This window comes from Oryx dammah, unplaced genomic scaffold (assembly GCF_014754425.2).
Source record: "Oryx dammah isolate SB20612 unplaced genomic scaffold, SCBI_Odam_1.1 HiC_scaffold_28, whole genome shotgun sequence".
Classification (NCBI taxonomy): Eukaryota; Metazoa; Chordata; class Mammalia; order Artiodactyla; family Bovidae; genus Oryx; species Oryx dammah.
This window is the reverse complement of record NW_024070212.1, coordinates 64,516,284-64,638,179: the sequence shown is the minus strand read 5'-3', so window position 1 is coordinate 64,638,179 and position 121,896 is coordinate 64,516,284. Positions and strand designations below refer to the sequence as shown.

The 121,896-nt window shown below is 39.7% G+C and overlaps 1 protein-coding gene and 2 non-coding genes across 3 annotated transcripts; 2 read left to right on the top strand and 1 right to left on the bottom strand.

Annotated features, from left to right (window-relative positions):
- The first annotated feature begins 5,985 nt into the window (after positions 1–5,985).
- GIPC2 (GIPC PDZ domain containing family member 2) lies at positions 5,986–105,529 on the top strand. Its single transcript, XM_040232482.1, has 6 exons — positions 5,986–6,307; positions 34,278–34,463; positions 43,886–44,066; positions 69,605–69,711; positions 75,440–75,521; positions 101,581–105,529. Exons 1-6 carry the CDS (start codon positions 6,068–6,070, stop codon positions 101,724–101,726), a joined length of 942 nt encoding a protein of 313 aa, XP_040088416.1. The 5' UTR covers positions 5,986–6,067; the 3' UTR covers positions 101,727–105,529.
- Positions 19,918–19,990, top strand: TRNAG-CCC. Its single transcript has one exon. It is a non-coding gene; the product is annotated as a tRNA-Gly (tRNA).
- On the bottom strand, positions 38,841–38,947 carry LOC120857190. Its single transcript, XR_005719646.1, has one exon. It is a non-coding gene; the product is annotated as a U6 spliceosomal RNA (small nuclear RNA).
- Positions 105,530–121,896: the final 16,367 nt, after the last annotated feature.

Genomic DNA, 121,896 nt, shown 5'->3' with positions numbered 1-121,896 from the left:
CCAAGAAAAAATGCCTCACAGAACACAGTTTCTGAAGAGTAGCACTTAGCAAAGACAGGAGAGGTACCCCAACTCGTGAAGGTGCCAGCTAATGAAGGCTGATCACCATTCGGCTCTACAAGAATTGAGTTATTAGTCACTGCAGCTGCTAACCTTTAACACATCCTGACAGGAGGTCAGGGTGAGGTACTCTGTGCTTTGGCACATACTGGCAGAACAAGCTTTCAGATAGTTAAATATTTTCAGGAGAATTTTCTATGAACCTGGATTCTTGTATCTTTCCACACTTGAACAAGCACCAAAACCATTAATGAAGATATCTGATCCTCATGACTAGCAGCAACGTTCTCCTGAGATGTGTGCCTGCTTGTATGTAGTCCCTTTGCTAAAATAACATATACACTGACCTCCCCCCTTGCCTCTTCTGAGCAGTTCCTCAGAGCCCTCCAAGAGGCTGTCTCCTGGTTTATAGTCCTACATCTCTCAATAAAACTGAAACTCAGAGCTCTCACATTCAGTATTTTAATTTCAGTTGATAGTTTTGGTGACCACTAAGGGAACCAGGGACTTCCCAGGTGGAGCTAGTGGTAAAGAACCTGCCTGCCAATGCAGGAGATGTAAGAGAGGCAGGTTTGAACCCTGGGTGGGTGCAGAGGGGGGAAGATCCCCTGGAGGAAGGCATGGCAACCCACTGCAGTATTCTTGCCTAAAAAATTCCACAGACAGAAGAGCCTGGCGGGCTACAGTCCATAGGGTCACACAGAGTCAGACACGACTGAAGCAACTGAGCACGGACACCAGGGACCTCAAGCAGACTTCTCTCCTATCTGAATTCTGTGTGGAGCTGGAGCCTTGGTACCAGCAGGGCCCCTAGTGTGTGTCTACCTCCTTGGTACGTCCAGACAAACTGGAGTAAGCTCTTCTGGTTCTTAGATCTTCCAATTATTGGTTGATGAACCAAAGTTTTGTTCAGTGGTATAGAATAGGCTCTCCATTTGAAAGATACTGGAATTTTCTCAGAAAGACACTGAGTGGTCTGGTTGACTAGGTGGGAGGCTGGCCTAACATCTTTCCTAAATAAGGGTTGTCAGAAAGCCAGCCTCCAACCAACACTCAAGTCAGGTTATACAAAACTTATAATTACAAGTACCAACTTTATTGAGAATTAAAGGAAATTTTGTCCCCTCAAATGGTCAAAATGGGCTCTTTTATTGCTTACGCAGGTAAGTTAAAAAAAAAGCCAGCTTGATGAAATGCCTTTTCACATCCTGATCCTAAGAGAACAAGTCCTTCTAGGAGAAACTTGCATTTCTCTTTTTGTGTCTTGAGAGGTGTATATTCTACCAGGGCTCTTAAGAACTCATCTCTTATCCTAGACCATCTCCAACTCCTGAGACTGAGAAAAGAGAAGGGAAAGGCCTTTTAAAATTCAGGTGAGTAAACTTAATGTACTCCAATTTTTATTTATAAACTAGTGAATTTTATATTGTAATACTTGATTCATGGCTAAGTTTTAAAATCAAATTGTGAGATCACTGTGTCTACATGGATAAATATATGTCTCTGTGTATGTTAGAGATACGTCATGTCTCTACTTCCAGATGATATAACCAAAATTAACTTGGAAATGAGTTCTATTTAGTTGATTTAACAAAAATTAAGTGCTTACATAAATTCTGAGAAATATAAAAGAAACCAACCCCAATGAATTTCAGGTTCATATGAACTGGGAAATATTCAGTATTGAATTAATATTTGTTATTAAAGTTAGTTTAAGTTTGTTGGTTTAATACAGACATATCTTTAGAGCTATCAACATTAAGTATAATAGTATGATTGTACCTAGGTTTACTAAAAGTCAAATAAGACTTTATTATATCTGGTGCAAAATTTATAAGGAAGAAAAAATCACTTGGTATGATAAAATTATTTATAAGTAAATTAAATGTAAATAAGATAAGAATATTTAGGTAAACTCTTTAGGAGTAATTATGTTTTAGGCATATCTACTTAAAAATAGCTTCTTCAGATTTTGGAAACTTAAAATTTTAAAGTTTTACTAAATTAAGTTAAATGATGAAAGTTTATTGACTAGGTCATTCTCAAATAAGATACTGAAACATTAATTACTGAACATTGGGTTTCTTTTACAGAGAAACTAAAGATATTTAGGACTATTAATAAATATGTTTGGTGCAACACTGGGACATTTTCTATAAGAGTTTTTGAACATTATGAATAATATTTAAAATTTTGCCCATGTATAGAATGATAATATAATAGTTCCTAAGTGCTTATTTCTTAGTTTTCACTAGAAATTGATTTTCAAGAGTTGAGAATTCTAATTAAAATATTTATTAAAGCTACTAGAAATAATAAGGGAAACATTTCAGTATGCAAGAAAAGTAGAAGTTGTATTTTCAGTAAAAGATATAAGGAGTGAAAATGTGTTTTGTTAAGGGAAAAGAAGGGGCTTCCCAGTTGGCTCAGTGGTAAAGAATGCCAATGTAGGAGACATGGGTTTGATCCCTGGGTTGGGAAGATCCCCTGGAGAAGGAATGGCAACCCACTCCAGTATTCTTGCCTGGAAAATCCCATGGACAGAGGAGTCTGGCAGGCTACAGTCCATCAGGTCACAAAGAATCAGACAGGACTTAACGACTACAACAAAAAACAATCCTTATAAGCTGGATTGAAACATTTGTCTTTTCTCTCTACCTGAACCCTCCAGAAATTGGAAACTTTTAGGTTCCCAGCAGCCTTATCAGGTGAATAATGAAGGAGACCTCCTGACAAGCGCAGGAATTTCAAGATATCTTAGAGATTTCAAGAAGAGAGGAGTTCATACCAATTTGTAGATATCACAACTAGAATTGAGTTATTAGCCACTGCAGCTGCTGACCTTTAACACACCCTGAATGGAGGTCAGGATACAGATTAAGAGCAAGACTTTGGGAACACTGGTAGAACAAAGCTTCAGACAGTCAAATATTTTGAGAGGAAATTTTTTAATAAACCTGGGTTCTTGCATCCTCCCACACTTAGAAAAGCACTAAAACCATTAATGAATGTTCCACATGACTAGCAGCAACTTTCTACTGAGATGTGTGCTTGCTTGCATGTACCTACCCCCTTTGCCACAATCACATACACACTGATCCACCCCGCCCTTATCTGAGCAGTTCTTTAGGCTATCTAAGAGGCTGTCTCTTGGGCTATGTTGTTGTTCAGGCACTAACTCATGTCTGACTCTTTGTGACCCCATGGATTGCAGCACACCAGGCTCCTCTGTCTTCCATTATCTCCCAGAGTTTGCTCAAATTCATATCCATTGAGTCAGTGATGCTATCTACCTACCTCATTCTCTGCTGCCCTCTTCTCCTTTTGCCTTTAACTTTTCCTAGCACCGGGGTCTTTTCCAGTGAGTCAACTCTTCGCATCAGGTTACCAAAGTACTGGAGTTTCAGCTTCAGCATAAGCTCTTCCAAGGAGGATTCAGGGTTGATTTCCCTTAGGATTGGCTGGTTTGACCTCCTTGCAGTCCGAGGGTCTTCTCCACTGTTCAAAGGCATCAGATCTTCTGCACTCAGTCTTTTTCATGGTTCAGCTTTCACATTGCACGCACTGGGCTATCGTTGTTGCTCAGTCACTAAGTTGTGTCTGACATTTCGTCACCGCACCAACTGCAGTATGACAGGCTTCCCTGTCCTTCACTATCCTCCGGAGTTTACTCAAACTCTTGTCCATTGAATTGATGATGCCATCCAACCATCTCATACTCTGTCACCTGTTTCTCTGCTTGCCCTCAAACTTCCCTGGATCAGGGTCTTTTACAATGAGTCAGCCACATCAAAGTATCGAAAAGTATTGAAGTGGCCAAAGTATTGAAGTTTCAGTTTCAGCATCAGTCCTTGCAATGAATATTCAGGGCTGATTTCCTTTATGATTAACTGGTTAGATCTCCTTGCTGTCCAGCTGGGCTCTTGAGAATCTTCTCCAGGACCACACTTTGAAAGCATCTATTCTTCGGTGCTCTTTAGTCCTTAGTAAATCTCCAAATAAAATGGAAACTGAGAACTCCCATATTGTACATTTTTATTTCAGTAGACAGAATCCACAACAGAGGCATGATTTAAGAATAAAGGTGGTCAATGCAGTCAGATACTCCAAAAGTTGAAGTAAGATAAAGACCGAAAAGTGTTCATCGTATCTGATGACGAAATGCTGACCATAGTAGGAGCAATTTCAGTGACATGTGGGGGTAAAGTCTGATCACAGAGAGTCAAAGAGCAAAGAGGAATTGAGGAAATGCAGCTCATAATTGAAGGCTGTTTTGCTTGGTTGTGAAAATGTAGAGGTGACTGCAGGGGTGGAGGTGTGGAGGACTTGAAAACAATGTAAAATATTTGGGCTTTTGACCATCAGTGGGTGGCACCAAGTGGGGAGGAGAAAGACAAGAGTCAGCCGGTAGCTTAAGCATAGAGACCCTTGAGCAATGAAGAGATCAGAACAAGGGTCAAGAAAAAAGAAGAGATTTCTTCAGAGTTTGGAGAAAGGAGGTGAGTGGAGTTACAGACAAGGGGTTGGGAATTGAGGAAGTTCAGGAGTCACATTGAATGGCCTCAGTTTCCTCTGTAGAATGAGACAGGGTTGTCTGCAGAGACCAAGGAGGGTAGAGGTGGAGAAATCACTTAGGTAGAATGCTGAACGATTGGGAGAGAAAGGTACCCAGGAAAAAGTAACAAGGATTACTGAGAGTTGTTGAGGGCTCAGCTGAGGGTATGTGACTATAAATCTAATGTGGTACTAATCTCAAAACTTTTCCTTCCAATTCTGCCTTGCAGGATATATGCTGCTGCTGCTAAGTCACATCAGTCATGTCCAACTCTGTGCGACCCCATAGACAGCAGCCCACCAGGCTCCCCCATCCCCGGCATTCTCCAGGCAAGAACACTGGAGTGGGTTGTCATTTCCTTCTCCAATGCATGAAAGTGAAAAGTGAAAGTGAAGTCGCTCAGTCATGTCCGACTCTTAGCGACCTCGTGAACTGCAGCCTACCAGGCTCTTCTGTCCATGGGATTTTCCAGGCAAGAGTACTGGAGTGGGTTGCCATTGCCTTCTCCAATGGTACAGAGAAAAAAGATGGAGATTGTCTTTCACTTAAATTCTTATCCTCTGTGTACAGACATGAAAGCCCATGTGAGCACGTACCACACGTTTATGACTGTCACCAGAAGGGCCATCATGCTTGTATCCTAAGATGTGGTGTTCTGTAGAATCAGCATCCTAAGGGTTTTATAGAAATTGAGCCAGCTCTTTTTATTTTTTAAAGAGGGAAAAGAAGCTAGGAGATGAGATGAGGGGATGAGTTATCAACTGAAGAACATGCACAACCTAAAAGTTTTGAGTTAACTTTCACTTGAGGACCTTACTCTAGCTGAGGAGACAGCCTCTCAGATAGCTCTGAGAAACTGCTGAGAAGAGGTAAGGGAGGAGCCAGGGTATATGAGTGTTTCTGTTGGATAAAAACATGTACTGGAATATCAAAAGATTACTGCTAATCACAAAGAACACATTTCAGGTTAATGACTGTAGAATTTTCCTCTGTAAGGGAAGATGAAAGAGTCTGGGTTCACTGAAATTATTCCTTAAGATATGCATCTTAACTATCTAGGGACACTCTCCAAAGCACAGAATGCTTCCTTGTTTTCGGCATCCTGAATTCCCCTCAGGGCACGGGGTAGGGGTAGGGTCAGCAGCGGAGGCTGATAGCCTGATCTCTGTAGAACTGGAAAGGCAGGCAACATTCCCTATCCTGAGGTCCAACTTTGCTTCTCGCAGATTCCTCCGGAGAGCTGGTGGCCGCTTCGCCTGCAGGTGCAGCTCCTCCCCGTGGAGGAGGGGCCCCTGACCAGACGGGCCCGGCCGAAGGGCCTCTGGTATTGGCTCAGCCCAGGTTGCACCTGCCTCGAGCCGGCGGGCCGCTGGGCACAAAGTCCAGGGGGCCGGCCAAGGAGGCAGCAGCCCGCTGGCAGCGCAGGTGGGCCGCCGCCCTCGGCCAGACAAGATGCCCCTGGGGCTGCGGAGAAAAAAGAAATTCAACACCAAGGAGACCTCCCGACTGGTGGAGGGCGAGCATAAGGATGCGGCTGTCCGCAGTCTGCCCAGCCCTCCGGCGCCCGCTCGCAGGCTGGTTTTCCACACGCAGCTGGCCCACGGAAGCGCCACGGGCAGAGTGGAGAATTTCTCCAGTATCCAGGAGCTCTATGCCAAGATCGCGGGCGTGTTTGAGATCCCTCCGTCCGAGGTAAGCGCCGCGCGCTGGGGCTCAGCATCTCCCACCCCTACTGCGCAGGCTTAAATTGGCTCCGGCTGCGCTTCCCCGATTCCGAGGTCGGAAGAGGGATGGGGATCCCTCGTGAGCGCCCCAGAGGGAGCGAGAGGGTTTTACTGGGAAGGGAAAACAGCAGTCCCAGGACCGGAGACAGTCACTTTCTCCAGGCTCAGTCTGGCTTCTGGGAAAACCCGGGACGACCTTTCTTCCTCATGCAAATGAATAGGCTCTAGTAGCCCCAGATTCAGCAGCTTCAGCGGCTTTCCAGCCTTGAGATCTGGTTGGTAAATTAACACCCTTCACTTTATCTGGACCTTGCCCTCCTGCTTCCTCTGCCGGGCTGAGATGGCCACGCTGAGGATCTCCAGGATTGAGGGGCTAGGTGATGCCAAACTAGGTGATGCCTTCCAGGTGATGCCAAACTGAGCCCCACTTTGTCCCTTACATGTCATGTCCAGCACCAACACTTTGGTGTTTCCAAGAAGATTATTATTCCAAGGGTGGAAAACTAGGAAAGTTATACTGAACTGCATGGGACTAGTTGACAGAAATTTCAGAGGGGTGAGCTTTACATTTGACACCGTATCCTTGAAAGGGGACTGAAATTTGCCTTAATTAGATTGATGGCATGTGTGCCAGGAACTGGAGTTTGTTATAGCTAATTTCAGGAGACATTTATGTGACTTTTTATACTTAAGCTAACTGCAAATGCAGGTGTGAGAAGTTAGTCCAAGAAAGTATTTTGTCCACATTTCAAGAAGCACAAGGTCTTGAGGCCCTGAAGGCTTCCCTCATTGCTTAGGGAGGAGATCCTGGTTCATCCCTAGGTGGCAAAGATCCGCTGGAGAAGGGAATGGTTACTCACTCCAGTATTCTTGCCTGGAGAATTCCATGGACAGAGGAGCCTGACGGGCTACGGTCCATGGGGTCGCAAAGAGTTAGACACGAACTGAGCAACTAACATTTTGTTGCCCTGAATTCTTGGGAGTACATAGAACAGTCTTGGGCTGTCTGTCCTTTAATGTTGTTTATCAGATCGGCTCAAGTGAAATCGAGGTAAAGACAAAATTCCAAGATGAGATGAAAGAGAGATTGAAGCTAACCTTTCAGGGTTCCCAGGCACTGAGGGACAGGCAAATCTCAAGCCCATTCTGTGATGTTTCAGTTCACAAAGTACTCTTGCAGGAGTAATGTTCTTTGATTTTCTCTAGGAGAGGTAGGTCATTTGGGTAGTTAAGTACAGGATTTGGAGACTGATAAACCAGGCTGTGGATCCAGGTTCTACCAGTTACTAGCTGGGTGGCTTTGAACAAATTTAATTTCTCTCAATTTCAGCCATTTGTAAAATAAAGGTAAGAGCCTCTACCTTGAAGGGTTATTGTGAAGACTGGAGCGCATAGATAAACATCAGATTGCGTTGGCATATGGTCAGTGCTTTATATATAGTAACTATTAATAATATCATTAATACTTAACAATTAAATGAGGGGGCTGAGGTAAAATGTGGCCTTTGGCCACGGTCACATAACTAGTAACAAAAAGGCTGGGCCATTATTTAAACTTGGATCTTCTGGTTTCTAAGCTAAGTGAGCCTGTTAGCATTCTTAATTGACAACTTTAAACTTCTCTCCTGTAACTAGGGACTCCAGATTTATTTACTTTGCATTAAGTCTTCATCATCATAATGTGTTATTATTTTGAGCTCAAGATGCATGACTTTACTCAATCCACTTAATACCTGAGAAGTATTATTAGCTCGGCTTCGTAGATAGAAAACTAATGCTTTGAGGTTTAGAAAATTTTCAAAATTTGTGTTTCACAAACACAAATTACATGTGTTTGTGAGGTTGTTTTTTTGGCTGCCCTTCAAGGCATGTAGGATCTTAGTTTCCTGACCAGGGATTGAACCCATACCTCCTGCAGCAGAAGCGTGAAATCAACTACTGGACCTCCAGGGAAGTCTCTAAAATCAGGGTTTTTCCTGGCTCCAAATTCCATGAGGTTATATTGCTATATTGCTTCTCACGTTTTCCAGAGTGTCTCAGTAATAGCTTGACCACCATGTTCAGCATTTTCGGTTTCCAATGCGCTGACTTGCATTAGAATTTCAAGACAAACAGTGGGTATTTTGATGTGTTTTATCAAAGTTCATAAATTTTTGTAACCCTAGGCATATATCTTAGTATGTTGTTGTTGTTTTGTCATTAAGTTGTGTCTGACTCTTTGTGACCCCATGGGCTGTAGCTTGCTAGGCTCCTCTGTCCATGGGATTTCCCAGGCAAGAATACTGGAGTGGGTTGCCATTTCCTTCTCCAGAGGACCTTCCCGACCCAGGGATCGAATCTGGATCTCCTGCCTTGCATCTGAGCTACCAGGGAAGCCCCATATGTTAGTATGTTTATGTATATAAACAACGTTAATGCAGGTTTTCCATTTAGATTAAAAAAGAGTTAAGTATATTCAGGATAAACTATATGCATCATCATAGTGTATGTCAAAGTATTTCGATAGTTACTTTTTAAAATAATTAATTTTTGGCTGTGCTGGGTCTTCATTGCTGCACGACTTGATCTAGTTGTGGTGCATGGGCTTCTCATTGTGGTGGCTTCTCTTGTTGCAGGGCATAGGGTCAAGCTATGGGCTTCAGTAGTTGCAGTGCATGGGCTCAATAATTGTAGCACATAAGTTTAGTTGCCCTGTGGCATGTGGGATCTTTCTGGAACGGGGATGGAATTCATGTCTCCTGCATTGGCAGGTGAATTCTTAACCACTGGACCATCAGGAAAATCCTCAATAGTTACTTTTGAAACAAGTAATTTATTAAAATAAAATGCACACCAGTGAGATCCATTTGTCATCCCATCCTCCCAGCAAGAGGAATAGTGTTACAAACTTGAGATGTCAGTGGGGAGGAAAACCTCCCAAACAAAGAATTTCTCCCTTTTATATGATTATCTCAGAAGTCCTGCCTTTTCTGTAAAGAGGTGGCTCTAAGGATACAAATGGCACTGTCTGAAGAGCTGTACTTTCTCTGCTAAGGAAGAAAGGGAAGGCTTTGGCCTGACCTGATGGCAGGTGTAGCAGATCCAGGTGAATTTACTGGGAGTCTATAATGTGCTCCTGGCTGTGCCAGGCATGTAAGTCTACATGGTGGTCATCCCATCCTTGCCATCGCACTGAGGCAAGATTATTTTCATTTTGCCATTGAGCTAAGTGAGGCTCTGAGAAGCCAAGCAGCTTGCCTAGAGTCACGGGACTGACATGGGGGTGGAGTTGGGATTCGAAATGTTTCCTGGTTCCAAGTTCACTACATAGCAGCCATGGGATTCTCAGTAACTTCATTTGAATTCCAAATACAAACCAGCAAAACTTCTTTTTTAAACAAATGATCTTTTCAAGTAAAGCCTCAGACTCAACCACAAAAATACTGCCTCAGAAAGAGGCTGTTGTGAATCTGATGATTATGGATTTCACCTATTTCCTGGTTCCTGAAGGAGGAAGCTAACGAAAGCTATGGGTTGCTTGCAGGGTGCAGTCTGTAATCATTACCTTGAAACAGATGGCCAATTATGCAAAAAAAATCTTACAGCTGATATCATTTTTCTAAACAGCTAAATGAGCAATTCAGTAAAGAGAAAAAAGAAAATCTCATCTAAAAGAACAGTTAACTCATAAATACTGGGACACTCTTACAAAAAGTTTAACACCATCTTTTAAAATATTCAGGATTCATTTGAGTTGGTCACTACACTCTTGAGCTGTGGTCATAGAACATGTTGAAGAGCACTTTGGTTATCTGAACCACTGTAATTGTTTGAGAAGCAGTTTGTGTCTTGATGTGTTTTCTTAATTCTCTATTATGTGGAAACATTGTAGGAAAAGAGTGAATTTGAAAGCTATTAAGAAATACATTTTGCCAAATACTTTACATATCCAGAAACTGAAACCTCTAAAGATTTCTGAAATGATTAACTTTGATTTAGTTATATTAGTTTGTATGTGATGTATAATACTAAGTAATTTGTTGATTGAATGGGTCAAGCAAATACAGCCCCTTGTCTCTCAGTACTTAAACCAGTCAAATACAACAATGTACTTGGGAAGCAAAAAAGGGAAAAATTGTGATTTTTAATTTCAAGCTGTATATTCAACATGCAATCATGCTATTTGTCTTAAAAAATGAAAAACTTTTTCTTGTCACCTGCTCCCATCCCTCACACTATTACCCCATTTCTCCTTAATAACAAAACTCAAAAGTTGCTATCTCCAGTGAGATAACATTTCATATCTCATTTGTCTGTTCAAGACTGATAGCTCTTCATCTTACTTAGAGCAAAAGTCAACATCCAATGATGGTTACAGGCCCTGGGGCCACTCTGTCATCATTGTTGTTTATGCTCCAGCCAGTATGGCCTCCTGGCTAGTCCTTGAACTCTAGAGCCTTAGGGCTTTTGCATCTTTCCCAGAATCTATCCCTCCTTAGCAGAATGCTCTTCTGTTTTTGTTTTTTCGGCCAGATACCACCCAGTTTGAGGGATCCTAGTTCCTTGACCAAGGATCAAACCTGCACCCTCAGCAGTGAAAGCTCAGAGTCCTAACCAGTGGACCACCAGAGAATTCCCAGAATGCTCTTCCTTAAGTCGGCTCTAACATAGCCTTCTCACTGAGACTGGTACTGATCGTTTCATTTAAAATTACAGCGCCCCTAAAAAAAAAGGGACCAAAACTCGTAAATTATAGTCTCTCCTGTTCCCTTCAGCACTTAATTTCCTCCGTTGATACTAACATCCTATGTATATTTAACTTGTCTTTTTCCTTTCCCATATACTAGAGTATAAGCTCCACAAAGAATTTTGCCTATTTTGTTTTCTGATACAGCCCACAAGGGCCTAGAATTGTACCTGAAACATAGTTGGAGTTCAAAATATGTTGAATAAAAGATTCTTCATGAAAATATGGTATTTAAAATCCTGAATCTTTAGCATAAAGCTTTAGTGCTGATTACAATACTGGTATCTTATGTATGTGTTAATTTTTTTTTTTTTTAATACTATAGTGTGAGGAAAGAAACTAGCCTTTGAGGGGGTTAGGCATGAGGAGCATCACTCGTATCTTGACTAGGGAGTAGTAAGAGGGTGAAATATGAAGACTGAGTTAAGTCGCTCAGTCGTGTCCGACTCTTGTGACCCCGTGGACTGTAGCCCACCAGGCTCCTCCATCCATGGGATTCTGGAGGCAAGAATACTGAAGTGGGTTGCCATTTCCTTCTCCAGAGGATATTGCTGACCCAGGGATCGAACCCAGGTCTCCCGCATTAGAGGCAGATGCTTTAACCTCTGAGCCACCAGGAAAGCCTAAGGGTGAAATATGAAGACTGAGAAGCTAAGTAAAAATGACTTGGATCCAATGTTTACATGTCCACAAATTCCAGAAATTGCAAAGCTGGAATCTCTGTTTGTAAGTAGAATGCTTCCTAAGTAAGTTATAGTGTATGGGGTGCTGTCTTGTGAAACCTTCCAGAAACTAAAACTGCTTGCTTTTCTCAACTTGCTGACGCCAGCCCTGAGCCCCTATGGAAGTCAGTATTCTGTCATCGTGGCACCTTCTGGAGACTGTGAACAGTGATGCACACTTGCTCATTTCCCAGCAATGCAGATAACTGGCAAGTCGAACAGTGTCTTTCTGGTTCCCATATGAGAAATCTAGGAAGACAGAACAAAATGGGGCTCATTGACTTGTATGCTGCTCTCCTAGGAAAAACAGTAAAAACACAGGTAAATGAAGGAATTGGGAGTTTGGTGTGCACTTTATCATTGAGATCTGAGGATTATGAAGCAAGCCCAACAACACTGAGCAGAAAGAGTGTGAGAAAGAGAAAGTCAGCTCCTGACACCTGGGAGCTGACCTGACACTCACAGGCAGGTCATGATGGTTTCATGTTGGACATGATAATTTCACAGAACATCAGGATCAGAAGGGACCATTCTGTGACTGTGATGGGTCAGACAGAAATAAGACTACTCTGTAATCATGTCTGAACAGAGACAAAAATGCAGACATTGTCCATACCACAAAAATAGTCAGACATCCCCTTGCCTTGACTAGTATAATTGAAGCTGCTTTTACCAACCACAGCTTTACTTTTGACAGCTTTTCGCACATTGTAGTATGTTTACTAGGATATTGAGTCATGGATTTGGCCCTGCTTCCTGACAGCAAGTCCAAGCTGCCCTAACATCACCCGACACAAGCCCAAATCTTTTCTAATACCCTCCTACTCAGACTCTCCCCACAGTTCTCCATGGTGTGCTGTCTCCTTTGTTGCAAGGGACAGTAAACTAGAAATGAGAATTCCTGGTGGCTTTTGACTGGAAGGCATTGACAGTGGCCTATTACAACGCAGATTCTAAAGGGGCACCCTGAATATGATTTCCCTGATTCCACCCATCCTTTATTTTTTTTTCTTTTAAAAGTTTTTTGGTCATGCCACACAGTGTGTAGGATCTTAGTCCCTGACCAGGGATCAAACCCTTGCCCCTGCACTGGAAGTGGGGGTCTTAACCATTGGACTGCCAGGAAATGTCCCACATCCATCCTCTATTTTCATATTGATGCTCTGATCATACCAGTCTCAAAAAACTACAGGTCTCCCAGTTACGGTCTTATTCCTTTCAGGCTGCTATAAAAAAGTAACACCAACTGGGTAGCTTATAAAAAACAAAAGCTTATTACTCACGCTTCTGGAGGATGGGAATCAGGTGCCAGCGTAGTCACCTCTGCAGGCTGTTTCCTAGTTCATCCCCAGCACCTTATTTCTGTGTCTTCATTTGGTGAAAAGGGCTAAGGATCTCTCTGGAGCCTCTGTGATCAGGCACTAATCCCATTTATGAGAGCTCCACCCTCACAATTTGAGCAACACCCCAAAACCCCACCTATTGATACTAGGATTTCAATGTTTGAATTTTAGGGGAGGGAAGATAAACATTCAGACCAGGGCACATACAAATAACCCCGCCAGCCAAATTTTTTCTAGTCTGGCCTGCCTGTCTGGAGTCCTGCCTTGTGTGTGCTTAAGTCTCATGTCCTAACAACCTTTTTAGTCTAGAATGTTTAACTGTTTAAGTCTTCTGTGCCTTTTCTCTTGATGTTATCACTTTTTTGTTCTGATAGCTCTTACTCACCTCTCGAGTCTCAGCTGTCACCTCCTTGAAGAAGCCTTCTTTGTGAATCTGTCAACCTAGCCATGTTTAATACCCACAACTGCATCTTTTAACATAGCATTAGCACATTGAATTTAGTTACTTCCCTATCTCTTACTGAGGGCTGGGAGGATTTTTTTTTCTTAAAATCTCATTTTCAGCGTTGCTAGATGGCTTAGATGCTCCATTAAAGTTTAATAAATAAAAGTAGATGATGGAAGACATATGTATAAGTCGAACAGATTCATTTTGCTGTACACCTGAAACTAACACAACATTGTAAATCAACTACACCCCAATAAAAATTTAAAAAAATAGATGATGAATTCAGTAGGAGATGAAGCTGAAGATGTAGACAGTAGTGAGCTTATAAACATCCTTAAAGCTGTATAGGTTTTATTCTGTAGGCAATAAGAATAACTCAAGTGTTTTTCAGGAGAGGAATGATCCCTGGCTGGTGTTTTATCAAGTTGAAACACAACTGACTATTCATTTGCTGTGTTTTCTTCATAAAGTTTGGTTTAAGTCAAATAGGATGGTATTTTCTGGAACTGCACAGTACTATCTGAGAAGTTCTAAATATACTACAATCATTATGTGTGCTCACTATGCCTATTGAGCATCAGCCTTGGTTTTATATGAAGAATGCAAGCAAAAACAAAGAAATGACCCCCTCCCTCCACCGCCAAGAGCTGTAACTCATTTTGAGAAGTGGGATGTTACTCTCACCAGACTGCCCTATAGACCTCATTGCTATGAGGAGGATAAGAAATGGGTTTAAGATTGTTGTTCTGTGTTCTGGAGATCCTCTGAAGTAGGTGTGTAAACCACTGTAGAATCAAGTCTGAACCCCTCCCCAAGCCTCTGATACCTCATAGACAGATGGTGGCCCCTTTGCCATCCCCTCCCTGCTCCCAGCCCTCTAGACATCCTGAATGCACGTGGGAGTCTCTTGCAGGTGGTAAGAGATGGACACACTCAGGTTACCTTGGACAATGTGTATGTATCTGTTAGGACATACAAGGAGGAGAGGAAGCCCAGAATCACCTCTGTAGCTGCACAGTCCAGTTCCGTAGACTGCTGGAATATCACTCATGCTTGTCTGGGTGAAAGCAGTAACTTTAGACTCTGGGAAGCCAAGAGCAAGTCCTTTACCTTCCCTCTCAGCCACTCTCGCCCTCCTTGTTACTCTTTTATTTTTAGATTTTATTTATTTATTTGTCTGCTTGTTATCTGTTTTGGCTGTGCGGGGTCTTTGTTGCTTCGCACAGGCTTTCTCTAGTTGTGGCGCGTGTGGGCTACGCTTCGTTGTGGTGTGAGGACTTCTCCTCGCAGTGGCTTCTCTTGTGACTGAGCACAGGCTCTCGGGGGCTCAGTAGTTGTAGCACTCCGGCTTCACAGTTGAGGTGCGGGGGCTCAGTAGTTGTGGTGCACAAGCTTAGTTGCCCTGCGGCATGTGGAATCTTCCTGGACCAGGGATCAAACACGTCTCCCACGTTGGCAGGCAGATTCTTGTCCACTGAGCCAGCAGGAAGTCCCTCTTACTCTGTTCTTGACTCTCCTCTCGTCCTTGGATTTTGCTCCTTTAAGGCCCTTATTGCCTCCTCTTTGTGTCTTTGAGTTTTGGCCTCTGTATTTGTGTTCCACTCTGTCTCAAACCTGAACTGCTTGAGAATGAGTTTCTGTTGGTGAGTCAGGGTACAGGACAGGTGGGGCAAAGGTGGCCTGTGGATCAGTGCTTGTCTCTGGTCCAATGTAGGTCCTGTGGTACAAAGGCAGATGAACAGCAGAGAAGGAGTCCTGTTGGAGAGGACACTGGGGAGAATACGTAGCCTGAGACTTCTTGATTTAGGGGCGTTGCGGATATCTTCCACAGCTTGTACAGAACATGAGACTATTCTTAGTTTTCTGATTTTTATCTATTGTTCTTCCCTTTACCTGGAAAGATTTCCGTGATTCTTTCCCCATTTTCTCTGTTAAAAGATAAACTGAGCCTTATTAAAATTGAGTATATTTGAACAAAAATTGATTTGGGCAGCAGCAAAAACCAGAAGGGGTTAGGGAGTGCTCTGCCAACAGGAGACAGAGGCAAGGTTTTTATAGAGGAGTGTGTGCATGCATGCTCAGTTGTGTGTGACTCTTTGCAACCCCATGGACTGTAGCCTACCAGGCTCCCCTGTCCATGGAATTTTCCAGGCTAGAATACTGGAGTGGGTTGCCATTTCCCACTTCAGGGGATCTTTCTGACCCAGGAATCAAACCTGCATCTCTTGCATCTTCTGCATTGGCAGGCGGATTCTTTACCACTGTGCCACCTGGCAAGCCCAATTTAGTTATATGTGTATATATATCTTTTCTTTTTCAGATTATTTTCCCATATAGGTTATCACAAAGTATTGAATAGAATTCCCTATGCTATACATAGGTTCTTATTGATTGTTTTATAGATAGTAGTGTGTGTATGTTAAACCCAAACTCCTAATTTATCCCTCTCTCTTCCCCTATCTTCCCTCTTTGGTAACCAAGATGAAGTGTTTTAAAGTCAATAAAAATCTTGGGAAATAGAATGCCATGTATATGATTCAGTAAGGTACAGTAATATGAATTCAAATAAAGTTTTAGGAGCTAAGACATTTTCTGCTTTTGTGATATCAAATGTGTTTCTTAGATTTTTGGGATTGTGGTATCACACAAGTTCTTTTGTAGTTACCTCAAAACTTTTTAGATATAAACATGACAGCTATAATCAATATATAAGATATATTCCTAATCCAGCCTGTCTCATCTCTTTACCTCTTCTTCAGTGTTATTAATTACAAGCTACCTTCCCTTCCATTTGTTGGCTCTTAGTTAATGATCCAGAGAAGGCAATGGCACCCCACTCCAGTACTCTTGCCTGGAGAATCCCATGGACGGAGGAGCCTGGAAGGCTGCAGTCCATGGGGTCGCTAAGAGTCGAACAAGACTGAGCGACTTCACTTTCACTTTTCACTTTCATGCATTGGAGAAGGAAATGGCAACCCACTCCAGTGTTCTTGCCTGGAGAATCCCAGAGATGGGGGAGCCTGGTGGGCTGCTATCTACAGGGTCACACAGAGTCGGCCACAACTGAAGCAACTTAGCGGCAGCAGCAGCAGTTAATGAGCATATCTGTGTTTGATCAAAGGCCACCAAAGGAAAATGGTTTCTGTGCTTTTGTTTTATTCATTCACTAAATCTCCAAGTAGAAATAACTCTCTGAAGCAGAAGTGCACAGTGGAGCTACATAGTAAATGTTATTTAAAACCAATTTTTAACTTAATTGAAAAAATAATATATGTACTTAGTGGAAAGGGTATCCACATTCCTGGGGGGAGGAGGGTAAGTGGGAACCATAGTTCCCTAGTCCTCTTTCTCCAGAAGCATCTGGCTTGGCCATTTTTTTGACCATCTTTATAGAAAAATAAAATTTGTGAATTTATAAGTATGTGTGTGAAAGTAAATGCATATCTTTGTGGATGTAAACCTTTCTACTTTTAACCAAATTAGGAGCATACAATATATCTGTTCTGTACAGTTGGTAGTAGCAGAAGCAAAAAAGTGGACCTAACACTGAAGCCTGGGGATGACAGGAGTCCCTGCAGTCTCTTCAGGGTCACAGAGGGCCATCAGAGTGTCATTCATGTCAGGAGAGCTGTCATTGTGTCTTTAATGGCAATGAGCCAGTTTTTAGTAATTTCTAAGAAGCCTGTCTTCTGAAAATGTTTCCTGTGCTTTTGCTTCCCTGTGTCTCCCTATCACCAGACATAATCAGAGGTATTCATTAAAAAAAAATTGAAGTATAGTTGATGCACAGCATTATGTTTCAGGTATACAACACAGTGATTCACAATTTTTAAGGTATATTCCATTTTTAGTTATTATAAAATATTGGCTATATTCCTTGTGTTTTACAATGTATCCTTATAGATTATTTTTTATATATAGTAGTTTGTACCTCTTAGTCCCCTATCCCTATCTTTCTCTCCCTCCTTCCCTCTCTCTACAGGTAACTACTAGTTTGTTCTCTATATCTGTGAGCCTGTTTTTTTTTTTTTTCTTTACTAACTAGTTTATTGTACTTTTTTAAGAGTCCACATATAGGTGATATCATATAGCATTTCTTTTTTTCTGTCTGACTTGTTTCATGTAGTGTAATACCCTCCACGTCTATCCATGTTGCTGAAGTGGAAAATTTTATTCTTTATGGCTGAGTAGTATTCCACTGTATGTATATACCACATCACCTTTATCTATTCACATTTAGGTTGTTTCCATTTTTTGGCAATTGTAATTAATGCTTCTGTGAATTTGGGTGTACATCTAAAGGTGTTCCTTGAAACTATTTATTCAATAAAGCAACTAATAAGTACTTTTGGGCTAGATACTTGCCAAGGTAAAGAAAAGAGGAAGCCAACTGAGAATGGATGACTGTCACTGTTTCTCTGTATTGTGATCCAAAAACTGCTTTATTTTCTCACTGTCTTAGAAACTCTAGCTTTTCTGTTTGGGGTGTACTGAGTACTCTGAAGTTTTGGTGATTAAAATGTGGAGTAGGAAGTTGAAGCTTGCTGCTGCTGCTGCTAAGTCGCTTCAGTTGTCTCCGACTCTCTGCAACCCCATAGACGGTAGCCTACCAGGCTCCCCCATCTCTGGGATTCTCCAGGCAAGAAAACTGGAGTGGGTTGCCATTCCCTTCTCCAATGCATGAAAGTGAAAAGTGAAAGTGAAGTCGCTCAGTCGTGTCCGACTCTTAGCGACCTCATGGACTGCAGCCCACCAGGCTCCTCCGTCCATGGGATTTTCTAGGCAAGAGTACTGGAGTGGGGTGCCATTGGACACGGCTAATACCAGGGAGGTCCTATGGCTTCTACAGATAAGTGAAAGGGTAAAAAGGATCTTAGATCTTGTCAGTGATAGAATATTTGCCTTTTAGGGGTGTATTTTGCTCCAGTTAGTAGTGGCTAAGAGGCTCAAGAACACTAGCACTCCAGAAAGTGCATCTGCTATTGTATAAAAATCTCCATGGAGATAATCAAAGCACACATAGAGGAAAAGTTCCAACCTTAAAAAAAAAAAAAAGGTTAAAATCTAGGATCTATATTTCAGTCTGTAAAAGTCACAGGTTCTTAAATTACAGTGTTAACTTTAAGTGGTCTTAGAGGGATACACAGTATCAAGATTGAAGAAATGATAATTCTGCATCCATTCTTGGAACAATTTGCATAGCCATATATTGTGTTAAGTAGTAGTGTTTGTGTGATTGGCATTAACAACCTGTTCTTCATGATCTAGGGCCAGAATGTAACTTGATCTAGGGCCAGAATGTAACTTGAACCTTCTCACATCTGATACTAACAATGTGTTCTGGGTATAGTTAAGTATTAGGTACTGGTCATGATTTGTTACTCCCTTTCTCCTTTTGTATTCTTTATACTTCCTGCTTCCTATCTTAATTTTCCTGCCTTTTTGTAAAGGTAAGTGGGGGAGGGAAGCACAACTTGAGCATGAAGGGAGTTATTGTTGAACACCTATCATTACTACTTAACCTGTGCTATTTTGTCTGAAAAAGCAGTTCTTAACAGCACCCCCAGAAATGACTGTGATTGATAGATGAGGCAATTGTAGCTCAGAACAAAAATAAACTGCTCAAATCATGTGGTCTAAAGAGATATCTTTTATCGTATGTTTGTCAAACTCCCAGCTCATGCTCTTTCCTTTATACAAGTGGTTCTTAACCTTACTGGACCCAAAGTTCCCCTGTAATAACAAATATTTTGTGGCATCACTTTTACTTATCCTGAAATAAATATTTAAACAATAACATCTACCTATGTATATAAAACTTTAAAAATTAATATATTCCTTAACAGTAATACTAGAAACAAATATGGATTTCAATGCAAATACTTGGGGAAACTGTATTAGAAGACATAATGAAGCAGTCAGTTGCTTGTATCTATACTTAATAGCTAATATAAATTTAAAAAGAATAGAACAATAGGAATAAGACATGAATATTTTGATTCTATGTTATCTTTTGCTCTCTAAATATTTGTAGATATTCATAGAACTATATAATGTAACAATAATAGGAGCAGCCAATACATTTTATGTTAAATTCAAATAATATGGACAACACTGCTGTCCGTGACTTGACTTTCTGAGATGATGAACAACTCTTGATAAGGTTCTACGCAAATAAGAAAGGCTTTCCTTGGTTTACGTGGTGATTGCAGTCCAGGAAAACTCATAACAAAGCCTACTTTATCTGTAACACAGAGGATCTAGGTTTTAATCATTATGTATATATTCTCTTTCTGACATGAATCTCTAGTAGGACATTTGAAAATCATGCATGGGACTTCCCTGGTGGTCCAGTAGCTAAGACTCTGTACTCCCAATGCAGGGGGCCCAGGTTCAATCCCTGGTCAGAGAACTAGATCCTGCATGCAACTAAGATTCAGCACAGCCAAAAAGAAAAAAAAAAAAGAGAGAGAGAGAGAAAATCATGCAGAATGCCAAACAGCTCTTCACTGAGCCGAACCTCTCTGAGGTTAGAGTTCATGCAGTATCCTTACCTCATCCTCTACCTCTCCCAGTGCCAGTGGTATCACATAATCATTGTAACAACCAAAAAAGCTCCCACAACATTTCAAACAGTTTTCCAGTATCAATTCACAACCACCCACTGGCAACATTGCTTTATGCCAGTTTGCTTGAGGTTAAGCACTTGCTCTGTGTGGTGAAGCTAGGCAGTAAAGGAGGGGGCGGTGGGCAAAATGGGAAAGCAACAGGAAGGGAAAAACAGTAGAAAGTCCTCCTGTTTTACATTTTTAGTTTTAGGATCAGTCTTATAGGATTGTAATTATACGGAGTAAAACATGGGTGGTTAATTTGTGAGATTCCAAGCTTTTTCAATAGCTCAGAGCTACATATCTGCTGTGGCTATTTCACAGGCTTGTAGGATCCTGTGCTAGTCAGGGTGGGTGGCATGACAGCAATGCTTTAGGTCAATCTAATGGGGAGGTGCTTTCTGGGTAGGATGGTGTGGCCTGAGTTTGGTGCCTAAAGATGCCACTGAGGAGCTTCAATTTTCTCACCTGGAAAACTGAGTAATGGAATCGAACCTGGAAAATATACAAATAATGCCTGCCTTATAGGAGTGTTGTTAGAACTGAATGAAATAGCATATTAGGTATCTAGAACAATGATTCGATCAATGTTAGTTCTCATTCCTTCTTTTCCTCAAAAAAGATGCTTTTTAGGCAATTTTTGACTAATCTTTTGTAATTTTCTCCTTTTAATTTTTCTATTCTAAACCTGTACAATTTCATTCTCCTACTTTTTGCCTAATCCCAGAAAGTGTGGAAAGCAAATTTAAAAGTTTGTCTCTATACATGATCCTCAAACTAAGCTATCTCAGTGTGGAATTCTATGTTACGGTAACTAACGTGGACTCTGAGAAGGGCTTCTTCAATAAAGTTTAGTGTAAACCTAATAAACTATTTCAGTCAACGAAAATCTCAGTTAAACTTGAAATATTAAATATATTAATTTATTCAGAATTATTTTGCATTGCATTATCAATGCTTATTTCTCTTGAGCCAAAAATAACTCTGTAGGAATACGCATATTTCTTTTTGTCATATCTCTAGACGTACCTGTGACAGAATTTTCCTCAGCGTGGAATTCTAAATTATTCTACTCTGTTTTCCCACAGAACACTTAAGAGCTCATTTTCAACTCTCCCCACACTTGTTAAGACTCATAGAATCTTAATTGTGCTTCAGTCATGGACACTGACTTCCAAGAAGCTTCTGGGTAAGATTACTTTGGTGCTAAAGGATAGAGGAAGAACTCTACCATTACCTTACTTCAACATGCAAATCATATGTTTTTCCTTTTGTCTCATGTTGTCTGGTCTTATCCTCCTGAAAAGGAAGTGTGCTTATTTGATCAGCTTAATAGAAGAAGTATTATAAATAGGTGGCCAGGGAACTTATATTTCCTACCCAGACACTTCACAGAGTGAAAAGGAAGATATTAATAATTACTCGGGGACAACAGGGGTAAACTAGGACTCAGAGTCCCTCTAATTATAGAAAAGGAAAAAAAAAAGGTGACGTGAGAAAGTTTATTGTACATTTGCTAATTAAGCACCCACAAGTCAAGCCAGTTTCCTGGGCAGTAAGGAAGGTTTTGAATGGTAGGCATTTGGGGACGGAGTGGGGAGAGGAGGTTGTAGGGATAAAAATAGAAGCAGGTAGTGAAGGTACAGCGTCAGCACTAAGCTTGAAGCCAGGAGACTCTGGTACTGCCTGTCCTGGCTCTGGCCTGGTGACACATTCTTGGGAGTTGAGGGCGGAACCCTGCAGCAGCCTGCCAGCTTCTTCGGGAAGCTTCCTGGCCCTGCGGGGTCCTCCTCCCCTCCTCTCTAACTCCTCCCTCTGCCCCAGTCCCGGGAGTCCCATGGGCAGGAAGGGCAGGAATGTTGGCCAGCTGAGGGTGGGAAGAAGCTGCTTCGTGAGGGGGCGGGGTGGGAGCGGGTCATAAACAACTCTGGAGCAAAGGTGAGAGGCTCTAGCTGGGGTTGTGACTAAGTGTCTCCGAGGCTATGACAGGATTCTATTCCTGGCAGCTCCTCTCCATGTCTTCCCAGTCTCTCTTCTTGGCGCTCTCTACCCCTGGGGTGGGAGGTGGCTCAAAATTGAGCAACCCAAGCCTAGAAGAATCTTCACACACTCTCCCTTGCATCTCACCGGCCCTACCCATGGGTGAGGTGTTCTGCGCATCTCAAGCCTTCTAATGCCTAAGGGTCTAGGGTGGTCAGGAAGTTGCCTCCACTCCCCCCCGCCCCCAGCCCTTAGACACCTCTCATCGAGGCAGCCCCATAGTACATTTTCCTTTGTCTCCTCTTGCCCTGTCACTCTGCAGTATATTTTTCTAATGTCTTTCAGGTGTCCTAGTTTAGAATAAAAATCAATTGCAATCTTTCTCTCTCTCAAGATGTTTACAGTTTCTTGCATGGCCCATATTCTTCATAAAGCGCTCATCTCTTTCTGTCAGGATCACATCCCCTCATCACTCTGTTTTGACCCCTGGTGGCTCCCCATGCTTGCTTTCCAGTTTTCCATGATTTATTTGGATGGGTTTTTGTTTTGTTTTTGTTTGGCCATGCTGCAGGGCTTGTGGTCTTTTATTTTAGTCCCCTGACCAGCAATTGAATCCGGGCCCTCAGCAGTGAACATACAGAGTCCTAACCACTGGACTGCCAGGGAATTAATTCCCTTGGGTGATTTTGAAATATCACATACCTTATAGATATTTCATTGTAAGCGTTACAAGTCTGCTTCCTGGTTAATATGAATATGGTCATACATGAGCATTTTGCCAAACAAATTTCAAAATTTTGTTTAAGGACCCATTGGGGATCAAATAGCTATTAAAAAAAAAATAGTTCATGTTTGTATATTTAGTAAACTGGAAAGTTAGTCATAGGTCTCTTTACTAATAATTATAATTTAATGTCTCACAAACTGCTACATTCTTGGATGTAAAACATCTCATTATAGTTTCTCCTTCCCTTTTGAGGTTCTCTTGCATCTTAAGTGTCAAACAAGAGGAAGCTTTTAAGAGGATAAATGGTTTAGAAACCTGGAAAATTTGAGACAGCACCTGACATGGGGAATACTGGTGATTTATGATGTCTTTCAAATTGGCATGTAACCTTGCAGCATTATTATACTAGGCTAAAGCTCAGATATCTCCTCTGACCTGAAGCATATTGTGGAAGAGGATGGATATATATAGCTATCCATGTTTGATTTATCTTACTCATTGTGTTAGTGTCTATGTAATATCCACAAAGGCAAGACTAAAACCTATCGCTGTTCTTTTAACCTTTTCATATGTTTCAAGAATTGGTTTGAGATTTTTACTTTCTTTGATAACATAGTTGCTTTGATTAGATTTCATTAACAAAGGAAAATGTTCTTTTGGTTACTCTGGGAAGTCATTTCATAGATTAAAACATGTGACTTGATTTTCCTTTTTTGGGGGGTAGGGAATAAAATTATTTTTGTCACATTATTTTGTCCATTAAAAAAAAATGGGGAAAAACAGTGATTGTACCAGGGAAAGAACGGTACAAAGGATGAATCACCTTTTATTTAAGACGCCACTGCTGACCCAGGACAGCTAATTTAGAAGTGAATCATTTATAGAAAGTTCTACATAGTTCGAGGCAGGGCTTTGTACAATATCCTTATGAAGGTCTAAAATAGAGCATACAGTATCAGGTTTCTAAATATCTGTCTTGTTGCCAATTTTATATCTTTGAGAAACTGAAACTTTTTTCTAGATGACTGTAGCCATTGTCAAGGTGAAGGCAAAGTTATTGTATTTATAAAATGATATATATTAAAAAAACAAATCTTTAGAAATTTATTACATGTGTTATACTGGGAAAATAACAGATCTTAAATATCTATTTAATTCTATTCATTTCCTTGGGTTATGGTCAGTTTTAAAATTAACTGGAAGAAATAATTTAAAATGACATGTTAAGTCAAACAACGTATTAATATTAAAAAAAATTATTTGTTGTGTTGGGTCTTAGTTGTAGCATGTAGAATCTTTGGTTGCGGCCTGCAGAATCTCAGTTCCCTGACCAGGAACTGAACCTGGGCCCCCTGCACTGGAAGAGTGGAGTCAGCCACTGGACCACCAGGGAATTCCCTGTATTAGTATTTTGACGTTAATCAAATATATTAGGTGGTTAATATCAATATTTTGATTGATATTTTATTTTTTAATACATTTGATTTTTAAAGTCCGATTACAAAAGCTCCTTTTTGTAAGCTACCTTAACTCACTTAAAAAAAATTAAAAAAATATTTATTTATTTGGCTGCACCAGGTTTTAGTTGCAGCATGTAGGATCTAGTTCCCTGACCAGGGATCTAACCCCAAGCCCCCTGCATTGGGAGCATGGAGTTTTAGCCACTGGACCATCAGGGAAGTTCCTTAACTCTTTTAAAGAAGTGGGTGGTTTATTAAATAAACAGTGTATTTGGCTCCATGTAGAGCAAAAACTTTTTAGTCTCTGCCTTCTAGGAGTTTTAGGTTTAAAGTTGAATTTATATTTACATCACAGCTATGGTATCATGGCTTAGAAAAAGCACAAAAGTCTGAATTCCAGTTTTGACTCTGTCATTCACTAGCTATGTGACCTTAGACAAATCATATAAGGGGTGTTGAGCTTTTCTTTTTCCTTCTGCATAGGGTGTAGTGATGCCTGCACTCATGACCTGATGCCCTGAGCTAATGGATTAGCTGAGCTAATGCTTTAGGAAGTGATTGGTAACTTGGATCTCTCTGTGCAGATATTAGGTATGAGAGAGGCAATATTGTAGGGGAAAGAGCTTAGGGTTGGATAACCAGGGCTGAAGTTACATGTGCACCAAATACTACTTAATCACAAACTGTTTTTATCTCTCTAAATATTTATGTTCTCATCTGTAAAAAATGGGTGTAGTAATGCCTCTCACATAGAATTGTCATAGGATTAAATGAGGTAGTATGTGGAAATGCCTGGTACATATAAGTGATCAATTAGTGTTTCTGAGATCTTAATTTTTATTTACTTTGTTCTTCTAGACCTTTATCTTCCCAGTTCTTTCACTTTTACAGTGGTCTGCTAGAGCTGGGAGCAAGTCTCCAAACTGTGTAGAGCTCGGAGGGATGGGCAGGTGTCCCAGTCATGAATGTCACTGAAGAATTGTTTGAGTTCTAGAAATTCCCTGATACAACACATCTACCAAGTATTTTGGGAACTCATGTAGAATAAGACACTCAATTTTTGGAAAGAGTTTTGAGTAATATAGTTCTGCCACTCTGGCTTGGCTATATAGTTTCTTTTGTTCAAGCACTCAGGATAAGTGGGTTATCTTTTTTACTCGATAGTTATTCTTAGTTTCAGGTTGTTTTTAAGTGAAAGTGAAGTCACTCAGTTGTGTCCGACTCTTTGCGACCCCATGGACTGCAGCCTACCAAGCTCCTCTGTCCATCGGATTTTCCAGGCAGGTTGTTTTTAATTCCTGCTATTTTACAGGCAATTGACTAGATGGAAATACAGTCTTTTTTTCTCTTTTTGAGGAAAAGTCTGTGAGGTTTAGATAATAGCCTAAATAGTTCTATCCAAGAATAGCCCAGATAGAACCTTAGTCATTAACAAAGAAAACATAATCCGAGTGGTTTTCTTGTGTACAAAGATGGTGGTATTAACTCCGGATGAAACTATGGTTAATTAGTAGGTTTAGTGTTATTATGTACTTTCTCATCTTTATTTTCTGTAATGACATTGGCTGATATTTCTATAATGCTTATTTTAGAAAAATATAAAGAGTTAGCAAGGTTCTTGGTAGATTGAGATGTAGGAAAGTAGTTGTATTAAAGTATTTGGTAACACTGTTATTTTAGATAATCACAGGAGGTAACTGTTTTAGTTTGCTTATGCTTAAAATCACATTCCCAAATACTGTAATGCGAGCCATATAAGCCCATAATTTCTTCCAGAGATTTTGGAACATGTGGAATCTTGGGCCAACTCAGTTCCTGTTTAAGGAAGGCATTAAACAAAAAGTTGGAAATGGACTTCCTGGAGTTTTGAAAATGAATCTGATGTGTTTTTGAAGAGATTTGTGATCTGTCTGTGGGCCAGAATATCTTTTGAAACACTAATGGCAAATGATTTATTTAAATGTATTCACAAGGCATACTTATGGAATATATAATGGCACCACCAGAGAAAAAGTAATATTGTTTTATATTAATGGCTCTATACAGTAGTTCAGACTCTTATCATCCTAGCCATATTGAGTTTCTAGGGTGAATAATCATAACCATGTGATAAGAACTGAAAAATAGCAATTGAAATATAAAAGCATGGTAAAAAAAATGGTCATAAGTTACACTCAACAAAAAAAGTTGAAGGATACTGTAATTTATGGGAGAAAATGAAATCCATCCTGGTTATGACATTAAAAAGGAGCAAATCTAATTTTCAGGAAAAATAATGCAATTTAAGAAGCTGTCAAGTGTAGGTGTAAATATTATTCAAGGAGCACCTGTATTCCAGGGATAATACTAATAATAACCTTTAGAGATTTTTAGTTTAAAAAGCACTTTTATGTATACTCTCTTACTGAGTTTTAGTAATAGCTGTGTGATGTAGACCAAGCTTTACTAATGCCAGGATGCCTTGAAGACCAAGAAGGTCAAATGACTGAACTCGTAGAGTACAGAATTGGGACTAGAGGTGGGTCTTTTACCCCTTAACCCACTGTTTCCTTCTTTTGTTTACTTCTATTTTTTTCTTTCTTTTTCATAACCATTCCAAGTATAACATAGCTCCTTTCTAGATAGCTGTTTTGCTGATATTGGAGGAAGGGGAAGGCTTTACTTTGTGCCTGAAACTTTTGAGAGGATATGAAATTATAGGATAAGAATGCATAACACTTCAATGCCTAGCATTTCGTTGCATAACACTTCAATTCATAGCAATTACATAACACTTCTATACATTAAAGGAAACACAATTCACCATAGACCTCAGAGTTGCCTCTTTTTTTTTTTTTGGATAAAATGAGATAAGTAGAAAGAACTTTTAAACTGTGAATTATAAGGAGTTCCTGATAGTCTAGTGGTTAGGATTCTGTGCTTTCAGTGCCTAGGCCCAGGTTCAGTCCCTGGTTGGGAAACTGAGATCCTACAAGTGGTGTGGTGAGGCCAAAAACAAAACAAAAAAGCCCCCTGTGAGTTATGAAGACACAAAGGATAATAATTCTATCAGTTAGAAATCTGTTAGCCTGGAATTGGTTGGTGAAATTATTGGCTTCTGGGATAGGACTGTGTATCAGATAGGATTTTTTCAGCTACAAGTAGCACAGAGCTAGTTGAATTGCCTAAGACAACTTGTTTTTCTTACAAGAGGTACTGTGGTTGCCAGAGCTGATTATCAGAGCAACTCACCAATGTCAAGGACCTAGGCTCACTCCAAATCTTTGCCTTTCTTGGTGTTGATCTCTTCCTCAGTTAGTAGTAAGGTGGTGGTGGAAGTTCCTAGATCACATACAGGTAAGGGTACCTACAGGGGCAGAGAGGATGGTTGTGTTACTGTGTTTGCTTTTTAGGAAGAAAAGATACTTCTCTGAAGCTTCCTGTACTTCTCCCATGTCCTGTTGGCCAGGATTGGGCCACATGCTTACTCCTATGTCACCGCTTTACTAGTTTGAGCCTTATGTCTGTAACGGAGGAGGTGAATTTTCCTCCAAAACACATAGAAGGTATAAAAGTGAAGTCACTCAGTCATGTCCAACTCTTTGCAACCCATGGACTACAACCCACCAGGCTCCTCTGTCCATGGGATTTTCCAGGCAAGGATACTGGAATGCTTTGCCATTTCCTTCTCCAGGGGATCGTCTTGACCCAGGGGTCAAGCCCGGGTCACCTGCACCGCAGGCAGATTCTTTCCTGACTGAGATACCAGGGAAGCACTTCATACCTGCTATCTGAATATTACCTTAGGAGGGGAAGGGGGTAACAGCTTCCAGTGTCCATTACTGAGTGCCTTCAGGTGAGATGGGTACCCTTCTGCATGTGTCAGATTTGTCCCCAGGGTCAGTCTTCTAATGTTGAAGTGACAGCTGCAGTTAGTCACATCAGAGCGGGAGAGATACCTTTCTAGGAGCTTCTGTGGAAAAGAAGATTCCTTCCCCAGAAATCTTAACAAGTCCTTTCTTGTATCTTTTTAAAGTAATTTTATTTGTTTGGCTGCCCTGAGTCTTAGTTTCGACGTATGGGATCTTCTATCTTCAGTTGCAGCATGTGAGATCTAGTTCTGTGACCAGGCATCAAACCCGGGCAGCCTGCCTTGGCAGTATAGAGTCTTAGCTACTGGACCACCAGGAAAGTCCCTCTTCTTTGTACCTAACTGGCCTAAGTTGGATTATGAATTACTCATTAACTGATTTAAACCTAATCATGATTCATTTCTGATGGAACTGAGGATGGGGTCACTCGTCCCCAAGTTACCATATGGCTTAAAATGGGGACTGAAACTTGAGGGGGCAGGGGAACGGGTACTGTAGATATTGATGTCCAGCACAATAACAATTTAAGCTCTCCATCTGGTCTCAAAGGGCTGTGGCTTTCTCCTTGCCTTAAGCTGTCTCTGCTATAAATCAGTGACAGGCATGCAGTAAGACAAATATGACAATAAGATGAATTCGTACCTGCCAGAAGCTTACAAAGCAGCACATGGTAAGTTCCACAAGAAATGTATAAAATTTGATAGGTGTATAGAAGATGAAGTAATAGCATTAGCTTAGGGTGTTGTTAGAAAATGTTGTTTAGCTAGACTTTATTGGATGGGGAAGATTTTGATAAATATAGACTAGATTTAGAAGTCAAGTTTCAGCCATGGCATTTTTGGCCAAGGGAACGACATGTATAGATATATGGAGATGGGAAAAATACAAAGTATAAAATTATTAAAGACAAAAAAAATTGTTAAAGACATGGGATTCTAGAACAAAGCTGCTCAATGGTAGCTGCTAGCCAAGCATAGATATTGAGTACTTTAAATGTGGCTAGTCCAAATTAGGGATTTCCCTGGTGGCTCAGGGGGCTTCACTGGTGGCTCAGATGGTAAAGAATCTGACTGTGATGCAAGAGACCCAGGTTTGATCCTTGGGTCAGGAAGATCCCCTGGAGAAGGAAATTGCAACCCATTCCAGTATTCTTGCCTGGAGAATTCTATGGACAGAGGAGCCTGCTGAGCCCTAGTCTGTGGGGTCATAAAGAGTCAGACACAAAAGGGTAAACATACATCAGATCTTAAAAACATTAAAAATGTAAACTCTCAATTTCATTTTAAAAATAAATGATTAGATGTTGAAATGATATTTTGGATATATGGGGTTATATGAGGAAATTAGATTAGTTTCACCTATGTCTTTTGTTGATGTGATTTTTTTAGAAAATTTAAAATTATGGTGTTTGTGTTACATTTCTATTGGGTAATACTGCTTTAGAAAGTGAAATAGTCACAAGTACTCCATCAAGCTTATGAAAATTGGCAATGGTGTTGATAAAACACCAAATATAGATACCCCAGAAGATGTTAAGGATTTCATTTTACAATAAAAATCATCAGAAAGGTGTTTCTAATGGTTGGATAATTTTCCTTATAAAATAAACCTTACTCTGAGTTTACTTTCCTTTCATTTAATTTGTTCACCAGAGAGTATAAAAAATGATGTTAAGTACCATGTTGTCCTGACTTTTATCTACTATATCTCTGGAAGTGAGTATTTCTTAGAGGAGCATTGATTCTATAACTGCTTCAGTGTTTCTTTTCTTATATATTTTTTCTCCTTTCTTTTGATATCAAACATTATAGTGCTAATTGGATAAAGTCATAATTTTCTCGTCCACAAAATGAGGTTAATAAAACTTAGTACACAGGTTGGTTTTATTAAATGAAGTAAATGAATGTGTAGAAAATACCATTAGGATATCAACTGAGCAGGGCACTGTGTTAAGCTTCATAGGAGAGAGAAAGATGACTAAGGTCTCATCTCTGAGTCAGGGTGACGAATACATGTTACACCAATTGGACTTGAAGGGAAGGTGACTCAGACACTCAAATGAGGTGCTAGATTTAAATGATGTGAGAGAAGTAGAAAGAGTGATTCCAGCCAGGCAGTCACATCCCTGCAGAGTCTCAATAGACAAGAGCCTGGGGATAGGGTGGGTGCATGGGTGGCAGGCTGTTTAGATTTTGGATTGAAGGAAATGTCTGAATAGAGATAGGAAAGTTCACAATATGTATGAGATTCCTTTTTTTTTTTTTTTTTTTAAATCTCTAAGACTCTTAATATATTGTAACTTGATTATGTTGCCCCACTGTATGTCAGTGGATCATTGCCTAGCCTGGGAGTTTCTTGTGTACGAGGGCTGGTCCTAGTCATCTTTGTACATCTAGTATGTACCACAGAACTTGGCAAAAAGCACCTGTCCAATAGAGGATTGTGAGTAGATGAATGAGCATGAACTTTCCAGCATTTAGAGAGTCATATATCACTTTTAAACTTTTCAGTTCAAAATACAGTATCTACGAGGAGTCTTTGAATCTCTAGACCTTTATGACATATTAGATGTATTCACTGATAGTTGTGCATGGAGAGATGTGAATGACAGGGTTTTTTCTTTCCTTGAGGGACTAATCTAAAGCCACAGAATTTCAGTTACCTGCTGCTACAGAGGGCTCTTCCTCCACCTCCCAGGGACCATGACATTTCTGCTGATTTTCAACACAACCTTCTGTGGAACTCCATTCCATGGCTTTACTCCTTCCAGGAAAGAAGTCCGGATGCCTTGGCTGCCAACTGCTGGCTGCCCAGAGTGGAACATAATTCTGTCTTGGAGGAAGCATAATGGGGAAGGGTTATACCTAACAGGAAATCTAGTATTTGCTTTGCAGTGAAGTACATGAAAAGATCGAAAGAAAGGATGCAGCTTAGCAACTAGATGTTCACTTTGTGTGGGATTTCCTTTGGGGGGCTTCTTCCCCTACCCTATTTTATCATCATTATGTTTTAATGTTTTATTTCCTATCTGCTCAGTAAGTTGCTTTATTAGTGGTGGTTGGATCTGCTATGAACACCATTTAACGATTCACTGGAAAAAGAACAAGGAGAAAACTTTTCTACTCACTTTCCATCATTTTGAGAAAGGAAGTGAGAAAAGCTGTTTTCTATGCATACTACTTCTTCCTTCCATCCATTAATAATCATTTTTGTTAGTGGACTAATGAATACTACTGACTTCACAATTGGAGTAAGAAATAGGGGCCATTATTATCCTAAATGACTTCTTGTCACTCCCCATCTTGAATAATAAAAATTTAACACCAGCAAATATTTGCAAAGAGTAACTACAAAGCCAAATGTATTATGTCCTCACTGGGACACAAAGGGTTATGTTAAAGGCTCAGCAGTAATTAGCACAGCTCACCAAAGACCTGGGTGAGAAAAGGAAAGGGCAAGGGCAGCAATTCTTGCTTGCAGGCACTGATCCTTTGTACCCTGCGGCCTCTTCCTTGTCCTCATCACTAGCTCCTTCATGTACCTCTGGGATTTGATCAGGTCTTTGATGAACATGCTGGAACTCTAACTGTAGAGTAGGGAGAGCTGTTCCAATTCAGACATATTTTAATAGGGCTTAAAAAGCCATTTAACAGGCAGTAACTGCACAGTTTTTGAGCTCCCAGAGGTTTATGGGTGTTTATGGTTTAAAGCTCAAGCAGGGAAATCAGAAATGGTGTGAAACTCGGAGAGGTAGAGAGAGGGTTGGAAGTTGAGAGCTGAGGCAAGGCTCAGGAATGGTAATATCTATGGCAAGTATTACTTGATAACAAAAGGTACAATTTTTCACTTAATCATTTTGGTATAAAAAAGCTGCATTAAAATGTCTTTGGTACTCAAAAGATACTCAGTAAATATTTATTGAACTTAATCTTTAAACCAATGGCATGCTTTTTAAATTTTTAAAAAATATGTATTTATTTATTTGGCTGCACCAAGTCTTAGTTGCATCACACAGATCTTTGACCTTTGTTACATGTGAGGGATCTTTGTGGTGTTCAAACTCTAAGCTGTAGCATATGGTAGTTCCCTGACCAGAAATTAAACCTGTGACCCCTGCATTGGGATCACAGTCTTAGACACTGGACCACTAGGCAAGTCCCCAGTGGCATATTCTTAACCCTCCTTCTCTTCCATTTTGTAGTTGGGCCCTAAAAATTACTGAAATTATGGTTGGCAAGCTTGAGTAGCATTGTAGATTTTAGCAAAATAAATTGTATTTTTGAAGGAAAATGAAGTCAAACAAAGACTTGGTAAATATAAGAAGTCCCTTTACAACCTCCACACAACATCTACCATCCTGTGTATCTAAGTTGCATTAGCCTCTCCAGCCCTCAGTTCCTCCATTTTTAGAGCCAAGGGATTGGACTAGTCTTCAAGGTCCATTTTAGACATGTTTTAAACAATTTAAAAAAAATGACTTCATTCACCATTTACTTTTCTCAAGCAGAAAAATACAAGACCAATAAAATTTTCCTTATTTAAAAAAAACATGAGTTTTCCAAAATAGTGTTGCCTCTATTTTCACTGTGTTATGCATATCATGACCTTTGGGAACATGGCCTTTGATGTCAGCATTGTAAATAACAGGTAACAAAGCAATGTAAACCTCTTTGAAGTTGGTGAGAACTGATCTTGAATCCTGGCTCTGACAAGTACTATCTTTGTGACCTTAGGCAAATAACTTACTCTCACCAAGGCTCAATTTCCTTATTGGTAATATGAAGATGATAATGTATTTAGAAAGCTGTTGTGAGTATTAAATATAATAATGGATATAAATTGCTCAACACAGAGCCTGGCCCACAGGAAACATGCAATTCATATTACCTAATGTTAATGATGTCCATGTGTAGAGTCTTCTCTTGTGTTGTTGGAAGAGGGTGTTTGCTATGACCAGTGCATTTTCTTGGCAAAACTCTATTAGCCTTTGCCCTGCTTCATTCCGCGTCCCAAGGCCAACTTTGCCTGTTACTCCAGGTGTTTCTTGACTTCCTACTTTTGCATTCCAGTCCCCTATAATGAAAAGGACATCTTTTTTGGGTGTTAGTTCTAAAAGGTCTTGTAGGTCTTCATATAACCATTCAACTTCAGCTTCTTCAGTGTTACTGGTTGGGGCATAGACTTGGATTACCGTGATATTGAATGGTTTGCCTTGGAAATGAACAGAGATCATTCTGTCATTTTTGAGATTGCATCCAAGTACTGCATTTCGAACTCTTCTGTTGACCATGATGGCTACTCCATTTCTTCTGAGGGATTCCTGCCTGCAGTAGTAGCTATAATGGTCATCTGAGTTAAATTCACCCATTCCAGTCCATTTTAGTTTGCTGATTCCTAGAATGTCGATGTTCACTCTTGCCATCTCCTGTTTGACCACTTCCAATTTGCCTTGATTCATGGACCTGACATTCCAGGTTCCTAGCAATATTGCTCTTTACAGCATCGGACCTTGCTTCTATCACCAGTCACATCCACAGCTGGGTATTGCTTTTGCTTTGGCTCCATCCCTTCATTCTTTCTGGAGTTATTTCTCCACTGATCTCCAGTAGCATATTGGGCACCTACTGACCTGGGGAGTTCCTCTTTCAGTATCCTATCATTTTGCCTTTTCATACTGTTCATGGGGTTCTCAAGGCAAGAATACTGAAGTGCTTTGCCATTCCCTTCTCCAGTGGACCGCATTCTGTCAGACCTCTCCACCATGCCCGCCTGTCTTGGGTGGGCCCACAGGGCATGGCTTGGTTTCATTGAGTTAGACAAGGCTGTGGTCCTAGTGTGATTAGGTTGACTAGTTTTCTGTGATTATGGTTTCAGTGTGTCTGCCCTCTTGCAACACCTACCTCTTCTAACACCTACCGACTGAACTGAACTGAATGTTAATGATATAACTGCTGGCATTGTAAATTGAAGACTATTTCACTGACATTGTAAATTGAAGTATTAATTGAGTAAACTAATGATCAGAATGTTTTCCTGATGGAAACTGACTTAAAATATTTCTTTCTCTTTGCAGATCTTATATTGCACTTTAAACACACCTAAAGTTGACATGGAAAAACTCTTGGGAGCACAAATAGGTCTTGAAGATTTCATATTTGCCCACATAAAAGGGATCAAAAAAGAAGTGAATGTGTATAAATCTGAGGATTCACTTGGTCTCACTATTACAGATAATGGTACTGGCTATGCTTTTATAAAGGTAAGTATTTAAACAAAACAAAACAAAAACAACTGTGTGACTTATCTGAGGGTAACACTTAAGAAAATTTACCAGGTCAAAGAAAGTTTGAGATGATCTTTAGAGTGAGAACTAATTCACTAAGAATGGATGGAGTGATAATGTTTCCTTTAAAAACTGTTTCAAAGATACCATTCTTTTGTTTACCCTTTCCTTGAATTTTTTCCCCTTCAGTTTAAACTTCCTCTAGGATTTTGCAGTTACTGAAGAGGAAAGCCTGGCCCTGGTGCCTACTCATCCATATGGGCTCTTGTACATCTGTAAGCTCATCATCTGGTGACTTCCATGTTGATTTCCATTGACTTAGTGTTATTTCCAAGTGCATATTTATTTGGCCACCTATTTAAAACAAGGCTCTTTAAAAATTTCTAAACTATGTGCAGTTGATTCTTGAACAACACATTTGAACTGTTGGGTTCATCTATATGAAGATTTTGTTCAGTAGGAAATGTTATACTATAACAGTCTAAGGTTGGTTAAATCTGTGGATGTGGAACTATGAATATGGGGAACTGCTGACATGGTGGGATTTTGTACAGGACTTTCCATTGAACAAAGGGTCAGCACCCCTAGCCCCTGCATTGTTCAAGGGTCAGCTGTAATTACTTTATCTAAATACAAACAGCAATATAAAACTGCAAAGGCAAGAAAAGGAAGTTTGAAATGGTATGAAAAACTTTTAAGAACTGAGCAGTTGTAAAAAGATTCATCTCTTAAATAACAATTCTATTATTATAATAAGTAGTTTTTTTTTTTTGCTGGGGTGGGGGTGTGGCACAGGGCTTGTGAGATCTTAATTCCCCCAAATTGTGAGTCCCTGTAGTGAAACTTCTGAGTCCTAACCACTGGACTGCCAGGGGATTCCCTGTAATGAGTAATTGTAACACTGACTGTTATTGAATGCGTCTCAGGCATGTTGCATACATTTTCTCATTTAATGCTTACAACAATTCTATTCAATACCATGTTTCCTTTTTAATTACTTAAAAAATATTTGGCTGCTCTGGTTATTAGTCACAGCATGTGGGATCTAGTTCCTTGAGGAGATCAAACCTGGGGCCCCTGCTTTGGGAGCATGGAGTCAGCCCCTGGACCACCAGGAAAGTCTCTTTATTACTTTTTTGTTGAGGTGTAACAGATATAAACCTTTAATGAATGTTCACAGATCTGTGTAAACACCACCTAGAGCAAGGGAAATTTCATTTCTACCACCTAGAAGGCTCCCTTGTTCTTCTCCGTCAATACCCTTCCCCAACAAAGGTAGCCATTAGTTTAACCTCTATCACCATAGTTTTGCTTATTCTTGAACTTCATATAAGTGAAATCACATATTACTTACTCTACTGTTTCTGGTTTTTGCTCAACATGTCTGTGAGGTTCATCAACTTATTATTTTATATTATCAACTTATTTTATAGACATAGAAACAGGTTTGGGATGGTTAAGCAGCTTGCCCAAAGTTATGCAGCTAGACAAATTCAGGATTTGAATCCAAGCTATCTGATTCCAGAGTTGGCAATCCTAACCACTGATTAAAGAATTACTGATGAAGTTTCTTCATACTTTTATTTTGTCCAAACCTTGATTTGCTGTTGCGTCGTCATCGTTCAAAAAAAATAGCCTTAGGGAAATTATCCTCTTAACTGTAAATAGTGCTTTATTTAACTTCCCACTTGATAGAACAGCTATTTTTAGCTCTGCAAAAGATATGACTCTGCTGAAGGTTGAGTGGGTGACCAAATGGAAAATCCGTGAGTTGGGAAAGTCATGTGGGATTAGCTGGGGGAAGCTCAGGACATGAGGCACATGGACCAATGCCTTTCTAATGTCAGCAGGGAAAGGCTTGGAAGTTTTGCAAACACGCATGGATTTTTTAGATCTTGGCCTCTGATGTCCAGGGCTGTGTTTCTATTTTTTTATGCCTCTTCAAACATGTGCCTGCCTCAGAGTACTAGTCACTAGCCCTGTGGAGACAGAGAACATGGTGTCAAAGAGAAAGTGGAGTCTAAGCCAAACCTCTGGCTTATAGCTCAACTTAGAAGAGAAATGAATATCATGTAAAAGGTTGATGTGGTTTTTTAAAAGTTAAGGGGGGATGATTTCAAACTTCTTGAAAGTTGTAATAATACAAAGAACTCACATGATACCCTTTACTCAAAAAAAATTTTGCCATTTGCCATATTTGCTTCATTCTCTCATGTATATATATACACGAACACACTCATATCTATATGTAAATTTTCCTGAGCCATAGGAATAAGCAGAAAGCACATATATCTCTTTATTCCTTAATAACTTAAAAATGTAGTTTCTAAGAACAAAGATATTCTCTTCAATATACCTACAGTATAGCTATAAAATTCAGAAAATCGAATAGTGATACAATACTCTCAAACTAATCTAATGTTCATATTGCAGTTTTATCAGTTGTCCTAATAATGTATTTTTCCTGGTATAATTCCAATCCAGGATCATGTATTTTATTTAGTTATCATGTCTTTTTAGTGGTCTTTAATCTAGAACAATTCCTCAGCCTTTTATAGGATGTCCCTCAACTTGGACTTTTCTGATGTCTCTTCATGATGTGAAAGAGGTTATTATGCATTTTTGGCATGAAAATTAAATAAGTGATGTTGTGTCCTCAGTGTATTACATCAGAAGGTGCATTTTATTGGCTTGTCTCAATATTCATGATGTTAATTTTTGTCCCTTGTGTACTCAGTGTCTGCCAGTCTTATTTACTGCAAAGTGATGTTTTCCTTTGTAATAATTTGTGGGGAGATACCTTGAGATTATGTATATATCTTGTTCTCTTAGTTGCACCCCACAGATTTAGCATCTATTGATGAGTCTTGCCTGACTCATTTGCAGAATGGTGATTTTTATAATTCCATCATTTCCTATATTTCTTAAAAACATTCTAATAAAGCATGCCACTTATTTATTATCTATTAGCAATATGGTACATGCTTAATTGCTCAGTCATGTCTGACCTTTGTGACCCACGGAGCTCCTCTGTCCATGGGATTTTTCAAGCAAGAATATTGAAGTGGGTTGTTAATTTAAAAAAATCACCTATTAGCAATGGAGACATGATTTTTTAAAATTAATTTTTATTGCTGTACAGTTGATTTACAATGTTCTAGTTTCTGCTATACAGCAAAATGAATCAGTTATACATACACATTTATCCACTCTTTCTTACATTCTTTTCCCATGTAGGTCATTACAGAGTATTGAGTAGAGTTCCCTGTAGATACAGTAGGTCCTTAGTAGTTACGTATTTTTTGTATAGAACACATTTTTTGTATGTATTGTGTGTATAGGACACATGATTTCTCATTCAGTGGGTTCATTACCATCGTTTATTTTGATGCTCAAATTTCCTGAGGTTTGATCTGTAGGAGTCCCACCCAGCCAGCTCCTATATCCTTTTGACCTGCCTCCCATAATTTTATTGAGCAGTTTCTTCTTTTCTGGTACAACAAGATGTTCTAAACTCGTCTTTTATCTTCTTTTCTCCAGACTAGAAATCAGCCGTGTCTGTTTGTTTTCAGTGAGAACTGGTATTTCAAAATCAAGATCTGAATGCTGGTTGCATACATTCATTGCTACCAGTGTGACACTGTTTCTAGATGCTTTCAGGTGCCATATAAGAGGTTCAAAAACATGTATTTTAGAAATTATGAATTCATAATTACGCCTCCAGTTCTAATCTTGCCTCACTGTGTTCTTCCTTGGCTTCCCAACTGAAATATTTACTTTCAAAATTATTGAAATATTTACTCATTTCCCTAGTTCTGTAACATATACAAACTAGTTTCAGAATTGCTATGTATTTGTACTCTGAAAAATAAACCTATTAAGAGTTCAGGATTTGTAGGGACTTCCCTGGTGGTCCAGTGGTTAAGACTGCACGAATTCAATCCTTGGTTGGAGAACTAAGATCCCACACGCCGTGTGGTGTGGCCAAAAGATTAAAAAGATTTTAAGGTTTGTATGTCCTTTTTGTCTTTAAATACATGTATACGATCAAAGTATTCTCTTCAGGAGTTATATGGAATAGGTTCTCACTTGCTCTTCCTCCCTTCACCCCATAATTTTTATTCATTTGAAATACTATTGAATCCATTTGCTTCTCTTCGAGTTGAGTTTTTCCTCTCACATTGATTTAATTTTCTGAATACATAAAATGATTTCAAAAGTCAAAACTATAATAAAAGTTGTATTCATAGATGTCATTCCTTCCCTGACTCCCATTACTCATTTCCCCCACTCCTTAAAGTAATTTCATTAATTTCTGGCTCACTCTTCCAGTGTGATTTGCCAAGATAAGCAGAAAAAGTGGAATGTTCCAAGAGTTTGTATGTCATCCTTGTTCAGGGGCTATTCTAATCTTCTCTGTATGGTTCCAATTTTAGTGTGTGTGCTGCTGAAATCAGTACTTATATGCTTTTAGCAGTGGTTGGAAGTCAGAGTAGTTGACGTAAGAGGATGTAATGGGATTCAGACAAGGGTAAGGAGGCAGGAGTCCCTGATTAAGAAGGCAGTGCAGTGTGGCCCACAGGACCATGGGCTTTAGAATCAAGCCTGTTTTCACTCTTGTTTCCACCATTTATTTACATGCTGGGTGACACCTTAGACAAATCATTGTATGCCTTCTTTCAGATAGGAATATTAGCACTTACTTTATACGATTATTTGGGTATAAACTAATGACACATCTGCAATGTTTGAGAGTACCTATAATTGATAGCTAATATCTTAATAACAGCAAATCATCACATAATTAGGAGATGAGTCTGATGGCAGAGAGATGTATTTAATAGTACTGCATGGTGCTCACACTAGAGGGGTTGGATGAGAGGGGTGGGAGGGAGGTCTAAGAGGGAGGGGCATAGGTATACTGATGGCTGATTCATGTTGTATGGCAGAAATCGACACAACATTGTAAAACAATTGTCCTCCAGTTAAAAACAAATTGAAAAAAAATAGTACTGCATGGTTCTCATAGATGAACCTCTTCAGGTGGAGAGACAGCAGACTTACATATTTGTAACTTTTGTACCCAAGTGTTAACATTTCACAGGAAAAAGTGTATAAATAACTTAATCAGAAAAATCAGAGTATATTTACAACTAACTTTGCAAATTCCTAAAATAGTTTAATACTAGAGTTGGGGTACATTTTCTATAAAGGGTCAGATAGTGAATATTTTAGGCTTCTTTAAAATTTAGGGTCATACAGTCTTTGTTGCAACTGCTCAACTTGACATTGTAGCACAAAAAGTTATATACAATACTTAAACAATAAACATAGATGTCTTCCAGTAAAACCTCATTTATGGATACTATAATTCAAATTTTATATAATTTTCACATGTCATAGATATTATTTTATTTTTTCCTGACCACTAAAAAAGGTAAACCGTTTGTAACTCATCGGTTGTATAAAAGCAAGTTGTAGACCACACTCAACCTGTGAACCATTGTTTGCTGATTCCTAGTTTAAGTGAAGAAAATACTTTTAGATTCAAAATAAAGATAAGGGCTTTACCATGCAATTAAGACATGAAAATCTAATTGGCTTTGAATTAAAGTAACTTATAAATAACCAAAGAATGGTCATTTTCAGAATGTCTTCATATAGAAATCTTCATGGTTTGAGGTACTTTTACTTTATTAGAACTAAACCACATTTTAGCAAGATCCTCTGAGAAATACAGTATTCACTTATTTCTAACATTTTGATTGTTTAACCATCCAGAACTAATAATTAGTAAGGTTGGACATGTACAAGGTCCAGAGGTGTGTAGGGGGGTTCTGGGATGGGAGCTAGGATCTCTGAGAAGAGGTATGTACAGTGAGAGTATAAGTGGTGAGAAGTGGTGATCTAAGAAAAGTGGTAGCATTGAGATCTGGAGGCCTTAAAGTAGGAGGGTGGGAGTTGTTAAAAAAAGAATCAGAGTTCAAAGATGATAGGTCATTTTTTTCTAGCTTTATTCCATGTAAATTTAAGGTGTACAGTGTGCTGATTTGATACACTTACGTGTTGTAAAATGACTATCAAGGTGATAGGATACGTCATCTGGATAACTACAAACTTAAACTCTAATCTTGAGGTCAGAAGACTTTGGATTCTTCATCTGACTTTTCTTTCTTAACCAGCCATGTGGTCTTGAGATCTGTGTTGATTGGGAGTGTTTTGAGGAAAGAGCATGATGTCTTATAATTATACTACCTCTGTTTGAAACCCAGTTTGCTTGCTTATCAGCTATGCTGCTTTGATTAAGCCGTTTCATTGTTGTGCTTTGAGTTCCTCATTCACTAATGGACTATTAAACATTCCCTCCCAGGCTTATTAGGACTAAATGAAATAACTATGTACAATTTTTATTTGAATGTTTATTATTATGAACAAGGTTTGAGGACAGTATTTGGAGGGTCAGTAGCAGAGACTCAAAGTTGCTGACCATGAGGGCAAGATCAGCTCAAACAACCTTGAATGAATGCTTGAGACTTTGAGGATGGTAGAGTGCCATCCTAGAGTTCTGATATATGATGAGAAGATAGAGTTTGGTAATTATATGGGATGAATTGATAGAAGTTAATATAATAATGATTGAAATATTTGGGAACTTCTAAGTTTAATAATATTATAAATCTTATCTTCTGCAAAATATTTAAAATTGTCTTTACATTTTGTAGCATCAAACTCTAAAGCCTGGTGACAGAAAGTTCCAAGTGTTATAGAGAATGATATTAAGTGACTCAGTAAATATAAATATAGAATTAATACCTCTTTTTTCTTCAAAGTCCTTTATGCCTGAGTAGCACTTTTAGCAATATTTTTAACCCCTATCAAGTTATGGTATGCTTATTAAAGTATAATAGATTACAGAAGCTTGTCTCAGTCGCTACCTCATTCTTTATGCTATACTTAGGAAGTTGGGGTTCAGGTATCCCATATAGTATATCATCAGTGTCTCCCACTTTGCTTCTACATATGATTCACCTTATGATACCCTTCTCCAAGTTTCTTATGTTGGTTTTCCTCTGTCTTCATCCCAGATTCTTATCTGCTATTCTGATGATTACCTATGCTTTGATTTTTCTCTTGCTCACCTGGATTCTCACCTTGCTGCCTGCTGACTTCTGGTAATTGTCTTTCCACTCTCTGGACACTGATCTGGCTACCTGTGGCTACTCATAGGCTTTGGTTACCCTATATTCTGTTACTCCCCCCTTTAATTTACTGGTTTGATTCATAGCTGTCTTTAAAGTCTTTCAGTTTTATATAATGCTTCTTTTATAAATAAAACAACAACAATAAGTCTTAAAAATGAAAAATATGTGGAGCTGAAATTTGTATAATGTAGGTCATCAAAGGAAAAATGGGTTCAGAATGTATCAAGAAATAAATTAGAATAAAAATTAAGAATGAGTTATAGATTTTCACATTCTCCAATGACTTAGAACTGGTTAGATGACAAAATATTAATTTTTTTCTTTGTTTCTTAAGCTCTAGTCTTTTGTTTAATTTCGCTTATGTTTCTATGACAGTTTAGAAACTCCAATTGTACTGAGTGGTACCATGTGTTGTGGTTACCCTTGTTTGTTTCTGTAGCTTGTAAGTTGAATATGGATTTACTAAAAAAAAATATTGTCAGATTATGAAATTTCTAGGTTTTTTGCTTTATAATTACTTGTAATGATAATTTCCACTTGAATTGGCATTATTGTATCATTTGCATAATGCATTTTAACAGTTATTAAAATGAACATAGCCATGTTCTTAAAATTGGGTGATAAAAAAGAAACCTACTGTAAGACTTGGTATATTGTAATAAAGTTTAAAAATTAAAAATGACTAGCCTTCCTAGGTTAGTCTTCTACAACTTGTTTTTTCTTGTGACAATATTATGGAGATGCTAGGGTACATGGGATCAGTTTTTCTCTTAACTCTTGGACACAAGGATCAATCCCCTACTGACTCAGAAGATGTTATTCCATCTGATAAAAATGCAGAATACACACTGATCTATTACACAATAACAGCAGCCCCTAATAATTCTATCGGGTCATTCTCAAAAAGGATTTGTGATGCTCAAGGCAGATTGTGGCCTGCATTTTGCCATGTTCTTCAGTGCTGTTGAAGAATTTGTATATCTTCTGCTGGGTTGTTACCTGTGCAGAGTTTTCTGGAAGTTCTTGTCCCTAAAATTCTTTCAGAAATTCTTAGTATTATCTTAGGGAGTTTTACATCTCATTTTGAAAGTCTGCACTATTGATGTATTGTTTTCATACCTGTGATAGGCAGGAATGGCAACCTGCTTCAGTATTCTTGCTTGGAGAATCCCATGGACAGAGGAGCCTGGTGGGCTCCAGTCCACAGGGTCATAAAGAATCAACAGGACTGAAGTGACTTAGCACACACACACATACCTATGATAGAGTTAGGAAATACAAATTTGACATTTCTACTTGGGTCCTAAGTTCTCCTCACCTGAACTATATAAAAAAGTGATATGTAGATGAAAATCCTTCTCATTGGCTCCCCAGTGGTGACTACACCTATCTACTACATATCGATTTTCTTGGTTAAGGTTGTACTAATTCTTGTCTTGCCTTTGTAACTAAAGTTTAAAGAATGTAGTCAATAGAAAAAGCTCAAGCTTTATTCTGATGTAATGTGCCTTAGTGATTGAGCAACAACAGTAACAATGGTTCTCATGTTGAAAAGATTCAACAACAATTTTTGGTAGGTATTGTGCTAGGCATGGGGCATGCAATGGTGAATAAGAGCATCTCTATCCCCAAGAATATTACAGCTCAGTAGTGGCGTTTGTTGTTGTTTAGTTGCTAAGCCGTGTCCAACCCTTTTGCCAGCCTGTGGACTGTAACCCTTCAAGCTCCTCTGTCCATGGGAAAGTGGAGACTGACAAGAAAATGGAAAGTTGCACTGTGGTCTGTTGAACTTGGCAAGTTGCTTGATCTTCCTGATCTAAGACATGAGACTCTCATAAAGGTTGTCAAATGAGATCGTGAATGTAAAGTGCTTAGCTTCGAGCTCAGCACATGTAGCAGAAAGTACTACAGAGGCATGAGATTAGGCACCTTGTCTAATCTTGGAGGAATGGGCTGGTAGTTGTCAGGAAAAGCTGCTAGAGGAGCTGGTGACCTGATGGAGCTGAATTCTGAATGATAAAAAAGAATGTTTGGGAGCAGGATGCCTGTCATTGTTGTTTGGTCTTCTCTGTCTTTAACTGAACATTAAACTGCATGGATGGGTTTTTGCCAATATATTATACATAATGTCTTAAGAGCTGGAAAAGTAGTGTTACATGTTGCTATTTTTTATTATTACCCTTAATTTTCTTTCAGAGAATTAAAGATGGCAGCATAATTGACTCAGTTAAAACAATCTGTGTGGGGGATCACATTGAAGCTATCAATGGAGAAAATATCGTTGGGTGGCGTCACTTTGATGTTGCTAAGAAGTTAAAGGAACTGAAAAAAGAGGAACTCTTTACGTTGACATTAATAGAACCTAAGAAGGCCTTCGGTAAGTCATTTTGGCTTATCTTTCTCAGGGAAATGAGTACTGTGATATGGTGTCATGTGCTTTTGAATATCAGTTAAGAACATAGGAAATGATAGACAACTGTACTTATAAGGAAAACAAACATAAAAGGAGAAAAAAATTGCTTAGAAGAACATTCTCTTAAAAGGGCATTTGGAGTTATGAAGTCTAATGTCTAGTGACTATGAATTTGTTCCAAGCTCGAAGAACAGCACACTGCGTTGATTCATCTTGCTGAGCAGGGAGATGTTTGACTGAGCTCTCTCAACAGTAGTAACTGTCATTCAAGGACCTCAGTAGCAGAGACTGTAGTTACACATAGAATTGGTATTTAAAGTAGCTATCTAGTCTATTTTAAAGACTTCCTTCAATACTTTTCCCCCACTGGCATTTTGAACTTGGCAGCGTGGGATGGTAGGGAACTGCTTCTGCTTTGGTGTGGCTTCTGTACTTGCTTGGCTGTAGCCAACTGTTGTGCCAACTGTTGTTCAAACCCCCAGGGCCATCTCATCTACAGGAAAATGTGCCAGCCTCCCTCTCTCACTACCCTGAATCACAGCACTATTTTAATGAGCCAAATGATGGCCTAGTGTTCATCAGTGTTAAAATATATTCAGTAGAATTATCCTAGGCCTGCCCTTACTCATCCATGACTCCACCCACCTTATGTTCTTTCGTCTATCACACAAAATAAAGATTCCTTATAGTTTGTTTCCAGTGTCTGCTTTCTCAGGGCAGTTAATGACAGTGATGAGAGAATGTGGCAGGTCTGGGCAATTATATTTCCCCACCCTTAACAAGTAAGGGGCAGATCCTAGCCATATGAAATTTAAAAATTCCTCTGGCTTCCAAGTGATTCTGTGCCATGTAATAGAAATGTGGTATAGGTGGCCTTTCTTGTGGGAGACAGAGTTCCAAGAAGATGTCAGAAAAGGATGTCTTATGCCCTTGCTGCTCCTGGAGAGGCCGTTCTAGGAACTACTGCTGCAGATACCATGATTCTACATGGTATATTAGAGCATCTGAGCTCACTTACCACAGAGGAAGGTGGGCCAGTGCTCAGATTTCCATCTAGCAGCTCCCTTTTTTCGTTTTTTTCACTTAAGAAAACTTTCTATTTTGTATTGAAATATAGCCAATTAACAATGTTGTGATAGTTTCAGGTGGACAGCAACAGGACTCAGCCATACATATACATGTATCTATTCTCCCCTAAACTCCTCTCGAATCTGGGCTGCCACATAACATTGAGCAGAGTTCTCTGTGCTATACAGTAGGTCCTTGTTGGCTATCCAGTTTAAATATAGCACTGTGTACATGTCGATCCCAAACTCCCTAACTATTTCTCCCCCCAATCCTTTCCCCTGACAATAACTTTGTTCTATAAGTCTGTTTTTGTTTTGTAAACAACTTCATTTGTATAATTTCTTTTTAGATTCCACATATAAGGGATGTCATATGATATTTCCCTTTCTCTGACTTACTTCACCAAGTGTGACAATTTCTAGGTCCATCCATGTTGCTGCAAATGACATTATTTCATTCTTTTTTAATGGTTGGGTAATATTTCATTGTATATATGTACCACATCTTTATTCATTCCTCTGTTGATGGACATTTACGTTGCTTCCATGTCTTGGCTATTGTAAACAACGTTAGCAGCTCCTTTTGAAATGGCTTTGTTTAGTAACCAGCTTCCCAGACATCATAGCATATAGAATAATAGGACATAGGCAGTTTGAGATAAATAGTATTTGATTTAGGTTCTTTGTAAATCTAAGTTTTTCTCTTAGTACAATTCAAGTAATATAGCTTCTTTCTACATTTATCTCTACCACATAATCTATTTTCCAGAGTTAATCTCTTCCTATTTTTCCTTGTCTGCATATAAATTTTGTAGTCCCTGTGTCTTTTTGTAGAGAGTTGCTGATACATCTTAAGTTGGATGTTAGGTTGATAATAGTCTTGGATGTTACAGAGGTCATTGTATTTAGCTATTCCTGCTCCATGATTCAGAGAAGGCAATGGCACCCCACTCTAGTACTCTTGCCTGGAAAATCCCGTGGATGGAGGAGCCTGGTACGCTGCAGTCCATGGGGTCGCTAAGAGTCAGATATGACTCAGCGACTTCACTTTCACTTTTCACTTTCATGCATTGGAGAAGGAAATGGCAACCCACTCCAGGGTTCTGGCCTGGAGAATCCCAGGGATGGGGGAGCCTGGTGGGCTGCCATCTATGGGGTCGCACAGAGTTGGATACAACTGAAGTGACTTAGCAGCAGCAGCTCCATGATTAGAGTTTTCCTTCAATATTTGAGACACATGTGTAGATAGTTGGTGTACTTCACTGCCTTACATGCCTGCAATGGCTGAACCTGGTCTTTGCTTCATGTGAATTCCATGGACAAATTTGAAAAGGACAATGAATAGGTTTTTCCTAATGAGGTTACGTTATTTTGGCAGCTCACATTCTGGTGATAAAGGTTAAGGTACCTAGAGATTGATTTGAGAGCAGTAACAAGTTTTTGTTTTCCAAGGTTTCAAAGGTAGCTTTACTCAATTTAACCTGAATTATATCTGCTGGTCTATATGCATTTTCCGGTCAAGAAGCCACAGTTAGAACTGGACATGGAACAACAGACTGGTTCCAAATAGGAAAAGGAGTACGACAAGGCTGTATATTGTCACCCTGCTTATTTAACTTATATGCAGAGTACATCATGAGAAACGCTGGACTGGAAGAAACACAAGCTGGAATCAAGATTGCCGGGAGAAATATCAATCACCTCAGATATGCAGATGACACCACCCTTATGGCAGAAAGTGAAGAAGAGCTAAAAAGCCTCTTGATGAAAGTGAAAGAGGAGAGTGAAAAAGTTGTCTTAAAGCTCAACATTCAAAAAACGAAGATCATGGCATCCGGTCCCATCACTTCATGGGAAATAGATGGGGAAACAGTGGAAACAGTGACAGACTTTATTTCTGGGGGCTCCAAAATCACTGCAGATGGTGACTGCAGCCATGAAATTAAAAGACGCTTACTCCTTGGAAGAAAAGTTAGGACTAACCTAGATAGTATATTCAAAAGCAGAGACATTACTTTGCTGACTAAGCCTTGACTAGTCAAGGCTATGGTTTTTCCTGTGGTCATGTATGGATGTGAGAGTTGGACTGTGAAGAAAGCTGAGTGCCAAAGAATTGATGCTTTTGAACTGTGTTGTTGGAGAAGACTCTTGAGAGTCCCTTGGACTGCAAGGAGATTCAACCAGTCCATTCTGAAGGAGATCAGCCCTGGGATTTCTTTGGAAGGAATGATGCTGAAGCTGAAGCTCCAGTACTTTGGCCACCTCATGCGAAGAGTTGACTCATTGAAAAAGATTCTGATGCTGGGAGGGATTGGGGACAGGAGGAGAAGGGGATGACCGAGGATGAGATGGCTGGATGGCATCACAGACTCGATGGACGTGAGTCTGAGTGAACTCTGGGAGATGGTGATGGACAGGGAGGCCTGGTGTGCTGCGGTTCATGGGGTTGCAAAGAGTTGGACATGACTGAGTGACTGAACTGAACTGATATGCATTTTCCATTCTGTTGATTGATCTTTGCCTCTGGGCTGTAGCCTGGGGTCTTTTAGAATAGAACTTGTTTCTCTGCCTAGCTTTGAGCCCTTAATTTTGGTACCTTTCTTTTTTGCCTCTTGGATAAAGGCAATTCATTTGTTCCTCATCCTGTGACCTTTTTCTAGCACTTAGCTCTTTGCCGAGAAGGCAGTATACATCAGGAGGTACTTGGGGGACCAGTCTTGGCCCAGTTTTCTCCATCCCAATCTTATTTTTGCTATGTTTCCTTCCCGTCTGTGTTTTTCTAGCATTTTCATTGATGGATTGATTCAAATTTAAAATTCTTCATGATTATCTAACTCTCTGTTATCTTGGATTCCTACCAGGAGAAAGGGCCAGTCTAGGTAAGGCAGAATTTTATAGGTTCAGCTAAGATGACCTAAGTCATTTCTGGGACTTTACCAAAAGCTGTCAGAAATAGCCACACACTCCGTTATCTTGATGTTTTCCTACCAACTTCCCAACAATTTAGCCAGGGAAGGCATGTGGACTGTGTCCCAAAATACAGGAGGGAATAATGTAGTTGGCAGCTATGTGCTTACACGGCTGATATGATGAGCACAACTTCTTAACCATTGATGAGGGACTCCTTGCTGCCCACTCTATTTCCATATTTTACATTCACCACTACCAACACCCAACTTCTGGGGTCCATATATGTGTCCAGATTCTTTGAGAGCTACACAATAAGCACTTTCTAATGTTAGGAAATGTCAGTTTTTGGAGAGACTGTCAGTTCGGTCTCAGAAACAAAGACAGTTCAATCAGGTCTTGGAAAGGTAGGAACCAAGCCTGTTTCAGGGATGTATGAACCAGGAACCCTTCATGCTGCTGCGGCTGCTGCTAAGTCGCTTCAGTCATGTCTGACTCTGTGCGACCCCAGAGATGGCAGCCCACCAGGCTCCCCTGTCCCTGGGATTCTCCAGACAAGAACTTTGGAGTGGGTTGCCATTTCCTTCTCCAAAGCATGTATCTTTAGGTTACTCCAATTAGGATTCAAATTCCTTGGAGGGGGAATTTATTAGGTCATATGTCCATCTTGATAGTGGAGAAGGCAGGCTACCTAACTGACAGGTGAACAGTGAAGGGGAGGAAGTTTCTTTTTGGGTAGGAAAAGGCAGATTTCCATGCCTTTAAACCATTTTTTTAAGCTGTTACACATCTTTTAGGTACAGAAGTGTTTGTTTTCTCTTGACTTTGATTCTAGCCATGCATGATGCTCTCAGTCTGAGCGTAAGAGAATGAGTCTGGAGAGAAAGAGAATATTGTCAACTGGCTTTGGGTGTCCAGTCTTAAGGATTTTATTATTCCACTAAGTGTTGGGTTCTGTATAAATGGCTCTTTGGTACAGGGCCATCTGGAGACCATGACAATATCAAGCTCTCTTTCAGGGAAGGGCTAAAACTCTTCTTGATGCTGGCCACCAAACTTGGAAGGGGCTTCACTCCATAGATTTGGACTGCACTCCTGGAAGATCCTTCATTTATATATCCTACAAATAATTTGAAAATCTGCTGTGTTCCAGGTACTCTGCTATGCATGGCAGATACTAAGAAAGAAGACTTAACGTATAGCTCCTGCTGTTTGAGGCACTCACAGTCTAGGAGGCTGTTATGGACGGAATTGTGTTCCCCTAATAATTGTATGTTGAAGTCCTAGTCTCCAGTACTTCAGAATGTGATTATATTTGGAGATAGGATCTCTAGTGAGGTGACTAAGTTAAAATGAGGTCATCAGAGTGGCCCCTGGTGCAATATGACTGGTGTATTTATAAGAAGAAGAAATTTGGACATGGAGGCACATAGAGGGAGAATACCATGTGAACATAAAGACAGCCAAATGGAAGCCAAGGAGATAGACCTCAGAAGAAAGTGACCCTGGCAATGGACTTCTAGCTTCCATAACTGTAAGAAAACAAGCTTTTGTTGTTTAAGCTATGTGGTTTTTCATTGTGGTAGTGCTGCGAAACAGGTGCAGAGGCCAATAAGCAAAAAAAGAAAAAAAAAAAATGTAGTGCAAGTTCTTTCACCATGGCAGTAGATCTTGGACTTCCTGACAGTATAGAAGGTATAGGTAGGGTATCTTAGCAGTTATTTGGCCCTGGGCAGATGGCAAGAACATACTGATACGTTTTCATTTAACAAATAATTGAGTAATTAGCATACAGTGGTCTTAGGGTACAAGTTTGCTGGGGTAATAGTCATTGTTTATTGAGAGCCTCCTGTGTGTTCCATTACCACACTACATAATTGGTATATCCATAAATAAGACCAGTTCTTGCCTTCAAGAAACTCATATTTAGTAGGAACAGATAGATACAAAAAATTTCAATAAAGGATGTTAGAAGTGACAGAAGGTACTGGAGGTCTTAAAGATGGGATACATTAAACCAACCAAGGAGTTTAGGAAAAGCTTCCTGGAGAAGGAATTTGAGCTGAATCTTAAGAGGCTGCCTCAGAGAACAAATCAGACAAGGCTGTCCTAGGAAGTAAGACTAGAATAAGCAATGTGCAGAATCACAGAGCAGTGTTGTATATCTCAGAATATGATGTCTGGGGGGTGATTAGAATAGAGGTTCTAGTGGTGGTGTGGCAAGAGAAGCAGCTCAAGAGTCAGTGTGACCAAATTATCAAGGGCCTTATGAATGCAGCTAAAGAGTGGACAGTGGAGAACCACTAGGGGGTTAGGCAGTGGAGAACCTTAATGAGACTTGGATTTTAGATAGGTATTTTGGATACTGTGTCAGAAGGTTAGGGCATGATTTAGAGGTCAGGAAATCAATAAAGACTGTAGTGTTGAGAAGAAGAAAGATGAAATCCCGAATTAAGGCAGTACCAGTAGGTATGGAGATAAGAAATGGTTCCTTGGAATAGACAGTAGTATGCTGGAACCATTCATACCCATCGGTTTCAATTCCATGTTCAGTGGCATCAAGTTGGTTGCTTGAAATTGGCCCTGGGTGGGTGTTTACATCATGGAAATAGGCAAGTGCTGCAAGTCAGGGCTGCTGCTTCTTACTTTTTTTTAATTTGGAAGGTTGCTTGTTAAACATTTACCTCCATACCACTGAATATTTGTTTGTTTGTACCAGGTCATAGTTGAAGAATGCAGTATCTTCCATCTTCATTGTGGCAGTGGGATCTTTAGTTGTAGCGTGTGGGGTCTAGTTCCCTGACCAGGAATCGAACCCAGGGCCCCTGCATGGGAGCACCAATCACTATTGAATATTAAGAACGTAGAATTGGTAACCCATTGGATATAAAGATATAGGAAAAGAAATCGCAAATTGTGACTCACAGATTTATGGATTGTGTGTTGCCATTCTTTGAGAGGAGGAAAACTGGAAAAGAAAGATTTGGGTGAGGAGACAGGGAAAAAAGATTGTACTTACAGTGCAATTTTGAGTCTGGAGAGTTTGAAATCTGTGGGGCAATTCAGTTGGCAATCTGTAAGAGGTAGATGAGCATTTAGAATTGGGACCTACAGATGGGATTTCTGAGTAATTTGAAGCCATGGAAATAAAATCCAGTTACTCAGAGAAATAAGAGAAAAATGACAAGATCAGAGCTGTGGGGGAACCCTGTATTTAGGGACTAGAAAGAAGAGGCAGCACAGTGAGGAATGGCTGGACGTGGAGAAACCAGTGTCTGGCTGGCCTTTACCCAAGCACTCAGGAGCAAGTCGCTTGTCCCAAGAACACATGTGCCATGGCATTTTTCCTGACTTGGCTGTGGGGCTCTGAGGGAGGAATAATGGCTGTTATTATAAAACATACCCTCAGAATCTCCTCTGCTGGTTTAAATCACTATTTTCAGCTAGTAGGTCTCAACCAGTGTGTTGAGAACACAAAATAGAATAGAATTGGAAATTTCATAGTGCTTTGTGCCTAGTAAGGGTAAGTGTTTTGGTTTCAATGTTTTCATATATGCATATATGTGTACTTCAGTTAGGTATGTATCTATGGGTCATGATATAATGTATATGGGCTTCCCTGGTGGCTCAACTGGTAAAGAATTCGCCTGCAATGCAGGAGTCCCCAGTTCGATCCCTGGGATGGGAAGATCTCCCAGAGAGGAGATAGGCTACCCACTCCAGTATTCTTGGGTTTCCTTGGTGTCTCAGACAGTAAAGAATCCGCCTGCAATGCAGGAAACCTGGGTTCAGTCCCTGGGTTGAGAAGACCCCCTGGAGGAGGGCATAGCAACCCAGGCCAGTATTCTTTCCGGGAGAATCCCCATGGACAGAGGAGCCTGGGGCTACAGTCCATGAGGTTGCAAAGAGTCAGACACGACTGAGTGACTAAGTGCATGCACGCGCGCGCATGCGCACGCACACACACTATTTTATATTTATTTATTTCTCACTTTGTATTACAGTAGCAACTGGTTTAAATGACTCCCTTATTAAAACCTTGCGATTTAATGGGGAATCTTATTCATACCTAACATGGTTTCTCCTGGTCGGCTGCTTTCAGATCCAAATTTTTTTCCTTCTAGCTAGGAGTTGATGGCAGCCTTCCCAGTCCTTATCAAGTAGCGGCTGGAATGTCTCTAGTGGTAATTTTTTTTTTTAGGGCATAGCTCACTTCCTTTCCTCTTTTGCCAGTGAAAAGGAACATGTCTCCACAATGAGCTCAACCCTCCAGAGTCTGCCCTATAAACCTAGGTTTCCCAAGGCTATGAAAATTCATTCTTCCATTTAACTGGCTTTAGGATCAGAGTTGCTCAACTAGTTTATTTTCCTATGAGGTCTTTAATAAATATTATGAGGCTTTGATTCAGTTTTATTTAGATGAGTCTCCACTTCACTTATCCTGGAGAATTTCTTTACTTTGTTATTGTTGCCCTTTATGGAAAGAGGTTTGTGGAAGGAGGTCTGAAATATTTCTGTGAAGTGTTTTGAAAACCAAAAAGGGAGTTGAAAGAATGTTTGCCTCCTAAAGCATTGATAGTCTTTGTTTTGAGGTTAGATTTTGTTATAGATCTCTGGGCTCTGTCTTCTTTTAGAGACCTCATTTCTGTGCTGTGTGCCCATCAGAATAGGATGTTCAGTATGTGAAGTACGTCTGAGTCCTTTGAGTCATTTACAGCTGGAAAACTCAGACCTCATCTTTGTGATTCAGCCTAACGGATGTGTTCATTTTCAAGGACTAAGTCTATTTGCTATTAAGGGAAACTCTATGACTTTTTAGATAGACACTTCAAACATTTAAAAAATAATTTCTATTATTCATGGTATTTCGAGTGAACATTATTCAAGCAACAGTGCTTTTGGTACTTTTATATGTACTAAGGAATATGTTACTAAAGGGACATCAAAGTGTAAGTAGTTAAATCCACAGACTCTGCCACATCTGGGCTGTGTGTTAATATGACATTGGATGAATTAATCTTTCTGTGTTTTGGTTTCCTTCCACAAAAATAAAGATCACAGCATCAACAACATTGGGCTGTTGTGAGGATTAAATGATTAAACACATGACAATAATCATAGAATAGTCCCTGCTGCATAGAAGTGTTTGGTAAAAGTTAGCTGCTAGTATTACTGTTATTTTGAAGATATAGCCCTTTCTTTAAGGAGTGATTTTATTTTATTTTGAAAACTATTTGTTTATTTATTTGGCTGCTCCAGCTCTTAGTTGCAATGTGAGGGATCTTCGATCTTTATTGCATTATGTGGGATATTTAGTTGCAACCTGGGGGATCTAGTTCCCTGACCAGAGATTGAATCTGTGCCCCCTGCATTGGAAATATGGAGTCTTAACCGCTGGACTGCCAGGGAAGTAAGGAGTAATTTTAGCAACAAAATAGCCCACATGAAGCAAGGAAAGCAAAGTGGGTGAGTTGGTGATTAGCGAGTGTTTGATGAAAGCTCTGGCCCTCTCCTGTATCCTGGAAGGACAGATGGTAAATCACGTCTCATATCAAATAATGAAATATATCAGTATGTCATTGTCATAGCTGCCATTCACTTTCCTAAGTACTTTCTAAACTGGAAATAATTTAATCCTTACAACCATTCTAAAAGGTTAGGCAATCTGTCCAAGGTTTTAGAGCTGGCCAGTGAGGGAGGGAGGTAGGCTTCTAACCCTGCAACGAGCCTCCAGAGCCAGCTCCCTAACACTTGTTATGGATGAGTCAGCATGTTTTTATTCTCCTCAAGGAGCTTGCAGTTTACATAAAGAGGCAAATACATTAACACTCAAGCAGTTCTACCAATAGCAGTCATAGTTACCATTTGAAGCAATACGGTGTAAAGAATAAGAGCATATTAGAAGCAATATGGTATAATGAATAAGAGCATAGATTCTGAGCCAGACTGCTTGGGTTAAATTCCTGTCTCTGCTTACTTCTTATGTGATCTTGGACTACTTACTTATTCCCTTCTATGTCTGTCTGAAGTGAAGTGAAAGTGTTAGTCACTCAGTCTTGTCCAACTCTTTGTGACCTGCCAGGCTCCTCTGTCCATAGAATTTTCCAGGCAAGAATACCAAGTGGGTTGCCATTTCCTTCGCCAGGAGATTTTCCCGATTCAGTGATTGAATACGAGTCTCCTGCATTGGCTGCTGCTGCTGCTAAGTCACTTCAGTCGTGTCCGACTCTGTGCGACCCCATAGACAGCAGCCCACCAGGCTCCCCCGTCCCTGGGATTCTCCAGGCAAGAACCCTGGAGTGGGTTGCCATTTCCTTCTCCAATGCATGAAAGTGCAAAGTGAAAGTGAAGTCGCTCAGTCCTGTACGACTCTGAGCGACCCCAGGGACTGCAGCACACCAGGCTTGCTTGTCCATCACCAACTCCTGTAGCTTATTCAAACTCATGTCCATTGAGTCAGTGATGCCATCCAACCATCTCCTGTCATCCTCTTTTCCTCCCCACTTCAATTTTTCCCAGCATCAGGGTCTTTTCAAATGAGTCCGTTCTTCACATCAGGTGGCCAAAGTATTGGAGTTTTAGCTTCAGCATCAGTCCTTCAGTGAATATTTAGGACTGATTTCCTTTAGGATGGACTGGTTGGATTTCCTTGCAGTCCAAGGAACTCTCAAGAGTCTTCTCCAACACCACAGTTCAAAAGCATCAATTCTTCAGTGCTCAGCTTTCTTTATAGTCCAACTCTCACATCCATACATGACTACTGGAAAAACCATAGCCTTGACTAGACTGACCTTTGTTGGCAAAGTAATGTCTCTGCTTTTTAATATACTATCTAGGTTGGTCATAATTTGTCTTCCAAGGAGCAAACATCTTTTAATTTCATGGCTGAAGTCACCATCTGCAGTGATTTTGGAGCCCCTCACAATAAAGTCTGTCACTGTTTACATTGTTTCCCCATCTATTTGCCATGAAGTGATGGGACCAGATGCCATGATCTTCGTTTTCTGAATGTTGAATTTTAAGCCAAATTTTCATTCTCCTCTTTCACTTTCATTAAGAGACCCTTTAGTTCTTCTTTATTTTCTGCCATAAGGGTGGTGTCATTTGCATATCTGAGGTTATTTGTAGTTCTCCCAGCAATCTTGATTCCAGCTTGTGCTTCATCTAGCCCAGCATTTCTCATGATGTACTCTGCATATAAGTTAAGTAAGCAGGGTAACAATATACAGCCTTGATGTACTCCTTTCTTGATTTGGAACCAGTCTGTTTTTCCATGTCCAGTTCTAACTGTTGCTTCTTGACCTGTATACAGATTTCTCAGGAGGCAGGTAAGGTGGTCTGATATTCCCTTCTGTTTAAGAATTTTCCACAGTTTGTTGTGATCCACACAGTCATAGACTTTGGCATAATCAATAAAGCAGAAGTAGATGTTTTTCTGGAATTCTCTTGCTTTTTTGATGACCCAGCGGATGTTGGCAGTTTGATCTCTGGTTCCTTTGCCTTTTCTAAATCCAGCTTGAACATCTGGAATTTCACAGTTCACATACTGTTGAAGCCTGGCTTGGAGAATTTTGAGCATTACTTTGCTAGTGTGTGAAACTCCAAGATGGCGAAGTAGAAGGACATATGCTCATTTTCTCCTGTAACTACTCCAAAATTACCAGCATCTCATTCCCATGCCACTCCCCATGAGAGGTGATAGAACTCCTGATAGAATTGCAAAGGGAATTTAGAGCTGTAAGAGCTGTCTCCTTGCAATCTGAGGTTAAAGAGTGTCTGTGCCCTGGGCTTGGACCTATTGACTTGGACCTTGAGATTTAGGGTAGCATCTGTGTTGGACTGAGCACCACATCAGCCTTTTGGATCCTGAGAGGGGGAGACTCCAAAGCAAAACCAAGACTCAGTTTCTCACCAAGATTGTAAAGTGAGGGGCTCCTAGTCAGATTCCATCTGATATTCTTTTCTCCAAAATTGTGGAGCAAAAATTTAAATCCACTGCAGAGATTTACATTGGTTTGTATAGTCAAAGCTATGGTTTTTCCAGTAGCCATGTATGAATGTAAGTTGGACCATAAAGACGACTGAGCACCGAAGAATGGATGCTTTTGAACTGTGGTGCTGGAGAAGACTCTTGAGAGTCCCTTGGACTGCAAGGAGATCAAATCAGTCAATCCTAAAGAAAATCAACCCTGAATATTCATTGAAAGGACTGGTGCTGAAGCTCCAATATTTTGGCCACCTGATGCAAAAAGCCCACTCATTAGAAAAGACCCTGATGCAGGTAAAGACTGAAGGCAAAAGGAAAGACGGCAACAGAGGATGAGATGGTTGGATGGCACCATCAACTCAATGGACAAGAGTTTGAGCAAACTCTGAGAAATAGTGAAACATGGGGAAGCCTGGAGTGCTGCAGCCCATGGGATCGCAAAGAGCTGGACATGACTGAGTGACTGAACTGAACTAAATAAACTAAGAGCTCTCAGAGCAAAGAGCTGGACATACCTTAGCAACTGAATGACAAAGAAAGGGTAAAGATATTAGTAGGTGAGGAAGACTGTTGAAAAAAATTACAGTTGAACTTGGCCTTATAAGATGGCAGGGGAAGTACAGACAAGGAAGGAAGGCTTCCTGTGGAAAACAGCCTAGTCTTGGAGGGACTACAGAGAATCAGGCTGCAAAAGCAGCTCCGAGCCATGGTAAGAAGTTTCCAGCCATGTCTGGAAATGATGTGGGGAGCCTGAGCTCGTCGGAGAGGATAACAGGGAATCATTGAGATATTAGAACCAAAGAATGGAATAATGAAATCCTTTGGGGAACTGAGCCTGGAAGAGGAATGTTGGCTGTATTTGATTAGAGGAGATGCCATGTCAGGGGCTGCTGCCGCAGTCCAGGAGGAAATAATAGGGCCTGGGATTGGAGGCAGCAGTGAGGTTTGACTGAATAGTATTGCAGAGGCAAAAATGGGGGTTGGAGGTGAGATTATGCTCTTCAGCTAAAAGAGGGAGGAGACAAGGGTTTGGAAGAAACAAATGTGACCCTAGGTTTCTACTATCAGAGCCTGTGATAAAAGTGGTATTTGGAAATGGGGCAGTTGGATGTAGTAATGGTTTGGGAGAAAGGGAGAGAAGTTTAACTTCAGGTACACTGCATTTTATGTGACAGTGATGCTCTCATGTATTTTTGGGCAAAGATTTAAGGTCAAATTTGGTGGCTGGAACATGCTGCTTAATCATCTCTTTATGTCCCAGAGTTTATTCTGCCCTTCTTATATCTAGATAGACCTGGGTTTTGGCTTTTACCACAAAGATACTCCGGGAGAAGAAAAATGAGGAACCAAGTTCTCTTTTGTGGGGTGTGGCGGATGTGTTAGATGAATGCTGGGTGTAACTGATAAATGTGTTTTCCGTGTAAAGACTCATCTGGATAAAGTGAAAGTCACTCAGTTGTGTCCAACTCTTTGTGACCCTATGGACTATACAGTCCATGGAATTCTCCAGGCAAGAATACTGGAGTGGGTAGCCTTTCCCTTCTCCAAGGGATCTTCCCAACCCAGGGATTGAACCCAGGTCTCCCACATTGCAGGTGGATTCTTTACCAGCTGAGCCACAAGGGAAGCCCCCAGCTGGATAAAGACCCAGGCTAAATATTCAGTCTTTTCTATTCTAGCTATAAACTCTCATTAAGGAAAACTTATTAAGTATTCATGTTTTTAATCCATGAAAAGTAAAATTATTATATTCTATTATAGGAAAAACTCTGTCATCTGTATTACCCAGTAACTTACCCTAAACAGTGATTGATTTCTTAGAACTACAACATTTAAGGAGCCTTTGGAATTAATGACAACCACAAATAGAAGGTAGATAATAGTTCTTGGCTGTTTGTAGGCTTAGTCATTAAAATAGCAATAGACAAAGGGGTCAAAACTGATGCTAATATGTGATATGTCTTCCTTAATATGGTATAACAGTGTGAAGGTAATGTCACATTGGTAAAATTGCTCTTTTTCTAAGAATGCACATTCTATTAATAACAGTATTTGTATAATGGGAGTTGTCATATAGTTATAGGAAATGGATCTGACAAATTACACTCAAAATTGTCAGAGTGTGTCTTCAGAAAAAGTTAAGCAGATAAACAGTTAATGTATGGGAAAATGTTTGATAGATTAAGTGAAAAGGCAATTACAAAACAATGTACACTAATATCCTTTTTTAAACTATATTTAAATATAGAAGAAAAGTGACTGGCAGTATATATATATATTGAATTGTTAACAGTTAACTCAGACGGTGGGTTTTGAATGAATTGTTTTTACGTGCTCAGTTGCGTGCGACTCTTGCGGCCCCATGGACTGTAGCCTCCTAGGCTCCCCTGTCCATGGGATTCTCCAAGCAAGAATACTGCAGTCGGTTGCCACTTCCTACTCCAGGGAATCGTCCCAATCCAGGGATCGAACCCATATCTCGATCTCCTGCATTGGCAGGCAGATTCTTTACCACTAGTGCCATCTGGAAAGCCTGACTTTTTCCTTTAGGTTTCTTGTATATTTCACATTTTAAATATAAACTATTAACTTTTATAACCAGAAAACAGTTATTAAAAAAAAAAGACTAGGATTCCTAGTCTAGGAAGTAGAGAAACAGAATTATTTTGCTTTTAGAAGCTTTATAATTTTTAACTATATACTATTTTTAGAAAGTTTTCTTTAGTATTATCTTAAGTGGTTCCATGTTAGAAATGTGGTAGATTACACTGTATCGAATTTTTAAATTGCTGGGATTGTTTTTGCAATGACTAAACTTTTTAAAAGCTGGAGGAAAAATATGTGTCAGTTCAGTTCAGTTCAGTTGCTCAGTCGTGTCTGACTCTTTGCGACCCCATGAATCCCAGCACACCAGGCTTCCCTGTCCATCACCAACTCCCGGAGTTCACTCAGACTCACGTCCATCGAGTCTGTGATGCCATCCAGCCATCTCATCCTCTGTCGTCCCCTTCTCCTCCTGCCTCCAATCCCTCCCAGCCTCAGAGTCTTTTCCAATGAGTCAACTCTTCGCATGAGGTGGCCAAAGTACTGGACTTTCAGCTTTAGCATCATTCCTTCCAAAGAATACCCAGGGCTGATCTCCTTCAGAATGGACTGGTTGGATCTCCTTGCAGTCCAAGGGACTCTCAAGAGTCTTCTCCAACACCACAGTTCAAAAGCATCAATTCTTCGGCACTCAGCCTTCTTCACAGTCCAACTCTCACATCCATACATGACCACTGGAAAAACCATAGCCTTGACTAGACGGACCTTAGTTGGCAAAATAATGTCTCTGCTTTTGAATATACTATCTAGGTTGGTCATAACTTTTTTCCAAGGAGTAAGCGTCTTTTAATTTCATGGCTACAATCACCATCTGCAGTGATTTTGGAGCCCCCCAAAATAAAGTCTGACACTGTTTCTACTGTTTCCCCATCTATTTCCCATGAAGTGATGGGACCGGATGCCATGATCTTCGTTTTCTGAATGTTGAGCTTTAAGACAACTTTTTCACTCTCCACTTTCACTTTCATCAAGAGGCTTTTTAGTTCCTCTTCACTTTCTGCCATAAGGGTGGTGTCATCTGCATATCTGAGGTGATTGATATTTCTCCTGGCAATCTTGATTCCAGCTTGTGTTTCTTCCAGCCCAGCGTTTCTCATGATGTACTCTGCATATAAGTTAAATAAGCAGGGTGACAATATACAGCCTTGTCGTACTCCTTTTCCTATCTGAAACCAGTCTGTTGTTCCATGTCCAGTTCTAACTGTTGCTTCCTGACCTGCATACAGATTTCTCAAGAGGCAGGTCAGGTGGTCTGGTATTCCCATCTCTCTCAGAATTTCCCACAGTTTATTGTGATCCACATAGTCAAAGGATGTGTAATAAACCACTAATAGAAGTGAACAGTTTTTGAATTCCCATAAAATCATCCTATGGATAAAATAAGTATAGAAGGATGAAAATACTTTAGCCATCCTTTAAAATTCTTTGTATTAATATTAGAGTCTAGAGATTTATAATATTTTTTTAATAACACAGTCCCCTCTGGATTAAAATTATCCCAGAGATGCATTCTGTAATTTCAGGGAGTTGTGAAAAATAGGGTTGAGTTTTTCTCAAATAACATCTTATCTAAAAGAACAAGATGATTTTTGGCATAGTATTTCCCTTCTGACACTTGTCATACCCCATTAAATGTCATCAAAGGAGCAGTTAAGTCACTTTCTTTAGCCTTTTTTTTGTGGGAAGGTGGGGTGCGGAGGGTTGGGTCACGTGTTGCTGGCCCTTTGATCCAATAGCCACCTTGTGTATGTGGCATGCACTTATCTCCTTTTCTTTCTTATTTGCACCAGCACCCTACCAGCTGAATCAAAACAAAAACAACCCCATTGCTATTCTAAAGACATATGAGGAATGTTGGGGAGAGGAAGGACACATAGAAAAAGGGAATGGACAGTTAAAATTTTTAAATTCTGGGGCAAAGCTAGATATTATGTCAATTATTCAGAGAGAGAGAGAGTGCGTGTGTGGTGGGGGTGGAGGTAGAGAGGGGAGCACAGGAGCTGTTTATGGACAGTGCTGTTTGTATAAGTTCAGGCATTGAAAGTTCTTTTTATTTTTACAAAATTTTATTTATCTTGCTGTGCTGGGTTTTACTTGTTGCATACAGGATCTAGTTCCTTAACCAGGGACTGAACCTAGGCCCCCTGCATTGGGAGTACAGAGTCTTAGCCACTGGACCACCAGGGAAGTCCTGGAAGGTCTTTTTAGAAGGATTGCTTCATTGCTCAGACACAATTCTGTATCTGGGAGGTATCTTTCACTTGGAGACAGTAGAAAACCTTATCAAACTGGCTAATGCAGAAAAGGAAATCTTATAAATCAACCATCCATGAGTGACGCTGGCATCAATAAAGCTCTGTGTAAGGGCGGATACAGTGTGATCAGGACCCCATTTATTGTCCTTCCTTTCTGTTCTGCCACCTGAAGCATCAGCTTTATCATCTATAGGTCATCTTAAGGTGGCCCAAGATGGTGGTCAGCAATGGCTGGGACCATGTACTTCCTTATTCACACAGAACAGAAAAGGAGAGTGTCCTTATCTCAGAATTTCTAGCAAAAGTCCTTAGATTTTTTTCTCACTCACCTTTGTTCATGTGTCCATCTCTGAAACCATCACGTGATAGGATCAATTAGGTTCCATTTGTGTGTCCCATCCCTGAAGCTGGGAGCAACCAGCTGCAAGAATTTCTAGTACCTGGGACATATTAAATGATCAGTTTTAAAAAAATCACCTTTATTTTTTAAAGATTTTTTTTTTGATGTGGACTGTTTTTTAAAGTCTTTATGGAATCTGTTACCATATTGCTGCTGCTTCTTTTTTTTTAATAAGTTGTTCTTTAAAATTGTATTTATTTATTTTTGGCTGCATCAGGTCTTCGGGGTGGCTCGGGGTGGCTACTCTTCAGCTGCGGTGTTCGCTCTTCTCATTGTGGTGGCTTCTCTTGTGAAGCCCTGGCTCTAGGCACGTGGCCTTCAGTAGTTGTGGCTCATTGGCTTAGTTGCTCTGCAGCAGTGGAATCTTCCTGGACCAGAGCTTGAACCCGTGTCCCTTGCACTGGCAGGCAGATTCTTAACCGCTGGACTACCAGGGAAGTCCTGCTTTTGTTTGTTTGTTTTTTTGTTTGTTTTTTTCTTTTTATTGCAAGGCATGTGGGATCTTACCAATAGTGGAGATTGATTCCATACCTCCTTCATTGGAAGGTGAAATCTTAACCGCTAGACTGCCTGAGAAGTCCCAACATTACCTTCAAATTGTCTTCCCCAGATGATCCATATTATTGTCCCTAGATGAATTATAGTATATATATATGTGTATATATTTATTCCCTTGAAATAAAAGTGTGCTCTAAGACTGGCACTAGTATAAGAAATGGCAAGTAATGCTTCATAATCATATGTAGTGAGAAACTCTATATCTTGATGAAATTTGAAATTGAAATTGAAAGTTGCTCAGTTGTGTCTGACTCTTTGCGATCCCATGGACTATAGAGCCCATGGAATTCCCCAGGCCAGAATACTGGAGTGGGTATCCTTTCCCTTCTCCAGGGGATCTTGTCAACCCACAGGTTGAACCCAGGTCTCCTGAACTGCAGATGGTTTCTTTACCAGCTGAGCCACCAGGGAAGCCCGTGTCTGAAGAGGAGGGCAGAGAGCTGCAGACCCCAAAGTAAAGTTGTCAGCTCTAATTATTATTGTTTTGTAGGCACGTGTCAACCTCCAAGAGAAACTTAACTTTTGATTTTTGATGAGAAATCACCAACTTTTAAAAGTTGGCAATTAGTTTAAAAAGTCTGAAAACACTGCACACTCCACAAATATGCCTGTGGACCACGGGCCACTGAGCTACCTGTTGACAGCCTTGGCCCATAAGAATTATCCTTTGTGCTCATGTCCTTTTCCCTGGTGTCAGCCATGCTCACTAAGCCTCTTAGGTACCCAGTAGGAAAAAAATTTCAAGTGATTTATTCCCAAGTGGGGTAGAGGCCTGATAAACTGAGAGTCATGCAGTTGGGAGGGACTCTAAAACATCAACTGTCCATTGTTTGCTTTTGGAGTCTTGGAACCCAGGGTCTGGGGCACACTGCCTTCTCTTTCCTCCCTTAGGCTTGCTGTCTTGGACCTTCATGGCTGGGTCTTTGCTTACACATTTTGCCCAGGAAGTTTCTGGCTCATGACAGGGCAGCACGGGAGCCCACTTGGACCCTATGATTAATACACTGATGTGATGACATCTGTTCTTGTGAATCTGGTTAATGTGAGTCAGTCCCTAAGACTCAGGTCAGCTCTGGGAGCACTGGAAAAAAGCCTTTCTGGGCCTGCAATGCTGAAGGTCATTGGCATATACAACTTGCAAAGTCTTGCAAGTCCTGAGTTGCCATCTGGCTGCTGTTTTGCTGCTGTGTAACTCCAGAGCTGGAAATTATAGAAATGCATTAGTGAATCTGGTAAAGTAGCTTAGTTCACCTACACAGGTGGTTAGAGGAAGAGGCAGTATATTTCCTCTTCCAGGATGGAGTGTTGATATGTCTGCTCACTTGACCACATGGTGTCACGTAACTCTAACAAGAGATGTTTTGAGTGGGGATTGAGGGTCCAGTGAGATGGACACTGGAGGGCCCCCACTGCTCAGTGCTCCCCTGAGGGGCTTGGCTTAAATTCAGTTGGGCCACTTTGGAGAATCTGAGTAGAGTAGTGGATCATCTTTTGTTTGTACCCTTCTGTAAATGGAAGGGAGAAAAATCACAGTTCTACAGGAGATTGAATGAAAAGGAGACCTTTGCATTTGAAGTGATAGCTTTCTGAACATTCAAAGAGAGACTTTGGCATGTTTCTTGTCCCGAGCAAAGCAATGCAAATGGTTTTGTGGGAGAGGGTATGGGAAGAGCAGGTGGCTCTCTTTCCAGGGTGGATGTGTCAGCAGAAGCAAGTGCAGCAGCAGCCGCCCCAGTGTGAGAGTCAGACCGCTGGGCATGGCACCTTTCACCTGGCAGCCCTCTGAACGTGTTAGACAGCATTCTATCTAGCTGGTGTTCTCAGTGCACATGCAGATGAAGTGTGGTGGTTTAGTTGCTAAGTTGTGTCTGACTCTTCTGAACCCATGGACGGTAGCCTGCCAGGCTCCTCTGTCCATGAGATTTCCCAGGCAAGAATACTGGAGTGGGTAGCTGTTCCCTTTTTGGGGGGTCTTTCTGACTCAAGAATTGAACCTGGGGTCTCCTGCATGGCAGCCAGATTCTTTACTGACTGAGCTACGAGGGAATCCCTACAGATAAGAACTTATTCCTAACTTCACAGAATTGGTAAATGGGTAGCTGTGTTTTAACTCAGAGTCTCTGATTATGAAGTCCATCTCTTGTTGGATACAACTGTGTCTGTACGTACCCTCCTCTTATTTATTTATTTATTTATTATTATTATTTTATTTTCCACTTTACAATTCTGTATTGGTTTTGGCATACATTGACATGAATCCACCACGGGTGTACATGCGTTCCCAAACATGAACCCCCCTCCCACCCCCCTCCCTACAACATCTCTCTGGGTCATCCCCACGTACCAGCCCCAAGCGTGCCATATCCTGCATCGGACATAGACTGGCAATTCGATTCTTACATGATTTATACATGTTTCAATGCCATTCTCCCAAATCATCTCACCCTCTCCCTCTCCCACTGAGTCCAAAAGTCCGCTATACACATCTGTGTCTTTTTTGCTGTCCTGCATACAGGGTCATCATTGCCATCTTTCTAAATTCCATATATATGTGTTAGTATACTGTATTGGTGTTTTTCTTTCTGGCTTACTTCACTCTGTATAATCGGCTCCAGTTTCATCCATCTCATCAGAACTGATTCAAATGTATTCTTTTTAACGGCTGAGTAATACTCCATTGTGTATATGTACCATAGCTTTCTTATCCATTCATCTGCTGATGGACATCTAGGTTGTTTCCATGTCCTGGCTATTATAAACAGTGCTGCGATGAACATTGGGGTACATGTGTCTCTTTCAATTCTGGTTTCCTCCGTGTGTATGCCCAGCAGTGGGAATGCAGGGATTCTTCAATATCTGCAAATCAATCAATGTAATTCACCACATTAACAAATTGAAAAATAAAAACCATATGATTATCTCAATAGATGCAGAGAAGGCCTTTGACAAAATTCAACATCCATTTATGATAAAAACTCTCCAGAAAGCAGGAATAGAAGGAACATACCTCAACATAATAAAAGCTATATATGACAAACCCACAGCAAACATTATCCTCAATGGTGAAAAATTGAAAGCATTTCCCCTAAAGTCAGGAACAAGACAAGGGTGCCCACTTTCACCACTACTATTCAACATAGTTCTGGAAGTTTTAGCCACAGCAATCAGAGCAGAAAAAGAAATAAAAGGAATCCAAATTGGAAAAGAAGAAGTAAAACTCTCACTGTTTGCAGATGACATGATCCTCTACATAGAAAACCCTAAAGACTCTACCGTACCCTCCTCTTATGGACATCAGGGCTCTGAGCCTACTCTGAATTGTACTCCGGGCCAATTCAGGCCCTCAAGGGAACAGAACAAGATGTAGTTCTGTGCAAAAGCAGGAGAATGCCCTGCCTCCCCACACACGCCGCGTGTGGGTTGGGGAGCTAAGCTTGGTGTGCTTGTTCTCTGCGGGCCTTGGCTGATGTCAGCTCTCCTCTTGCCCTGGGGCTCAGGGTGGGACCAGAGACAGACATCTCCTCTATTTCCCCATCTCTCCCTGAATGTCATGATGTAGCAGGGGCTGGGCTTTACTGACAATGCCAGTTAAAATGGTATCATAAAAAATTACAAGTAGGTAGAAGCATTTTATTTAAAACATAAATCTTCATTCTTTCCCTACTCTTCAGAAGTAAAAAAAAATTCTGAGAGGACACAAATTGGAGTTCTATTAAGTCTTTCTTTAGTGATCAGAATGGTAATGCACATCTACGGGTTCTGTTTCATATCTAAAACCCAGATATGTGAAATGCTGGATGTTTAAAGATATTTTCCTAATCTCCTAGTGTCATCTTGCACATACCTTTACCCCCGCCCCCCCACCCAACTCGCCTTTATGGAGTCTTTCCAAAGCAGTTAACCTAGTTTTCCTAGTAATAATAACTCTTTTGTTTCACACTTCTTTCATCAGTTCATATAGTTTTAAATTAAATTACATAATTAGAGTAATAGACACAATTGCCACAAAAGGGTTGGGAGCTGAGACGACTGCTTCCTGGTGACATCCATCTCAGCTGTGGGAGCCTGCTGTGCACCCTTGAGCTGTGAGTGTCCTGTGCTCCGGGTGACATGGGGTGGGGGTGGGGGAGCCCGGAGTCTAGTGAATCCTTGGAGCTGCAGACTGATTACCAGTGTCTCCTGTGTGACCTGCGTTCCTCCCAACACTCATCCTCAAGAGAGGCCTTAAGCACATCCATTCATGAGGAGTGAAATGGCAGATTTAAGGCTCGGCCTGGTTGGTTTGAAAAGCTTAGGTGGGCCAGATTAACAATATTTACAAACATTAAAAAAACAAAACTTTTCTTTCCCCTGCAGGCTAACAGGACCATCCAGCCTGGTTTTATGTATAAACCGGTTGATGTACTTCCCTGAATCAGGATGGTAGAGGAACATGGCTTCTGTTTCTTCAGCCATAAAAACTGCCTTTTGGGAGGCTAAGCCAGAACTAAAATTTCAGCTTTTGTTTTGGTGCCACCAAGTGGTTGGCTTTGAGATAACACTTTGAAGTTGAAGGTGACTTGACAAACAATGATTCAAAAAAAAAAAAAAAAACCACAACGAAACTGGGGTGAACAGACAGTGCACAGAGAATTTTTAGGGCAATGAAACTACTCTGTACGATACTGTGATGATGAATACATGTCATTATTCATTCTTCCAAACCCACGGGATATGCAGCCCCAAGAGTGAACCATGCTGTAAACTGAACTTTAGGTGATGTGATGTGTCTGTGTAGTTTCATTGATTGTAACGAATGTACCACTGTGGTGGGGAGTGTTGCTCATGGGGGAAGTGATGCATATGGTGGGGGAAGACGTGTATGGGAGAGCTCTGTCTTCTCAATTTGTTGTGCCCTTAAAGCTGTTTTAAAAAGTTGTTGTTGTTCAGTCACCAAGCCATGTCGGACTCTTTGCGACCCCATGGACTGCAGCACGCCAGGCCTCCCTATCCCTCACCATCTCCTGGTGTTTGCCCAAGTTCACATCCACCGAGCTGGCAATGCCATTCAACTGTCTTATCCTCTGTCACCCTCTTCTCCTTCTGCCCTCAATCTTTCCCAACATCAGGGTCTTTTCCAATGAGTTGACTCTTCGCATCTGGTGGCCAAAGTATTAGAGGTTCGGCTTCAGCATCAGTCCTTCCAATGAGTATTCAGGGTTGATTTCCCTTAGGATTGACCGGTTTGATCTCCTTGCAGTCCAGGGGACTCTCAAGAGTCTTCTCCAGCACCACTGTTTGAAGGTATCAATTCTGTGGCACTCTACCTTCTTTATGGTCCAACTCTCATATCCGTACATGACTACTGGAAAGACCATGGCTTTAAAAAATAGAAAACAATCTTCCACTCTACATCACATTTTCTCTTTTAGCTACTGGTGTTTCAGGTGAGAGTCAGGTGCATAGAGACATAGGGAGGCTGGCTGACTTCTCAAGCCTGGATGACCATCCCTCTGTGAAGTTCCAGCATTGCAGGGCCTGGGTCCTTAGCTTCATACATCCCGGAAATCTTTAGTTTCTCCAGTGTATCCAGACTTGGGCAATTTTCTGGGGTTATATATCATGCTTACCAAGTTTACAAAAGACTTGTTGATAAGTCAGAACGCCTGTGTATTACTTTGAAACCAGAAATGTGTATGTAGTGGTAGACCAAACACAGGTGTTAACTGAGCATTTCCCACCCTGCAGGACACTTCCATGGGAAGACACATTATATATGGAGTAGGTTGCTTGGTGAAATCTCAGTGGATGTGTGTAAGGTTGTTTATCTTGGAAGTTAGTATCATTCAGGTTGAGGCTGTCTTGACGGCCACACCTCTGTACATGACCCCAGCCTGGTCAGTGCAAAATCCTGGTCAGTGCTGTTGACTGACCGCACCTTCTTCTTTGGATATTCTGTTGGAAACTCTGTGCTGAGTGAGCATTTTCCTCTTGTTAATTTTCTTCCCTCCGATGGGACACAGTGTGACTCCCTCAATTATTATTTTTAATAATTTCACTCTCAGAGGAAAACTTGTGTTTATGTTTTGGTGACTCTGTCCTCAAATACATGTTAAAATTAACATGTAAAATCCTACCCACCTTGGAGTAGATCCCCAACAGTGAAACAGGGCTTGCTAAAGATGAAAATTACCCTTGATTATAAGGAAGGATGCATTCGTGCAGACCACCTGATGTCCTTGAGTGCTCTGTACAGATCTCACTACCCGCTCACACACCACAGCCTGCCCTGCAACTCCGCATTGGAGCTCAGTTATCTCCTGGGCTGGTTGCTGTGTCTTCCCACCCCCACCTCCATCCTTGCCCCAAACTGCTGCTCCAGAGTTCTCAGTCAAGAGGACTTGGGGAATACCTACAGGAGTTCAAAACTGGTGGCCTGTGATTGGAACCTGATCCACCAATCTTTTATTTTTGTCATTGTGTTGTTTTATAGTTTGATTTAACTGCTGAAAGTTAAAAATCTGGCCCAAAACAGTATTCATTTTCTTTGCAAACAGAAGGTCTGTCTGTGCAGTGTCTACTTTCTGACAGGGCAGGCAGTCACTGGAGTGGCCAAGATAGGATACCTCCTGGGAGTCATCCTCCATTTCCATTCTACCCTTTCATTCATTTATGTTACCATCTGATTTTGAGGGATGACTCTTGGTATGTTGGAAAAACACAACCAAAATAAAACACACACATAGAAAGGAGCAGCACCATCGTGAACTCTTGCTCCGTCATGCTCCCTGTTCTCTCCTGCCTTCTGAGAGCACTTCCTTCCTGGGGACCTCTTCCCAGCCTCCTGAGGACCCTGCCTGTCTCATCCATCCACCTCTGAACGTATGCCTTGTGCTTCCAAGAGGTGTGGTGGTGAAGTGTTGTGGAGGAAAGCATACAGACTTTGGGGTCACAAGACCTGGATTTGAATCCCAGCTCCAGTTGCTTCCCTGGTGGCTCGGATGGTGAAGAATCTGCCTGCAATGTGAGACCCAGGTTTGATCCTTGGGTGGGAAGATCCCCAGAAGAAGGAAGTGGCAACCCACTCCAGTATTCTTGCCTAGAGAATTCCATGGACAGAAGAGCCTGGCGGGCTGCAGTCCAGGTTGTTGAAAAGAGTCAGACATAACTGAATGACTAAAACTTCACTTCCAATCTCTACTGAGTTCTACTTTACTCCTTTTCTGTAAAGTGACGGCTCTAAGTTGCCTCTTAGGTTAGCATGAGAATTAAATGGGATTTTGTATTTAAAGTGTCAATCAGAAGGTAGGTCCTCAAATAATGTTGCCTTCATCCCTGTCTTCTATCAAGACACGACCCTTTCCCTTCTCCATGACCTTGATGAAGTCCAGCTGCACACCAACCTCTGCCTTCATGCCACATAGACTTCTTTACTCTTACAATAAAACCAACTGTTTTAATTTTTGTTCCTTGTAACTTCCAGTCTTTCCCATCAGCACATTTCACATATCCCTTTTCTTTTTGTAGTCAGATCTCTCATACCTCTCTATCATTTAAGAGACTCTTGTATGAGAAAAATGGATGACAGGTGAGTTTATTTTGGGAAATTCTATCAGGAGGCATAACTTTTATAAAATTTCACAATAACTGTACAAAAATTTGTGATGGAAATTCCATTAGCTTTTATAGCCATCAGTTGAAATTCTTAATATGTGTACCTTTTCCTATCCATTGTATTTTTATAGATATGGAGCCCAGGTCAAAAGCTGGAAAGTCATCGACAGGAAAGATTGGTACAGGAAGGGAGACACTTCGTCTGAGATCAAAAGGTCCTGCCACCGTGGAGGAAGTGGTATGTTAGGCTCACTTAATCCCTATTTGGCTTGGAAAGGTATGAACATTCATGTTTGTCAGAGCTGAAAATAAAGGTAAAATCACAAGATTAAGTAAAACGCTTTGTATTCTAATTAAGGCATGGTCTTTAATTCATTGTCTACTTAGACAATATGAATGTTATTGAAGGCATTTGAGAAGGAAATACAGAAGCTAAGTGTGTGAGGAGAGATTGTGATACAGCAGTCCTCAGCTACCTGCAGTCAATTTTTTCTAGAGTATACAGTGTTGAGGACTGCCTCAAAAATTTAGATTAGCCAAAGCTCTCTGAGATCTAAGAAAAAGTCACTGAGCTACCTGTAGGAGTAAACAGACTTGAGATTTTGATAGTGAAAGATGATGTTCATGAAAACCGGTCTCCTCAGGCAAAGCATTTGATAATCATCTGGTCTCTTTCGTGTCCTACATCCCTTCCATCAGCAAATCCTGGTGGGTTCACCTCCACAGCAGACCAGAGCAACCAACTTCTCCCCACCTCTGGCCCCCCACTCTGACCCAAGGCACCAACAGCTCATGTCAACTATTGCGGTCACCAGCTCATGCTTCCTGCTTTCTCTCTCCCTTGCCTTCTTACCCTCTTTACCCACACAGCAACTAGGCTTCTCCTTTGAAAATACAAATGAGAGTGTTACTTTTCTGTAACAATCTGTTAGAAATCCTCTAGTGGGTTCCCTCAGAGTAACAAGCTAACATCCTCAGAGGGACCAGCGTGATTTGACTGTGTGTTTCTACTCTGATCTCATCTCTCTCTCCTCCTGCCTCCCCCTGCTTCAGCCACTTGAGTCTCCTTGCTGTCCACAAACACTCTAAATACATCCCCATCTCAGGACCTCTGTATGAGGTGTTATGTCTGGCTGATGCTCTCCCCGCTTGTGGGCATGGCTCACTCCCTTGCTGCCTTCAATTTCTGTCTTTGTCCCACCCTGTCTAACCTCTGAGCATAATATAATCGCAGTTCCTGCCACCTGCCCTCTGCCCAGTCTTCCTTACCCTTTATTTTCTCTAAGGTGCTGAACCTGTTGGGCCTCATTGTATCTTTCCTTTTTGTCCTTTGTCTTGTTCTCATCTGTCCTGATCACTGCCATATCTCCAGCACCTAGAACAATGCCTGACACTTCAGAGGAGCTCAGATCTTTGAATTTAATGAATTAGTGAGTGATTCATTTATGCTTGATGGGAGGAAGGGTTTTGCTGATTGACCGTGTCTATGAGAAGGTCAGTATTTAAGTGAAAAATACCAGGAGAAGAGATGAATGGAAGGAAGGAGAGCAGAAGAAGAGGGCAGCAGTGGTGAGGATTCAAAGTGGCAAATGGCAGGCCTGCTCACCACAGGAAGACAGCAGTGATGAAGCTCTCCTGTAGGGGAGGGCAAGACAGGCAGGCCTCTGAGCTCCAGAGTGCCTGCCTGAGGTGGGAGGGACATGTCTGTGTGTGTATATACTGTCCTAGGGCTCCCAGCTGCTTGAAGAACAAGAGTGAGACAGATAATGAATGGTAAGGAGGCTGTTATCGTAGGATCCAGAGTTTGTGGGGAACGGTGTCAGGGTCAGTCATGGGTATGGTTTGTTGGAGAAGATACTTAAGGAACCACGAGGCCAAGGTTGTCTTCTTGAACATTGGAGTCACCAGGACGTTGTCAGTTTTGGGGACTCCAGAGGAAGATTCCAAGTTGGGTGTCTTGTTCTTGGGTGAATGAGTAGATTTAAATGGAGGCTGGTGACAGCGGAGAGGCCCGGGAGGGCCAGAAGCATTTTGAAAGTTGAGAGGTGATGAGGTTTGTGAAAAAACCCAGGGCAGTAACTTCTGGTCATTTCAGAGTCTTTACTTTTTCGGTGCCCAGCCTGCTGCCAGGCATACTGCTGAAGGCCAGTAAGTGTTCATTGAACAAATAAACACACCTAGGTGGAAGAAAGGAATCTGTAAGAGGGTGAAAGGACAGTGGGAAGGAGCTGGGGGTCCCAGCTGTGCTCTGCACTGGGGGCTGGGAGGGGAAAAGCCCAGATCTTCAAAGTGCTTGCATAGAAACTAGAGTCAGCAGGAAAAATTCCATGTCACTTCAGGAGGGGGGCCGTCTTCTAACAGTTCATGTGGGTCACACATATCTGTTTATTTATGAGCAGCAGCTGTGTATCAGGTGCTGGAATGAAAAAGAATAACTGAAGATCTGCCTGAGGAGGTGGGAAAGATTCATTCCAAGATAAACTCTAAATCTCTCTTCCTATTTACATAGCCTGTTTCTTAAAATAAGGCAATTAAAATAGCTCATAATAAAGGGGGGGGGGGAAACTAGTCTGGCACTAATATTAAATCTGATGCAAATGACCTATGATTTAATTTCAAACAGTAAAGATTTGAAACCATGCAGCTCATCACCTAGCACAAATTCTGAAAACTGAACAATACTCCACTTGCATGAGTTACTTGCTGTGTGTTTGTTGAGACAGGCACAGTCCAGGTGCTGGTAACACAAAGGTGATTAAAAACCTTGTTTTTCCTTTAAAGGGAAGAGGCATGAAAATAAACTGTTACAAACCAGAATGTTTTGTAATGTCACAAGAAAGGGGCTAGCTGATGAGCTATAGTTAGGAATCAGTAAAGAGGGAAATTGGGAAAGTTGCCTCCATAAGAAATAGTTGAGTTAGTCACAGATGGATAGAAGAGTGTCCTGGGCATGAAATGATAATAGATATGGGAACTGTGTAAATGTTGATGAGGCTGGAGTGTGGCTGCTGAAAGTATCTGGTAGGAGGTGTTGAGACTGGAGGTAGAGGCCTGGGTCAGGGTGTGAAGGGTCCGTAAATAATGCTAAGGGTTGGGGAGTGGCTATTTAAAAATTGCAAGGGGAGCAGCAAGTTGGTTTTGTGTTTTAGAAAAATCCCTTGGTTCTAGGGGATGGAATGTTGAACAGAGTAGATTTGTGAGGGTGAAGATTGCAGGTGGGGAGGCCCATTAGGAAACCTCTGCACATAAGAAAAGACAAGGGAGTATTATTCAGTCAAAAGAAGGAAATCCTGCCATTTGTAGGATGTGGATGGACCTGAACAATAGTGTAATACATCAGAGAAAGACAAATATTGGGTGACCTCAGTTTTATTATCTCCCCCTCTCCCATTCCAAACAAAACAAACCGCACCTTGTGTAGAAACAGAGCAGATTGATTGTTGCCAGAGGCAGGGGTTTGGGCAGGTGGGCTGGGTGAAATGGATGAAAGGGGTCAGAAAGTACAAACTTTCAGTTATAAGTAGGTCCTGAGAGTGGACTCTCAGCTTGGTGATTATTGTTGGTAATACTGTATTGTATATTTGAAAGTTGCTAAGAGACTAGATCTTAAAAGTTCTCATCACAAGGAAGAGAAAACTATGTGTAGTGATGGATAACTAGACTTACTGTGGTGATTTTTTTTTACAGTATATACACATATAAAATCATTATGTTGTATACCTGAAACTAATAGTATATGTCAATTATATCTCAATTAAAAAAAATTAGGACTGAACACAGGCAATCAAAATGTGAATGGAAGAGGGATGATGAAATTAAGAGCTGTTTAGAATAGCAAGATCTTGGTGGCCATTTTTGTGTGAGGAGTACTGATACTTGTTGCAATAACCTGCAATGTATCTGGATAAATGCAAAGATAAAATACCTAAGTTACTTTGCCTAGCCTGTCACTTTACACAGACTATTCAAAATACATTGTAAATAAGTCAAGAGTGATATATCATGTCTCTTGTCTCATTGTTTTAAAGGCTTAAAAATACATGAAAGTTGTAATAATATCCTCAAGGAAATAAAAATAAAATTTTAGTGTAGTTAAATGTATTTTAAAATAAGTTTTGAGAATACAAAACAACCTATATTTATGGCAGTATTTAAAGTATTATGAATTTTTTTGCAATTGAATCTTGAATTCAATGTTTGTACCTATGGTTGTGCATTTAATATCTTTGGGCAGTTTTTTTTTTTCCATCTCTGAAGCCATTTAAACCCAAATATTAAAATAAAATAAACATAGAACCAGACTTTACCAAATATTAAGCCAAGATTTTTAAAGAACAATAAAATGTATTTGATCATGTTTTTTCATAGAAACTTTTACTAAATAGTTAGGAAGAACAAAAATATTTTGGTACCCTTAATACACATATTATATATGTAATTGATAAAGAATGCATACAGTAGTCTCCTCTTATACACAGCAGACACATTCCAAAGCCCCCAATGGATGGATGCCTGAAATTGTGGATAGTACTGAGTCCTGTGTATACTGTTTTTCCTGTACATATATACCTATGATAAAGTTTAATTTATAAATTGGGCACAGTAAAAGTTGATGACAACTAATAGTTAAATAGAGCAAGTATAAAATGTACTATAATATAGCTGTGTGAACGTGGTCTCTCTCTTCAAAGATCTTATTTTACTGGACTCACTCTTCTTGTGCTGATGTGAGATGACAAAATGCCAGCGTGATGAGATGGAGTGAGGCGACGTAGCGTTAGGCTACCATTAGCCTTCTTACTCTAGATCAGAAGGAGGATCATCCAGCTGTGATGATGGGGAAGGTTGGATCTTAGGAACAGATGATGTCGATGGTTGGGGTTTCTGGGATGGAGCAGATGGTGTGAGGTTTTATCATATTACTCAATGGCACACAATTCAAAACTGAGGAACTGTTTATTTCTGGAGTTTTCCATTTAATATTTTTGGACCTCAGTTGACTGAGGTAACTGAGGAGAAAAGCAAAACCACAGATAAGGGTGGGGGACTACTGTACAAATAATTAGACGTATGTGTTCAGGATGTTTTACTCTTGGGGTGAGCTCTGCCCTTTTCAAGGCACACAGGACCCCTTGAGATCTAGTCATATCTGGTGCTCTATTTCCCATCACATAGGATATCTTGCAGTCCCTTTAACCTGCTGTACTTTTCTATCAGACTCACATAGACTATGTGACCTCACATAGACTTCACATCTCTATTGTCTTCTATCTGTCCTGGTTTATCTGACACCAGTTAATTTTGAAAACAGTTCTTCAGTCACCTTTCTGAAGTCTTCCTGGACTCTTAAAGATTTAAATTTACTTCCACTGGGACTTCCCTGGTGGTCCAGTGGTTAAGAATCTTCCTGCTTATGCAGGGGACCTGGGTTCTATCCCAGCTCTGGGGAGATCCCACATGCCATGGGGCAACAAAGCCTGAGTGTTGCAACTACTGAGCTGATATTCTAAGGTCTGTGAGCTCCAACTACTGAGCCCTTGAACCTCACCTAATGAAGCCCACTCACAGCAAAGAAGACCCAGCACAGCCAAAAATAAATTAATAAATAAAAAATTTATTGCCCCTGTGATGCCTCCATGTCTTTGACATCCTTTAGAAATTGTCCTTATTGTGGTTAAATAGTTATTTATTTTCACATCTCTCTCTCTTCTAGATTGCTAGCTACTTGGAGATAGCATTCCTAGTTTTTCTTCTTTGAATCTATAATACTTACCACAAACACTAAAAATAAATATTTACTATATTGATTTGTATTGAATTACAGGGCACATTCTAGATATATTACCATTAAAATTAGCTGAAGTACACAACCAGGAACTGGCCTCACTTCAAATTTCCCCCATGTATGCCTCAACATTCAAGAGATTGCATGTAAAAATGTCTTATTTCTCTTTTCTTTGATAAAGCCTTCTGAAACCAAAGAAAAGGCGATTGGAAAGGTTGATGATCTTCTTGAATTGTACATGGGAATTCGAGATATCGATTTAGGTAAGATTATACTATTTAAAAAAGTCTTATATGTCTTAATTTTATGGAACTTAATGCTTATTTATGTCTTGCTTACATTTATAGTCAATATACTTTTCAAGGTAAAAAGTATTTGTGGAGTGATCAAAACCATAATGAAAATGAAGATAATATATAAAAGTAAAAAGAAAACTTGGCCCTTATCCCTTACTAGTTTTGAGGCCTGAAAGCCAAGTCAGCTTTTCTAAACCTCAGGGTATTTTTTTGAGGGAAAATGTTTAACTATTTTTGAAAAGTTGAAGTAGGGCTGATCTTAAAATATTGTGTTTTAGATGAACAGCAGAGTGATTCAGTTATATATTGATATATATTTTAGATTATTTTCCATTATAGGTTATTACAAGATATTGAATATAGTTCACTGTGCTCTACAGTAAATCCCTGTTGTTTATCTGTTTTATGTATAGTAGTGTATATCTGATAATCCCAAACATCTAATTTGTCCCTCCCTCCCTTTCCCCTTTGCTAACAAAGTTTGTTGTCTATGTCTTTGAATCTGGTTCTGTTTTGTATATTAGTTCATTTATATTATTTTTTAGATTCCACTTATAAGTGATATCATATGATACTTGTCTTTGACTTACTTCACTCAATGTGCCAGTCTCTAGGTATTAGCACATTTTTCTTTATCTGTCTTACTTCCACTCATGTTGCTACCAATGGCAATATACCATTCTTTTCTATGACTGAGTAGTATTACATTGTGTGTGTGTGTTTCTGTATATGTATATATACATAGCACATCTTTTGTATCTATTCATCTGTCAGTGGACACTTAGATTGCTTCCATGTCTTGGCTATTGTAAATAGTGCTGATATGAACACTGGGATGCATGTATCTTTTTGAATTAAAGAGTTTTGTTTTCATCTTTTCTGGATATATGCCCAGAATGGGATTAGTTGCTGGGTTATTATTATTTTTAATTTATTTTAATTGGAGGCTAATTAATTTATAATATTGTAGTGGTTTTTGCCATACATTGGCATGAATCAGCCATGGGTGTACATGTGATCCCCATCCTGAACCCCCCCTCTCACCTCCCTACCCATCTTATCACTCAGGGTCATCCCAGTGCACCGGCCCTGAGCACCCTGTCTTATGCATCGAATCTGGACTGGTGATCTGTTTCACATATGTTAATTTACATGTTTCAATGCTATTCTCTCAAATCATCCCACACTCGCCTTCTTCCACAGAGTCCAAAAGACTGTTCTTTACATCTGTGTCTCTTTTGCTGTCTTGCATATAGGGTCATCGTTAGCATCTTTCTAAATTCCATATATATGTGTTAGTATACTGTATTGGTGTTTTTCTTTCTGACTTACTTCACTCTGTATGATAGGCTCCAGTTTCATCCACCTCATTAGAACTGATTCAAATGCATTCTTTTTAATGGCTGAGTAATACTCCATTGTGTATATGTACCACAGCTTTCTTATCCATTCATCTGCCGATGGACATCTAGGTTGCTTCCATGTCCTGGCTATTATAAACAGTGCTATGATGAACATTGGGGTACACGTGTCTCTTTCAATTCTGGTTTCCTTGGTGTGTATGCCCAGCGGTGGGATTGCTGGGTCATATGGCAGTTCTATTTCCAGTTTTTTATGGAATCTCTGCACTGTTCTCCATAGTGGCTGTACTAGTTTGCATTCCCACCAACAGTGTAAGAGGGTTCCCTTTTCTCCACACCCTCTCCAGCATTTATTGTTTGTAGACTTTTTCATAGCAGCCATTCTGACCAGCATGAGATGGTACCTCATTGTGGTTTTGATTTGCATTTCTCTGATAATGAGTGATGTTGAGCATTTTTCATGTGTTTGTTAGCCATCCGTATGTCTTCTTTGGAGAAATGTCTATTTAGTTCTTTGGCCCATTTTTTGGTTGAGTTGTTTATTTTTCTGGAATTGAGCTGCAGGAGCTGCTTGTATATTTTTGAGATTAATTCTTTGTCAGTTGCTTCATTTGCTATTATTTTCTCCCATTCTGAAGGCTGTCTTTTCAACTTGCTTATGGTTTCCTTCGTTGTGCAAAAGCTTTTAAGTTTAATTAGCTCCCATTTTTTTATTTTTGCTTTTATTTCCATTACTCTGGGAGGTGGGTCATAGAGGATCCTGCTGTGATTTATGTCAGAAAGTGCTTTGCCTATGTTTTCCTCTAGGAGTTTAATTGTTTCTGGTCTTATGTTTAGCTCTTTAATCTGTTTTGAGTTTATTTTTGTGTATGGTGTTAGAAAGTGTTCTAGTTCATCCTTTTACAAGTGGTACCAGTTTTCCCAGCACCACTTGTTAAAGAGATTGTCTTTTCTCCATTGTATATTCTTGCCTCTTTTGTAGAAGATAAGGTGTCCATAGGTGTGTGGATTTATCTCTGGGCTTTCTATTTTGTTCCATTGATTTATATTTCTGTCTTTGTGCCAGTACCATACTGTCTTGATGACTGTGGCTTTGTAGTAGAGCCTGAAGTCAGGCAGGTGTATTCCTCCAGTTCCATTATTCTTTCTCAAGATTGCTTTGGTTATTTAAGATTTTTTGTATTTCCATACAAATTGTGAGATTATTTGTTCTAGTTCTCTGAAAAATACCATTAGTAGCTTGATAGAGAGTGCATTGAATCTATAGATTGCTTTGGGTAGTATGCTCATTTTCACTATATTGAGTCTTCCAATCCATGAACGTGGTATATTTCTCCATCTATTTGTGTCATCTTTGATTTCTTTCATCAGTATTTTATAGTTTTCTATATATAGATCTTTTGTTTCTTTAGATAGATTTATTCCTAAGTATTTTATTCTTTTCATTGCAATGGTGAATGGAATTGTTTTCTTAATTTCTCTGTTTTCTCATTGTTAGTGTATAGGAATGCAAGGGATTTCTGGGTGTTAATTTTATATCTTGCAACTTTACTATATTCATTGATTAGCTCCAGTAATTTTCTGTGGAGTCTTTAGGGTTTTCTATGTAGAGGATGATGTTATCTGCAAACAGTGAGAGTTTTACTTCTTCTTTTCCAGTCTAGATTCCTTTTATTTCTTTTTCTTCTCTGAGTGCGGTGATTAAAACTTCCAAAACTGTTGAATAGTAGTGGTAAGAGTCAGCACCCTTGCCTTGTTCCTGATTTTAGGGGAAATGTTTTCAACTTTTCACCATTGAGGATAATGTTTGCTGTGGGTTTATCATATATGGCTTTTATTATATTGAGGTATGTTCCTTCTATGCCTGATTTCTGGACTTTTTCTTTTTTATCATAAATGGATGTTGAATTTTGTCAAAAGCTTTCTCTGCATCTATTGAGATAATCATATGGTTTTTATCTTTCCATTTGTTAATGTGGTATATCACATTGATAGATTTGCAGATATTAAAGAATCCTTGCATCCCTGGGATAAAGCCCACTTGGTCATGATGTATGATCTTTTAAATATATTGTTGGATTTCGTTTGCTAGAATTTTGTCAAGGATTTTTGAACCTATGTTCATCAGTGATATTGGACTGTACTTTTCTCTTTTCAAGGCATCTTTGTCTGGTTTTGGTATTAGGGTGATGGTGGCCTTATAGAATGAGGTTGGAAGTTTACCTTCCTCTGCAATTTTCTGGAAGAGTTTGAGTAGGATAGGTGTTAGCTCTTCTCTAAATTTTTGGTAGAATTCAGCTGTGAAGCCTGGGCTTTTGTTTGCTGGAAGATTTCTGATTACAGTTTTGATTTCCATGCTTGTGATGGGTCTGTTAAGATTTTCTATTTTTTCCTGGTTCAGTTTTGGAAAGTTATACTTTTCTAAGAATTTGTCCATTTCTTCCAAATTGTCCATTTTATTGCCATTAGTTGCTGATAGTAGTCTCTTATGATCCTTTGTATTTCTGTGTTGTCTCTTGATGAAAGTGAAAGAGGAGAGTGACAAAGTTGTTTTAAAGATCAACATTCAGAAAACTAAGATCATGGCATCCAGTCCCATCACTTCATGGCAAATAGATGGGGAAACAGTGGAAACAGTGGCTGACTTTATTTTTCTGGACTCCAAAATCACTGCAGATGGTGATTACAGCCATGAAATTAAAAGACATTTACTCCTTGGGAGGAAAGTTATGACCAACCTAGACAGCATATTAAAAAGCAGAGACATTATTTTGCCAACAAAGGTCTCTCTAGTCAAAGCTGTGGTTTTTCTAGTGGTTATGTATAGATGTGACAGTTGGACTATAAAGAAAGCTGAGCATCGAAGAATTGATGGTTTTGAACTGTGGTGTTGGAGAAGACTCTTGAGAGCCCCTTGGACTGCAAGGAGATCCAACCAGTCTATCCTAAAGGAGATCAGTCCTGGGTGTTCATTGGAAGGACTGATGTTGAAGCTGAAACTCCAATACTTTGGCCACTTGATGCGAAGAGTTGACTCATTGGAAAAGACCTTGATGCTGGGAAAGATTGAGGGCAGGAGGAGAAGGGGATGACAGAGGATGAGATGGTTGTATGGCATCACTGACTTGATGGACATGATTTTGGGTGGACTCTGCAGGTGGTGATGAACAGGGAGGGCTGGTGTGCTGTGGTTCACGGGGTCACAAAGAGTCAGACACGACTGAGCGACTGAACTGAATTGAACTGTTGTGATTTCTCAATTTTCATTTCTAATTTTATTGATTTGATTCTTCTCCCTTATTTTCTTGATGAGTTTGGCTAATGGTTTGTCTATTTTATTTATCTTCTCAAAGAACCAGCTTTTAGCTTTGTTGAGTTTTGCTATGGTCTCCTTTCTTTTGCATTTATTTCTGCCCTAAATTTTATGATTTCTTCCTTCTACTAACCCTGCGGTTCTTCATTTCTTCCTTTTCTAGTTGCTTTAGGTGTAGAGTTAGGTTACTTATTTGATTTTTCTCTTGTTTCTTAAGGTAAGCTTATATTGCTATGAACCTTCCCCTTAGCTCTGCTTTTACTGAGTCCCATAGGTTTTGGGTTGTTGTGTTTTCATTTTCACTCATTTCTATGCATATTTTGATTTCTTTTCAATTTCTTCTGTGATTTGTTGGTTATTCAGAAGTGTGTTGTTTAGCCTCCATATCTTGGTATTCTTATTTGTTAAATTAAAAAAATTTTTTTTTACCTTACAATATTATATTGGTTTTGCCATACATCAACATGAATCCCATATGTTGGTATTTTTAATATATATATATTTTTCTGTAGTTGACATTTAATCTTACTGCATTGTGATCAGAAAAGATACTTTGTATGATTTCAATTTTTAAAAATTTACCAAGGCTAGATTTATGGCCGAAGATGTGATATATCCTGGAGAAGGTTCTGTGTGCACTTGAGAAAAAGGTGAAATTCATTGTTTTGGGGTGAAATGTCCTATAGATATCGATTAGGTCTAACTGGTCCATTGTATCATTTAAATTTTGTGTTTCCTTGCTAATTTTCTGTTTAGTTGATCTATCCATAGGTGTGAGTGGGGTATTAAAATCTTCCCCTTTCATACTTGTTAGCATTTGCCTTACATATTGCGGTGCTCCTATGTTGGGTGCATATATATTTATAACTGTTATCTCTTCTTCTTGGATTGATCCTTTGATCATTATGTAGTGTCCTTCTTTGTCTCTTTTCATGGCCTTTATTTCAAAGTCTATTTTATCTGATATGAGTATTGCTATTCTTGCTTTCTTTTGGTCTCCATTTGTGTGAAATATCTTTTTCCAGCCCTTCACTTTCAGCCTGTATGCTTCCCTTGGTTCGAGGTGGGTCTCTTGTAAGCAGCATATATAGGGGTTTTATTTTTGTATCCATTCAGCCAGTCTTTGTCTTTTGGTTGGGGCATTCAACCCATTTACGTTTAAGGTAATTATTGATAAGTATGATCCCATTGCCATTTACTTAGTTGTTTTGGGTTTGAGTTTATACACCTTTTCTGTGTTTCCTGTCTCGAGAAGGTCCTTTAGCATTTGTTGAAGAGCTGGTTTTGTGGTGCTGAATTCTCTCAGCTTTTGCTTGTCTTTAAAGCTTTGGCTTTCTCCTTCATATTTGAATGAGATCCTTGCTGGGTACAGTAATCTGTCTATTTTTTCTGGGACTCCTATGATTTGAATGTTGGGCATTTCACATTGTCCCAGAGGTCTCTGAGGTTGTCCTCATTTCTTTTAATTCTTTTTCTTTTTTCCTCTCTGCTTCATTTATTTCCACCATTCTATCTTCCACCTCACTTATCCTATCTTCTGCCTCAGTTACTCTACTTTTGGTTCCCTCCAGAGTGTTTTTGATCTCAGTTATTGCATTATTCATTATTGATTGACTCTTTTTTATTTCTTCTAGGTCCTTGTTAAACATTTCTTGCATCTTCTCAATCCTTGTCTCCAGACTATTTATTTGTAACTCCATTTTGTTTTCAAGATTTTGGATCATTTTTACTATCATTATTCTGAATTCTTTTTCAGGTAGACTCCCTATCTCCTCCTCTTTTGTTTGGTTTGGTGGGCATTTATCATGTTCCTTTACTTGCTGAGTATTTCTCTGCCTTTTCATCTTGTTTAGATTGCTGTGTTTGGCGTGGCCTTTCTGTATGCTGGAAGTTTGTGGTTCCTCTTTATTGTGGAGGTTCCTCCCTGTGGGTGGGGTTGGATGAGTGGCTTGTCAAGGTTTCCTGGTTCGGGAAGCTTGCAACTGTATTCTGGTGGGTGGAGCTGGATTGCTTCTCTCTGGAGTGCAATGAAGTGTCTAGTAGTGAGTTTTGAGGTTTGGTTTGACTTTGGGCAGCCTGTATATTTAAGCTCAGGGCTATGTTCCTGCATTGCTGGAGAATTAGCGTGGTATGTCTTGCTCTGGAACTTGTTGGCTCTTGGGTGGAGCTTGGTTTCAGTGTAGGTATGGAGGCTTTTGGATGAGCTATTGATTAATGTTCCCTGGAGTCAGGAGTTTTCTGGTGTTCTCAAGTTTTGGATTTAAGCCTCCTGCCTCTGACTTTCAGTCTTATTCTTATAGTAACCTCAAGACTTCTTCATCCATATAGCACAGATCATAAAACATCCAGGTTAATGGAGAAAAGATTTTCCACAGTGAGGGACACCCAGAGATGTTTGCAGAGTTACATGGAGAAGAGAAGAGGGAGGAAGGAGATAGAGGTGACCAGGTGGAGAAGAGGGGGAATCAAAAGGGGAGAGAGCAATCTAGACAGTAATCAAATCCCTATGTGCTCTCCACAGCCTGGAACACCCAGAGAGGTTCATGGAGTTACACTGAGAAGAGAAGAGGGAGGAAGGAGACAGAGGTGACCAAGAGGAGAAGAGGGGAAGTCAAAAGGAGAGAGACAGATCTAGCCAGTAATCAGTTTCCTAAATGTTCTCCACAGCCCAGAATACCCAAAGAGATTCACAGAGTTAAGCAGAGAAGAGAAGGGGAGGGAGGAGATAGAGGTAACCTGGGGGAGAAAAAGAAGAGTCAAAAGGGGAAGAAGGCAATCAAGCCAGTAATCACACTCCTAAGTAAAAATGGGTACTGTGGATTGGATTCTTAAAGGTACAAAATTGATAACAAACACCAAAAAGCAAAGATTAAAAATCTAGAGTAGAGGTTAGATTCTAAAAAATACAATATAAAAAAAAAAACCAAAATCACAAAAACTATAAAAAATATATATGAAATTTGCTTTAAAAATAGGGTCTTTTTTTCTGCAAGGTAATAGTAGATTATAAAAATGAAAATTAAAGGAGTAATAAGGGACTTAAAAGTAAAAAAAATTTAAAAAATTTAAAAAATGATAATAGTAAAATATATCTAGGAATTTCTCTGGAGCTGTTGTGGGCAGCATGGAGTCAGTTCAGTTTCAGATAGTTCCTTGTTCCAACTTATACTTCTCAAGGTCTACAGGCCCCTTCCAATAGAGTCAGTGCTAACTACAGGGTTTTAATCCATTGCACCTGTCACTTCCAAAGTGGTTCCCTCTGTTTATTTTGGCTTCTTCTGTTTACAAGTCTCTTCAGTGTCTAATTTACACCCTGACACAAGGGGGCAAAGGTGGTCACTTATTTAGGCTCACTTGTTTAGTTGTGCTGTGGGGAGGGAGGAACACTGCAAACAAATATCACTGGCATGTGTGGGGAGTGCTCGCAGTGTCTGGACCACACTGGGTTTGCCCCCACTCATGGCGTGTTTGCTTTCCCGATCTACACTGCTCAGGCTCCAGGTTGCTCTGCAGGGGAACTGTCTAAGGCAGGCCCTGGGTTGCGTGCACTTCCTAGGTATAAACCGCTCAGGTTCAGGTTCTTGGGTACTCCACAAAGGTGTTTTGTGCCTTTCCCAGGTTGGAGCAGTTCAGGTGACCAGGTGCTTGGTGAGTGCACTCTCCCCAGCTGGGCGGTGCATCTTATCACCTCCTCGATCCCAGCCACTAGATTTCATGGGTGTGCAGCAGGAGCGCTGTGTGTCTCCTCTGGGAAGCTGATCTCGGGCTGTGGCCCTCCTGGCAGATGTAATCCATCCTGGATTCCAGGAAGACTTGGTTAGCAACTGGGAGTTTGGTAAAGGATGCTGTCTCTGGGGCCAGGATTGCCCCTTTCCGGCTCAGGCTATCGCCTGCCTGCCTCTCTGCCGGGGGGGGGGGGGGGGGTGGGGTGGGGGGGTGGGGGGCTGGGCTGGGCTAGGTCTCCTCCGGTATTTGGTCAGTCGCTTCTTGGCCTTTTGGCTAAGATCAGGAGAAGGAAATGGCAACCCACTCCAGTACTCTTGCCTAGAAAATCCTACGGACGGAGGAGCCTGGTGTCCATGGGGTCCCAAAGAGTTGGACATGACTGAGTGACTTCACTTTTCTTTTTCTTTTTTTGTTCTGTGAGCTGCCCGGCAGTGCCTTAGGCTAGAGCTTTTCCGGGGAAGGTTCTCTCACTCTCTCTCTCTTTTTTTCTCTCTCTCTGGCTATCCCACAATTTGGGATGCTATCTCACATTAGCTCCTTCAGATTGTCCTCAGGGCATTCAGGCTGGTCCTTACCCTAAGCAGTGCAGCCCGCACCTCCGTGTTCAGCCCCCACTTGCTGGTGGCGGATGTGAGCATCTGGACTACTTCTCTGCTGGGAGTTGTGGTTAGGCATGTAATCTGTGGGTTTTATTTATTTTTTTCCTCCCAGTTATGTTGCCCTTTGAGAATCCAAAACTCCCCACAGACCCGCCAGTGAGAGGGTTTCCTGATGTTTGGAAACTTCTCTTTTACGACTCCCTCCCTGGGACGGGTCTCCGTCCCTAACTCTTTTGTCTCTCTTTTTATCTTTTATATTTTGTCCTACATCCTTTTGAAGAAAACGGGCTGCCTTTCTGGGTGCCTGGTGTCCTCTGCCAGCATTCAGAAGTTCTTTTGTGGAGTTTGCTCAGCATTCAAATGATCTTTTGATGAATTTGTTGTGGAGAAAGTGGTCTCCCAGTCCTATTCCTCCACCATCTTAGGACTGCCCCTCCAGAGTGCTGAGTTATACGGTAGCTCTACTGTTAGTTTTCTAGTTCAGTTCAGTTCAGTTCAGTTGCTCAGTTGTGTCCGACTCTTTGCGACCCCATGAATTGCAGCACGCCAGGCCTCCCTGTTGATCACCATCTCCCGGGGTTCACTCAGACTCACGCCCATCGAGTCCGTGATGCCATCCAGCCATCTCATCCTCGGTCGTCCCCTTTTCTTCCTGCCCCCAATCCCTCCCAGCATCAGAATCTTTTTCAATGAGTCAACTCTTGAGTCAAGACCTTTGTTGGCAAAGTAATGTCTCTGCTTTTTAATATGCTGTCTAGTTTGGTCATAGCTTTTCTTCCAAAGAGCAAGTATCTTTTAATTTTATGGCCAAAGTCACCATCTGCAGTGATTTTGGAGCCCCCCAAAATAAAGTCTCTCACTGTTTCCATTGTTTCCCCATCTGTTTTCCATGAAATGATGGGACTGGATCATTTCATGATTTTAGTCATGATTTTAGTTTTCTGAATGCTGAGCTTTAAGCCAACTTTTTTACTTTCCTCTTTCACTTTCATCAAGAGGCTCTTTAGTTCTACTTTGGTTTCTGCCATAAAGGTGGTGTCATCTGCATATCTGAGATTATTGATATTTCTCCTGGCAATCTTGATTTTAGCTTGTGCTTCATCCAGCCCGGCATTTCTAATGATGTACTCTGCATATAAGTTAAATAAGCAGGCTGACAATATATGTTCTCCTTGACATACTCCTTTTCTGATTTGGAACCAGTCTTTTGTTCCATGTCCAGTTCTAACTGTTGCTTCCTGTCCCGCATACAGATTTCTCAGGAGGCAGGTCAGTTCAGTTCAGTCGCTCAGTCGTGTCTGACTCTTTGTGACCCCATGAATCGCAGCACGCCAGGCCTCCCTGTCCATCACCATCTCCCGGAGTTCACTCAGACTCACGTCCATCGAGTCTGTGATGCCATCCAGCCATCTCATCCTCAGTCATCCCCTTCTCCTCCTGCTCCCAATCCCTCCCAGCATCAGAGTCTTTTCCAATGAGTCAACTCTTCGCATGAGGTGGCCAAAGTACTGGAGTTTCAGCTTCAGCATCATTCCTTCCAAAGAAATCCCAGGGCTAATCTCCTTCAGAATGGACTGGTTGGATCTCCTTGCAGTCCAAGAGACTCTCAAGAGTCTTCTCCAACACCACAGTTAAAAGCATCAATTCTTCGGCACTCAGCCTTCTTCACAGTCCAACTCTCACATCCATACATGACCACAGGAAAAACCATAGCCTTGACTAGACGGACCTTAGTCGGAAAAGTAATGTCTCTGCTTTTGAATATACTATCTAGGTTAGTCATAACTTTTTTTCCAAGGAGTAAGCATCTTTTAATTTCATGGCTGCAATCACCATCTGCAGTGATTTTGGAACCCCCCAAAATTAAGTCTGACACTGTTTCCACTGTTTCCCCACCTATTTCCCATGAAGTGATGGGACCGGATCCCATGATCTTCATTTTCTGAATGCTGAGCTTTAAGACAACTTTTTCACTCTCCTCTTTCACTTTCATCAAAGGGCTTTTTAGTTCCTCTTTACTTTCTGCCATAAGGGTGGTGTCATCTGCATATCTGAGGTGATTGATATTTCTCCCGGCAATCTTGATTCCAGCTTGTGTTTCTTCCAGCCCAGCGTTTCTCATGATGTACTCTGCATATAAGTTAAATAAGCAGGATGACAATATACAGCCTTGTTGTACTCCTTTTCCTATTTGGAACCAGTCTGTTGTTCCATGTCCAGTTCTAACTGTTGCTTCCCGACCTGCATACAGATTTCTCAAGAGGCAGGTCAGGTGGTCTGGTATTCCCATCTCTTTCAGAATTGTCCACAGTTTATTGTGATCCACACAGTCAAAGGCTTTGGCATACTCAATAAAGCAGAAGTAGATGTTTTTCTGGAACTCTTGCTTTTTCGATGATCCAGCAGATGTTGGCAATTTGATCTCTGGTTCCTCTGCCTTTTCTTCCCTGATAGCTCAGTTGGTAAAGGAGGCAGGTCAGGTGGTCTGCTATTCCCATCTCTTCAAGAATTTTCCACTGTTTGTTGTGATCCACCCAGTCAAAGGCTTTGACATAGTCAATAAAGCAGAAGTAGATGTTTTCCTGGAACTCTCTTGCTTTTTTGATGATCCAGCAGACATTTGATCTCTGCTTCCCCTGCCTTTTCTAAATCTAACTTGAACATCTGGAAGTTCATGGTTCACATACTGTTGAAACCTGGCTTGGAGAATTTTGAACATTACTTTGCTAGCATGTGAGATGAATACAATTGTGCAGTAGTTTGAATATTCTTTGGCATTCCCTTATTTGGGATTGGTATGAAAACTGACCTTTTCCAGTCCTGTGGCCACTGCTGAGTTTTCCAAATTTGCTGGCATATTGAGTGCAGCACTTCACAGCCTCCTCTTTTAGGATTTGAAATAGCTCAACTGGAATTTTATCACCTCTACTAGCTTTGTTCATAGTGAATGCTTCCTAAGGCCCACTTGACTTCACATTCCAGGATGTCTGGCTCTAGTCCAGTGATCATACCATTGTGGTTATCTGGATCATGAAGATCATTTTTGTATAGTTCTTCTGTGTATTCTTGCCACCTTTTCTTAATATCTTCTGCTTCTGTTAGGTCCACACCATTTCTGTCCTTTATTGTGCCCATTTTTGCATGAAATGTTCCCTTCAGTTCAGTTCAGTCGCTCAGTTCAGTTCAGTCACTCAATCGTGTCTGACTCTTTGTGACCCCATGAACCTCAGTACGCCAGGCCTCCCTGTCCATCATCAAGTCCAGGAGTCCACCCAAACCCATGTCCATCGAGTCGGTGATGCCATCCAACTATCTCATCCTTTGTCGTCCCCTTCTCTTCCTGCCCTCAATCTTTCCCAGCATCAGGGTCTTTTCCAATAAGTCAGCTCTTCGCATCAGGTAGCCAAAGTACTGGAGTTTCAGCTTCAGCATCAGTCCTTCCAATGAATATTCAGGACTGATCTCCTTTAGGATGGACAAGTTGGATCTCCTTGCAGTCCAAGGGACTCTCAAGAGTCTTCTCCAATACCACAGTTCAAAAGCATCAGTTCTTCTGTGCTCAGCTTTCTTTATAGTTTAGCTCTCACATCCATACATGACTACTGGAAAAACCATGGCTTTGACTAGATGGACCTTTGTTGGCAAAGTAATGTCTCTGCTTTTAATATGTTGTCTAGCTTGTTCATAATAATATTCCCTTAGTATCTCTAATTTTCTTGAAGAGGTCTCCAGTCTTTTCCATTCTATTGTTTTCTTCCATTTCTTTGCATTGATTACTGAGGAAGGGTTTCTTATTTCTCTGTGCTTTTCTTTGGAACTCTGCATTCAAATAGGTATATCTTTCCTTTTCTCTTTGCTTCTTCGTCTTTGCTTCTCTTCTTTTCTCAGCTATTTGTAAGGCCTCCTCAGACAGCCATTTGCATTTTTGCATTTCTTTCCTTGGAGATGGTCTTGGTCACTGCTTCCTGTACAGTGTCATGATCTTCCATCCATAGTTCTTCAGGCACTCTATCTATCAGATCTAATCCCTTGAATCTGTTTGTCACTTCCTCTTTACGATCATAAGGAATTTGATTTAGGTCATTCCTGAATGATCTTGTGGTTTTCTTCAATTTAAGTCTGAGTTTTGCAGTAAGGACATATTTAACAATATGTATGAAAAAATTTTGTAAATGACGTACGTAAAGTATGTAATACATCAGATTTAATGGATAAATTATGCATTTATTACAATATTAAATTTGTATCCATTTAATAAGATTACTGAAACCTTGTGAACAATGAATCACATGAAGAAAGCAGACACACTTGGTGTGTGACTAACAAGGCCATTTGAGCATTCTCTGCATTTCTTATTTCATCATCAGAACGTCAGTCTTGACTTATCTATTGAGACTCTGTCAGTTGCAAATAACAAACGAAACGAACTCAAGAAATCTCCAACTGGTTTAAGGGGAAAAGGAGGGAAAATGTCTTGGTCTTACAGCTGAAAAGTTCAGAGGTAAATCCTGCTTCAAAAATGGTTAGATCTGGAGTTCTCATGCTGTCATCAGGATGTGGTTCTCTTCTCTCAATTCTGGCTTCATTTCAGGTCTCCATGGTGTCCCCTAACAGCTTCAGACCTTCCCTCATGGAGCCGAAATGACAGTCATGGCTCCCCCCTCTACATCCTCCTGGTGGCAAGCACGGTGGGAGAGGGCAAGGGCCTTTTTCCAAGTCATTCAAACAAAGTGCTCAGATTTGTCTCATTGCCTCAAGTGAACCAGTCACAGAGACCAAGGAAGTGGTTAGGCCTGGGTCATAGGCTCTGTCTGTGGAAGAGAGACTCTGAGGTAGAAGGGCTGAGATTGTGAAGGTCCTGGCCCCTCCCCATGTTGAAGCAAGATGATAAATGCAGAGTTCCCTTTAAGAAGGGCAAGTGGGTGCTGGGTGGGGAAATAGTGAGTGAGCATGATAGTGGTGGGGTTTGTTACCTGTCTGCATCTGTGTGTGTTGGCATGCGTGTGTTTGTATCAGATATTTAATAAATTTTTTAAAGTCAAAGACTTGGAATATTTGATTTACTTGCTACCAGGTAAAGTATTTTACTCTGCATCAGCTAGGAATGTTTAAAATCCATTCTTCCTTTTCTACTTCTACTCATCTTTTTTCTTATAGAGTTTATCCTAATTTCTTCCCTGCCTGTCTGAACTTTAAAAACAAAGTTTATGTTAGCTATACAGATGATGTAATTTTTAAAAAAGGGTACTCTTTTCTAGTTCCTTAAAGAGAAATATAAAATTTGCATATAATACCTCCCTGCTATACATGGACCCAAAGTTAGAGCTGAGATGACCATATAGAAAGGAAGTGCTTTAAAAACATTTCTCCCAACCTGTTTGCATTTGGAAAAATATAGAGATTTGCATAAATGATGTGGGCCTGTAACAGTTATAAAATGAAGTTGCCGATGAGAGTAAAGGGGATTTAGAGATGTCAATGTTCTTAAACTTAGGTGAAGTGAAAGTTGCTCAGTTGCGTACAACTCTTTGCTTTACTACCCCAGAGACTATACAGTCCATGGAATTCTCCAGGCAAGAATGCTGGAGTGGGTAGCGTTTCCTTTCTCCAGGGGATCTTCCCAACGCAGGGATTGAACCCAGGTCTCCCTCATTGCAGGCAGATTCTTTACCAGCTGAGCCACAAGGGAAGCCCAAGAATACTGGAGTGGGTAGGCTATCCCTTCTCCAGCAGATCTTCTTGACCCAGGAATCGAATAGGGGTCTCCTGCATTGCAAGCCAATTCTTTTCCAACTGAGCTATCAGGGAAGCCCACTTAAACTCAGGTAGTATATGTTAGAAAAATAATATATCTCTATTCAATTAAGAGGTTTTCATATTGTATACTGTATAAATATTGTAAGATTCAGGCATTAGGGTATCAGTTGCTGGGTCTTGATAAGCTTTAGGAGAACCACACTTTTCAAAAATGAGAACTTAAAGCAGTGCTCAGCTTTAGAACTTGATTTTGGACATAGGTCCTATTGCTACTTAAGTGTATATTGCTGCTGCTAAGTCGCTTCAGTCATGTCTGACTGTGTGCGACCCCAGAGATGGCAGCCCACCAGGCTCCCCCGTCTCTGGGATTTTCCAGGCAAGAACACTGGAGTGGGTTGCCATTTCCTTCTCCAATGCATGAAAGTGAAAAGTGAAAGTGAAGTCGCTCAGTCGTGTCTGACTCTTAGCGACCCCATGGACTGTAGCCTACCAGGCTCCTCCGTCTATGGGATTTTCCAGGCAAGAGTACTGGCATAGCTAAATAAAGTATATTTAACAATAAATCTTTTGTTATTAAAATATACAAGTGTACAGGGAAGAGTATTGGGCAATGGTACAATAATTATAGATGAATTAAGAAAGAACCTTAATTAAAGTAAGATTCTTACTTTAAGGATCAATTTTCTTTCACTTTGACAAATTCAGGGCACTAAACATTTCTCACAAATTCCTTGTAAATTAACTAGTAATCACTTTATAAAGTTAATTAATCATCTGTAGCAAATTCTCCAATGACACAAAAAGTCATTATCATTATATATGATTAGCAATGTGATCAGTCACCTAGGGAGGTAAAGTTTAAGGAAAGTAATTATTTGGAGAATGTCAGCCATTGTTAAATTAGGAATTTCTCTCATTATTCATATCTGATTAGCATGAAATATGAATCACAAATGTGACACTGATTCAACAGACAAATGAGTATACTTGTTTGTATTCCAAGTATTTCTTAGCTTTCAGAAATGCTGAGTCTTAATGCAAATTACATTGATAAAATCATGTTATTTTGGAATTGTTAATATGCTTTTGTTAAAAATTTTAAGAAGTAATATGGCAATAAAATGACTAAAACCTGAAACGCTATTCTCAGAAAAGCACTAATATGTATTTTCCATTAGGAAATGGCAAATAATTTGAATGAGTTTATGAAGGGCTCCTCTGGTAAAGAATGCAGTCAGTAAAGAATATTTGCAATGCAAAAGACCCTGGTTCGATCCCTGGGGTGGGGAATGTCCCCTGGAGAAGGGAATGGTTGCCCACTCCAGTAATCTTGCCTGGAGAATTCCACGGACAGAGGAGCCTGGCAGTCTACATCCTTGCAGGGTCATAGAGTCGGACACGACTGAGCAACTAGCACTGTGTTCTACTACTATGAAGGGAATAGTACTTCATTTGGTTGTAAAGTTGTGACCTATTTTACAACCATCCCAATGTCAGCCGATGTGGCTTGCCTCGGAATGTTATCCGTTGGAGAAAATGGTTTCTGGAAGATTTTGAGTCCTGTAAGACCTTATATGAGATTGACCTAACTTAAAGGAAAGTTGTCATGCAAGTTTCTTCATGACTATTTAAGGCAGTTGTGTAAATTGTATATGGAACTACACTAGGTTCTGATGATACCAGTTTAGGAATCTGGAGATCATTCCAGCAACTTCAGAATTTTAGGATTTCTAATTTAGAAAGAGATCTAGAAATGTGTCAGAAGGAAATTTGAATGATGGTTTCTCAGTAATGTTTTTCCTGTAAAATCTTTTATGTGCTACGTCACTTCAGTCATGTCCACCTCTTTGTGACTCTATGGACTGTAACCCGCCAGGCTCCTTTGTCCATGGGATTCTCCAAGCAAGAATACTGGAGTGGGTTGCCATGCTGGAGATCTTCCCCACCCGGGTATCGAACCCATGTCTCTTATGTCTCCTCCATTGACAGGCGGGTTCTTTACCACTAGCACCACCTGGGAAGCCCTGTAAAATCTTTAAAGCTCTTTTAAAAGTGTATGACAATATTATTTAGAGATAATGACATTTCTTCCTAGAATTCTTTTCTTTTTTTTCAGTGAATTCAAAGCAATGAGCACTATAGAAAGTCATCCTTCTCAGATAAAGCCAAAGAAATTTTGGAAATAGATTTTCCTTAAACATTCTATGCTGGCTCTGTTTTTTGATGTTTGACACATATGTAAGTTGCTTGAAATGGGTCGATATTTATGGAAACTCTTAGGGAAACTAAGTGTTGGAGACCTTATGTAGAGGCACAGTTATAGATTTAATGGTTTAAATTAACAATAGCGGTCACTTACCTTTATCTAAATCCTGCTATGTGCCATTTTCTAGATTTGAGGACAGATTCAGAGACATTTGGTAACTTGTCCAAAATCAGCTAACAAGTTAAGGACTGAGATTTAGTTTTGGGACTTTGATTCCAAGATTTTTCACCTGCAGGTATCTTATATCTAAAAGTTATGTTTAAGTATTTAAAAATGGAAAATATAAATTGACCTATATCACCAAAATAGGTTTGTAATTAATAATGATGTAAAGGTTATTGAGGGTGTCCCTCATAGCTCAGTTGGTAAAGAATCTGCCTGCCAATGCAGGAGACTCAGGTTTAATTTCCAGGTGGCTCAGCTGGTAAAGTATCTGCCTGCAAAGTAGGAGACCTGGGTTCGATCCCTGGGTCGGGAAGATCCCCTGGAGAAGGGAATGGCAACCCACTCCAGTATTCTTGCCTGGAGAATTCCATGGACAGAGGAGCCTGGCAGGCTACACTCCATGGGGCTTCAAGAGTCACACACGACTTAGTGACTAAACCACCACAAGAACATGTTAGCTAGCATCCTTCGTGGGGCATTTGAACTTCCTCCTGGACCACTTTTCTCCCAGAGATCTCCAGATATTTACATCGCTCACAGTTACATGCATCTCCTGATATTTCCATAGCTCACTGCCTCACTTTCCTCAAGACTTTCCAGCTTCCCAGGTGCTAGCAGTAAAGAACCTGCCTACCAGTGTAGGAGACGTAAGAGACGTGAGTTCTATCCCTGGGTTGGGAAGATCCTCTGAAGGAGGGCATGGCAACCCACTCCAGTATACTTGCCTGGAGAATCCCATGAACAGAAGAGCCTGGCGGGTTACAGTCCACAGGGTCTGAAAGAGGCGAATACGACTGAAGCGACTTAGCACGCAAAGATTATTCAGTAGCGATATTAATATAAAGATATTCTCCGTATGGCCACTAGAGGTCAGCACTTAGCTGCTTTATGTGGTATAACAAATTCTGCATTTTAGTGGTTTTTTTTTTTTTTTTTTTTTTCGGCCAGGTTATATTCAGGTGCTAAATATTATTGTGGCATATTGCAGATATAATATAGTTAATGGATTAAAAGCATTTTAGTAGCTGTCACTATGTTAATGTAATAAAACTTTCTAAAAAGTACTTCCTTTTTTAAAAGTTTCTTTTGCTTTTCTCTTAAATCAGAGATTCAATCTTTTATAATAACAGCTTATTTCTCCTGTAAAACATATTTAAAATCTGTATTTATAATTTATAGATATAGCAAATTTATGAACATTAGCAAACAATTCATAATTTGTTCAGAGCATGCTCTGTTCTTAATTTCTTTTAAAATATATAGCAAAATACAGGTTTTGCCAAGATCTATGGAGCATTATATTATATACAATATTTCCAACATAACCATGAAGCTGCCTAATTGATACTTTTCTTGCTTCTACAAGATCAGGGGTTCATGGAAGGCAGATAACTTGCTCAGTTTTTAATCCCAGCTCCTACCCCAGTACTTCTCCCAGAGTAAATACTTGGTAAATGTTTACTGACTGAATGTCTGTTAAGAGGCACAAAAATAGTGAATCCACTGGGAGTAAGAGTCCTGATATCATTTTTGAAGCTTTAGCCATTGGGCAAATTATTAAACTTTGAACCATAATTTATTTGTCTTTGTAAAAGGGTATGATAAAAAACCACCTTATTGGGTTGCCAAGGCATTACATTAAATATGTATAAAGTTTCTGTCGCATCATGAATAATAGGTATAGCTATTCTCATTCTTAGCAATGATTACTAGCAATTATTACTAGTAATAATGGTAGTGGTAGTAAAGGTAGAAACATGTAGTGGGTCTGGCCAACTCTGGGGCTGTATTTAGGATGGGAGTTTTTCTTTCTGCTGTGCCAACATAGTGAGATTGTACAGTTTGGACTTTAAGGTTGTTGTTTGGGCATTTTAAACCATCTTCTTTTTTCTTTTTTTTCATTTTGTGACTAGGGAACACAAATCAGAGATTGCAAGTCAGGGTAGATCAGGTCCAGGTTCCTGAGCTCAGTGCACTAGACAGTGCTGCTGAACTTCTTGAGGTACCAGAACCATGTAGCAAGTTGTTTCTTTTAGCTTCTGTGTGTGTGTGTGTGTGTTTGTGTGTGTGAGAGAGAGAGAGAGAGAGAGAGAGAAGGAGAGATAGGGAGAGACTGGTTGATTCAGTGTCCATCAGCAAACATCTGATCCTGGGCATTGTTTCCTCCAGCATTTAAGAGCATCAATCATATGCACCATTATTTTCTGCTTCTGAATGGTCTATAGATTTCCTTATATCTTTTATTTTTTGCTTTATTGAAATTTATTTATTTTTAATTGGAGGATAATTGTTTTACAATATTGTGTTTGTTTCTGCCAAATGTCAGCATGAATCAACCATAGGTAAATCAATGTCCCTTTCCCCTTATATCTTTTATTTGTGCACATCTTATTTCTTCCTTAGATTGTATATCACCCATATGTCAGTATGATCTTCAGGTAACTGTCTCAATAAAGGCTGTCTGTAGGCCCTATGAGAAATATTTAGCGTTGTAGCCTAAACAAAATTCTGAACTTGAACCCTACTTTTGCAATATTTTAAGTTTTGGCTGCTCTTCTTTCACATCCTGGCTACAGGATCAGAGTTCTGGGCCTCAGTTTCTTGAGTGCATGCTAACTGTGCAGGTACAAAAATTCTTTAAGTGTAATTACAAGGATTCTTTCTATACCTACCCATCTACCAGCACATACTGTATATAAGATTCCAAACTAGTTCCCCTGGGCGTAAAAGACTGACTAAACTATTCAAGATCTATTGGGAGTTAATTTTTTTAATAGGGGTGATATGTAGACGAAAATAATGACAATGTAGAGCAAAGTTAAATATGCTCTGTAAGATCTTATTCCTCAAAGTGTGGTCTACGAACTAGCATTACCTGGGGGTCATTGGAAATGCAGAATCTCAGGCCTTACTGCAGAACTACTGAAGCATTATCTGCATTTTGCCAAGATCTCAGGCAATATGTTTACATATTCAAGTATGATAGCACTTTGAAGGCAGAAGGCTTTAGGGGATGCAGATATCACTTCCACCAGTTGGGGACCCAGAATTTCATGGAGGAAGGAGCCTTGAGGGAGACAAAGGAGTTTAATGGTGGACCTGGGATTAGGAGGAGGCTGTCCTAGGCAAAGGTAGGAAGGAGAGGAAAGATGGTTTTTTTTGAGTTGTCAGATTTCCAAGGTACAGCATTAGTGCCAAGGAATAAGCCATTTGGGAGGTGGGGGTACTTCGGATCAGAGTGCCAGACTAGGGTGTAGAGTTTTTAAGACTGTACCTGTGACCAAAGGAATATTTTCATATATGTGAATGAAACAGTCCAGAGGTGGAGAGGAGCTTCCTGGTCCTCTCGTCTTATTACCTAAAAGGATTAGAGCTGTCCTTTAGGAAGAGAAATCTAATGTGCTTCTGAGAGATGGTTTGTGACTAGACCCAGAGATTAAAGAAATAGCATGGTATAACCTCAACAAAAGGCAGGGTAGAGAGATGCTCACCAGTCCCCAGCTGTTCCAGTCATTCCAGCTGAGATGCAGACATGTCAGTGAAGAAGCCAGATGAGGCTTCATATGACTCCAGCTCCTGGTGTTGACTGCAACAACAGGAGAGACCCGAAGGGAGAACTGCCCAGCTGAGCACAGTCAACCCGCAGAACCGTGAGCCACAAAGGTTGGGGGTGGTTTACTGAGCAGCAACAGAAAACTGCGATGGAAGTGATGGTGACATCTACCTTTTAGGACTGTCACAAGGGTAAAAGAAGATTTTTATTTGCTAAATCCTTAACCCACAGCCTGGAATAAAACAAGCCTTCCATGTGTGTGTGTTTGTGTATTTATTATATATACATATATATTATATACCACACATATATAATATGTATATGTACATATATGTATATGTATATAAAGGAAATAGTATGGTGGCAGTGAGAATGGAGTGAAGATTAGAGAGGTTGCCGAAATAGAATCAAGGGGAGGCAGTGTTTGGTGCACAGGCAAGAGAAGAAAGGTAACAGGGAGAATGGTCGCACTGTTAATGACACTGGGCACAACAGAAGGAGTAGCCGTTCATTCAGAGAGAAGTCATTTGGTTTCTTGACATGCTGGATGAGATGCTAACAGAACACAAGCTGGAAGACTTGTGCACTTCTTATTCAGAAAGGAGTACTGTAAACTTGTGAGAGAAGTCAGAGATGGAAGCAGAGCTTTGGGACTTCTCTGCAGCCAGCCACGGTGAAGCTAGTGTTGTGGTGAAGACCCAAGGCGAGCCCACCTAAGGAGTGAAGGGACCCAGCCAGGTGAACAGGGAATATCAAGAGTCCGTTTCCTGAGCCCTTGGTTCTCACTGTGTGGAAATGCACTCTGAGGGCCGCTTCCCTCCTTTCTTGACTGTGATACTGTTGAGAGCAGCATTCCTTGTAGACATTAGAGTGTTTCTCAGTGGCATAGGAAATAATTTCTAAAATACAGCTGGTACCCATGAGTGCATATAGTTTTACTGCATCAAAGAGGCCATAGCTAAAACAAACAAACAAACAAACAAACAAACTCAAAAACTTTCTCTCCAATTTGGATTTATCTACTGTATTTTAAGTTTTCTTCCATTGTGTGTGTGTCTCCCTAATATTTTATAATGGTGATTTTCAAACATACAGTTTTTGTAAAAGACTTTTTAAATAGTACTTCATAGCAATTGCCTAGATTCTAACAATATTTTTATTACAATTGCTTTAATGTACACTTCTCTTTTTATCCATGCTATGTAGAAATTTTTGTAAAAATGTAGTGTGATTATAATATAAAAATGTATACTTCTTTTTCAGTAAATATTAAAACAAAAATATTTCCTCACATTATTGCAAAGTTATAAACATTGTTTAAAATTACTTCAAAATAGTTCATGTAATTTATTTCATCATGCTAAAGGTGACTTCATGATCCTGTGTCTTATTAAATAAAAAAATGATTTTGTATCTTAGGTTTTTTTTAAACAAAATATGAATGCTAAATTCTTTTCTATTTTTAAGATTTTTTTTTTAAAAAGTATAGATTCTCTTATGTGAAGAAAATGAAGATACTGTGTTGAAGAGATATCTGTACCCTGTGTTTGTAGCAGCATTATTCACAACAGTCTAAGAAAATAGACTTAGGAAATGACCTAAGTACCTATGGGCAGGTGAATGAAGAAGTTGAGGTATATATTACAATAGAATATTATTCAGCCATAGAAAGGAAATCCTGCCATTTGTGACAACATGGATGAGACTTGAAGGCATGCTAAGTGAGATAAGTCAGAGAAAGGAAAACACTGTGTGATCTCACTTCTGTGTGGAATCTGAAGACAAACCAAACACTGAAAACTAAGCTCTTGGAAAAAGTTCAGATTTATGGCCACCAGAGGTGGAGGGTAAGAGGAGGGAGAATTGGCTTAGGGTAGTTAAAAGATACAAACTTTGAGCTGTGAGATAAGTACTAGGAATTCACACTGCTGACTGCCCTAGGATGTTTATGAAAGTTAAGAGGGTAAACCCTAAGAGTTCTCATTACAAGGGAAAAAACACTTTTTGGTATCTATGTGAGATGATGGATGTTCACTAAACTTATTGTGGTAATCATTTCATGATGTATATAAGTGAAATCTTTATGCTGGTACCTTAAACCTGTACAGGAATGTGTGTCAATTTTATCTTAATAAAACTGGAAGAAAACATACAGATTCTCAGAAGTGGAAATAGCAATAATAGATCAAAGGATGTGAACATTTTAAAAGGTAGATACTTGTCCAGTTGTTTTTCAAAAGCCAAATTTATTAATACCAAGGTCCACACCAGTATATTTGAGTGTTTGCTTCACTATATCCTGGCCAGCCTTGGCACACATTAAAAATACATAAAAGTTTTAAGAAACTTGGCAGAGCCCTTGGGTTGAAACAGATCTGCCTGCAGCTGGACCTCCTTCCCTTTTGAAGTATGTATTTCTAGGTTAATGGTAAATGGAGAAGCTTTGGGGTCATGGTTGAAGCCTGGGGCAAGGTGAGAGACGAGGGGATGATGAAGGGAAGAGATTCAATTTTCCCTAACTTTTTATTGCTTAAAATATTTTTTGAGGCAATCTCAAAACTTATAGAAATGTTATACAGTACAAATTTTTTTTTCTCTTGAACCATTTGAGAATAAATGAACAACATACTATTGCCGCCAAATACTTTAGTGTGTATTCCTATAAACAATTTTAGTGTATTCTCCTAAAATAACTAACTATCCAAATCATGAAATTAACATTGATACATTACTAACATCTAATCACATCCTGTTCTTATTTCACCAAGTACCTTAATATTCATTACAGCAAAAGAGCACATTCAAAATCCCGTGTTATTTTTCCTTGTGTCAATTTGGAACAGTTTCCCAGCCTTAATTTTTATGACCTTCATACTTTTGGGGGGTACAAGTCAGTTATTTTGTAGAATGTGCCTCAGTTTTGGATTCTTCTTTCATAGTAGCATTCAAGTTGCACCTCTGGCAGAAATATCACAAATGTTGCTATGTGTTCTTTTCATTATATTTTACCTGGAGGCACAAGACTTTGACTTGTTCTGTTTATGATGTTGATGACTTCTTTAGGTGGTATCTGCTAAGCTTCTCCACTGTAAAGTTATCCTGTTCATAATAAGTATTTGGTGAGGATATATTTTGAAGCTATGTAAATATCCTGTTCTTTGTGAATCAACCAACCAACCTTTCATCCATCTGTTTGTCAATCAACCAATCACTTCATTATGGATTCTTGGTTTCCTGTTTTGTTCAATAGGATTATAATCTATGACCATCACTAATTCTGATGCTCAGATTGTCCCTCATTGGGTCAATGGGAATTCTTCTGTTCTGATTTCTGTGTCTTTTCACATGCTCCTACCATTTTTTGGGAGACATTAGTTTCTGGAGGAGATATTCTTGGTTCATATTGTACTTTGCCTACTCCAGCCCTGGAATCAGCCATTTCTCTGAGGAACTCTGATTCTTTTCAGTGGAGAATGATATTTAACAACCAAGATCTGGGTGTTTTGTCTGCTCATTGCTATTGGGATGCCACTTCTCCCAGGCCAGCCCAGTGGATTGGGGAATGTGTGTGTTCATGTCTTTACCTCTACAGTTTTTTATCTCTTTCTAAAAATACGTATTTCACTGATCTCTACAGTTCTAATTTAGCAGGGTTCATTCTAGTTTTCTCCTTTTTCCTGTTAATCTTTCTCCGACAGTGACAAAACTTGGTTCCCATTATTCAGTGTTTATATGCTTATGTGATCCGTGCCCATGTGTATAACCAATCTCTCATCAGTGTGGCTGCTGTCTTCCTCTCCCCTCTCCCATGCTCCCCTTACCACACCTGGACTCCACCCTATACCAGGCTGTCCAGCCAAGAGGAACCCCTTCTTACTTAATTAGGACTTTGACCCCTGCCCCAGGTCACCCCATCTGCATCTCACTTCTGCTCTGATTATGGTGCTCCTCTATGGGCCACATCTCTTCCCTTCCCCCAGCCTATCTGTGTTAGTACTGAAATGTTTGAGATGAGAAACAGTTCTTAAATGTCCTTAAGAGACCTAGTGGATTTTAATTGGAAGGACCAACCTCTTGGCTCATTCATAGAAATCATATAACCTTTGGTTTGTTTAACCTTAACCTGAGGACTGTCCTGGTGGTATAACGGATAAGAATCTGCCTGCCAATGCTGGAGACATGAGTGTGATCTCTGATCTGGAAAGATTCCACATGCCATGGAGCAACTAAGGCCATGAGCTGTAGCTGCTGAGCCTGTATGCTGCAATTACTGAAACCCATGTGCCTAGAGTCCGTGCTCTATAACAAGAGAAGCCACTGCAATGAGAAGCCTGCTCACCGTAATGAAGAGTAGCCCCTGCTAATACAATTAGAGAAAGTCTGTGTGTAGCAATAAAGATCCAGCACAACCATATATATATATATATACACACACATATATGTGTGTGTGTGTGTGTGTATATATATATATATATATATTATATGTATACTTATATAAATATTAACCTGGGGGAAAAAAGAGGCTGGGCTTTGGTATTTCCCTTTACCCAGCAGTTTTTCACCCAAGTCCCAAATCGCATCCACACTGTCTCTTCTGGTAGCTAATGCTTTAGAGGAATTACAAAAAGCCAGCTGAGTCTTATGGGATCCCCGCCAGGTGGTGCAGGTCTCATGGGAATGTTTACTCCTGAAGATGCTGGTTTCCCAGACATAAAATATGTCTAGGCAACTCATTAGAAAAACAGAACAAGGGCACCATCTTCACTTTCTAACCCAACCTGGAAATGGACTCAAAAAGAGCTACCTCACTTCCATGAGTAGACAGATCCCCGCCCCCCCTTCTCTCTAGCTTGATTTCTCCAAACTGTTATTCTTTGTCTTTTTTTCATAGTTGCAGGTGGGGGACTGGCAGAGGGGACAGAAAGAGCTAGTTACTATGGGGAAGTGGGGAAGGGTGTACGCTGGGTTTCCTCTCTGGGTTAACCCCAGGGTTTTCTTTCAGGAATTCTTGCTCCACCCACAGGAACACCAGAAGTTCCTATCTGATGGACTTCAAGACAGAGGAGAGGTCAGGGTAGCAGCTGCAAACCTGGGTGCAGAAGATAGATGGTTTAAAACATCTTTGCTAACTTGATATGTGATGATAGCATCTTATTTTGATTTGTGCTAAAAGTATGTATATATGTATCTGTGTAACTTTTAGAAAATGCTTTTCCTGTTGCCCCTTTTCTCAGTCTCCTGATGCTGTTTCATGTATCATTAATTTTTAAAAATTATTTTTGATAGCTACTACAATGTTTGAAGCTGGAAAGGACAAAGGTAATCCAGATGAATTTGCTGTGGCACTTGATGAAACTCTTGGAGACTTTGCGTTCCCAGATGAATTTGTCTTTGATGTTTGGGGAGTCATTGGTGATGCCAAACAAGAGTGATTATGATGTGAGTGATCGACTCTGGAAGAAGGAACCATTGTTCCTTAAGAAAAAAGTAAGATCTGCCTTCAGACACTGTTATGGACTCTGGCTTGGTTTTATGTGTATGAATACATTCTTCTGAAACATAGTCTTGATTTTTGGGCACTTTTTTAATGCAGTTGTATATGGAGTATGCTTAAGATAAATTACCTCAAATGTAACCAATTTTAATATTCATTCAGAAGCTTTTTAAAAGTTAGTTTTAGAGAGTATTTCTAGATAGATAATTTTGTTTCCCATTGACAGCCATGTTTTGTTTTTCACATAAAAGTTGATTGCAATAGCTTTGTAGTTCTTTTGCAAGATCTCAATGTAGTAAAAACTAGGATTGCAGTATAGTTTGCCTCATAGAGTCTTCATTTTGTTATGCTAGTTTTAACAGGATGGGTTCAGAACATGAAATGTGAATTATGCCTCCTAGATGTCTAGTAACTTTTTTTTTTTAAACCTGCTGAGTAAGAGGAGGAAGAGTCCTACAGCCTGTTAAAGTCTATGGCCTACTTTCTGTCTTTATTAAAACAAGGATTGATTAACTTTTATTTTTTGCTTCTTTGTAATTGCTTTCTTGATTCTTAAACTTGTTGAAATCTATTGTGTTGTATATGTGTTTGTATGTGTAGAAGAAGGTGAAAAAGAGGAAGATAGGTTAGGAAACACTAATATTTAATTTTTTTAGCAGTTCTTACAACACTGTTTGTTTTCCACTCATACCTACTCTTATGTTACCCTTTATAAGCATTCCAGAGAAAGTTTTTTTATAGTCTTTGTAGAACTTTTCTTTTGAAAGATGTTTACTCAGAAAATAGCTGTGTTTGAGGACATTTTGGGGGGTGGTTAAAGAGCAAAACTTTTAAGCCTCCTGAACTTTTAAGGAGATGCTATCAGAATAGATTTCCTCCAAGTGAAAATGCAGGAGGAAGGGAAAGTTGAGAAAAATATATTCTATTATTTTGGAGTTCTAATGCACTCTCTCTAAAACCTTATATTATTGAGAAAATTGAGGGTAAATGACTGTCTTATCACTGTTACTTGACATTTTATAGATGTAAGGGAAATGGAAATGAATGGTTTCAACATAGATCATTTAATAAGGCAGAGCATGGTGTGACCAAGCATTTCTCTAAAGTGTTAGATGGAAAATGCTGCATGCTGCCGTAGTAATCGGAAATAATAACCTGTGTGAGGTATATTCTAGGAAATCAGAAGTAGTTCCCTTTTCCTGCTGGGTTAATGCTTAGATAACTTGTTTTCTGGTGCAACTTCAGTTTTACTGCCTTCCACCCTCTTTTTCACATACATTTAATTCTTTAAGTTTGATATTCTTTATCTCATTGATCTGAAACCTTCACAGAAACTGTTTGTCATTAACATGTAACAAAAATAGTTTATAGGAAGTGGATTGTCTTACTGCCCTTGCCCATCATTTGGAAATAGGATCCAGCCCAGGCTGTAGTAATTTGTTGCTACTTGTTTAGTGAATTTCTTTTGGAGGTTCCCACGTACCTGTTAATTCTTAATACCATTTCTTGTAGAAGAACATACTATAAAAGAGCTGATATTTTTTGGGATAAGAAAGTTATTGGATGACTTAGGAGGTTCACAGAAATATTTCAGCTTAAACAAAACAAAATTTTTGGCACTAGATGTTAGATTTGAAATGATGAGGCATTGTTTATTATTGATGCTGTCTGGTTCTCTTTCTCTTTTGGGTATGGATGAATGCTGACACTTGGTGCAAATTCCCTGTGATTTATGGAACCTCATATTTACAAAGTGGTTGTCCTTACCATGATCTCTGTAGAAGTTTGAAGTGTAAGTTACTGACAATCATGTACAATTGCAACTGTAACTTGCTTGTTAACATTAGATGAGCATTTATCAGTAAGGGTCTTAGCTGGGCATAGGTGCTTTCTTAGTAATAGATTTTTGCCTTGAAATGTTCTCTCTCACTTCTCCTCTAAACTGATAACAAGGTCAGTTTCTTTATGTCATTTTGTTCTCTTACCTGAAAATATATCTCTTTTTGTGCCTTTGGTAAAATTCCCAGTGCATTAAAACGACGGGTTTTCAGGTCTCACAGTCTACAAGATGGGGCTACCTTCTACTGTTACGACACAGACATTTTAAAAACTGTGCCGTGTTTCTGGGGACCACTAAACATTTTCAGAACTCTGTTGTTTTTTCTCAAAGAACTTTTTTTTCATAGTGGAGGATGATTGTTTTATTCTTTTTAAAATTTTGATTCTTGTTTTATTTATTTATTTTATTCTTGTTTTCCTTTTACACAAAACAGCACCTTTTAGTGGCCACTGAGAGCTCACTCCATTTTTTTTGTGTGTGTGGAGAAAATCAAAGGATGTTTGAACATTGGGTTCTTGAGCATAGCTTGGCTCTGACCAGGTCTACACATTCTGATGATTACAAATGAGTACATTTTGGGTTTCTGTGATGTTTCAGAAACACAGTTATATAATTATACCATGTGAAACTCTTTAAGAATTCAATTATAAAAGTAATCAGTTAACCTCTTTTTGGAGCTGCTATAGCCAATAGTCTAATGTGACAGATATTTAGCTAAATAGAGATAATTTTTCCAATTAATGTTTAATTTGCAGTATTCCCCCACACCTTTAACAGGTAGATATTTTCCAAGTGAGGCACACTTTATTTAGCTTGTTGTTGTTACTAGACCTCCATCAAGTCCAGAGAGAGCCTTCCTGTTTCCTTCAGTTATTGCCTCCTTAGTATAGTAGCAAAATGAATTTCATCTGCAAATGGTGTTTTCAAAATAATGGTTCTTCTAATAGAGCACAATTATCCCCCAAAGATGTAAAAGAATGATCATATGATTACTCTTTCACTCTGTGATACAGCTGAAAAATATGGATACTAATAGTATGCTGTGATTCTGGAGGAAGTAATAGATTAAAAAGACAGATGAGTATTTTACTCAAGCTGTGGGTGAGTAAAGAGATAGAAGATGCTATTCAACTCACAGTCCCAAGTATTAGTGCTCTGTGTAAGATGCACTTTTATTATCTTCTTGACACAGGTTGAAAGAGCTATCAGAGTAATTTATCATGATTATAAAATGTTTCTAAGATTGTGAAGTGTACCAGTGGCACAGCCTGTCCCTACCTGTTACCTGAAAACCTAGTTCCAAGAAATGACTCACGGTTGTTATCTGCTAGAAGGGCAAGCAAAAGTTGAATATGACATCTTTATTTCATTAGAGGCATTACCTCTCCATAACACTTATGTACAGTCATAAATATTTTCAAGCTATAGAAAAAAATAAAAACATTCTGAAGGATAGTTTTAGGTAAACATTTTATATTTTGAACTGTTTGTGCCATGCATACAGCATTGACTAGATACAGGTAAAATCTTCTATTTTTTCGAAAAGAAATTTTTTTTCTCTTTTATAAAAATCATATCTTATACTTTAAGATGTATTTTTGAGATTGAACTTGGAAATCTATTAATATGTGAAATTAAAATTATATTTGATATTGTTTAAAAACAATATTTGCTGTATTTCTACTTACAATGTATAAAATTTCATGTATTGATCAAAAATAAATTATATGTAAAGCTAACATAACTTTATATTTCTTATATTCAAAATAGAACTCCTCAAATAAAAAACTTTTAATGAAAAAAAAGCGATGAGTGTTTTTATGATGAAAACAACAAAAATTTTGGGTTTTAAATGCCAGACGCTTTAGTTTTTTGTCCAAATAAATGATGGGAATAACACACGTGACTGTCTAGGCCTTTGTGTTTTTAGCATGTGTGGTGCTGTGCTTAGTTATACAGTCGTGTCCGACTCTTTGCGACCCCATGAACTGTAGCCCGCCAGGCTTGTATGTCCATGGGGATTCTCCAGGCAAGAATACTGGAGTGGGTTGCCATGCCCTCCTCCAGGGGATCTTCCCAACCCAGGGATTGAACCCAGGTCTCCTGCATGGCAGGCGGATTCTTTACCATCTGAGCCACCAGGGAAGCCCAAGAATACTGGAGTAGGTAGCCTGTCTCTTTGCCAGGGGATCTTCCCAACCCAAGGATTAAACTGGAGTCTCCTGCATTGAAGGTGGATTCTTTACCAGCTGAGCTACCAGGGAACTGACCTCCACCCATGGTGTTCCTCAGGCCTTGGGCCTCTCCCCTACTTTACCTCTTCTTAGGTGACTCATCTGTTCCTATGCCTTTAAACATCTTTACATTTTCAACCCCCAAATCAATATCACCAGGATGGGCCTGTCTTGGAGCTCTACCCTCAGATATTCAACTGTTTCCTTGACATCTCCACCAAGTGTGTCAAAACCTTAACATGTCTGGCATGAAACATTAGACTTTTCTTAAAAGTCTTACTTTCCTTAATTTTCTGTGATAGGAAATGGCATCATAATTCACCTAATTGCTCTTTTACTTTGTCAAGTCCAGCAGCAATTTGTTTCAATTCCAACAAATACTTACTGAATATGTCTACTTCTTTCCAGTTTCACTGCTGCCTATTTTATCCACACATCATTTCTCCGTGGTTGCTCCAGCAGGCTCTTTGCTGACTGGAAATGAAGGTGCTCTGAAGAGGTTTACAACAGGACATGAGTGTTCAGATTCCTTTAAAATGAAAGTGTCAGCACCTCATTTTTTTTCTTCTCTGAAAGAAGCTCTTTTCTTTCTTTGAAGGAAGGGGCACTACTTTTTGGATGACTCAGCTTCTACTAAAAGTTTCACAGAGTCTACTGTGAAAGAACTAGGGGACAGAGGTAAGACAAAGAAGTTTCACAGGTGTAGACTAAAGCAGGGAGGGGAATGAAGAAATTTCACAGGGGTAGACTAAAGGCTATGGGCTAAAGTGTGTGTGTGCACGTGTGTGTGTGAAGGGCAGAGAGAGAGAAGTGTCTTAGGGGCCCAAACAGAGGAGGATGGGACTGTGTTTTCCTGCAGCCAAATTATGGTTAGATGGAGTGTTTAGACCAACAGGAACAAAATTTCTCTGAAAGATTCCTGTTCATCATGGCACAGAGGGAGACAGACCCATAGTGGGGAGTGGTGTTTGAGCACCCAAGACCTGTGAGGAAGCTTGAATCATTGACCAGAGAGCACCAGGCTTCATAGAGCCAGTTCTTCCCATCCCCTATTTGTTTCTATCATCAATGTTTAGTGAAGATTTTGTCTGTCAGCAGAATTGCTGGTTGTCCTGCAGGAGTGTTACCTCATCAGTTGGAACATTGGGCTTATTACTCTGACGGCCCTATTTCCAGGCTCTTTTTTTCCAGTTTTCATACATTTAATGTATATGTATATAACCATAAACAACATGTAGCATTGCTGTTTGTGTTCTTACAATTAATTCCAGTTGTACCACACTGACTGTGCCCTTTTGCAACTGATGTTTTTCATTTAATGTTATGTTTTTGAGACTTAACCATCTTTTTTTTACCCTAGAATAATTTTATTTTTAAATGTCATGTAGGACATAGAGAAAGTGTATGAATGGTTGAGAAAAGGGAACACCTGTAACTACTAGCCAGTTATAGCCCATCACTGTCACCCTGGAAACCCTGTTATTATTGTCTGAATGCTTGTGTAGCCCCTGTATGCATGTGTTGAACCAGACTCTTTTTTAAAAATTATACATAAGCTTTAGAAAAGTGAAATGGTCTCTTGAACACCTCGTGACATGCGGGGGGTTACTTCTATACTTGGGAGGCTGACCTGAGCTAGCACATGACCCCCTGCGGAGACGCTGGCAAATGACATGTTAATAGGATGGCAGAACTCCCTTTCAAGCTCCTTACTGTGCCCTCTAAAGCGCTGCCCGCCCCACTGACTCCCTCAGCTCTGTGCTCTGGTTATGTCGAACTTTCTTTTGACCTCTGTGCTCTTACCTTTCTCAGATCGTTTTCACTTGCTAGTTTCTCTGCCTTGAACATCCTGTCTCCTGTTTGCATAGCTTGGTCCTTGTCATCTTTCTGTTGTTAAAGGCCAGTTCTTTGGAAAAGTCTTCTTTGGTTTTCTCCATTCCCCTTATTCTCTGTATTCTTGATCTCAGCCCCAGTTTGTTTCCATCACAACACATTGTTATTTGTGATTATTTTCTTAATTTGCTTTTATTCTGTATTTCCTATTTGAATATCAGCTTCTTGGGGGTGGGATTGTTTATGTCATTCTCATAGTTTTACCCCCAGCACTCATCATGGAGCCTGATATATATCAAGCACTAAAAAAGTAATTGGACTTTCCTGGTGGATCAGTGGTAAAGAATCTGCCTGCCAATGCAGGAGATGTGGGTTCGATCTCTGGGTTGGGAAGATCCCCTGGAGAAGGAAACAGCAACCCACTCCAGCATTCTTGCCTGGAGAATTCCATGGACAGAGAAGCCTGGTGGGCTACAGTCCATGGAGTAACAAAAGTCAGACACAACTTAGTAACTAAACAACAACAAAAAAGTAATTATTGATGAGAAATTTCAACAAATATATGTTGAATGCCTACTGTGTGTCCAACCGCAGGAAATGTATCACCTCACCTAATCCTCAGCCTCCTCCAAGGTAGATCAAGATTATCCCCATTTTAAAGATAAAGAGACAGGTACAAAAAATTTAACTTGCTCTAGGGCACATATTTTGGTTAGTGGCAAAGATAGTATTTGAAACTAGTTTTGAATTTGTCCTGAACTCTGCAAAACTGATCCTGTTAATACTTTACCAGAACAATGTTCTGAATCACTCAACTGATGAAAGATGTGGAGGGAATCAAAACTAGGCGAACAAGGTTATCGACCTAGTTAACTGCTCTTATTGGCCTGAGTAAGGGAGCACATACACAGAGGTCAGGCCAAGAAGTATAAAGTAACAGATTTTAGGTTAGAAACAATATGCTAAAGGATTTTAATAGCTCTAGGTTAAAAAATATTAGTATTAATAATAAGTCCAGATTTTTTATAGTCACTGGCATAATAATTTCTTGCTAGTTTGACTGGAAAAAAAAAAGATTAAGGAAAGAAAGGTCCTGTTTTTGGAGAAAAAGGACTGGCCTTAGAAATCCTTCAATGCTTCTTTGGGTTGAAGTGATTTCATGGTTTAGTTGTTTTGACTTGGGCTTTGGTTATATTGCTTCTGGAGTCATTATTTGTTTATGTTTCAGTAAACTATTAAGGAGTGATTGCTATGTTCTTCAGACTTGTTTTTAATAGGATGCAACAAATTAAAAAAAGCAACAGCGTGTTATCAGATACACTGCATGCCATTTACTGTTTGAAAATGTCATTAGCAATTGAAGTTTCATGGAGCATGGAATCTTATCATTAACCATTTTAAGACTAAGATACTTGAGTTCTAAGAAATGAATTGGTAGTTATATTGCTTCAGAAGGCTTATTTGTGGACTCATATTCTTAATTTATATGCCAAAGGGGTGAGTTTATAGAGATGATTATAAATTCCCTGATCATATTTCCTACTCAGTTCTTTTGTATACATGAGTAGTCAGTTTCAACATATTAACTTTTGAGTTGATGAGTAGGGAATATTTGTGAGGCTTCCCTCAATATTAAACTGAAAGTAAGACTATTTGTACCTATGGTGATTTAGAAATTAAATCAATCATGTTCCTTCCAGGGGGTTACATATTCATTTGTAATTTGGACATGTTTATTGAATTCCTATTGAAATGAGGTGCAAAGAAATTCTGAGTGGGAAGTTACACTGACTGAAATAGAGGTGGCATTTTCAAGAGTGATAATTCTAAAAGTCCAAGGAGTATATCTGTGGCTCTTTTTGATTTTTTTGATAAACATTGTTAATAACCTTGGCTTAATCTTTAAAAATAAATTAATTAGCTTCCAGAAAGATTCCTCCAGGTGATCTAATGCTTATTTCATTAACTAGAAACTCTCCACCACCTCCTAGTCCAATATGGCAGAATTCACTAGGCAATTTAATACAATTACCTTGGCTGTCCAGTATGTGGCATTACCTGCCTTGACTTCTCCCTCGAGTCTATCTTCCCCCATGTGAACCTGAATAGCAGATCAGGTATTTGTTATACTTTCGTTGTATCCATTCTGACTTGTCTACAGATTTTGAGCTCATCAGAGATCCCACTAAGCATAGCCCCTTGACAACTAAAGTGCCTTTGATACCCAGATAGCTTCTCCTCTGACTCTTGGGGATTAGATCACACAGTTTCAGGTAGTATTCAGAGGGATGACTAATTCTGCAGAACCAACCAAGATTCCTCTAGACCTGAGAGGCAGAGAAATGACTGAGTGCTTATATGCTCAGAAGTAATTATGGTTAATATCCTGTGAAAATTACAGCCGGTTTCATACCAAGCATAAAATTAAATAGGAACATTTAAAACTTTAAAACCTCATCCATGACTTCAAAACTTTTAAATAAGATTCAAGAAACAGTTAATTGTGAATTTACTTGTTCTTTGGCTGAATAAATAAAACAGATTGAGCTTCTTTGGACTTCATACTGAGTATCACAGGGACGATTCACATCACTAAAAAGCTTGTTTCCACTGAGATAGAATTCTGGCCAGACATTGATTCATGTGTTACTCTTTCAATAGTTATTACTTGAACTATCTTTTCTTCTCTCTGATATTTTTCTCATTTGAATAATTTATCAACAAATTTGAGGTACATCAAGGACTTTTATGCTTATCATAGGATATTTCCTTCTTATTGTATATTAGCTCTATTAACACCTGATGTTACTTGAGAGACTCATCAGTTCAGTTCAGTTCAGTTCAGTTGCTCAGTCATGTCCAACTCTTTGTGACCCCATGAATTGCAGCACGCCAGGCCTCCCTGTCCATCACCAACTCCCAGAGTTGACTCAAACTCACATCCATCGAGTCAGTGATGCCATCCAACCATCTCATCCTCTGTCGTCCCCTTCTCCTCCTGCCCCCAATCCCTCCCAGCATCAGAGTCTTTTCCAATTAGTCAACTCTTCGTATGAGGTGGCCAAAGTACTGGAGTTTCAGCTTTAGCATCATTCCTTCCAAAGAACACCCAGGGCTGATCTCCTTTAGAATGGACTGGTTGGATCTCCTTGCAGTCCAAGGGACTCTTAAGAGTCTTCTCCAACACCACAGTTCAAAAGCATCAATTCTTCGGTGCTCAGCCTTCTTCACAGTCCAACTCTCACATCCATACATGACTACTGGAAAAACCATAGCCTTGACTAGATGGACTTTGTTGGCAAAGTAATGTCTCTGCTTTTGAATATACTATCTAGTTTGGTCATAACTTTTCTTCCAAGGAGTAAGCGTCTTTTAATTTCATGGCTGCAATCACCATCTGCAGTGATTTTGGAGCCCAAACAAATAAAGTCTGACACTGTTTCCACTGTTTCCCCATCTATTTCCCATGAAGTGATGGGACCAGATGCCATGATCTTCGTTTTCTGAATGTTGAGTTTTAAGCCAACTTTTTCACTCTCCTCTTTCACCTTCATCAGAGGGTTTTTAGTTCCTCTTCACTTTCTGCCATAAGGGTGGTATCATCTGCATATCTGAGGTGATTGATATTTCTCCCAGCAATCTTGATTCCAGCTTGTGCTTCTTCCAGCCCAGCGTTTCTCATGGTGTACTCTGCATATAAGTTAAATAAGCAGGATGACAATATACAGCCTTGATGAACTTCTTTTCCTATTTGGAACCAGTTTGTTGTTCCATGTCCAGTTCTAACTGTTGCTTCCTGACCTGCATACAGATGTCTCAAGAGGCAGGTCAGGTGGTCTGGTATTCCCATTTCTTTCAGAATTTTCCGTAGTTTATTGTGATCCACACAGTCAAAGGCTTTGGCATACTCAATAAAGCAGAAATAGATGTTTTTCTGGAACTCTCTTACTTTTTCCATGATCCAGCGGATGTTGGCAATTTGATCTCTGGTTCCTCTGCCTTTTCTAAAACCAGCTTGAACATCTGTTGTTAAAGAGCATTTGTTAGAAACAAGAGTGTTTAGAGTTGGAATTATAATAATTTCCTTTCATTATAATAATATAGAATGGCTTTCTTACAGATCATACAGGTCCAGGGTATGTATGAATGATTTCCTGCTGCTGTATGAGGTAGAGTTGCCCATAAAAGAAGCAGTTGAATCACAAATTAACACCATCAATTCAAAATGTTTTCTCTGGGTTTTATGACTGGTCATGGTACAACAGAGGCTCACAGAGAATATTGGAGATATTAAAGCAAATGGAAGTTGGCAGGAATCAGTGGCTTCTAGAAAATTTCCCTTCAGACCTACTGAAAAGCCCTGCTGTAAGCATTGATCTAATTTTGAATATCCAAATTCTTCATGTTGTTTTGATAATAAGGATTTCATAATCTCTAGACTGCAGCCATGAAATTAAAAGACGCTTACTCCTTGGAAGAAAAGTTATGACCAACCTAGATAGCATATTGAAAAGCAGAGACATTACTTTGCCAACAAAGGTCCGTCTAGTCAAGGCTATGGTTTTTCCAGTAGTCATGTATGGATGTGAGAGTTGGACTGTGAAGAAAGCTGAGAGCCGAAGAATTGATGCTTTTGAACTGTGGTGTTGGAGAAGATTCTTGAGAGTCCCTTGGACTGCAAGGAGATCCAACCAGTCCATTCTGAAGATCAGATTTCTTTGGAGGGAATGATGCTGAAGCTGAAACTTCAGTACTTTGTCCACCTCATGTGAAGAGTTGACTCATTGGAAAAGACTCTGATGCTGGGAGGGATTGGGGGCAGGAGGAGAGGGGACGACAGAGGATGAGATGGCTGGATAGCATCACAGACTCGATGGACGTGAGTCTGAGTGAACTCCGGGAGTTGGTGATGGACAGGGAGGCCTGGCATGCTGCAATTCATGGGGTCGCAAAGAGTCAGACATGACTGAGTGACTGAACTGAACTGAGCATCTTTGCAGATATTTATGTGAAAATTGGTGAAATATTGGACATAGATTAAAATAGTACCAACCCAAGCAGACCCTGTTGTCTTAAGAAAACATTGTCTACATTATAGGATTTTCTTTTTGAAGATATGAAGCAAAAGTGAGCTTCATAGATTAATTGTTGAGGTGTGTGGTGGGAGGCAACTTGTTGGTATACTCCGTTTTCGGTATTTCTCGTTGGTGATATGGGATATCAGGGCTGTTTTCAGTCTGGGACTCAGGGAGTGGGCAACCATCCACTGCGTTTTTGTTTCATTTGTATTTTACTTGTTGGGTGATCAAATGTTTCAGTTTTCTTACTTTTCCTTAGAAAGATCCTTTGTTCCTATACAAAAGTGGACTTTTATTAGGCTTACTTCATTGTTACAGGGGATTTCATTGCAATGGGTACCGACAAATCATGATTCATGGGGTCACAAAGAGTCGGACACGACTGAGCTACTGAACTGAACTGAACTGAACTGATGCTCCTAATTGACCTAAATGAGCAAAAGGCTTTCTTGCCTCCCTGTTGTTCATGTCAAAGCATCTTCTCAATGAATTACATTTTTACTTTCCAAATTGGATTTTGTTAATGCAAGTGATGATAAATGGTGGTGATTCTTTCCTTTATTTGTGTTAAGAATTGATCTAACTGAATGCTGATTCTCTAATTATTTTAGTCATTGACTTTTGGCTACTATAATTCCATCCCTGACTGTTTGATTGTTGTGATGCTAGTTTGGCCATTCTCATCATAGGTATTTTGACTTTTGCTTTAAAAATTGTAGATAATTAATGTTTTAAATGACCCCCACACTGAGAAATTCATGCTTCTGCAAATCTCTTGGCTCTAAGATATCTTGTTGAGTGATAATATCATTGCTATATCATTTAATGTACCATAGAACAAGCTTTGCACTTAGAATTCCACTGTGGCAAGACAATGCTGTAGAAATGTATAACATTTTCTATTTTGGGGAAAGTCTGGAATTTTCTACGCCTATCCCTCTTACATGGTGGTAAAGCCTTTTACATCTAATAGTGTCAGATTCTTTTTCCTTCTTTTTCAGTTAGATTCTTTCATCTGTAATAATTGAGAGGAATAATTAATATATGTAAACATATCGAAAGGAACAGTAGGGCAAAGTGGCTCATAATGAGAGATGTATTCCAAAATGGTTAAGGAAATGACTTGGAGTCATTCAGACTTGAGTGCTAGACCAGGGCCACAACCTGGATAGATTACTTCTCCAACATTCCATTTCCTCATCACTTAAATGGGAATAATAATACCTACTTGCTGTGGGTTGTACTAAGGATTAGATTTAAGTATATACCTAAAGTGAAAGTGAAGTCGCTCAGTCGTGTCCGACTCTTCGCAACCCCGTGGACTGTAGCCTACCAGGCTCCTCCATCCATGGGATTCTCCAGGCAAGAATACTGAAGTGGGCTGCCATTTCCTTCTCCAGAGGATCTTCCTGACCCAGGGGTCGAACCTGGGTCTCCTGCATTGCAGGCAGACACTTTAACCTCTGAGCTACCAGGGAAGCCTAAAGCACTTAACATTTTATCTGGAGCAGAGTAAATATTTAACAAATGTATTATTGTTGTTGATACACTTTCAGGCAGATGTTGAGTTTTTAAAAAAAATATTTTACTGAAGTATAGTTGATTTACAATGTTGTATTGATTTGTTAGTCAGCAGAGTGATTCAGTTGTACATATATGACAGGATAAGATGGCTGGATGGCATCACAGACTCAATGGTTATGAGTCTGAGCAAACTCCAGGATGGGAGATGGTGAAGGACAGCATCGCTTGGTGTGCTGCAGTCCATAGGGTTGCAAAGAGTTGGACTTGACTTAGCAACTGAACAACAGCATTTATATTTTCATCTTCTTCTCCATTATGATTTATTACAGGATACTGAATATAGTTCTCTGTGTTATAAAACAGGACCTTGCTGTTTATCCATTCTATACTTTAATGGATAGTTTATACATAGAAAGCTTCTAGTAATCACAAACTCCTAACCTATCCCTCCCCTTTTGCCCCCTCCTCCTTGGCAAAGTCTATTCTATGTCTGTGAGTCTGCATCTGTTTCATAGAAAAGTTCATTTATGTCCTATTTTAGATTCCATATGTAAATGGTATCATATGGTATTTTAGACACTGAGTTTTATACGCTGGTGGAAAGGTTCTTGTATATGATTGCAGTGAGCTATAAGTACCTGATTTGTCTTCTCATATCTTCCCACTTAAATAATCTTGAAGAATATGGAAAACTATAATATTCAGCAACAATCTCCCATGGTTGAGAAGGACTTTCCACCATCAACAAAATATTTAATTTTCTGGAAGAAATTACCTAAATTGATTTAATGTAAGTAGAAAATCTAAATAGTTCATCACCTCCCAAATGACTCTTAATGCAAATAGTTAGAAAAAGTGAGTTTTTTTCAAGTTTTGGGAAAAGATAAATCCCATTTTATAGAACCTGTTGCAGAGCATAAAAACATAATGCTAAAATTTTATCAATTAATTTAAAATAGTAGCATGCTGCTGCTAAGTCACATCAGTCGTGTCTGACTCTCTGAGACCCCATAGACGGCAGCCCACCAGGCTCCCCCGTTCCTGGGATTCTCCAGGCAAGAACACTGGAGTAGGTTGCCATTTCCTTCTCCAATGCATGAAAGTGAAAAGTGAAAGTGAAGTTGCTCAGTTTTGTCTGACTCTTAGCGACCCCATGGACTGCAGCCTACCAGGCTCCTCCATCCATGGGATTTTCATAATACTGATATAAAACTTGATAAAGGTTTTGAACGCTTGAACAGAGTTTTGGATACAAAGATGATCATCATGATGGAATGTCATTGAAATGCTTTATTAAAAACATTTACTATCATGAGAAAATGTATAATGTTAAGTGAAATGAAAAGACATATTACATTTAGGATCCATTTTGTTAGCAAAGTATATAAAGGAAAGTAATTAATATATATATTAACAGTAGTAAAATCTGGGTGTTACAATTGTGGATGACTTTTGTTTTCTCCCTTGCGCTTTTGTCTGTTTTCCAAATTCTCTACAATGAGAGAATTATATATTATTTCTGTACTTGGAAAAGGAACATTACTGTAAAAGAAGACTGACTACATCAAAATATAATCATGAAGGATATGATAAAATTGATAATATATTTTTAAAAATATAAATTTGTTTATTTTAATTGGAGGTTAATTACTTTACAATATTGTATTGGTTTTGCCATACATCAACATGAATCCTCCACAGGTATACATGTGTTTCCCATCCTGAACCCCCTTCCATCCTCCCTCCCCATACCATCCTTCTGGATCCTCCCAGTGCACCAGCTCCAAGCATCCAGTATCATGCATCGAACCTGGACTGGTGATTCGTTTCATATATGATATTATACATGTTTCAATGCCATTCTCCCAAATCATCCCACCCTCTTCTTCTCCCACAGAGTCCAAAAGACTGTTCTATACATCTGTGTCTCTTTTGCTGTCTCACACACAGGGTTATCGTTACCATCTTTCTAAATTCTATATATATGCATTAGTATACTGTATTGGTGTTTTTCTTTCTGGCTTACTTCACTCTGTATAATCTGCTCCAGTTTCATCCATCTCATTGGAACTGATTCAAATGTATTCTTTTTAATGGCTGAGTAATCCTCCATTGTGTATATGTACCACAGCTTTCTTATCCATTCATCTGCTGATGGACATCTAGGTTGCTTCCATGTCCTGGCTATTATAAACAGTGCTGCGATGAACACTGAGGTATACGTGTCTCTTTCAATTCTGGTTTCCTCTGTGTGTATGCCCAGCAGTGGGATTGCTGGGTCATATGGCAGTTCTATTTCCAGTTTTTTAAGGAATCTCCACACCGTTCTCTGTAGTGGCTGTACTAGTTTGCATTCCCACCAAGAGTGTAAGAGGGTTCCCTTTTCTCCACACCTCTCCAGCATTTATTGCTTGTAGCCTTTTGGATTGCAGCCATTCTGACTGGCGTGAAATGGTGCCTCATTGTGGTTTTGATTTGCATTTCTCTGATAATTAGTGATGTTGAGCATCTTTTCATGTGTTTGTTAGCCATCTGTATGTCTTCTTTGGAGAAATGTCTATTTAGTTCTTTGGCCCATTTTTTGATTGGGTCGTTTATTTTTCTGGAATTGAGCTGCAGGATTTGCTTGTATATTTGTGAAAGAAGATTTGTTAGACACTTTCACATGACTAAATTTGCCTTTGGAAAGCTTGGGAGGTTTCTATTTTAAAATTTTTATTTAAATTAATTTATTTTTTAATTGGAGGATAATTGCTTTGCAATATTGTGTTGGTTACCACTATATATCAGTTCAGTTCAGTCGCTCAGTCACATCTGACTCTTTGAGACCCCATGGACTGCAGCACGCCAGACTTCCCTGTCCATCGCCAATTCCTGGATCTTACTCAAACTCACGTCCATCGAGTTGGTGATGCCATCCAACCATCTCATCCTCTGTCATCCACTTCTCCTCCTGCCTTCAATCTTTCCCAGCATCAGGGTCTTTTCCAGTGGGTCAGATCTTCACATCAGGTGGCCAAAGTATTGGAGTTTTATCAGTCCTTCCAGTGAATATTCAGGACTGATTTCCTTTAGGATGGACTGGTTTGAGCTCCTTGCAGTCCAAGGGACTCTCCAGAGTCTTCTCCAATACCACAGTTCAAAAGCATCAATTCTTCAGTGCTTAGCTTTCTTTGTAGTCCAACTCTCACATCCATACATGACTGCCGGAAAAATCATAGCTTTGACTATACAGAACTTTGTTGGCAAAGTAATGTTTCTGCTTTTGAATATGCTGTCTAGGTTGGTCATAGCTTTTCTTCAAAGAAACAAGTGTCTTTTAATTTCATGACTGCAGTCACCATCCACAGTAATTTTGGAACCCAAGAAAATAAAGTCTGACACTGTTTCCATTGTTTCTCCATCTATTTGCCATGAAGTAATGGGATTGGATGCCATGATCTTAGTTTTCTGAAAGTTGAGTTTAAAGCCAGCATTTTCCCTCTTCTCTTTCACTTTCATCAAGAGGCTCTTTGTCAATTGGATCATCCACAGTTTCTGGTAGATAAAATTCATCTGCTTAAATTTTTTTTTAATTTTTAAAAGATAAAATAGAGAACGAAGAAACATTAAAAGAGAAACCTGGGTTTAATTTTTCTTCATTTTCTATTTTGTCCTTTAAAAATTAAAACAAAAATGTTTTTAGTCAGATGAATTTTATCTGCCAGAAGCTGTGGATGATCCTAATTTGGAATATAGCGGTGTTCTCTAGGGGATGTTTAATGGTTGAGGGGCTTTCTCTTTTAATTTTTTTCCTGCTTCCCATAGTGTAACAAAAATAGGAGAAGGCTGGTTTACCAAAAACATAAAAACAAATAACTTTTATCAAAAATTTAACACAATATGATAAAGCAATTATCCTTCAATTAAATATAAATAAATTTATTAAAAATTTGTTTACATATACATTCAGTGAACTAATTAGAAAATACTGTTAGACACATTAAAATAATTTAATACAGTGAACAAAAAATTTTATATATTAACTTGGATCTTATGTTTACAAACTAGCAAATTGAATTTAAAGCTGTAAAAGTATCTCCCTGCACAATAATAGCTGCTCAAAAATTACATGAAAAAAATTAATTTCTTCAAAACCTGTTATTCTCCATGCTCTTCTCCAAAGAGATTTTATCTGGAAGAATCCTAGAGTATTGATTTTCCCTCTTGTTCTTTGTCTTAACATAATATTCTGTTTACTAAGTAAGATCGCTGTAACTTTATGAATTTTTAAAACCTTTTAAAATCCATTTACATTACTTGAATTTCAGAGTTGTTTAGTACTATAAGGATTATTTAAAGGTTCCATTAGGAATTTTGGGATAACGTTGATCACATGTATACATTAAATATTAGTAATAGACATTAATCTTAGATATTCCATTGCTGAGAATAACAAACATTTAATAAATATAATAATAATGTATTAATAAAACAATCAGTTCTGAAAGTTGTAAAGGTGAAAAAACACTTGAGATTTTAATACACAAAGATAAATTCTTAATATTCTGATGCACATACTTCCAGTATTATTCCTGTGTGTTTCTTATATATTTTAACAAATAGTGATTATACTATTTGTATAGCACTTTCTATATTGCTTTAGATCTTGATTTAAAAAAAATTAACAAGTATTTCCAATGTTCTAAATGTTCTTCTACTAGATGATTTTAATACTTTAATATTATTATTAATTAATGATGACTATATCATAATTTACATGGGCTTCCCAGACAATAAAGAATCTGCCTGCAGTGTAGGATTCTCTGGTTCAGTCCCTGAATCCAGAAAATCCCCTGGAGCAGGGAATGGCTACCCACTCCAGTATTCTTGCCTGGAGAATTCCATGGACAGAGGAGCCTGGTGGGCTACAGTTTATGGGGTTGCAAAGAGTTGGACATAACTGAATGACTAACATTTTCACTCTTCACATCATAGTTTATATACAGTGAAAATTTAGATTTTAAAAATAGGTTGCAGGTATTATAAATAATGTGATGATAGAGTTTTTCTATTTCACATTAGGGGAACCCAAAATCCGCTAAAGACATACACATTCCAAAAAAAATCCATCAATTTATCATCACAAAAATATGATTTTATTTTATCTAAAAATTTAAGTGTAAAATAAAAAAACTTGACTTTTGCTATTTATTTTTGTATACTTACAGACTGTGAAGGAAGGGAGTTGAGGGAAATAAAAGACTTCTAAGGTAAAGCAGAGAAATTGCAAAAAGACCAGTTGGATAGGATGATGTGGTAGGCATATTCCTAAGATGGCTCCCAGGGATCCCACCTATTGGTACTCATGTCCTGGTGCAATTTTCTGCTTGAGGGTCGGCTGGGCTTCATGAGTTAGTTCTAGATGGGACTTCTGAGATTGAGTTAAAAAATACTGTGACTTCCTTGTTGCTTACAGATCCTCTCTGTTGCCTTCTCTCATGCTTTGGTGAACAGCTGCTGCGTGGGAGAGGCACATGTGGCCAGGAGATGAGAGAAACTTCTGGCTCACAGGCAGCAAGGAACTGAGGACTTTAGTCCACCAGCACGTGAGAAACTGAATGCTCCAGCAACCATGGAGCGAGCTTGGGAAGTCAGTCCTTCCCGATCTGAACCTGTGGATCCTGGGCCAACTGCTTGACTGAGAGGCTGTGAAGCAGAGAGTCCAGATAAGCTGTGCCCAGACTCATGACCTATGGAGACTGTGAGCTGAAAATGTGCACTGTTTCCACCTGCTAAGTTTTGGAGTAAATTGTCTTACATTTGACTAGAAAGAAGGGGCAAGAATGAGTTCAAAGATCATGGAAAAGAGGCTTGTACTTGATTTAATAGGAAACAGCAACTTTTGCTTTTTAGGTATCTTTTGCTGAATGGATGATACTGACTGTATTTGAATATTTTAAATCTATTTAAGCACCAAAGAAAAGTTAGGAATATGGAAAAGTTCAAGGAAAAAATAAAAATCATGCATAATTTTACCACAAATACATAATTAAAATTATTACATTGATACACATTTTTCAATCCTTTCTCTACAAAATTAAATTATTCTCTAATAGTATTTTATAATCTGGTTCCTAACCTAAACATGTACTATATTTTCCATTTCATATTCTTCTACCCATCTTTTAAATGACTGCAAAGTTGCCCATTGTTTAATATATTGTAATTTATTTAACCAAACCTCTATTAGTTGACATTAATACTATATTTTAATGCATGAAATTTGAACTGTCCCAGAAAATCAAGGTTACCAGGATGGCACTTATATTTTGTTTCATGCTTTGCTTTATCTCATAGACATAAGTGGTAAAATTTCCAAGCTAAAGAGGATATGACTTTTAATAGCCAGCTTTCCCGGGCAAAGAGCACATTACTCTCCAGAAAATCTCATCAAGGGCATTTCTGTCTAGTGTTAAATGAAAGGGCTTAGATATAATCAAGTAACTGACTAGTGGAAATAAGTATTGTGAAGTAGTAAAGCATGAATCATCTATGACCTCCTTATTTAAACAAAGTTTTGGACTCCAGGGTAAAAGGAAATCATCTTTTGAAATGAAGCTGAAACAAAGAAATAGAGAAATGTTGTAATAAAACACCTGCCTCTGTTGGCCTTAGTTGAGCTTGAAGGATCACACAGTGGCTCTATGTCAGTGGGACAGAGACCCCACTGTGAGCACCACAACCACCAGCGACACGTGTTGTGACATGATGTTCACATTTGACAGAGAAGTAATATCCATAGTGACAGACTTTTTCCTGGGCTCCAAAGTCACTGCAGATGGTGACTGCAGCCTTGAAATTAAAAGACGCTTACTCCTTGGAAGAAAAGCTATGACCAACCTAGACAGCATATTCAAAAGCAGAGACATTACTTTGCCAACAAAGGTCCATCTAGTAAAAGCTATTGTTTTTCCAGTAGTCATGTATGGATGTGAGAGTTGGACCATAAGGAAGCCTGAGCACCCAAGAGTTGATGCTTTTTTTTTTTAAATTTATTTTTAATTTTACTTTACAATTCTGTATTGGTTTTGCCATACATTGACATGAATCCACCATGGGTGTACATGCGTTCCCAAACATGAACCCCCCTCGAGTTGATGCTTTTGAACTGTGGTGTTGGAGAAGACTCTTGAGAGTCCCTTGAACTGTAAAGAGATCCAACAAGTCAATCCTAAAGGTAATCAATCCTGATATTTGTTGGAAGAGTTGATGCTGAGCTTGAAGCTCAAATACTTTGGCTACCTGATGGGAACAGCTGACTCATTGGAAAAGACCCTGATGCTGGGAAAGATTGAAGGCAGGAGGAAAAGGGGATGACAGAGGATGAGATGGTTGGGTGGCATCATCAACTCAATGGACATGAGTTTGAGTAAGCTCCGGGAGTTGGTGAAGGACAGGGAAGCCTGGAGAGCTGCAGTCCATGGGGTCACAAAGTGTGGGACACAACCAAGTGACTGAACAACAACAACAAATTCTTGTAGATGAGATGTTGGAGTTTGAAGAATCTTAAGGCAGTTTTCTCAGATGTAATAGTCTGGACCCTAGACCAGGAATTCT

What these genes read in the sequence shown, in the direction of transcription:
- GIPC2 (XM_040232482.1), top strand. Translation starts at nt 6,068, where the DNA reads ATGCCCCTGGGGCTGCGGAGAAAAAAGAAATTCAACACCAAGGAGACC. An exon ending in AGAACCTAAGAAGGCCTTCG is followed by an intron (nt 44,067 to 69,604) that starts GTAAGTCATTTT and finishes GTATTTTTATAG; the next exon opens with ATATGGAGCCCAGGTCAAAA. An exon ending in CTGCCACCGTGGAGGAAGTG is followed by an intron (nt 69,712 to 75,439) that starts GTATGTTAGGCT and finishes TCTTTGATAAAG; the next exon opens with CCTTCTGAAACCAAAGAAAA.